General features: G+C 39.2%; 7 protein-coding genes across 12 annotated transcripts in view; 3 read left to right on the top strand and 4 right to left on the bottom strand.

The window, feature by feature from the left end:
• Window positions 1-41,676: 41,676 nt before the first annotated feature.
• LOC135468088 (coiled-coil domain-containing protein 85C-like) lies at window positions 41,677-60,066 on the bottom strand. 3 transcript variants are annotated; one of them, XM_064746139.1, is made up of 7 exons: window positions 59,692-60,066; window positions 57,356-58,014; window positions 50,492-50,568; window positions 48,184-48,375; window positions 46,855-46,938; window positions 44,065-44,166; window positions 41,677-43,263 (listed from the first exon to the last, which is right to left on the bottom strand). In XM_064746139.1, the coding sequence occupies exons 2-7, from the start codon at window positions 58,002-58,004 to the stop codon at window positions 43,000-43,002; spliced, it is 1,368 nt and encodes a 455-aa protein (XP_064602209.1). In that variant the 5' UTR covers window positions 58,005-58,014; window positions 59,692-60,066; the 3' UTR covers window positions 41,677-42,999. The 3 variants fall into 3 exon arrangements, with proteins under 3 accessions (XP_064602209.1, XP_064602208.1, XP_064602210.1); XM_064746138.1 differs by having other exon boundaries at window positions 59,734-60,066; XM_064746140.1 differs by lacking the exon at window positions 44,065-44,166 and having other exon boundaries at window positions 59,734-60,066.
• A 3,714-nt stretch (window positions 60,067-63,780) lies between these two features.
• On the top strand, window positions 63,781-74,585 carry LOC135467452 (uncharacterized). Its single transcript, XM_064745226.1, has 10 exons — window positions 63,781-63,857; window positions 64,797-64,918; window positions 65,235-65,355; window positions 66,276-66,396; window positions 67,177-67,365; window positions 68,253-68,368; window positions 68,868-68,994; window positions 69,996-70,107; window positions 72,677-72,790; window positions 74,485-74,585. The coding sequence occupies exons 1-10, from the start codon at window positions 63,781-63,783 to the stop codon at window positions 74,583-74,585; spliced, it is 1,200 nt and encodes a 399-aa protein (XP_064601296.1).
• Window positions 74,586-75,582: 997 nt separating this feature from the next.
• Window positions 75,583-88,688, bottom strand: LOC135466682 (uncharacterized). 2 transcript variants are annotated; one of them, XM_064744320.1, is made up of 8 exons: window positions 88,563-88,688; window positions 83,187-83,267; window positions 82,610-82,735; window positions 81,872-82,066; window positions 80,743-81,168; window positions 80,195-80,235; window positions 79,865-79,928; window positions 75,583-78,710 (listed from the first exon to the last, which is right to left on the bottom strand). In XM_064744320.1, exons 1-8 carry the CDS (start codon window positions 88,588-88,590, stop codon window positions 78,382-78,384), a joined length of 1,290 nt encoding a protein of 429 aa, XP_064600390.1. In that variant the 5' UTR covers window positions 88,591-88,688; the 3' UTR covers window positions 75,583-78,381. The 2 variants fall into 2 exon arrangements, with proteins under 2 accessions (XP_064600390.1, XP_064600391.1); XM_064744321.1 differs by lacking the exon at window positions 88,563-88,688 and adding an exon at window positions 87,824-87,883.
• Window positions 88,689-89,468: 780 nt separating this feature from the next.
• Window positions 89,469-107,897, top strand: LOC135466777 (ATP-binding cassette sub-family B member 10, mitochondrial-like). Its single transcript, XM_064744452.1, has 13 exons — window positions 89,469-90,096; window positions 94,724-94,927; window positions 95,480-95,682; window positions 96,251-96,385; window positions 97,347-97,493; window positions 99,624-99,759; window positions 100,374-100,469; window positions 102,122-102,328; window positions 102,570-102,649; window positions 103,653-103,833; window positions 106,074-106,117; window positions 106,302-106,336; window positions 106,897-107,897. Exons 1-13 carry the CDS (start codon window positions 89,637-89,639, stop codon window positions 107,123-107,125), a joined length of 2,157 nt encoding a protein of 718 aa, XP_064600522.1. The 5' UTR covers window positions 89,469-89,636; the 3' UTR covers window positions 107,126-107,897.
• An 8,246-nt stretch (window positions 107,898-116,143) lies between these two features.
• LOC135468288 (kelch-like protein 9) lies at window positions 116,144-123,102 on the bottom strand. Its single transcript, XM_064746451.1, has 3 exons — window positions 123,019-123,102; window positions 118,622-118,864; window positions 116,144-118,105 (listed from the first exon to the last, which is right to left on the bottom strand). The coding sequence occupies exons 2-3, from the start codon at window positions 118,810-118,812 to the stop codon at window positions 116,461-116,463; spliced, it is 1,836 nt and encodes a 611-aa protein (XP_064602521.1). The 5' UTR covers window positions 118,813-118,864; window positions 123,019-123,102; the 3' UTR covers window positions 116,144-116,460.
• A 47-nt stretch (window positions 123,103-123,149) lies between these two features.
• Window positions 123,150-137,290, top strand: part of LOC135466460 (transcription factor IIIB 90 kDa subunit-like) — a 26,013-nt gene continuing 11,872 nt past the window's right edge. The window contains exons 1-8 of one of the 3 annotated variants that reach the window (XM_064743942.1): window positions 123,150-123,240; window positions 125,629-125,856; window positions 127,350-127,427; window positions 127,874-128,047; window positions 128,599-128,703; window positions 133,658-133,807; window positions 135,756-135,849; window positions 137,201-137,290. In XM_064743942.1, the coding sequence (XP_064600012.1) occupies window positions 125,673-125,856; window positions 127,350-127,427; window positions 127,874-128,047; window positions 128,599-128,703; window positions 133,658-133,807; window positions 135,756-135,849; window positions 137,201-137,290 (875 nt within the window). In that variant the 5' untranslated portion in view covers window positions 123,150-123,240; window positions 125,629-125,672. Of the gene's footprint in view, window positions 123,241-123,591; window positions 123,667-125,628; window positions 125,857-126,011; window positions 126,017-127,349; window positions 127,428-127,873; window positions 128,048-128,598; window positions 128,704-133,657; window positions 133,808-135,755; window positions 135,850-137,200 lie in introns of those variants that run through there. The other 2 variants (XM_064743943.1, XM_064743944.1) reach the window with 2 other exon arrangements.
• LOC135466462 (BTB/POZ domain-containing protein 6-B-like) lies at window positions 129,633-133,284 on the bottom strand. Its single transcript, XM_064743945.1, has 3 exons — window positions 133,176-133,284; window positions 132,090-132,528; window positions 129,633-131,818 (listed from the first exon to the last, which is right to left on the bottom strand). The coding sequence occupies exons 1-3, from the start codon at window positions 133,198-133,200 to the stop codon at window positions 130,786-130,788; spliced, it is 1,497 nt and encodes a 498-aa protein (XP_064600015.1). The 5' UTR covers window positions 133,201-133,284; the 3' UTR covers window positions 129,633-130,785.

Here is a 137,290-nt window from a genome sequence, read left to right as displayed (position 1 = left end):
ATAACCGCTAATGGCAATTACTGCTTGGCACGCTATAGAAACTCGTTTTCCTTCTGGGTTGTTATTCCTGTACAAAGTCAATCTGTATGCACGGTGATGTACACGACACATAATCCATTTTTAAACAATAAAAAAAAGTGACTAATATATGTAATAAAAATTATCTAAGTAAACGCATATATAACAACTTTAAACAAGTAATAAATTCTGAAAGAACGCTGTATACATATAGAATAGCTTATGCTTTTTCCTGGATTTGCCTTGGGAGGAATAGAGTCTTGCTTGGGCCAAGTTTACCCAAGCACGCCTGATACTTGCTACAGCTGTTCCTAAAACGTTATGAGTTGTATATCAGTTTACCTCATAGTGGTTTCCTCCTAATTGTCCAAATGACAAATTATCAACAGCTGACACCTTGTTTTATTTCAGGTATTGACTCTATTTCGGTTGTGTTCTATGCACCACTGACCATAATCGCCATAGGTTCATATAAGGTGGAAGTGTTGTGAGAACGCCCACATCGTGTTCCAGAGAAACAGAAATCGGACTGTGCGTGAATTTGCGTTCACATCGTATGATTAGTTGTATACCGACTAGTCGAATGCAACTAATTCAGTGAATGAATGAATGACTGCTTTAACGTCGAACTTAACAATTTCTCAGTCACAACTAGTTGAATGAAAAGGCATTAATGTCTATTACACACAATTTGCACCCTCCTACTAGAAACGACAAGGACAGACGTTTGGATTTGTTGAATTTTTCAAGAAGGTATGAATCACAAGTCACAAAGTGTAAAATACATAGATGAAGTCAAAGTTTTAAGCAATATATAATATACACTACGAAAACCCGTCAGTCACTCGCCAAAGGCGTTATCTGGGGCACTCTGGTTTCCTCACCCCACGCCTCATAAAAAACGACATCATACAAAAGTGAAAGATTCTTGAGTATGACATTAAACAGCAATCAAATTTATTTATTTATGTATTTATTTGATTGGTGTTTTACGCCGTACTCTAGAATATTTCACTTATACGACGGCGACCAGCAGTATAGTTGGAGGAAACCGGACAGGACACGAGGAAACCCAGCACGTTCAAATGAATTAATGTTCAACCCCCGCTCATAGTGAAACACCTTGGAACTGCCTTTCGAAAGTTTCCCTGCTTTAATATATATCCTTTTGTTGTTAGTTATTTTGTCCTCAGCAGGATATATACTTCAAAGAAGGCACAACGCCATGTTTAAACATCGCCAGTCCATAATGATACATGCCCCTGGGAACTGGTCTTCAAAAATTTCATCACTATTGTCTTAGTTAATGCCACCAGCATATTTATAAACATCGTTCATGCCTACCTTAAGGTATATTCCACCCTTTTATTGAACTTGTTTGTCCTCAGTAGATAGTCCACAGAAGTACTACCCTCGATACATTTGTCCGTCTACCTGACAGTTGTTCATGAGTAAAAAGCTTCACGACAGCAGGGTTAATAGTTGATAACCTAAAATAGGAGGAGAACTTCATCCACCATTCTTTCGAGACGGAGAATATAGTTGGTTCAATAATTAACACTTAAGATAACCACATTTTCTGATAAAAAATACACTAATTTATGCCCAGGAACTGTCAAAACACCTGGCAATCCAGTCCCTTAACTCTACAGGTATTTCTTTTACCTGCCGCTCAAAATTAACTTTGTTTATTAATTCCATAGCGACGGTTTATCTTGCATTCAGTTTGTGATAGCACTAGTGTGACCCCGGACCGCGATATTTGGCGGAAGGTGTGATCATTTCTTTGAATCTGTCACGTCTCAATGTGAGTTTAGGAGCCAGTGTGCTAAATGGTTTAATGGCTTTGACAGGAGGCCGGTTAGCTTACCGAGTGGATACCGAGCTGTTTTACTGGTAAGTCTAATCACTATATGTGTGTGAGAGTGTTTTATTGTACACTGTATATGCTGTGACGTGGTAGGTGGGACGACCTTTACAAATATGGAGACTTGTAAGATATACGTACAGCTGCATGTACATTTTTCCTGTCCCCGAGACCGTTACAGATTTCACAAAGCCGTTTTCTGACCATAAATTTCAAAAATTAGAGCTTATTGTTGGGACATTATATACAAATTAAGAGTTTATAGATGTTATATCACGATGTGTCATAATTTAAATTTTTAGTCACCAACAGATGAGAACTGTGTTTAGATTTAGCTTTTGTTTCTAGCCAAAATGGCTTTGTGGAATCGAAACCAGTTGACTCTTGGAATAGGCTTAAAGGACAAGGAATGTAAAATTGATCTCCTCGCGTCCGCACAGAGATCAAGTTAAGGATGATAGCATTCAAATGACGTGCAAGGAATTTTTTTTGCGATAATACAAGTAATTGTTTGGCTCAAAAGCCTGGTGACTTGGGATTCTGTTGCCCGCTGGATCGGTGCCTCCATGTGTTTTGACAGGTCATCTCACCGAACAGATCATTTTGCCCAATCGAAATAATCGAAGTCCTTTCCCCCTGCATGCTTGTAGTATAGTTGGGTTGTGACGTGACTGAGAATTCAGTGTTGCACACTGAGTGATTGATCTCATCTTTTAAAGTGCTGAAAGCTTATAAATTCACGAACTTTAGTTTCTTTGAAGATTTAATGAATTTTAAGAACAGCATACAGTTATCACGCCACGGCGAATAGCAATTCATTACAGGAAAAACGGAAAACCAAATCCTTTGCTGAGTTGCTCGCCCGCCAGGCCAGGCACTTTGTGTGCGCGAAGGCGTACGTATGTTCATGATCTTAAGCATATACTGTAAAAACACTGTTTGGTGGATTTAAAACGTTTAATCTATCATCATTTCGCTTTGTTAGTGTTCTGCTTGACCAGCCTTTTGCGTTAAATATGGAGTATATACAACCCTGCGGAACTATTTGAAGATACACTTTACTGCTTTACTGTAGTTTGTAATTAAACGTTTTCAACCCTACTATTACCATTTAAGCAAGGTTTAAACGTTTGCTGTGACGTCACGATATTTATCTGCGCAGTTGATTATTTTTCAAGAATCCACGTTTGTGAGTTTGTGGTTTGAGTGGTGACGGGTGACGATTTTTACCACCCTCGACTGGTATACGGTAGAGATGGATTCGAACTCACGAACACAAGGCTTTAAAACAGGCCAGTGTCCCAATAAGCTATGAAGAAAATTGTGCAACCTTCTCCCTTTGGACAAATTTAAACGTTTGTTGTGACGTCAATCAATGTCTAATAACCCATCATAAGAATGTTATATATGAAGGGTTCATTCGTTTCTGATTAATATGAAATTCATTTTCTAACAATTTCGTTCTTCGCCTTCATTTCAAATACACCAAATATCGCCAGTGTGAGAAAAGGCAGAGTAGCGTCATCAATTCTGTCAGGCCCAAATCTCAATAGCAAGGTGAACTGGTGGATCTGATTTGTGGCATTCTGATTACGAACATGGATATCTAGAGGCCTTGTTGTGTCAATGTGACAGAGATTGTATAATCTGATATCAGACTTCCCTAAATTATATGTAAGCTTCAATCAATTCAGATTTACTTTTCCGCAGAACTAATTGTAGACCAGGTCACTGTCCATAATCGTATACACCTAGTAGTCATCCATATAGAGTAAAACCGGTTGGACTTCCAGTGGCTCTAACGCTGTTGCACTGAAAGTTCATGTAACATTGTCACGAAAGATAGAACACGCTACGTATTACATTCCGCTATGCAAATAATGCGGCTCAGCCGGCACGAAAGCGCATTCATTTAATCGTGAAGTAGCATGTTTTTTTTTATTATTTGTTTGAAATGACACCGCCCGATTCTTGAAAAAGTATCGATAGTTGTTGCGTTACTACAAACAAGTTTAAATGGGAGAAACAACTCGCAACAGTTGATTCTTGGAAAAGAATTGACGCAGCGCTCCGCGCCTTGTCGATTCTTTTTCAAGAATCAGCTGTTGCGAGTCGTTTCTCCACTACGTATAACCGATGAAGTCAAAGTGCTTCCAACAGTACGAACATGTATGAATGTGTGCTTTTATCACAAAAAACAATAAAAAAAGCAAATAAATAAACATAAGAAAATACAAATGATATTAGCCCCCTATGCTTACCACTACCCATTCAGTCGTATTAATCTCGCTAGGTTTAAATGATATTATTCCTGTAATATGATTAGAAAATGGAATATAAGGCATCATGCAGATGTATGGCTGCCTTTACGGCCCAAGGCCCCAGGTTAAGCGGTATTAGATACACTTACAGACCTTAACCAAACAGATTGTCATTCAAAAGTAACGGACGTTTACGGCTTTCCCGTTAATATGTAAGGATCTCACACTACAAGAGACGCCATCTATGATGTTACAAATGACATGCTGGTCTGTATAAAATAGACGGTTACACTCGGCAACCAGCGCCATCTATGTTGTTAAATACCATGTACGCAATAGACATGCACATAAGGATAACAGCGCCTTCTATGTGGTTGATCACAATGCAGATAGTAAGACCCTAATACCATAAATGCATGCTGTTGAAAGATAAACTACGAGAACTGAATTAGCTGTAAGTGGTTTACTGGATTCGTCTTTCAAGAGAACAATATTTGTGGTATTTACACTTTATTGAGCAATTGTCTATTATTAGTTATTAGTTACAAAAGCACGTAAGTTTATATAAAAGATATATAGGCCTAAAACAAGGAATTGTCCAGAACACAGTCAAGAAGTAACAGAAATGTAACGACAGGTGAAATGAAACAGCACTTCTGTTTGTTATTTCAACTTAGAAATAAACTTAAATATTAAATATTAAAAATAAAATAAAAAAGGCTTAATCAATCGAGAATATGATATTCTATCCTTTGGGATTTGAATACTGCTGGGCCCCGTCGTATAAGTGAAATATTCTTGAGTACGGCGTAAAATACCAATGAAATAAATAACTAAATAAATAAATAAATCGGATCGCCGTTGTACATGTCAAACATTCTTAAGCACAACATTAAACGCCAGTAAAAGAAGTCATTTAATTAATTCATATCTTTAAGGCTAGAGGTCTGAAATGAGACCTTGATAAGTGAAGGGTCATCATAAGTTGGAAGACTTGTGGTGAAAATTTACTAATGTAAATTATAAATGCGACATTATAAACGACAGCATCTGGGCGGTTTTTGAGGTGGGTTTTTGGTGTAATCCGCCTTTCAAAGTGAGTTCAAATGGGCGCGATCAGTGATATCAATGAAATCCTCACATTATCAAAAATATGCGTTAGTTATACACCTTTGATTGATAATTAAGATTGCTTGATGTCAAAGCTATCGTGCTAGTGAAAGCATATTTTTCGATTAAGCTAAAGTTCTGAACTTTCGACTCCAAACGTGAACGCTTTATTTTCTTCGAACATTTTTTTTCTTGGTTTCTTCCATGCCTAAATGTATCCGCTCTGCATGTCCATTGACACTCATTGCATTTTGTCACCCGTTCTGAAAGTTTGTATGGCAGCCCAGAATGTCAACTTGCCTTTGCATCCAACGTCCGCTTGTATCCGGAGCCATTAGTCCTTGGGCTTGGACAAAAATGGTAAATCTCAGGCCCTAAAGTTTTCCGTTTATCTGGAAATGCCGTGTTTTTGTTTAACCGGAAGTAAAAGAAAAAAAATCATTTGGTGTAGAAACTGGGATAAAAGAGGTCGCGTAATGCACCAATCATGAAATCGAACATTTCTAGCGCATTTCATTTAAAGCGCAGAAACAAATTGTTAAAAAGCTTTTAAACATCTGGTAAATACCAATGAGTGAAAAAATCCTTCTGTTTTCTCCCTTTTCCCTTTATATCATACATATTAAATGGCTTCCGGTTTGCGAGACGAGGATTGCAGGTAATATTTCTGTCGAGTTCAAACTGTGCACGATTGGAAATAAGAAATCAACAATCTCTGATATGGTTTATATACTGGTGCATAAAAGTAGTCTCGTAAGAGGGTCATATTATGGTACCACAATATTGTGTTTCTACATACTCGTCCGTCCGCGTCTGTCTGTCTGTCTGTCTGTGTGTATATCTTTCTGTCCGCCCGTCGGTCCACCCGTGTTTGAGCTAATTATGTTACATGTGCAGTTTTAATTTTTGATGGATACATAGACACAGAGGTGATACTTTGTCACTCATTTTCACGGTTAACATGGTAGCCTGACTTCTAATTTCTTTACATCCATTAATCAGATCTATGGCCACCCTTGTCTAGGCAACAATTCCATTTGAAATATGCATTTTTTTTTATTGTTTTGTTTTTGGTAAATACATACAGAGCTATCTACAGATCAATAACAAGATTGTCAACTTCCCAATAGGCCTATCTGCTTTATGTAAAACAATATATTTGTTCATATTTAAACTGAGTTCACCCGAACCCTTGTAATAAGTTTAAAAGTTTTAAATTTCTATATATATATTTTGTTTTCACTAAAGTTTCACACTGTACTCAAGGATATTTAACTGATTCATGTATGACGATCAAATCAAAACGTTAGCCAGGCAGGATCAGGTATATATGATAATTCCGCAGCTGAAGTAGGAGAGATTGATTCGAACTTCAAGCCGTACAGATCAAAGTCCTATCGTCTGCAGGGGATATGAAGAGGATATGAATTAATGAAAGATTATTATAGATTATTCCATCAAATTTAAAACAGTGAATCACTTTTATTCTTTTACAACTGTATAGATTTAGAGGTTGCACGTGACATAGTCACCCTGGCAGAATAATAGTCAGTCAGCCATACTAGTTAGATGAATACTTCTATGTGTGGTGTCATAGGTGGCCCTGCAAATGTGTTGTGATTTGTTATTATACGGTACTACAGTTGGAGCGATGGTATGCGATACAACGGCCTTGCTAAGATCAGGAAGTTATCAAAGTAATCACTTTGATGCAGAGACTACTTGCCTGTCGTCTACTACATCGAGTCGATGGATTCAAATGGTCTGGCGTGGAGCGAGAACGTATATATCTGTGGCTGAATACACCACCACGCTGAATTTATTTTCTTTTTATTGGATTGAATTTATTACTGGAGTTTTATACCATATATTCAAGAATATTTAAGTTATAAGACCACCAACAACATTATGGTGGGAGGAAACTAGTTCCACCATTATGAAGGTGTGATAATTGTGCTAATTTCAGATTTCCTCTCCTTGGATAACGCTTTGTTTTATTTATTTATTTATTTTATTTGATTGGTGTTTTACGCCGTACTTAAGAACATTTCATTTATACGACAGCGGCCAGCATTATGATGGAAGGAAACTGGGCAGCGCCTGGGGGACCATCCGCAGGTTGCTGAGAGACCTTTTCATGTACCGACGGAGAGGAAACCAGCATGAAGTGGACTTGAACTCACAACGACTGCATAAATGAGACGCATTGTTTTATACTATGGACTTCGAGGCTGCGATGTAATCATGGTTATTATCAGAGTATAATTCTGACTGAAATGACAAGAGCGCATTAAGATGGCGTACTTCAGCCCATATATCAATACGTTACCAGATATACATGTATAATAAATCACATGGTACCTGAATTAGTTTAACTCATTTCCCTACATGCGTTTTACAAAGGGTCTGACCCGATTCCTTTGCATCAATTCTGATTTACTATAGAAAACTGGGAGGCTGAAAGGCTACGCAGAGCAGATGCAAACAATTTGGAATCATCATAGTTTCCTGTAGCCTGCACTGCATCAAGTAGTTGTACGTAAGGCGGAAACTGATTGTCTACGAGGATTGGTGTATAAAAGAGGTACACCACATGCCCATTTCCAGGAAATGTCTCATCGCAAAATCGAGGTCAATTGCCTCTGAGGAAAACCAAAGTTTGTCATATTACCATATAACTGTTTGTCATGAGATTATCGCTGTCGCAGACAGCATTGCTAGAGGTGTTGATGACTATCTGCGCTGATATTTCCAGTCTTCATCCTAACATTTGATGTGGGCGGATTTAGGACTAGGGGAAGTGGAGAATTTGCCTATTTGGTCATATACGAACAGGGAACATCATATATAGAATATGTGATTTACCTCTGAAGTCAATGGAACTCCAAATGCCAAAACTATATAGGATTTTATCTTCTGTTAGAAGATGTTTCATGGACCCACAAATGCATAGTAGTGCTCTCCAATTCTGCCAAGAAGCTAGTATTATTTGCAAACGTGTACTTGCATTGTATGATCATGACGTCATGTACTGTACGATATATGATAGCCAAAAACAAGAGGACACTTGGTCCGTGCTGTATATGAACCATTGAAGTTTTGCTTTACTGCAGTCATTTCGTTCAGTTACATTCTTGCTTTCTTCCTTTATTTGTTTTAAATATATTTCAACTTATTTTAACTCTGAATTATTGTTGTCTATGTACGACATCTTCACAATCAGATTTCTTTCTAAATGGTGTAACCGAAAGTCACCGGTTTCTTGTATCAGCTTTGGTAGGTAAATCTCAACGCACGATTCGTAACTGCATGCCCCTTTAAGTATAGGATAGGTCATCGTTTTAAAGTAATACTCTGACTGTGGACATCGGTTTTCCTAAGTTAGGTATTGATGCCTTGGTCACACTTGAATAAATCTGCCATACCTTAAATTCAGGTTAGGCTAGGCATAGCCAGGACTTGTCTATCTCTCACTCCAGCCAATCAGAATCGATTCTGTATCCCTTTAAACAACATGGTATGTGATTATATACATCACTCAAAGCCTATATATACACATAGCCATACAAAGACTCATTCCAAATGTTTTAATAAAGTTTTTATTTTATACCATTGAAAATTATTGAAATCACAACTTTGGAATCTACTACATCGGGGACTGGAAAGAAAACTGGTGAAAGTAATGGAAACAAACAGCATTCTGTACCAATTTCTATAACATAATAAAAGTAAAGGTCTAATGACAGAACTAGTTTCATTAATGTGACCCTAAACATTAAAGTATCATTACGGCTGGAAAATGGACGGAAAAAGACTACAAAAACAAGGATTTACAATGAACTACAATGAACTGTTAGATAAGATTTGTATCTGGGGTAAAATAAGTAAACTAATAAAAATGCCAAATATCCGTCACCCATTTAGTACAGCTCTCTGAAAACAATTGGACTTCAATCTCGGCATTTTAACTTTGCCTCAGACTTCTGTTATTATACCAGCTCAATGTCTTTTTTCATGCCAACGTCCTCCTGAATTAAATTCAGGCATATTGGTATCTGCGTACACATGTGTTGTACGCCTTATAAACGGATCGCGTTGGCCACCAGGCAGATAAAGATAGGTGGTGGAACTATGGCATTGTCGTATACGGGACACGTATACACACTGACATTCCATGAAAAAGGAGAAAAGGAAATGAACAAAAATAAAGGCCATCGACAGGTCAATGGAGATGGGTTTTATCTACAAATGCCGAAAGAGTCAAGTGGTTGATGTTCTTGTCCCATGTTTCAGCTCAGTCTCCTGGCTCCTTTCTCTGTGAACGTTTTAGAGCTTCCTCGGTGTAAAGAGATTGTCATTCAGAAAACAAACTTGTACTTTGCACCGGATTCTCTGACATCTTATCTCTTATCGTCGACCGAAGTAGTAGAAATAATCCGTCCGGCTAGAATCCTCGTCTTTGAACAAGAACTTCTTTGAGCATTTTCTGGGGCCATTGTCCACCATGTCTGACTTGGTGGCGACGCACTCCTGGCAACAGGCCGCCATGTTGTAGGTGAGTCGGCCGTAAGCGTTTGTGCACCGTCGACAGCCCTGGAGACAGGAGAGCTTGGCGTAGCGAGGGTCACAGTTTCCCATGACCAGCTCCACCGTCACCAGACTGACCAGGGCCACCACCAACAAATCTGTTCCACGTGGCATCTGAAAAACACGACACATGTAAAAGTCTGTTAGCTTATTCAAATATCAGTTGTAAGAGTAAGACAATCTACGTATTTAACAGAATAATCTGTTTCAATAGCAGAATGCATTGTAGTATCACTCAGACAACGGACTTTCTGTTAAAATTAACAGACTGATGTTTTGAGTGCACTTGTGCGTGCATTCTTCAAAGCATGGTTTACTGCGTAACTCTTCATCAAGGTGCTCATGAAGAACGAAACTTTTCTGTCAGCTAAATTTTATTCCAAAGTTTTAGCTGTTGTTTTAATAATATCAGTTAATAACATTTTTACCCAGTATTACCCACAGCTAAAATAGAATGTAGCGTATAGTTCAGTTTATCACATTTAAATTACAATTAAATTACAACTAGAAGTATTCTTCGCAAAGGGATGGTGGAGTAATACAGTGCGTATGTTAACAGTTTATTTGATTCTATCTGTACACGCGCCTCTGATCCACCAATCTTGATTAAGAGTTTGGGTTGGTTGTATAAAACTCTGTTAATGTCAAACTGTGTACATTGTTCGAGAACGGAAACTGTGTTAAGACATTGTGCGCCGATCATGCCAAGCGGAAACATCCGGGCAACTATGTGCGCCAATCCGCACCTTAAACCCAGGCGTCTGTAATTGGCTCATTATAGGTTTTTCAAGTGGAGGCTACGGGGAAGTAGCTTAGACCATCTTCGTGCCTAGCATCGTGAATGATTAACGCTGCAACCCTACCCCTCAACTAATACCACATATGACCACCAGCAGGCTGTTCCCGTGTGATGCGCACGTAATGGAACGGGATCGGGTTTAGGCATAGGGAATTTGATACTAAGGCAAATCTTGGATTGAATAGATCGCATTATCTTCGCCTATTCAAATCTCGTTGTTTATTAACTTTGTTAATCAATAGCTTCACTTCGTAAACTGGACATCTTGTTATCCAGTCCTGTAATACATGTGATATACGTAAGAGAACATGCCTAATCAGCCAAATAGCAAGTTGTTGATAAATTTATCGCGATGGGTCACGTCATTATTACAAACCTTAATTATAAAAGTATATAGTTTAAATGTAAAGAAAACGATTTTCTTCACAATTCTAACACTTTTCACAAGTCACATGATACAGGAAAACTGTTTTTACCTTCAACGACAAAAGAGTTCGAATTCGAAACTCCTCTATACCCAGTTATGGTCCATGACCAAGATAGTCATATCGCCATCTGACTTGTAAAAGCAGGGGCTTAGCCAACGACCCGTTCGCCCGTATTTTGGACGGGCATTTCCCGCAAGGAGACGGGGGAAAATTCGTCTCCTATGAGTATACAAAGCCTATCGCTTCCAAAATTTTCAATTATTCCCAGGCCATCAAGGAGTTCGATTTGGCAACGTATAGTTCTGGCGGCTATAACTGTGATTGTGAATCCTCAGTTTTTACCTACGACAAATGTAAACACGTCCTGACTGGTGACCTTAATATTATTAAGAATCATGATCTAAGGAATCTCTTTGTGAGGGGTTCTAAGTATAGAGAAAAGAGTAAAGTCAACATTCGATCAAACAAAAAAAATATCATCTTGGCACTTGAGGAGTATGTTAGAAAATGGTCAAAACGGGAGAAAGTGGATTCTTCGGTACTTAACGATTGGCTTGAGATTGTCAAAAAGAAAGTTAATTTAGCTGGTTTAACACCGTCTAGACATTGATGCTCTACCTAAAGTTAAACAGGTTCTGAAGGATCCCACTGTGCAAGAAACACTCGCTGACCTTCATAGTAAATTTGTCATCACTGTAGCAGACAAGGTTCCTAATAATGTCATCTTTATTTGCAAGAATTATTATTATCAAATTCTTGTTCAAGAGCTATGTGCATCTACAACGACATCCACGTATTCTGCTACTAGGTATACTCTGGAGGAACTATTTGACAAACACAAAACCTTTCTTAAAGAAAGGCGCATAAATATACTTACCCCTCACACAGAAATACCACAACTTTACTGGATTCCTAAAATGCATAAATCCCCATACAAGGCTTGATTTATTGCAGGTTCAAGAAGCTGTACCACCAAACTCTTGTCAACCCTACTTACGAGAGCGTTACAAGAAGTAAAGTCATTTTGGAATAGGTATTGTTGTGCCATAACAAAAAATTCAGGTGTCAACTGCATGTGGATTCTTAACAACTCCAAACGTCTTACAGAAGAACTCGATGCTCATATGCATATACCGTACAAAGACGTATCCACATGGGATTTCTCTACTCTTTATACTACGATTCCTCACAAAGATCTTATTGAAAGAATATCGTCGTTAATTGTCTCGGTATTTACTAAAACTGGTCCCCGTTACATTAACGTCAGAAGCAATAAGGCTGTCTTTAGTTCTGCTCTTTATAAAGGTTACCACTCATGGGATGTTACATTATTTATTGAATTACTTGAATTTCTCATAAATAACATCTATGTGAAATTCGGAGATACCATTTACCAACAGTGCATAGGTATTCCAATGGGTACCAGTTGTGCGCCTCTTTTGGCAGACCTATACCTGTTTTCATATGAATACGACTATATGCAGAAATTACTTAAAAGTAATATCTTTAAAGCTCGATCCTTTTCATTTACCAAGCGGTATATTGATGATCTACTGGCGTTAAATAATCCCCATATTGCTGAAGCGGTGAAGGAAATCTATCCGCCTTCATTGGATTTAAAGGAGACAACCGATAGTCCTGATGGTACATCTTATTTGGATCTATATCTGTACAAAGACGGACAAGGCCTCCTTTCACGCCGCCTTTACAACAAGAGGGATAATTTCGATTTTGATATTGTAAATTATCCTTATTTAGATAGCAATATACCAAAGGGTCCTGCATATGGCGTTTACATATCTCGCCTTGTAGCATTTGTCAGATCTGGCGTTAATTGTGATGACTTTAATCTGAGTCACAAGTTGCTAGTTCAAAAACTAGTTTGTCAAGGATACTCCATCAAACGCCTTCATTCTAAGTTTCTCAAATTTTACAATTAAAATAACACTCTCGTTGGCAGGTATGGACAGAGCGTTCAGAATCTCTGGCGATCTGCATTGTGATCAACCACATAGACGGCGCTGTTATCCCTATGTACATATCTATCACGTACATGGTATTTAACAACATAGATGGCGCTGGTTGCCCCCTGTAACCGTCTATCTTGTATGTCATGTATAACATCATAGATGGCGCCTCTTGTAGCATGAGATCTTTACATATTAACGGGAAAGCCGTAAACGTCCGTTACTTTTGAATCATAATCTGATCGGTTAGGGTCTGTAACGCTCGTCATTTTCAAACTGTATCTAATACCGCTTAACCTGGGGCTAGGGGCCGTAAAGGTAGACATGCTAATTACATCAGCATGATGCCTTTATGAACACTTGCAATGAAAGCGCGACTGTTATCTGACATGGAACTCATTCACGGACTACGAATTTGAACTTTGATATGGAAGTCATGCCTGGAATGTTCATTGTCTGCCGGGCATCATTGAAAACTGATGACTCTCTTGTGTGTTACCGGCTTTATTTCTTATTTGTATAATTTCTTACATACCTTTGTCTTCGGGAGTTAGTGTTAAACGTTGTTGTGGAAATGGATCTTGCGATTATCGACTTGGAACGCCCTTTACGGACTACGAATGGTATAGGAATGTCGGACTTGACGCTTATATTAAAAAAAAATCACAAGGACTTTTCCTCTTAGCTATAGTTCTTAAATGCTTGTGTCTTACTTAAAATGGCATTTTAATACCAAATTTCAATGACATCATGATGCGCTTTATAATCCAGTCGAACAGAAAAACGGACACAGCGTGGTGCCTTGCCCTCTTCCTTTGCTGCTCGCAGCTGGAGAGTAAAGGCAAGGGAGATAATCTGCATAGCTCATCGCCATGCGAGGGTTCATTCGCATGATAAAACTTCGCGCAAAATGTTAATGTTGACTATTATCGCCTGTATTTGTTTTTCTATTTTGTATTATGTGTTTACTGCTTGCACTGCAAACAGAATGTTCGGTGGGATACAATTTTCGTGGCCCATCATCATCCGCATCATCATCCGCACACACACCGCTCGCACGCGCACACACACATTCTCTCATCCCGGTTCTCCTCACCTCTAACTCGCTACTCATAACGCTGTACAGTCATATATCGACCCAATGGTCAGCTTGAATCCCATTCACTTCATCACTGTGTTTCATCAACGTCTTAAACATTTGGTTACCAAATAATCAAATATCATTACGCGGGCAAAATCGAGTATGCCGTCAGTCTTCTTTGGTTCAGTGACCGATAGCGTTGCTCACAAAGGACAACAATGACTAAGGTCGTTTAATGGATGAATTTATCCGGACGTAGCCGTGAATACCTATATTTCTACTCTGCATGGAACACAAATACATCCGGAGAAGCCGCGAATGTCTTTGTATCCACGCAGCAAGGAACACGAATTCATCCGGAGAAGCCGCGAATGTCTTTGTATCCACGCAGTAAGGAACACGAATTCATCCGGAGAAGCCGCGAATGTCTGTGTATCCATACTGTAAGGAATACGAATTCATGGGGATGAAGCTGCAAATGTCTTTGTATCCACACTGTAAGGAACGCGTCAAAGTCAGGATTCCAATTTTCACTGGCACAACCGTGAGGAATTATCTTGTATGCCTTCTGATTAACGCCAATTTTAACATACATTATTACGACCACAGGGTCAGACTGGTTTAAATGTCCACAGATTTAACATGTTGTCTTTATGAAAAGCCACGAAGAACCTGCCGCCCCATCAATGAAATCACAGTTTACTCACACAGAGCCGAACAGATTGTGGCCCTTCCCCGCTCCAACCCGTTTATTGGTCCTAAAATGTTATACCGTTTATTGGTCTTGAAATTATAGTTTATTGACCTTGAAAAATTATACCGATTATTGTCCATGAAAGATTATATTCTTTATTGGTCTTGAAAAGTTATTCCGTTTATAGGCTTTGAAATGTTATTCCGTTTATTGGTCTTGAAAGGTTATACCGTTTATAGGCCTTAAAAGGTTATTCCGTTTATTGGTTGTAAGTCTTAGGACAGGATGAGGATGTGCACCCTTAGGACAGGGTGAAGCTGTAAATTTTAGGTCGAGCTGAGGTAGGAGTCGGGATGAGGATGTATAACTTTTGGTCAGGTGATGTAGTAAGTATTTGGTCAGGGTGAGGTAATAGCGTTTGTCCTCGTGACACAGGATATCCGGAGAGCGTGTGACAGCCCATACTCCACTCCCCTCAAGCCTCTTCATACCGTGGGAGGAGTATGAGGCTTCTCGTCATAACTGTACAGTGCCGGCCTTCAGCAACCATTAACACCGACTTCCTACCTTCGCTCAGCACTTCCGTCTAATGTGTCACTGTTAAGGATTCCAAAAGAAGAAAAAAACCTTTCTCAGGCCCGCGGCCCGCCAGGCGCTACCTGGCAGCTGCGGTAATTTATCCGCTCTCCGAGTAGATCTGATGTTCTATCACAACACCTTTACCACGCAATGGCCGTCAGATTTCAAAGAACACGATATATTTGCACAAATATATCAGATCAGGCGTGAATGGAATGGTCTCGTCGACCTGCGCAAACGACACTTCGTGGCGGCACCAACGGCAGCGCAGACTCCACGACCCGTGACAAACACGAGAGTGCATGACTTCTTATACTGATAAACAGGAAGCGCCATGACACCTCGTGGTCCTTGTTCTGTCAATAATGTACCCACGTTGACAATGGAAACCAGAGATGTTCCTTCCGTGTCACATAAGTTCACCACAGCAATATTACAAACCTCTTTTCATCCCGCTATTTGACACTGAGAAATAGGTCGAACAGAAAAAATAAATTCCTCAAAGTTTTTATATTTGTCCTTAACCTCCCATTGCGGACCATCGCTGGATCGATGCTATCGCCTTGCTCTCACCTATGAGTGCTTGACCAAGGGGGTCGCAGGCTCGAATTCAGTTCCTTCCTGTTCTGTACCGCTCAAAGTCAGGAGGTTTATGATATGTACTATATGATATATAATATTCTCCATTGGTGGGTAAGTCAAGATACAGAAAAGACAATGTGGTTAACAATTAATGCGGTGGAGGGTCCCCTTTATACGGCGGAAACCATTTAATAAATAAGTTAAGATGAACAGCTTTTAGCCTGCATAGTAGGCTGGCATGTAGAGATTGGTGGATTCCACGCAAATCATACCAGCCGCTTAAAAAATCTTCAAGTTGCTTGTATACCGACTAACGCGTCAACATGAAAAGGAATCATGCAGAATTGTCAAAACAAGGAAAAGGGAAAGCTGACAGGAACTGGCTAAGAACTTTGACCGATTTCTTATAGATAGGTGGCCTGCAAATCCGTCAACGACTTACTGGCTGTTTGTTCGATTTTTGTCATTAAATAAAGCCGTCAAGTCGATAATATCTCACCTGTGTCATAATACAAGTACTGGGTAGTATCTTTGATGAATTTGAACTGCCATAAAAAGGTCTTGATTGATAACTAAGCCAATAAAAGAAGTCCTGGTTTGAAAAAATCGATGTCTCGGCACAAGCGTTCGTTCATAACATGACTTTATCCAACGAATCCATGATGTACGATTCAAAAACAATCATGATAGCAATGGTTAGTTTCAGAGTGTTAATGGACATTTCCCGTACATCATTATCTTTAAAATCAAAAGGGGCCTCTGTGACTGAGTTGGTTAGCGCGCTAGCGCAGCGTTATGACCCAGGAACCTCTCACCAATGCGGTCGCTCTGAATTCAAGTCCAGCTCATGCTGGCTTCCTCTCCGGCCATAAGTGGGAAGGTCTTCCAGTAACATGCGGATGGTCTTGGGTTTCCCCCGAGCTCTGCCCGGTTTCCTAGCACCATAATGCTGGCAGCCGTCGTATAAATGAAATATTGTTGAGTACGGCGTAAACACCAATCAAATAAATAAATAAATATTAAAATCAAAAGCATCATACTGCGTAATATCATTTTCCACTGTCACTGGCATTATATTCTCGGAAATTATCAGCCCTACCGACGTAATATTAATTTATTTGATTGATGTTTTACATCGTAGCTCAAGAATATTTCACTTATACGACGACGGCCAGCATTAATAGTGGGAGAAAACCGGGCAGAACCCGGGGAAAAACCCACAACCATTCGCAGGTTGCTGCCTATATAATAATAAATTTATAGAAACATGCACGTATGATAAATTTAATCCCCCTAGCCCTGTCCACACTAGCATGCAACTTGGTGACGTCAGCCCCTTTATGGGCTAGTTCCATGCTTGCTTTCTTGCTTGCTGGACATTGGACAAAGTATAGAAGTAGATAAATATCCTATGGTCAGGAATGAAATGTATGTGTGACCATTTGTCAACTATCACATTATCCTCACAACTCTGGTTTTACTCACTATACTGTAGTTTTTTTATATTGCATGATTTTTTCGCAAAGTGTTGCACGATATCTCATTTTTGTGGGTCTTGGGAATCTTTTGTGATTTGTTTCAGACATATAGACCTCGAAGTGCTTTGAATGAAATTGCTTGCTGGAAGTGGTTTCCGCGTGCGCAAGCCATGGGAACAGGATTCCGATCCAGGAGGAGGTAATAATGCATTCTTGTGTCATGCATCATCTCGGCGCTGCAATGTGATGTATAAGATTAGCCGTTTCTCACCTAAATAGTCGCTTAATTTTAACACTATAAATTGTGTGAATTTCTTATCACCGTTTCAGCAATACGCACAGAAAGCTTTGTAGTATTGGTCGACGTAATTTCACAGTTATATACTATAGTAATTTTTCTAACACATTGGAGCGGTTTTTATTTATTTATTTATTTATTTATTTATTTGATTGGCGTTTTACGCCATACTCAAAAATATTTCACTTATACGACGGTGCCAGCATTATGGTGGGAGGAAAACGGGCAGAGCTCGGGGGAAACCCACGACTATCCGGAGGTTGCTGAAAGACCTTCCCACGTACGACTGGAGAGAACATAGAATAGCAAAGGCGCTTTATACTCCATGCCATATACTGCTCACCTTACGATATGATAGACTGACTTCGTTGAAATAGAAACCCGGCAATTTTGGATGATCATCTGGTTTTTCCATATTAGGAATTAAGACCATTTGCAATTGAATCACATTTTATCCAATGTTTGATTGGTCAGGTCAGGCGCAGTGAAATGAACGCTCTATATTTTCTATTATCATAGATTTCCCTCGTTCTACACCATGTTCACACAATTTGTTTTTTCAAATTTTGTGGCATATATCTCAAAGGAAATCTACCTGCATAGGCTTCTACCACCAAAAATATGTGGAAAATCTGAAAAGGATGGCCACGAAGGTACCACAAGCCTAGCGATACCTTCGATCCATGTCATATGCATAGCTGCCAAGGGTAGGTTGTGAAGGCCGTTTGTATCGTGGTTATAAACACTTTTCTTTCGTATACCAAACGTCTTTCATTTACAGTTTTTAGATGACAAACATATCAAGGAGTTGTTACAATTCAATGGTCACCAATGGGTTGTCATTTTTTCTTTTAGATTGTTTGGTATTTCTACGCTTTAAGCTTTCATTTTTAATATTTCCCAGGTTGTATAGCTGAACATAAAGTATCGTTTCAAAGTCCAGAAAAATATTAACTGACCTGAGTCAACATATTACCGGGGTTTTTTTTAAGTCAGAATTCATATACTGTCTAGGATTCCAAGAAAACACACTCGTGTTTCAATGGAAGTATGCCGTCTCTGTATTTCATTTTGGTACAATACAGCAGACGGCTCTGTACTGAAGGTGTTTTGCAGGCCAACATATCCAGCGGGCTCTCAGCAGGGCCGCGCCGGAAAACGTCGGATTACACCGAGTTTTGAGTAACGAATGGATAATGACTTTTGCTTCGTGTCAGCCTGTTTCTCGACGCCTGTCGGTCGTAAAACACGCCTGTAGAATGCTGCGTGGACGGCTACAGTTATACCCATTGTTTCCAAAATAAAAAGGAAAAAAAATGAAATGTGTTGTTGTCGTCAATGCTTCTAATACAATGACGTTTTTCGTCTTTCTACGACACGATATGTTTGATAGATTAAAGGAATGCGTTAAGAAAGATGGGTCCCCGAGGGGCACGCTTTGTGTGTGTACAAATCCTTGCATTGTATCCATCTGAGCACCCTACATAACTGCTTATGCCTCAACCAGAACCAGCTACACGCCGTTAAAACATCTAAAACAACTATAATTCCATTCGGCAAGCCGAGCGGAAATTATGTCGTAAATAAAGTAAATGGAATCTATAGACATTTGGTCATAGCTTCCGTCAAGAAAATTTTACAGGGAAAATACATTGCTGCCAGTGCAGTGATGGTCTTAAGTTTTGATGACTAAATACAATAAGTTATTACAAAGCTTGTCAGATTGTCAGACCCCTTGACCAATAAGATCGTGTATTCGAATCCATCTCTTGTCGTTTCGACTGTCGTTGTTAGGCAGGAGGTTTGTCAGGTATCTAGCAAAGGGAGGGGGAAACAGCCGTCATGTAATTGAAAAATTATTGAGAAGGGCATAAACAGGCAATCAAATAAATCAAAAAACAGGTGAAATACTGTGAAGACCCACCGTGTACACATGTATATCAGTCATGTATCACTGAGTGTACCAATAAACCATCTCTGCAGAAAAATGCATTGGAATGTTTTGATTGGCTTTAATTTTGAGGCCCATCAGACTTTTTGTTTTTCCATGTTTGATGTCATATAATATCATGACGATTTATCAATTTGTTTATTTATTTATTTATTTATTTATTTATTTATTTATTCATTTGACTGTTGTCTAAGAATTTTTTACTTATACGATGGCGGTCAGTATTAAACCCACCATTGCCTTGTAAACCAGACCTTTGACAAGTTACTGTGGCTTACAGATGTGTCCACCATATAGGTGGAAGACAAGAGGCCTTCAACGAATATTAGATTGCGCCAACGGCCACACCAGCAATGAGAGTCGTTTCCAACCCGAATTTAATGTGTCATAGCAATTGTAAGACAAGTACCTGTAACCACTCTCTGCTCCCTCAATATTAATTAAATTGATGAAATAAATGAATGTGACTGAGCACATGCAAACTAGCGACGTTAATGCCAACCCGTTACTCAGTTATCATATACAAAAAAAAATGTCCAGAAGCAAGAGGGCACGCGCAGGTTTTGTAAAGTGAGGACCGATGTGTAGAAGCCACTCCATAGATGCCACCTTCAGAATGGTGACTCAAAGAGAAGAAGCCTCGGAGTGCAAATTAGCACGAACGCGATATTCATTTTTTGAAGCCGTTGACAAGATGGCCGCAGTCTCCGTGCTAAATATTTAATGGTGGCTTTTTAGATTACGCTGTTAATGATACTCCAATGGGGTCATTTAAAGACAGAAATGTTCTTCAGCTGAGCGAATGTCCCTATTTAGGCGAAGAAACCTGTAAAGTTTTGTAAAAAGGTGAATGATAAGGGATTTTGAGAAATCGGTGGTTAAGGACATGCTTTTGTCGGTCAGATTACTCGAGATTCCTAGCTTTGTGAACCTACTAGAAAGTGCCTGCAAAGTAAATACCTTCATGCCATATTAAACAAGAGCTGCTTAACTATATAACTATGTGCAAAAATTTAACTGCCATTGATTGATTTTTTTGTATGTCTTGCTGTGAGGCGGATCTTAGAAGCAATTAAAGCTTATGAGATACTCTCAAAACCCTCTCAGTCATGACTTAAGGGTGATAACTGATCTGGACGGACTGAATAATTGGCACGGTCAGAGAAAGAGAATGAAGTTTACGACAACTTCAAAATCAAACGGATCGATCCTCAGGTTCGAACTTTATTCTAAAACTCACGTGCAAGTTCCAAAACTGAACAAATCCAGAAGACATAATATATTTCTACAACTCTCCGCAGACGATCGTGCTGGTCATGTAACCGATTCCACAAAATCATTTCTGATTTAATTCAGAATTTGAAATGTGAATTCAGAGCTTTTTTTGGACTAGATTTTAGACTTTTGACTCCCTCGTAACAGTTATTTAAGGCAAATGTGTCTTAAATCTTTCAACTTCCAAGGTCAAATACTATACATTACTAAAGGATTTAAATTTTGACTTGTGATGGCTTTGTGAGGTTAAGTCGGGATAAAAGGTCACACGCCCCATCCTCGGTCAAAATACTTAATTAAGTTTGCTGAATTTTCTGTACATTCCATGGGGAAACCGCCTGACCTCTACATAGCAAAATCATAGCAAAATTTCTTGTTGGTAAGGGGAACTGAACAAAATTGAAACGATTGAAATGTTATAGTTAGTTACTGATGAACTTTTTCACGAGTGATATTGTCCACATACTGATAGAAGACAAGTGGTCTTCAGCTGCTTACCACGGCCCCATGGGCATGGCCGACAACCTTTTGTCACCCAGTCCCACGATTAGTGCAGGAAAGCCAGGCAAATCCACAACTCCCCTGTCTAAGGTCGGGATTGAACCCTCATCGTGTGTACTATAAGGACCTGCACCACATTGTTTTAATTTCAAACGAGTTACCTACATCGGATATTCGTAAATAAAATTTTGCTATTAAATATTATATATTCGTCACTGTCCGTTAGATCCGTAAGCTTCACTTCGTGTCTCTGGGCTCAGGGTCACGAAGTCTTTCAGACTTACAAGTTACAGTCTGAACTTCAAAACAGTTAATTGCCCTAAAAATATTTAATTTTAAACATACTAAGAAATGTCTTCTGCATTCAATTGAAAATTAACGCTAAATTTCAGATCTAAGATTTGGAATAGTATGGCCATATGTTAAGACTGAGTCTGACATTAGGTCTAAGACTGCTTCGTGATTGAGGGGCCCGCTACCATGAAACTACCTGAGTAACCACATGTAATTTGCCGATGTAGCCCATTACATATACAAATCTGGTGTTTCAGGGACCTACTTTACGACCCACTTCAGAGTGCATTTAAGTGATTGCTGTTATATGAATACACCAGTCAGTAAAATACCCTTCTTCACCAGCATTGATGTAATGGGTGCGTTTCTCTTCAGCTTCATGCTGTTTCGTTTTCATCAAACTGCTGAATATAGGTGCTTCATCAGCAGAGATTGACATGTACGCCTCATAATCTGGGATACAGACAGCTGTGCACTGATGTGTCTCCTCGTGTCTGACACTTTAGAAGAATAAGTTCCATTGTAATTCTTTTCCACAGCATCACCGATATGACAAAACAAGGGACAAAACGCACACGCTTTCACAGGTCGCATATAGATCGGGATCACTTTGCGGGCTCGTATATAGTAATTACTCAGACTACCTGGTATACAAGTACATAGTGATAGTAACACACGCTTTGTTGTTCACTGTGGCGATGGTCGTCTTATTATTTTTCCTGCAGTATTTGGCGCTTCTATGTATTCATGGTCCTGCTTTATGCGAAATCGGACAGATCGTAACATGTACTGGTCTGGAGGACTTCTCACAAGTAGAAGTATAACAATATCGTGTTATCTCGCTTACGAGATGGGGATTTGAACTCATTTCTGCTTGTTCAAAACCTTCCACTCTAGTAAAAGAAATTCGCTTAAGCTAGAGCTGGTATAACCGCTGAAAAGTTATTACGAAGTCACGTGGTACATATGCTTACATGTAAATGTGCAGAGAAAAGGCCTGAGACTTCAGAAATACAGTTCGAATAACGGGAATATACCCGTCCGTCTTCCCTGCTATTTAAATTAGTTAGGAACTTAACTCCACAAGCATGAACGTATATATGTGGCAAAAGTTGGCAAAGTGGATGACACTGCAAATAAGAAATATGAATATGTCTCTTGCTGACAAACTTCGTAATAATGCTTTAGATAAGAACCACATAACCGCGACAGCAAGTCTTGCAAACCGAGGAATGTTCAGATGTCCTGGTGGGCGGTTCCAGTGCTTGGGTGGCTGATGGGCTGTCTGGGTAGGTGTTCAGGATGGAGTTTCCGCGTCTGGGTGGGGTTTTCCAGTGTCTATGTGGTATGTTCCAGTGTCTTGGTGGAGTGTCCCAGTATCTGGATTGGATATTCGAGTGTCTGGTTTGGGTGTTCATTTATTTTGGTGGGATGTCCCGGGATCTGGCTTGGGTATGTCTTGGTGGGGTGTTCCAATGTCTGGGTGAGGCGTTTGTGTGTCTGGATAGTGTGTTCGTGTTTGAGTTGGGTGTTCATGTCTCGTTAGGCTATTCATTGTCTAGGTTGGGTTTTCGTGTTTGGCTAGGCTATTCAGTGACTGGGCTGGGTGTTCGTGTGTCTGTGTTAGGTGTTGGGTGTCAGAGCAAGGTGTCATGTATTCGGTCTGGGCGTGACGCTGACGAACGCATTTTAACGCGGTCTTGTTTAGCATTATGGTGGGTGGAAACCGGGCATAGCCCGGGGAAAACCCACGACCATCCGCAGGTTGCTGACAGAACAAATAACATATACATGAAGTTCAAAGCCAAGATGAATGTTTTCTCACAGAAACAACCTGATTATAACAAGCCTGATATTTTAGGAATATTCCTTCATATCCAGCTGGGGTTATTCAGATTGTGTCACAATATGATTGATTTGTAATTACGGTCAATTTCAAAGTTTCAGAAGGGAGAAATTTAATTGATTTACAATTACGTCTAATGTAAAAACGGTATAGACAGCATAAAAGAATGTAGTGAGGAAACGTTGACGACGTATTACCAAACCGACCTGAAACTAAGGACACGCCGTTCGCTTCCATACCGTGCAATACTTGTCATCTAGCTAAATGATTTACAAGCCTAACGGTGCACAAATGGGGTCGCATATCAAAGAAAATAACAAAATTGCGCTCAGCTTGGGACCAGGTTAATATTGCCGGGCAAAGTTTCTCATTAAACGTTATTAAATACACATGAATCTTTTATAATAGAAACAAGGTAACATGATGCAGCATTATTCTGAAGTGATGGAAGCCAGCGCTTTTGGTGTCAGCACTATAGCGCATGGTCCGCGGAGCGAAGTGTTATATGCATGACAGGATAGTGATGGTACAATATTGTATTAATGTATCCAAGTGCAACATGAAACGGCTCCAAGAGAGACAAAAAAGGGTTTACATGTTCTTATGGTGTCAGCAGGGTATGGTCCGGGGACGAAGTGTTATATGCGAGACAGGGTAGTGGTGGTACAATACTGTATCATCGCATCAAAGTGCAATATGAAACTCACAATATAAAAAGGAGGTTTACATGTTCATTTTAGGCCCAAAGCATGTTTAATTTACTAACAATGTCTTTTTGAACATTCACTGTTCATTGTGGACCATCGAATCTTTGGACCTGTCGCTTTCCATGGGATAGAACAATACTCTAATGAGTTATTCGTGCGAATGAAATAAATACAAGCGAAAAAACACTCACTTAAAATGAATGATACATTGATAACAGGCATCAAGTCGTAATTGTTTATTCATTAATAACGCGAATCCATGGTTTCATGTTTTGAAACAAGAATAGTAAAAGCAGTTATAAGGTTTACTGAACACAGTTATCTGTCAATACTGAAAACTGGTTTTAATTCCAAGCGCTACTTTTCAACCAGTGGTCTTTGAGAGGACTTTTGCAAAAAAAAAAAAATGTGAAGGCACAGAAAAGGCTCTCCGGGGAGACTTAACACGATACCGACGTCCGTAATGGATATTGTCGGCAGTGACTTACCGTAACGACTGCAGTTTCTTTCCATTCCTGTTTAATACAGAGCGTAATAATGACTCCACTTTTGATTTCGCCACTCTCAAAAGTGTGGTAGAGTTCGAAGCTGACAGCGACACTTTTAAGCTATATCATTTTGTTTTACCTGGTATATATGCATGTCGTTCTGAGAAATACTGCATAAATATAAATCGAGGGTACATGGGGATATAATCTTTAGACCAAAAATTTATATCAAGGTGTGGAACTCTGACAGAATAACCTTATGTACGTTTAACCGGGTTAACCACAAAGAATATTACCTGGTATACATACACGTCGTTCTGAGAAATATAAATCAGTGGTATATGCGGATATAATCTTAAGACCAAACAATTTATATCATGGTGTGAAACTGATGGGATGGCCTTAAAAATGTATGTTTTTTTTGTATTAACGACAAAACAACATCGAGAGAAAAAAAGGGGATTAATCACGAAAAAAATAATCTAATGAAATATTAACTGAAAATCTGACTGACAAATTGAACACGAAATTGTAAACAATCATCAAAGAATCTAAGAATATCAAGCATCAGGACTGTTAAAGAACAAGGGAATTAAAGGAAAAGAACTTACGCTTTTGGTGAGATATTAATCAAAGCTGTTGGCTCCGGGTGACGTTGATTCCTTCCGATCAGCGGTGGTACTGAGACGGGCAAACACTGAACGTGAAACAAGTGCGAACAGAAGCGCTGAGCCGTGGGTAATAGAAGCTTCCAGCCGAGTGTCGTATGACAGTTCCAGCCAATTAATGATAGTGTCCGTTAAAGTGACCTGCCTGGTACAATGCTTATAGTTTAAATAATCTCCAGTGTCCTCTTCTGCATACTCCGCACCAATCATTGAGCAAGGGCAGACAATCGCTGACGGGTCGCGTGCCCTGGCCAATTGAAAAGACCGTGGTTTTATTCTCCACCCACAGTGTTGCGTTATTGGAGGAAAGTAGAAGGGCAAAAGCAGGACTATACGGTGTACGTGTAGACATTAGCCGTCAGACAAAAAGATTAGAGACACGACAAACGTTTTATCCGCCGCTGTGAGCCAGTTCCCTTCCTCACCATTGCGCCATCGCTCATCCTGACGGTATACAAGCGGCGTCCTGTCGTCGGGGAAGGGGACACTTAAACTCCTCCACATGAATTCATTTTGACACTGTAGAAAAAGTTCCAGAAACACAGAAAAGTCGGAAACTTTAACCGTATAAACGGATTCCTGTAGAATCTCTCTGCAAGAAGTAAATTGACAAGTGGCCGAATTTTACTGGTTGCGTGTGACCATTTGCCAACAATCCTCCTATCGTCACCGCTCGCCATGCATGCTATTGTGTTTTATATATAATCTATATATCCTCACATCACTTCATGTACAAGAGCTTTCATATAATCTATGCAATTCATAACCATCAGCAAATATTAACAAACCATAAACACATAAGTGAGACAACTGTGCATGTGTTTCAGACAAGCATTCTGTCTCACTGTACAAACAGGAACTGTGGTTTGTGCGTGAATCGGCACAAATGTTGATTCCTCGATTTCTGGCGTTTCAATAAGAAAAGTAGGAAAATGTCCCACACATGGAGGGCATAGACCTGTCTTTTTAGGTACAATTTTGATTTATATAAATCAATATTCTTTCCGAACAGCTGTAACTCCGTAAAACAGTGCGTTATGGCCCTAGCAGAGTATTGGTCAATGACTAGTGAGGTCGGAGGCTCGAATCCAGTTCTCGCTGATTAAAGGCTTCGGCTTTGTATATGTGAAGAAGTTTTGTCAGTTACTTGCGAGATTTCCTACATGTATGGACTTCACACATTTCATTAAAAACGCCATCATATTAGAGAAATATTCTCTCTAATATAAAACACTTATCAAATAATTAACGAATATTTTAATTGAATGAACATTACTTCATTTAACAGTAGATATTGTTCCTTTTACATAAACCATAGCATTTCTAGACATTTTGAAAGAGACCAGGCCATAACAACAGGTTTAATGATGACATAAAATGTACCATACTCATCATACCCATCCAACCATCAGTAAAATAACTGCTGCAAATGGCTGCAAAAATTGTATCCCGAAATAGATAAATAGGAGATCAGACTCGGATGGTAGTGGATCAAATCTCGATCAGGTATGTGCAATGCGGTTTTAATCATGGATGTGATCGTAGTATCATTCTTGGAGAGTCATTCTGGTTTGTCAACAACGATGGTCATATAACACGCATGTACTTTGTTAATTAAAGCGCCAGAGCAGCTGCCATCTGGATACATGAACGATAGATGTGCAGTCACATGACACAAATCTCACAAGCATATGAATTGTGGAATTAACTTACCACGCAGTTCTACAATGACCCTTTCATGTTTTAGATGAAGACAATATTTCAGCGTATGCCCTGGTGTAGCAAATGAACACACACTCGTATAGTCAGCCGACTGAGGCACCGGCAACCAAACTGAATACCAGTCAATAACATTAACGCAGAGGATTTTGTCTGAGCGCGGATCATTATTCTTACAACAGCTGATGTGGGCAGTTGTCTTTCAGGTCCGCGTGCAAATTGACCATGGTAGACTGGACATGGATTGAAACTTCATTTAGGTAATCTGTCTGGATTTGGCTATGGGTGACAACGAGTCTCATCACTATCGTCAACTTTACGCGTCGGTCTTCCTATTCGTCAAAGGCTTTCAAATACATATCCAGTTACACGATGTACATATGAGTTGTATTCATCGCCTCAAATTACATAGTCACAAACAATTACTTCATCCCCAGCTCTATGAATCTCTCTACATACTGCTTGGAAAGATGCCCAGCCAAAATAGTATCTTGGAATTAATCGAATTCAGCCCGGTTGCGAAAGCAACTTTCTTATACAGATAACTAACTTACCAAACTTTCCTACTCCTATCGCTGAACATCTCTGTAAGGTATACATTAGTAGGCTAAACATTGCAGGTTTGATTGCGTTTATGTTCGGAAAAGGTCGAGCGGGATAATTAAAAAATTGTGTGCGAAATCACACTGTAACATTTACGCCCTGTGAGATTTTCTAGCTAATGTCAGATGGTCGTTTTCTTAATTCATTTCGTATTGTGTTTCAAATTAAATATCCACCCATACGAATGACCCTATTATTATGTTTCCTTGTTAAATTTAGTAATTTTGAACCTGTGTTGATACCTTGTCCCCATCCAAAAAGAGCTTCCTTTACGGTTGTGGGATGAGGGAAGGTCTTTCAGCAATCTGCGGATGGTCGTGAGTTTCCCCCGGACTTTAACCGGTTTCCTCCTACCATAATGCTGGCCGTTGTCGTATAAGTGAAATAAACGTGTGTACGGCGTGAAACACCAATAAAATAACTAAATGTCCATCAAAGAAATCTTCATTCTCTGCTGCTTTTATTAACCTGATTTTTTTGTGTGCAAATATGGTCATAAAATTATTTTCGCATCCATTAACTTTTAATGCAGTGAGATGTTAAATACAATATATTAAAGTTATATCACCCAAAATGTATACCCTTGTCCCATGAAAAGCACGAACGCTGGCAACAAGCGGCCAACGTGTTAACAAAAACATGGCTTATTGAAGATGGCACAGATGTATTGGCATCCATCAAGAGGCAATAAGAGGCGTGGAGTTCCGATGTGATGAAAACGCAGTACTGTCCTACAGCTGTTTCATATCATCCACTAACACAGGATCCATTCATATACAGGCGGAACAGGCAACGATGATTGAATTCCTCAACAATACATTAAGGCCAAAGCGTAACAACAGTGTTCATCTGGAAGTTCTGCTATGTAGATTGAATATCGTTATGGTCCATGTTGTACTACGCTACACCCAATGTTTCCGCCTGTGTAAGTGTGCATTCCTGCATTGCCCATTATTAAATGACAGACTAATAAACCTATTTGTATGGGAAATGCGAGTCTGACTAATTGCTCTTTGAGTGTTACGTTTTGAATAACATTTTATGTGGGTGGGAATGTCGGCAGCATCGAAAATTGTCAGGTGTCTCCGAAAACATGGAGACACTTAACAAAATCAGTTATCAGTTTGACGTCAGAAAAATCATCATTTCATATTCAAATCATACGATTCGGGATTTGCTTAGTTGAGTGAGTCGTGAAGATGACATGTATATGCGGAATCGCTCGAGACACATATCTAATATTTTGAACGTCTAAAGTTTTACAGCTGATTTGTGACGTATGGAGTTAAATCAAGCACTAAGGCTTGGTAGTTCCTATATCACCAGAAAATGATAAAACGGGCACAGGTATATAGCGCTCGGTCATTCTGGCACCAATCTCAGAATCTGAACTCGGATCCTATTATTGTGCACTTCAACGTAATTCTGTGTGTAATTTATGGTATGCAGCCTTTACATGATGCCAGTCAGCAATTTGTGGTGTACAGGTGTATGCTTATACCTGGAAAAATTGTAAATACTTAAATTTCAAATGGGCAGGTATGAGTTTCATGAAGGAAAAGCTGAAAGGGGGTATACAAAGTGTCCGGCTACACTGACTTTGCTGTAGGTACCGGTACCCATCATAGGTGATGACGTAAGGTGGTCCAGATTTTGTACTTTATCCTATGTCAAGATGTTTATGGTTGCTATTTCTCAGGACTAACACAGTACGTTCGCGTCAGTTCTTATTGGTCAAGGAGTAGGGGTATGAGGCCAAATGCTATATACGAGGGCGTGAGGTTCTGTGGTGTGTATAGGACAATGTGCGCTTGCGATGCTGGAAGAAGAGAACCATGCTGCTCTGAGCGCAAGGATATCGGCAGGTAGTGTGGGTCATATCCATTATCACCCCTAGGTCCATTAGCACCCCTCGCTGAATGAGTAGTGCTTTTTTTAGCGCTTTGGTTGTAAATCCTGAACTGCTGTCAGATCTTTACTGTCGGGTAAAAGGTATGTTTGTTAGAAAGAATATTCCCCATGAAATGCAGTAAAGATCATGCAGTCTTTTTCGAACGGCTAGATGTCGTGGCGTCAAAAAGTCTATAGTGAATGGGACATCAACATAACACTTCCGGCGTCAAGCATCCGGTTTTTTAAGAATAGGAAATTTCTGTCACTGATTTCTTCCTTTACAGACGCACCCCTGCGTCACCAATCCTCCAGGAAAGTTTGTCACCTACCCAAACGTTCTTAGAAACTAAGAATCATTCGTCTGGAATCACCAATAATGAAATTTTCTTCTACATACCAAAGCTAAAATTACGTTGAAGCAATGTAACAAGAAAACGAGTAACCATATATTACTGCTGACGGCTTTAATCCATGCACGTCTATAACTGAACGTATTGTGAGTGGGGTAACAGACATGCACTGCTTTGTTTTAACTCCGTGGTTTATGCAAAGTTGATTATAATCATGTTCTTCCTCTCCAGCCTTCTATCTCTGGGAAGGTCTTGCAGCAACCTGCGGGTGGTCGAGGGTTTCCCCCCGGGTTTTACTCGGTTTCCTCCCACCATAATGCTGGCCGCCGTCGTATAAGTGAAATATTCTTGAGCACGGCGTAAAACGTCAATCAAATAAATAAATAAATATAATCAGGTTGTTTTCATGCAGGGCTAACGTATTAATTCATTATGTTCACGTGCTTAATCAGTGATCGTTTCATGATTGATTAATACGTGACATTTTGACGGCATGTACTCAAGAATTTTTCACCCTCATAAAATTTCCGTTAAATGTGAGCGATGACGGACTGCTTATACGTCGATTTAACAGATGATGACTTTCTGATAACAAATTAATCCGTTCCTGATAACAAATTACTCCGCTCCTGATAACCAATTAATCCGTAATCAGGAATGGATTGACGGAAATGCAATCCGTCATCACTCAGGATTTAACGGAAAATTGTCTTAGGCTATACTTATTTATTTGATTGTTGCTTAACACCAGACCGGTATTCAATCAATCGCCTGTTCGATGGCGGTCAGTGTTATGGGCGGGGAGCGCAGATCTTTGGTAAGTCACTGACGAACTTTCCTACTTCCTCACGAGCGCCATCGAACGCTAAGAGCGTGGGAATCTATGAATGTCCGTAACGGCTATACGTTTACGGTTATACTTTTGACAGCGTTCGGTATTATTTTTAACTTATGAATATCAGAAGTCTTACCGGTCTCGGATTGTTGGGTTATGCCGGGGATAATCTGAATACTATCCAGGCATGCCGGAGCCAACAAAATAGATTGCTGAAGCGTTAATTTATCGCCAACGTACTTTTTTTTTTTAATTTAGTCACACCCACCTGTACAGATGCACAATTGATTATCCTATTCAGATCAAGTACAGCAGTGGGAGGATATATGTGGATAGAGAATTGCTATTATCAAAAGTAACTATAGAGGAACCCTTCGATTAATCAGGCTTGGTTTTAGCTGGCTTTTTAGTCGCCAATACCTTGTTAGCATTAATAAGCCCCTGGCACAGACGCGAGCCAGCCATGCCGACAGCTGCCCCCACCAACCAAATACCCATTAGCGGGTTGTAATTGGTTTCACCTGATACAATGTGCAGCCAGGAAATCTTTTCTAAAACAATAGACTTAAGCGAGCCCTGCGTTAGAGGAAGGTGGATTAACGTGTCAAGTCGAATCTCACCTTAGACCCAAAGACCATTGACACAGCACGTATGTTACAAGGTTAACGCTGGCTTAAGACCTTGATTACTTAACTTGGAGCTCTGTAACTTTCTCTGGATGCTGCACTGCTTCTGCATGCGCGCAGTGTGAGGTTAACGTCCCGTTCATTTGATGCGATAAGTCATATCTACTAGTGGAATTCAAATATGGGAACGAAAATAAGACAAATGTTAATTCGTATTCAGTTCACAGAATGGCGTGATCGCGAATTATAAAACTGCGTGCGTCCTATATTTTAGGACCTTGTGCAAGCGGCTTTATGAATGACATGTTGTGAATGATATACACGTATTTAACAAAACAATACCGAAGACAACTAGCGTTTCTACACTGACCTAAAGGGCTCAAGTCCCACTTGAGGTTGAGGATCTTCAACGTCAGCTGGCGAAAATGTACTTGTATTTTCTATAAAGGCATCAACTCTATTAAATTAGTTGTAATTTATGAGAATGTAATGTATATTGGCTATATCTCGTCGTAATTTCGCTCTTAACATACTATGAGCTCAAATATTCCGTTACAAATTTATTGTAAGTCGGGGGTGGGGAAGTTTCACAGTCCAAAAATGGCTAGGAAAATATTGTAGTCTCTCATAGTCTTTTGTTACCCCACGGTATCAGGACTCCTGGCCAGAAAACGTCATACTGTCTTTTTGTCTTCTACTAAATATAAGTAAATTAAATATTTCCGATGTCCATTCTTTAGTAGATGGAATTTTATAACTATCAACTGTAATCAATGCCACATTTATAGTGCAATAAGGCGAAGTAGTTTTAATCAAAATCGGTATTTTGGGAGATGTTCAAAAGTTACCTTACGACCATCATATATATTGCATTGCAAGGAAGGAATGTGAGACCTACTTAATTTCACCTAATAAGACCTTTAAAAAAGACCATAAAGTGATACATCTTATGTTAGGTGGATCATATTCTGTAACAAGTAACCAGTATGCATGGGTGAAGGTTGAGTACAGCACATGAGTAGCGTTGGGCATGCGGTCATGAGAACTTTTAAGCAGAGCTTAAACACTAATCAACAAGTCGGATCCTCGGAACGCTGGTATGCAGGTAGAAGAACTCCAGGCAGAGGCTGCTTGGCCTATAGCGTTGTCTTTTCGTAGATCTGGACAACGATGAGCTGCTTTAAAACTTCGGATTTTCCATAGATTCTTTGCATCGATTGACGATATATTTACGTACCTTGGAAATGTTCTGAGAAGTTCTAAGCAGAAGTTGAAGACATCAGCTTGGCCCAGATAACGTTGTTTTCTTCTATGGCTTTAAAACGTTAAACCCTAAGCACTCATTCACTCTACGGCTTTAGATAATCAAAATAACACTTTACAGAAACTGAGCGCTGGTCCATCACTTTTTCTTTCATAGCTTTGGACATTGAGTAATATAGATTATGACCTATTAAAATGACATTTTTTTCGAACCAACTGCGGTTATATCTAGAAAAAAAATCCATAATAGAAAATACGTAGTATAAAACATTACATTAACATAACAATAAAGTTAACTTTCGAAACAGTTCTTGGTCATCTGCCAGTAGACGATTGAGTCAGCATAATGTGTGCAAACAAGTCGCTGAAATGTCCGGTTCCCAAAAGTCCCCCGATGGACATTCTCTGTTAACTATATTTACAGCGACCTGATTTCATCCTGGAGTAAATGCTCTTGCCAATCGCTCACCATGTACAATGAGTAACTCTCCATGTAAACATATCTATGCGCCTGTTAAAAATCGCAAGCGACCCAATTTATTATGTATACCAGGGCAAACAAGTCCTGTTTTTGTGGACAATATCAGGTGTGCTGGAGGATTGATTAAACTACCCATTCAGGGTCTACGATAGTTATATACGTTCTTGAAAATCGCGGGCCTCGTTGAAAGCCAACAGCTCTGGCACAGTACAAATCCGAGGGACATCTACAGTACAAGCTGCGGATGCTCTCTTCCCATTCACACTTTATGCACGGCTATAGTTTGTCTATGGACGGGTCATATTTAGTGCTGGGTCGCTCAGCTGTTGTTAACGTTGAGTGCACAGTAATCATGTGCAGTATCCTGTTATAATTGCCTCGTGACAAGAAACTCGGCCACCATCGGGTGCTTGAAGACGGAGAGAACATGTGCTCAGCAAACACTAGTAGAACTCTGCGCTTTGCCATCCACTTGACATGTCATTGTGCGCATCGATGGTATTAAATGGACGACTATCCACTGTCACCCGAGATCTTCACCATCACAAGAGTCACAATGAATTCCTTTTCAATCCAAACCAGGATTAATGGTATAGATGAAGTCGGTAAATATTTGCTGCCAAGCTATACAAACGCCACATTAAAACTTGTTCCGGTGAAAACATGCGAGCATTGTATATCATCTGTTACATAAAACTCTTCCTTGAATAAAAAAGAGGAGTCCAATATTCTTTGTTACAACAACAATCATAAGGCATAGTAATGCGTTCATCATTGTATAGTGAGAAAGAGCCAGTCTTCGATCTTGCATGGAACTGGACATTGTACACCACAACTGCTATTAACTGGTCTTGCCTAAGAGTTACGGTGTCCCGTTGGTATGTTTATGTTCTTCTCATATGCATGCATATGTGGTGATATACCACCGAGAAATAATGGGTCCGTCAAAATCTCATAAAACTGCAGGGTGCATGTCCGATCCACAAAGCCATTTTTACCCAATGTCAAATTTTAAAACCCCAAACTTAGTGGATATTTTACATAACACATCAAACTTGTCTAGTGGTTAGAATAAACCTCTACCGGAAGTAAACTGACATGAGATGGGATTTCACTGCATGGTTATTACGTGTGACCATTTGCCAACTGTCACACTGTCGTCGCTATTCTGATTTTACTCTTCATGGGGCAAGTCATTTATATCAACTTTTACTCCTGTATAATTTATCCCCGATAAGCGTTTTAAATTCTGCATGATCATAAACTCAAAAGTGTTTACTGTGGAATCGACCTCCATAGCTAGACCAATCCCAAGAAACATACAAGCACAACCGTAGCCAACATATAACATACCAGAACAAGGTATTCAGAGAATACCGGTATCTCGCCTGATTGAGCAGTCTGTAAAACTGCATAATATTCAAGTCATGTGATATATTCAAATATATAAAAAAAAAATTAGAATGATTGACACTGTCATACACAGATATTATCCTCTAAGAGTTTTAAATCATTGTGGTGGTAAAAAGACACTGTGGGAGTTAGTGCACTTTATCACAGAGGTCTTCGATATGAAAATCACGAACTGCAATTGGCAATTCATGTACTATCTGGGGGGGGGGGGGGGCAATTGTAACCCTGTGAATAGCTGACCTAAATGTTGAGCTTTGATTTAAAAAGACCTTTCTCTTTAATATGCAAACTGCTCCCGTGACTGACTCTGTGTACTATGGGTGGCCACTGTAACCTTATGACTGGCAAAAAAACTTTACTTCGTGAGGCGAGCTCAAAAACAGTACGTATAACCGATTCCATACCTATCAGTGGCCTCTACTAACGTTTACGACATTACTCACGTCATAAACAGACATATTAGATAATTATCTATTTGTCTGACTGATAGTTTCGTTCTTCTCAACGGGTCGTCGTCCGTTTTGTAAGGGCAACCAAATATTGACCCTAACCTCCGTAACCTACTGAAGTCGTGAACGAGTCGTCCATGCACAGCTAGATTACTTCGAAAACGCGACCTCATTGGTCAGAGGCTAATGGTTTTCACCGAGAGACGCGTTATTACAAAATGGAGCCACCGACAGCGTTCGGCAAATCAAAGCCACTCCACAAACAATCATTCTCACAAGACTAGTGATGGCTAAACACGGGTTATGGGTCACTTTTAACGGTGCAAGTGTCAGATACCAATATGCCAAGACAGCTGGGCTTCAGCTTCAACAAATTCAACGAAACAGTTTTACACTGACCGTCCACGAGGCGCCGCTTTCTAAAATCGGTTCTTGGCTCAAGAGGAGTTGAATCTTAAACAACCACTTGGGTCGACGATATAACCATAGCGCTGGTAGAATATGTAATACTGACAATGGGAATGTCTACCAGCAAAGTTAATACGGTATACAGCAGATATGTTGACACTCCGAGAAGTGGGAAAATGTACCGTTTACTGTCCAGGAGATGCGTGAACATCTTAATCGGCTCTAATGTGTGTAGAAGTCACAGGTATAAAACCGTCGGTGAAAAGTTCGCGTCTGAGAACACCATGCCGAAATGTTCTCCAACAACCGACAAAGAATTTAGTCAGGAAAGCATTAGTCGACGGCTTGCCTGTTTCAACAATACTTTATTGAAATAGTCAAAAGCTGTATAATAAAATGGACATGAATTGCGGACATCAAGGGTAAATAAGGAAGTATCTGTTCAGTATACATAACTGAATGACAGCTAACAAGAAGAATATGTAGCGTATTGGGAATTGCTGGACTTATAATGAGGAATGACAACAACCCGACATACAGACGCAGGTACTTGTTCCTAATCTACTTTAGACCGAAGGCCCGAGAGTTTCAGAAATTCCGAAAACCGAAAAGCGGAGAAATGCGAAGGTTCTGCAGCTCTCAGACCTTCAGGCACCGAACATGACAGTTCCTGTGTTTACTTAATATAGCACAATCTTACGTGATTAACACAGCTCTGCATAGTTATTGCAACAAGAGATTCAACAAGAAGTACATAAAAATACTGTATGAACATCCCATGCAGAACAAGCTATGAATTTCAAAGTGTCATAAATCAGTATAATGCAATCTTCACTTGAATTTTGATACGATTTAACTGTTCACTAAGTACGTAAATTAACGCCCACAGTGTGTGTTTGTAACTACAGTCGCATATGAGGTTACAAGAAAATGGATGGGACTCCATAACAGCCTGTCTAGAATCTCAACACACACTGGTGTCGACAGGCTTGCAATAATCTTCTAGAACAATACCGGTAGGCCTCCATCACACACAGAAATTTATCTACCAATGTCCTCCATGTTGGTACAAATTGGTTCACATTCATAACCCTAACGATGCACAGTTCTGTCGAAACTGATATAACTATATACGTACTTTCTGTAAAGCCACAAAATTGACGATGAACTAACTTCATTATCATATTGGTACAAAAATTACAGATAAACTTTTTTTAAAGTCGTTCTTACATAAAATACGTTGAAAAAAAAAAATACGTTGGCTGTGTTTTCACGTAAATAGCACCTAAAGTTTTTGATCTTCCAAAATTACAGCTTTTCCACACATTTTCTGCCAATGTTGGAGGAAAATTCCAAAGGTTAGTATAATTCCTTGATGCTGTTGAGCACAATTGTGAGCTAATGTCTATATTCAGATGACCAGTTTAATACTGTACCCGGTAGCACCCTCCATGCAGCACAATGTAAATGAGGTCTGATGGTCAACAAAAAAGAATTCATCATCATCTGTCAATAACAACTCCACAAAGCTGTGTTCTCGCTTTACTGAACAGTTCTGAATTGTGCTGGGCCCAGTCATTTCAAAGTGTATTAGTTAATACTGGTATTGAGTCATTTTTCATACTGAAGATTTTAGCAAAATTCAGAATCCAATGTAACAGCAGATTTAGGTCATATGTTATAGACCTGTTACGTAAATTACTTTTGGGCTAAGTCCTAAATTGAAGACTAGGCTTAAACTTAAATCTTGTATTAAGTCTTAAAACGGTTTTGAACAACTGGGTCCTGAGCTGATAAGTAAGGTTCAAAACTGTAGGTAATTCCTAAATTGCCAACATTTCCTAAGTGTTTAAATGATACATGTTAAATCCTGGAAAATGTGAGTGCCAACAATCCAAAATGTAAAGTACTGCGATTTTTAACATTTATAACAAGGAACCAAAAACACCTAAAAGCGTAAATTTGACATCAGACGTAGTTAGATTACACAATTTTCTAAGCATTCTGTAAAATGTTTTCAAGCACTTTACAAAGTTTTAACAGGTAACATTAGATTTCCCTTCTCCACCACTGCCAAAATGTTGAGCTTAACATCACTTATTTATATAAGTTGTATGTCACATTTCACTTTTAAGAGAGTAACTTGTAGTGGTGGTAAAATGCAGTCATGGTCCTTGTGGTACTGGGCCCAGTTGTTAAAGATTTTAGCAAAATTCAGCAGTCAATGCAGTTGTCCAAATTCAAAGTACAACAGCAGCAGATTTAGGTCATATTTAATATGCTGTTACACAATTATTTTTGGGCAAAGTACTAAATTGAAGATTTAACTTAAAACTTAAATCTGGTATTAAGTCTTACAACATTTTTGAACAACGGCACCCTGTGAAGCATCTGCTTGTTCCCTCATAGTACTGTGTTTAATACAATACAGCACTGCTTATCAGTCGTACAGTACCATAAGGCAGCTATGCAGAATTTTGTGGCCACTGTACAATACCACAAGGTTAACAAGAGTTCAGGTGAATACAACATATGCCCTAACAAACGCATTTGTTTGAAATATATAAAATATCAGCATCACTGTGGTGAGTATAACCCCTGAGGGGTATCTTCATCGCAAATGGACCAAAGCGTCCACCTCAAATCCAAACTTTATGCAGAAAACAGTTGGAGTTGTAACCTGGACACGAAATCATTTCTATTTATGTGGTATATATAAGGAAAATGGCTATTTGGTTACCATGACAATTGGGAAAAATGGACAAATGTGAGTGGTGACACATCGTCATCAGTGTATCTATGTATCTGCCAAAAATTAAATCTGTGCGTGGAAAACAGAGGGGGTGTTGCTCGGACACGAAAATCAAATCTATTTATATAGTATATGTTGGGAAGATAGCTATCTAGTTACTATGATAGCTGCTAAAATGGACAAATGTGAGTTAAAACACATCCTCATCTGTGTATCTATGTTCCCACAGAAAACTGTTGGAGTTATAGCCCGGACATGAAATCCTATCAATTTGTACAGTATATATAGGGAAACTGGCGATCTGGTAAGCATGAAAACTGCAGAAATAACAAATGTGAGTCATGACACATCGTCATCTGTGTATGTTTCTATCCACCAAAAATTAAAACTCTACGCAGTAAACAGTTGGAGTTATGGACCGGACATGAAATCATATCTATTTATATAGCATATATAAGGAAAATGGCTATCTGGATGCCATGTCAACCGCGAAAAATGGATAAGTGTGAATTGTGACACATCCTCATCTGTATATCTGTGTATCCACCAAAAACTATAAGTCGATGAGGAAAATTGTTGGAGTTATAGCGCAGACATGAAATCATATCTATTTACATAGCATACACAGGGAAATGGCCATCTGGTAACCATGGTAACTGCGGAAATGGACAGATGTGAGTGGCGGCACATAATCACCTGTGTATGTATGTATCCACCAAAAATTCAAACTCTACACAGAAAACTGTTGGAGTGTAAGTCCAGAAATGAATACGGACGGATGTACAGACGGACAAAATTGCTATAAAATAATACCCTCTGCCTAATGGCGCGGTCGTATAAAAACTATGTGAACCTTTCTGCTATGTAATAACCATCATTAACATCCATCTTTACAGTTTGGATAACACATGAATTTATTAATCTCGTTAGATTAAACAATGCCTATTTCCTTATCAATGAAGTTATTATAACAAAATTTTTCACACTTGCATCTACCGTCAGAAATTCTTGGGGATCTTCAATAAAAATTTCCCATAACAATCTCATTTTTTTTACGCAGAAAACGAAAAAGAAAGTATGTTATTACTTTCATCATTTTCATTTGACTCCCGAAACAGCGAAAAGACAGATCTAAAATTTGTTATATATTAACAGTTCCGGGCATGTCATGTGGGGCACTATGTGATGCTGTGTATTATAAAGGTAGTTCAGCCGAACAAAACAACTCAGGTTCATAAACCAAATATGGTCATAATGCACAATAAGGCAGTACCCAGTTCCCCATATTAGCAGCACAAACATCTTGTAACAATACAAACCCTTAATCACTCCCAAAACAGACAAACTGTCTGAATGCACCCACAAAGTAAAACAGCTATTATTATACCAATCAAATTTCCACATTGTGGGGGGGAAAAAATAACATTAAAACTTCTGCAAATTATCAGAATACTGGACTCTAAATTTTGAACAAACTTGTGTATAAAATCTAAAATTTTCTAAAATTTATACATAGCTAAAATAAAAAGATAAAAGATAATTCGTAAAACTCACAAATACACAAATGTTCAAAATAAAATATTCATTTACAATAGAGGAATGCTCCACTAAAGTAGTTACAAAAAAAAAATCATAGTAATGCTTGGTTATAATGGAGACAGTCAAGAGTTATATCCCTTGGATGTAAAAACCTGTTCATCGTTTATACGCAAAGAGTCTGTGAAAAGTCAAATCAAAAGTAAATTCCCTGTTGCTACATCTGTCCAAAAATTTGTAACATTTGTATTTGTCAGAGGACGGACATACCATTGTTCCATGCTCGAATAACCTCTAAAACTGATAAACAATATGTACATATGTATATTTACTTGTAGTCCTTCCAAAATGGTGACACTGTAACTCTATTGTAAAACTCTTGAAGTCAACACACAAAAAGCAGGAATGTGTTTTCACAAGAAAGACAGCAGTGAAACACCTACATGTATGTGACATTAAACATATAAAATATCACCACTCTGAATGAGCTATATGACACAGTACCTTGGAGTAAATCTCTCTTTGGAGATTACATCGTGTACATAGATCAAATAAACACAATATATAAAATTAAGTGCACAATTTCCGCAGCACATCTCAAATTTAAAAGCCAAGTGTTAATACTGTAAAATGTAGCACATGTAGAACCATATAGTGAATAAGACAGAACTCTACGAAGTACGTACCCAAAATTCATTCATTACTTCATGTGTGGACCATTAGATGCTGCCTTACAACTATATTTGCATATGTCTTAAATTTTCATAAGATAGGATGTCAGTGTCTTGGACGGTTTTGTGCAATCAAAAACTCAATGTGTCAAAATACTGACATCATGCTGTAAATGTCAACATGTCACCATAGGCATAATGATGTAAATGTCAACATAGGCATAAACCATAAACGTCAGCATATCCCCACAGGCATAATGACATAAATGTGAACATGTCACCTTCGGCGTAATACCATAAATGTCAAGATGTCACCGTAGGCATAAACCATAAATGTCAGCATATCACCATAGGCATAATTCCATAAATGTCAACATGTCACCATAGGCATAATGCCATAAATGCCAACATGTCACCATAGGCATAAACCATAAATGTCAGCGTATCACCATAGGCATAATTCCATAAATGTCAACATGTCACCTTATGCATAATGCCATAAATGTCAACATGTCACCTTAGGCATAATGCTATAAATGCCAGCATGTCACCTTAGACATAATGCCATAAATGTCAACATGTCACCACAGGCATAATGCCATAAATGTCAACGTGTCACCAAAGGCATAATGCTGCAAATGTCAACAATAAAAGCCAATGTGTCACCTTAAAGTCATAAAAGTAGTATAATAAAAGTCAACTGACCAGGCAGGAGGCCATAAAATCAGTGAATATCCTTTATCAAGGTGCTTTGTCAGTTCAGGGTTCAACACAAATGTATACATGTATTTGTTTTCAGTCCTAAAACAATAGAATAAACTATTTACACAATGATATAAATCAGTATGAGGGCGATATGTAAGCCAACAAGCACATTCCCATCAGAAAACTATATTATATACAAATCTGCAAAATGATTAATTCATGTTTATATGTAGCTGTAGGAAATGAAGTTATATTATAAAGCAAGTCAAAAAAAGTCACAACCATGTTATTGTCAAATACAAAATGTAAATACTTGTCTCAGTGAAACTGCAAAAATAATCTCTCTTCTGTGTTATTGTGCACCTGCAACTTCCTGCTGACCCCAAAAAAAAAACAACAAGAAACAAACAAAAAAAAAATAATTGACAAACACATACAGCATGATCAAAATACAGACATCATGATTTGACCTAATATATGAATGAAACATTTGAAAAAGTAATGAACTTAAATCATTCTATTTTTACAGATATGTGGTGACAAACTTAGTTCTTAGAACCTTAGAAAACTTAATCATTGAACTGTTATCACATTTTAATAGAGCACAACTTCCATGACATATTTCAAAGAATGACTTGCATATTTCATCAAACACCTGAGTATTGTGTTCAGCAAAATACATGTAGTTACCCTGGTCACAAAATGGTGTCTAAAAAGTGATGAATATAACAACGGAGTAACATTTCAAATCTAACCTTGTTTTCAGAGGAATTGTCAGTCTACTTTGTGACTTGCTCTCACATAAGCATGCTGCATGCCTTAGTCTACTGAGGTAAATAGTCACATGACAATGTTTTCATATTTCACTGACATTGCTGATTTCCTAACAACGTCTGTGGTATATAACTTTTAGTAGTGATGCATTCAAAGGAATGGCTGCACATGATCAGAGATGCTATGAAGCCAGATGGCAGTTACAAGTGCATCAGTACACATGCGCAGAAGAGGTCATATGGCAGACAAGCAGAAGCGCAAGCCGATTTATTCATGTATCTGATTAGAGTTGCCTTATATTTCACTCGTATGAAGGTGGCGAACATTATGGTGGTGTACAGGACAATTTGTTTATTTGTTTGGTGTTTTACATCATACTCAAGAATATTTCACTTATACGACTGCAGCCAGCAGACGGGAGGAAACATGGGGCAGAGTGCAGGGAAAGCCACGAACATCCAGAGGTTTCTGGCAGACCATCGCACGTACGACTAAAGGGAAAGCCACCATGAGTTGGACTTTACCTCAAAGCGACGGCTTTGATGAGAGGTTCCGCAAGTCACTGTTCTGCACTAGCACCATCCCACGAGGTCACGGAGGCCACATAACTGCGCATTTAACTAAGCAGCTCTAGACTGGTGGTTCTGTAGAATGGTCAGCTGCCCTGAATAATTCTATCCCATATTTTACAATTTCAGGTGTCCCAAAGATTCACATCATAAATACACACAAAATGTCCTGCAGAGAGGAGGGTTGCGTGTGACATCATCCCACTAGCACTACAACAGCTAGTCAGCCAGATTGGTGTTCTGTTCACATGGGCTGGCAAAGCAGCTGTACTCCAGTATGGCTGCCAAAATTACATGCGTAGGTCAAGCAAACCCTCTTATATGTTTGATTGCCAAGGGTTACAATGTTTAACAAAGAGATACATATTGCTGTTTATCTACCTCTAGCCCCATATTGGTCATGTGCACTAGAACCTACTCTAAATCTTAATACAGATGTGTTTCACACTGTGAACTTTTAAGTTGACTCCTGATTACCGATAACCCCTGTCATCCAGGTATGTTGACCTCTTCTCCATATAAGGCATTGGGGTGGGTCCACGGTAGGTGGGTGGTGGTGGTGGGCTCTGTGGAGGAAGACTCATGGGGAGGGAGCCCGTGGACATAGGGGAGGGGCCCCTGTGAGAGGCCTGGGTTTGGGGTCTTGGTTGAGGTTCCATGTAGTTCTGTTGAGTAGTTTTCGGGGGCGGACGTCTCTCACTGCTGCCTCCCACATCCCCCAATTTTCTCCACACAACCTGTACGTGGTACAACGGAAAAGTGTTAGTACACACATTATTTACATTAGCTAATTGTGAACTGCAAAATTGAATTCTAACACTGTGATCCATTCTCCAAATGCATAATTTCCCTCTTGATCTTTCGTGTAATCCCAAAGGTAGAAGAGTAAAATCTTTTACTCAGTTGTAAACGCCTCCAAAATATGCTTACTGTAATTCTAAAACCTTTTCGCATCTTTGCAAAGGTGTTTATTCATGCATATTCTACAGGCATTATTCTGTGTTAAAAATATTACACCTTTTGTGAAGCCCTGAAAAAGGCCAACCCAGCTCTTGTTGTTTGTGTCTCCAAAATGTATATGTAAACATGCATAAATATCACTGAAAGTTGCTCTTTCATATGTGAAAAAGTTGACTAAATAGGTACCATTTTCCAAGTGATGCATACGATGGCTACAAAACATCAAATGGTGCATTGCACAATAAAATTTGTGAAGACAGACATAAACCAATGAGCAATTTTTAAGTCTAATTAATAATATTTTGAGGCAGGGCGGTGGGGGGGGGGGGGGAATCACAACCAGCTGGAGATAGTTATTGGGCCTTTCCACGGAGAGGAAGTCATGCATGTACCTCCATTTATAGGGGGGGGGGGGGGGGATCACAACCAGCTGGAGATAGTTAGTGGGCCTTTCCACAGAGATCGGAGAGGAAGTCAGCATGATTATGCTTGTACCTCCATTTATAGGCTTACATAATCATTACATTAGGCAACAGTCAGATAACTAACGGAACAGAGACTGTATGACGCGAGCTTACGTTGCACATCTCCCTGACTATAGCCCGTTCCTTATCACTCATGTCCTGGTCACTGGTGTCGGGGTGGGGGTGACGTTCCAGCTGATCATGAACCTCTAATACCTGGGCACAAGAAGATGAAGAATCCTATACATGCCATTAACAACATGAGCATAGGTGAGCCAGGTACACATTCAGGGCCTGGTTTCACAAAATTCTTATATGATTTTTTGCTTAAGCAGATGTCTTTTGTTAAGCAGCATAATACTTTAATTGTACAGTGTTTGACATCAGCTTTTTTCTAGAAATACTTCATGTTGTACTTTGGCAAAATGAAACAAACTTAAGCAATTTACTGAACTTAAAGAGTTCCGTGAAAACGGGCCCTGAGGGACAACTGACACAGAAAATTAGTGCTGCTTGGAAATTGGAAAGCGCTAATTTGTAAAAAATTTTAATGCAAAACTGCATATTATGGGAAAAAATCTATCACGAAGCTGTGATTTTTAAATACTGTAAAGTATTACACTGAACTGGTATACACCTGGAATAAAAGTAAAAAGTTGTGAATGCATATAGATGAGTGAGAGAGGGCTTAGGGTTTAACGTCGTACTGAAAAATTTTTCAGTGAAGGAGTGTTTAGAGCGCACATAATGTGCCTCCTCCTTGCACGATGGATTTCCACCGCTCTTCATCTAGTGCTGCTTCACTGAGACAACTTACTTACTGAAGGCAAATAAGCTGCCCCACAAGTGATCCGGGTCAACCACTTGGGGCAATATCCCCTTAATGCTGAACGTCTTACGTGTGACCAGACTGAGGATTGTCCCTGGATCTAGCTGAACATCTTACGTGTGACCAGACCCAGGATTGTCCCTGGATCTAGCTGAACGTCTTACGTGTGATCAGACTCAGAATTGTGCCTGGATCTAGCTGGACGTCTTACGTGTGACCAGACTCAGGATTGTCCCTGAATCTAGCTGAACGTCTTACGTGTGATCAGACTCAGGATTGTGCCTGGATCTAGCTGGACGTCTTACGTGTGACCAGACTCAGGATTGTCCCTGGATCTAGCTGAACATCTTATGTGTGATCAGACTCAGGATTGTCCCTGCATCCAGCTGAACATCTTACATGTGACCAGACCCAGGATTGTCCCTGCATCCAGCTGAACGTCTTACGTGTGATCAGACCCAGGATTGTCCCTGGATCTAGCTGAACGTCTTACGTGTGATCAGACCCAGGATTGTCCCTGGATCTAGCTGAACGTCTTACGTGTGACCTGACTCAGGATTGTCCCTGGATCTAGCTGAACGTCTTACGTGTGACCAGACCCAGGATTGTCAGACTGCATATAGATGTATAGTCAACTGAGATTAAGCTAACAAACCTTCACCTCTCATATTATACTTACCCACGGTGAAAACAACGAACAAAAGTTGTGCATATCTGAAAAGCGTGTACCTGTACTTTGAAATGTATGTATGCATGCTTGGGGTTTAACACCGTACCTAACAATTTTCCAGTCATATGACAACAACGAGGCATTAGGTGTGTACCTGTACTTTGGGAAAGCAGCCCCTAATAGGTTCATCTGTGGTTGCAAATTGGGAAATAGACCATTGGGAAGGGGAAAAAAAATATCAATCTCTGGAGCACATATCCCGAATATGATCTGCTGGATGAAAACTTGCCACACTCGTTGTTTACATATCTCACAAATAAAGCTAGCTACAAAAAAGTGTTAATTGTTGAGCACTAAAATTGTGACTCTGCTGACATAACTGGTTCGGTTCAAGATTGTATTTACTGACTGGTCATCTCGTCTACATTTCCCCAAAAAACAAGATACAGTCCCAAATAACCACATATCCACAACAGTGCAATTTAAAATCAACCATGAACATATAAATTGTCACATAAATTGTTCAAACACCTTCTTTGTAACAATTTTTCATTAGGGTTTATCACTGCACAAAGGAATGTTTCTGTTGGTATGCCTATATAAAGATCGACTAAGAATTGTACTAGTAATGGGGAGAGAACTTAAACATTGTGCAAACCAATTCTTAATCTGAAAAGTTACTCCCCCTGTCTACACTATTTCAATGTACGTATGTATGCTTGGGGTTTAACATTGTGCTTAAGTGTGTATTCCTGAGGCAGGGACCGGCCCGGATAGCACAGTTGGTACAGCGTCCGCTTCGGGAGCAGTAAGTCCAGGGTCAATCCTGGGTAGAGTCACACCTAAGACACTAAAAGAGGAAGTTCCTCTCTTGGCGTTCAGCATAAAGGGGATAGTGCAACGACTGGTTGACCCGAATCAGTATAATGGCTTCCTGCGGGGCAGCTTATTTGCCTTCGGTAAGTCGACTCAGTGAAGCAGCACTAGATAAAAGAGCGGTGGAAATCCATCCTGCTACAAGAAGGCACATTACAAACACCCTAAGATTTTTTCATATGACTGAAAAATTGTTGAGTACGACATTAAACCCCAAGCCCTCACTCACTTACTCTTGTGGCTGGGCGAGTAAATCCCAGCAAAGTGCTGCCGCAACTGAAGTGTCATGCCAAAGACACCAGACATGACACCCACCCAACCATATTCTACTGACACCAGGCCAACTAGTCATGTTTCTTTGCTCTAAACTCTCAGTGCTGAGCGCAAAACGAGGCAGCAAACATCTTTAAAGTCTTTGGTATGACCCGACCCTGGTTTGATCCCAAGGTCTCCTGACTTCCATTATTTCAATGAGAATCATCTATCTGAATTCTCTAGTATAAAGAAGGCAGCAGAGAAAGACACTTACTTTCATAGCATGCACCACAGCTTCTGGTTTGGATGGGCCACTCAGTGATTTGGGGTTTGCATATGGGGAGGGACGACTTGGTGGCTGTTAATAGCAGAGAAAAGGTGTGTTTTAGTTCAGGGGGTCAAAAAGGCACATCACGAGCACTGAACATCAACAACTACAAAGATCATTCACAAATACATGTACATCTAGCAAAGAAATAAATGAATGATTATGATGCCACATTGCAAATAGAAAATGAAGATGAATGATGCAAGAAAAAATTTAATATCATTCTATCATATCACATATGAACAAAGTTTGTACAAATACTATGTTGGTTAATTTGATAAAATTATGCCTTTTAAATGGCTTAGTGACAAAATATAGACATTTGCTGTACTTTACCTATACTTTAGCATTACAGAATAATTTGAGGCACATTGTCCTTGATTTTCATTTCACTCATTTGCTACCTTATCAGGTCACCTTTTCTTTTGGGAAGTTTGATTAATTTATTATCAGAAAAAAAAATTAAGTCTTGGCATCAAAAGTATCATTTTAAGGTCTATATTTGCTTCTGAACGTTCAATTTTAACATACAAATCTTTACCCAAAAAACAGTACACTGTGCACTGTCTAACTACTTCGTCTTTGCTCAAGTTGTAAGCTATCTGTGTTACAACATAAGCTTACAGCCAGATGTGTGTGTGCGGTGAGAGTTGGTGGGGGGGGGGGGGGGGGGGGGGGGGGTAGTACTACTATCACTGATTAATGGGGCAGAATTTGAAGTACATGTACATCATTATTTATTTATATCGTTTTATTGGGAGCATGAGTAATGTACAGGGTCCAAATGAGGAACATGCCTGACATGTACAGTATTACCACAAACATGCATTTTACCACCACTATTTTACGGGGTCAAGAAGAGGAGTTGCATGTATTAATTAGCGATTCAATAATATGTCAATGTCAACAGCAGGCTGACACAAAATTCTGATGCTTTGTGTAATTATCCGTAATGACGGCTCCTTTCAAGTTTTCAATCAACGTCTCCTCATACAATGTATATGTCACTAAATACACTTAAATTGAATAATCAATCACTTGTCAATCAGCCACTTTGTTAATTGAATTTGCATAACAGGTGTTAACCGTCTTGCATGACATAAACCAATCAAGGTTACCAACAATTCATTACTGTACCCTAATCCTGCAGATGTCTAAACCCACACTTTCTGTACAGCCCATCCTCACTGGCTGTGCACATCCCGTCTGAATTCCCATAGGGGTATATTAATGTGATGGCTTCTCTGGACCCATGCCAAAGCAGATTACACTCACCATGTCAGGTCGATGGCTTGTCCCATTATACTGCTGAGGATGATTTGGGTATGAATAATTAAGGTGTGACGAGGGAAGGGCAGGGTAGGGTGACAAATGAGAATGCTGGGGAGGGGTAGGGTGAAGCTGTGGGGCACCTCCGTATTTCCTCTCCCCTGGTCTGTAACCTTCCGCACCATTCCTTTCCACTTTCTGTGGATAACACAACAAAATATACACCATTACTGATCAATAAATATGGCAACATACATGCACATGTAAGTCTGGTATGTTTGACTTTCATTAACAACCTGAAAATTGACCATACATGTACTTGTAGACTGAGCAGCCGAATATTGATTTTTTATTTATCTGATTGGTGTTTTACACCATACTCAAGAATATTTCACTTATATGACGGCGGACAGCATTATGGTTAGAGGAAACCAGGCAGAGCTCAGAGGAAACCCACAACCATCCGCAGGTTGCTGACAGATCTTGCCACGTTCCGCCGGAAAGCAAGTCAGCATGATCTGGACTTGAACTCACAGCGACTGCATTGGTGAGAGGCTCCTGGGTCACTGAGCTGCAGGAAATTCTAAATGACCCTAATGATTAATATTCACAAGTAGCAGTTGAATAATGTTATTAATACATATACATATGTATCCATGTAAGTTTCACATACAAAACTTGAGCAATATGAACAATTTCAATATTTGTAACCAAAATTTCAATCCACAACTACATGTGAATCACTTTGCCTGATTCTGGGAGTTCTACTGATCTTACCATTCTGTCATGAAATATACGCGTCTAGATAATGTAAGTTTCAGCAACAAAAGTAACACTTTATAACCTTTATTTGCCTCTGAATATGAATTTTTTTTCACGCAAATCTTTAGGGGAAAACAAAGTACATGTAGGAACCAATATCTTAATTTGCTGAAAATACATTTGCACAGTGAGATAGACTGTCTGATGTGTACATGCTAAAAGTGCTCAGAAAAGGGAGACCACTGTGTTTAGGTAGTGTCTTGTTTGAAGTTTTGACATGTACATGTGTCTCTCCAATAAGAAAACATTACAATACACGGTACACACTAAACCACACTGATGCCAAGGATTCATTGCTTAATTTTTTTTTTGTTTTTTTGGAGAAAAAATATCAGAAGTCTGCATGCAGTTTTAGGGCACATTTCTGATTCCAAGGTTGTGAATATGTCCTAGGTTTCAATGTCCTAGTCATGAAACACAAGAACTCTAACTTTAAGTATATCTAGATACAACCTGCAGACATTTCACACAACATTTCCTCACATTACTAGACATTGTGAGTGAGCAAATCTGAGTCATCATGTGCCATGAGACAAAACACATTGCTAGACATTATGAGACAGCAAATCTGATTCAGCATGTGCCGAAAGACAATACACATTACTAGACATTGTGAGTGAGCAAATCTGAGTCATCATGTGCCATGAGACAAAACACATTGCTAGACATTATGAGACAGCAAATCTGATTCAGCATGTGCCGAAAGACAATACACATTACTAGACATTGTGAGTGAGCAAATCTGAGTCATCATGTGCCATGAGACAAAACACATTGCTAGACATTATGAGACAGCAAATCTGATTCAGCATGTGCCGTGAGTGAGTGCGCGAGTGAGTGCTTGGGGTTTAACGTCATACTCAACAATTTTTCCATCATATGACGACGAAGGAATCATTAGGGTGCATGGACGTGAAATGTGCCTCCTTGTTGCAGGACGGATTTCCACCGCTCTTTTATTTTTAGTGCTGCTTCACTGAGATGACTTACCGAAGGCAAGTAAGTCGCCCCGCCCGAGCCATTATACTGATACGGGTCAACCAGTTGTTGCACTATCCCCTTCATGCTGAACGCCAAGCGAGGAAGTTACAACTTCCTCTATTAAAGTCTTAGGTGTGATTCGATCAAGGATTGATCCTGGATCTACCGGTCCCGAAGCGGACGCTCTACCAACTGTGCTACCCGGGCCGGTAGCATGTGCCGTAACACAAAACACATTACTAGACATTGTGAGTGAGCAAATCTGAGTCATCATGTGCCATGAGACAAAACACATTGCTAGACATTATGAGACAGCAAATCTGATTCAGCATGTGTCGTGAGACTAAATACAAGACATGTTTAATATGTAAATTTGGTCACCTTCAAATCTGAAAGGCTACAGTATATCGCCAAATGGTCAATGCCAGGGATTTCCTAAATATCAAGCACCCAGTGTACCTATAGTTAGTATACCTTGTCATACAGTAACAAACTTGTCTATAACCCTCACCTGTGCCAACTGTCTTTTCTCCTCTTCAAGCTGACGCACTTTTTCTTCTAACTGACGAATGTATTGCGCTGTGGCATCTGTGGACATAAATCACACACAGCTACAGTGTACTATGCTGTTCATCTTGCAATCTGAAACCCAGAGCCTGGGGGAACCAATGACCATCCGCAGGTTGCTGGCAGACCTTTCCACGTCACTGTAATTTACCTTTTCTTAACTTTTGGCAATCAAGATAACCTAATAAACACACATGGCAGATTTATTAAAGTGTTAAATAGGCATCAAAAGAAAACATTTCTTCCTGCAAACAGCTATTTCACTTACATCATAACTTTAATGCATGGGGTGTTTGGTTTAAATGTCTCTGGTTTTGTGATATAAAACAAGACAATAATTTAATGTCAGCAACAATTATCAGCCTACCACGAGCAGGCAGACTCTGACAAAGGCAGTACACTTTATTCCAATCCTTGCATCATTGCATTATCAATTTATTTACTTGATTCCACACACCATAATGTTGACTGCGATCAACATTATGGTGTGTGGAAACTGGACGGCGCATCAGGGGAACCCACGGTCATCCTTGAATTGCTTGCAGGCCTTCTCATGTACAACTGCAGAGGAAGCCAGCACAATTTGGACTTGAACTCAAAGCGACCGCATTTTGTGAGAGGTTCCTGGGTCATCTTGTGAGAGGTTCCTAGGTCATCTTGTGAGAGGTTCCTGGGTCATTGCGCTCCGCTTGCACGCCAACCAAAAGGCCATGGAGGCCCCCCCATTGCATGATCAAGTTGGAATACATAATGTACATGCATACAAAAGTATGTTACATCACATATGTGCTGTAACAGCACACCTGTATCTCAGACAGTGTACAGACCACTGAGTGAGCACTTAAGACATTTACCTGTATCTCAGACAAGTCGTGATACACATAACCACAGCTTGCCCTTAATTTAGCAATGCAGTCACTTTTTACCTGGCCACTAATAAGCTGTGCCTACGCCACTGTTTAAGGTACTAAATATTCATAAGCCCAGATCATATTGTACAGGTACATGTATATGTGTATATGTAAATATGACAGCTGTTCAGGTGTTAGTATCGCCTGGGAACAACTACTGCATAGGCCCTCAGGCATATGATTAACACTTAATGGACCAAGACATAGATATTAAATTTTCTTCTAATAGAAATGTTTGCAAATTAACCATTACTCTAGTTAAAATTACTCACTAATTATCAGTAAAAATAGCTAATTAATGTCTTTCAGCTATACAACAATCAACCATAGCATACAACAATGTCTAACTAAAACAAAAGTGACACAAAATTCTAAATCTTCTGTTGTCTAGAGTGCTGATTTGATTTTCCCCAAACTTTGTCTAGTGAAGGGTATACATGAAGGCGAGGCAATGAATCAAATGCATTACACTCCTATTCTAGCCTGGAGATACATTTTAAGATGGTGCAGGACATAACGCCAAATCGTCAAACTATTCACATCAGCAAAGAAAGGTAAAATGTAATTAACACGGCAGCTGAGTTTTGTCCTGTACTAAACAGTTAGTCCTGCCCAAGAACTACTTCCATACTGCTCTTGTACTGCTGCTTATTTTCAGGCAAGTTGCTAAGCTTACTTTCTTGACCCAATATAAATTTTTGGTATATACATGTATACCAACTATCAATCTGAAAACACAAGTTTCCTAATGTTTAAAAACAGCCATCATTGTTTATCTAGAGAAGAAGTACTCTACAGAGCAGACTGCAGGAATAGCATTGTGTTCCAACCTCGTATACTAGTATGCCTTGGGTTGCCTCAGATTCTCAAATCGGCACCAGTTTTGTGTGCTTTTTCCAAATATTTTGAGGTACATATTCTATAAATCAAAAGCGACTTATTCCAATTTAGTTTGATTACAAAACAAATTTTCTAACAAAAAAAATCTCTGATTTCTTGGTAATGTTACCCGTTTGGATTGTGAGTTTGCTTCGTGGACACAACCACACCCTGTATTGTAACCTGTGTATGGAAATAAAACTAGAATCCGGCTGTGCGAAATATCCCGAAATATATTAGATTTTCTGAAAGTGTTGAGGCAATCAAATATTTGAATTCTATGGTGGGTTTTATGAGCCACTGTGACGGTATCTAGGAACTCTGATGTCACATCATCTTTTTTTCCTGATGTTCACCAGAACGAAGGAAGTTTTGAGAACAGTATTTCAGTAATCTATTGTTCACGGGTAAAAAAAGAGTTATTACAATATTCAGTGTCTTGATTAGAATTGGAAAACTTCCTTTGAGTTCTTAAATTCTGATTGTATGGTCCATACAGCCCTCCGGAGAATTCAAACGTTTGAACGCCTTTAGCCATCTTCACAAAAAACTGAAGATGATAGGCAAGATGTATGGTAAGTTTCAGAAAATGGTCCCTGGTCTGACGAGGAGATGTATGGACAAAATCGTGTCTACAGAAAGACAGGGTGATTCCATTATACCTCTAACTTCATTGAGCTGGGTATTATAATAGCGTCATCTCACTTATGTTACCATGTATCATGTGCATGGACAAATGCAAACATGTCACCAGCACGCTGGCAAACTTTCGGAACTATGTAACAAACTAAATACTACAATACATGTACCCAAACAACACATCCTGGAATAATTTAATGCATTTGATTTTGACAATCAATGATGCCATACTTATCATACAAGATCTGCATGGTGCCTTTGAAATCCCAGATCTGTCTTGATAAACAGGTGTTCTTCAATTTAATAAATCTACATGTATGACCTTAATTTGCACTAACATTTCAATGAAACATGGATCTCACTGTGACTTGTATTTAGCACAAATAACCCCAGAGACATTGTAAGACATAGCAAAAATATACCTAGGGTTTTACGTCTATTTATCAAGAATACATTCTAAACCTGTACAAGTACATGAATGTGTACACTTATAGGCACATGTATGCATGTGTACAATACTGGTACGTGGCTACAGAAATTATTGACCTGCATCTGAGTGCAATTATTTGCTTCAACAATGTCTGGCAGATACAATAGCCCAAAGCACGATGCATGCCATGAACGCTGCTAAAAGGTCTTTCAATAAATTAACTGTATGTAAGCTTTAATTAGAACTCTTTCAACATCAAAATAGACACGCATGTAATTAAAAAGAATTACGAAAGTTTACTAGAAGGCAGATACCAATGATTCTTTTTTCAAAGATCTGTAATTGTATCATGATGTTTGTTAATCAGTTTTTTGACAGGTAATTACAGACATAATCATATCACCTCATTACATCTCTGATGCATTTACATGTAGGTACCCGGTACATTAGGAGACTGGGCCTGGTTTCACGAAGCACTCTTCATGTTATGTTCACTTAACTACCACAGCAACCAGTACTGTAGGCATTACATCGTCATGGTAGTTGGGAGCTCGTAACGTTAAGAGAACTTCGTGAAACTGGGCACTGGTCTGACGAGTACACGTACATGTATGTTGCTATAACAACCACTGATGTGCCTGATCAGTTGTAGGTCACGCCAAGACAAAGCCCACATCATGGTCTGTTAGCACCAAATTACCATCATGATCGCATGACAGCATCACTTGATCTTCACGTGTACGTGTACAATTCTCTTTCGTAACTTTCCTTTTTTTCCTCCACACACGAAGTTTTCTCTATCCATAAAACTGCCCGCAACAGTGTACATAAAAAAGTATCATAAAAATTCTCGATGAGGGTGTTAAAAATAACAATTGAATAAATAAATACTTCTCCCTGTCTTAACCCTTATAGTTTTAACTACAGGTACATGTACATGTAAGGGTTGGATTAGGCATTCATGTATTTATTTAAATTATTTACATATACAGTACCAGCCTCGCCCATAAGCAAATTTAGTACGTGAAGACTACGCGGTGAGTACGCCCAGAGTAAGCCAAGAGAGTGTGCTCCCAATGTAACGTCTACGACTGGGGTGGCCAGACTACAGGTCATTTAAGCTTCAGCCAACATAGTTCGGCCAGTCTGGTGAAATGCAGACGGCCTTTGTCTTACTTTTCCCGACAAAGGTGTTTGACCTTGTTCGCCCGGTGATCGGACACTAAGCATATGATTATGTATAATAATCAACTTAAAGGCCGGCAGTAGGCCTACATTTTTTAAAATACAAAGTGCTAAACAAGAATTGTCTGTTCAGTTTAAAGCAACGAAGTAGCCTAACAGCAACGATGTGGCTTCGCTGAGAATTTAATTGTGGAGTTACTACTGGGTAATATTTACATGTATTAGCATACAAGAAGGCAAACGTCATACATGTTGAAATTTTTTCTTGTCTTTTCAGATGCACCAGTTATATATTATAGACCTAGGCCTACATTCATGCTTGAGAGGTAGCCCAAGGGATGGAATAGACCAGCCCATACTCTCTGGCCTGTATGCAAAGTTTTGGATTTGGTTCAGCATAAATCTCGACTTTTTGACGTGGCCAAAACAAAAGGTTAAGGCAGACATTCTGATCTGACTACGACTTTTTCTAGCGGTGAATCGCTCACTTCTGAATACATTTTCACCCTTTTCAGGTTTGTAGGTCAGTTTTTACAATATTACTAAATAGACATAGACATATTTCATGATACTATGTGACCGTATTACACTTTCACAAGTTTTCCCCAACTGAATTGTTGACATCATCAGCACTCTATCGCCACAACATGACAGGTAAAAACAGCCGACATCCACTGGCGGATGTATATTGCATCAGCAGTATTGTGTCAGTGAGATCAGGCCGACCAGTAGGTCGCTACATGTGGGTAGCTGTGTGCCCAGAGCAAGTGACAAGTACGTGAAGAGGATGCCCAGAGGAGAGACAGAGTACACCCAGAGTACGCTAAATCATGCACTCAATGTGCTATTGGGTGAGGCCAGCGCTGTACATATATATATCACTGATTGTTCTTTAATGTAGTACATTTTCACGGGGTGAAGGAACAAAGTGTGGATAGGAGGGGGGAGGGGAGGGTGCTGTTCATCATCTAAAAGAACACGTAACTTAGGATGCTAGAAATAGACTAGAAATCAACCCATTTGATCTGTTGTTCTAAAAATGACTTGATCAAATGTCCTGCTATTGGTGAAAAGCTGTCTAAAAATACACCACTGCAGATCAACTAAAAATTTACCTGATAATTATATATCTTGTACTGAGTTAATGACTTTTTCTTAAATATTTTTTTTTAAATTTCAAACCAGCAGTCCATACAAAAGAAATTATCCCCTGATATGCAATGCTATATCTGTCTTATTGAGCACTAACATACAGTGGTGCTACTAAAGTGTGACTTTGACCTGAAGAAGGCAAATTTATGTGTATTACAAATGATTACTAGGATACATGTATTCAGCTAAAGAGATCTTATTAGTGGACTGCTGTTCTGCTGAAACCTAAGATCCTAGAGGAGAGCTGTTAAAAAGTCTGTTACATCTTAATATGCCAGAGCAGAGCTGCTAAAAAGTCTGTTAAAACTTAATATGCCAGAGGAGAGCTGTTCAAAGTCTATAAAAAGTCAGATAAACTGTTAATACAAAACAAAAAAATTATGAAGTTACCAAACAAAAGTTAAAAACAAATACAGATATACCTGCTACATACCTTGTATCTATATAGCTATTTATACTGGTAAATAAATTTCCAAACTTAAGTTAAGACATATCTACCACCTAAATCTAGCAATACATTGTATACTGCTACAGTTTTGGGCCCACTTTCACAACTCTTATTTGATGTAAGTCATATTTCTCGTAAGTTTTTTTGTAAAAGACATTGTTTAGGTTATAGTGTCATAAAGCTACATCATATACAAGGAAAGTTACAAAAAAATTGATTAACGAAGCTTTGTGGAAGTGGGCCCAGGGCAGTAGTCAACTGTGCCTGCACACTGTAAATTAATTTTCTACAAACTCTGGTCACATTAAGAAACAGAATGATAGCAAGACAAACATCAACAATTTCCATAACACTGTCAGAGGTACATGTATAAAATCTTGTGAATCTGGGACATGTGACCTTTCCAGATTCCTTTTGTTTTTGTTCTAGCTGGATAATCCACTGGGATGTCAACACAACAGAGCCCAGTTTGCTGAAGAAAAGAAAATACTTGCATACCTCTGATTCTTTGATTGAATAAACAGACAATCTTGGCTATGGAGAGAGAAGACAGTGATTTTGAGTTACGTCATGACAACAGCAGAGTGACATCCCGGTGCAAAATAAAGTTGCCACTTTGATGGCACGGTTTATACTGTAAATTTGCATTTAGCTCAATGTTACTAACAGAATACCATTTGTTTTGACTCCCAAACCAACCCCAGAATATAATTTATCATATTAATCCGATCCTGCTCCATTACACTTCCACATTATATTCCTCCCATGTTAAACTTGACAGATTGGCCTTCCTTGTACTGTGCTGTTAAGTCTCACTGGGACGACGCTCTGTTGTCACAACTCAAAACTTGTGAATCATGTGAGACATGGCCATCACTAATAACCATACACGCTGGTTGGGTATTACCCACCTAAGCCTCTAAAAAAGGCCCTACATTGTACTCATATATGTTTTAATTAGTACATCATTTTTTCCTCTCTCAAGGTTACTTTCTTTTCAGACCCCTATAGTTTTTATTCAACCCCCAACCACCCTGTTCCCTCCAAAAAACAAGGAAAAAAAGAAGCCCCTACTCAGCTACCATATTTTTATACCATGATTTAACTCAACCAAGACTTTTTAACAATGGCCTAAGGAGAGATGAAGACATGGAGGTGACATACCATTGACAGGGGTTCTTTGTCGTGTAGAGTTGTCAGAAGAGGTGTCCGTAGTGCCCTGAGAGCCAGGCTGGCTGTCCTCCATACGAACCTCGCTGGCTGTGGTCGTATTACTGCTGCCGTCACCCTCGTCACGATCAGGGGTGAAGCGCATTCTCTCTTGGTCAAGATACAAGCACAGCTCCTTCAGCTCCATATTATCCGATATCAACGAGTCCTGTTTCGACTCGAGGTCACTCAGCTTGTCTTGGTAAGCGGTAACCTCGCTGCGCATGACGCTGGCAGTGTAACGCCCAAACCTCTGCCACTCCCGGGCCAGTTTCCTTCCCCGTTGGCGATCGTCATCCAGGAAACAGCAAAGGTCCCGCAACTCCTGGTTGTCATCCTGAAGTTTCTGGTTAATGTCCTTTAGCCCACGAATCTCTAACAGGTTTATCTGCATGCGTCTATTAATGTCCTTCATCAGATTGCTATGTTCTAACATCAGGCCTCTATAGTCAGATTCCAGTTTTCTGACTAGACGCACAAGTTCCTCTGTCCCTTTCCGTCGTAGGTCCTCATCCCCTATTTTCGACACACCAGACACTGTAGGGCTTGGCGTAACGGGACGGTAATTACCCTGTTGTTTTGTTGGCGTAGGTGGCCCACTCATTTTGAGCGATCTGCGGAAGTATCATATTAATTTTCAGACCCTCTAATTTGAATTGGGAGGCATCAAATCTGAACAAATGCAGTGGGTAGTTAATGCCAATTTCTTCAACTTCAAATCAATGTACTGCACCTAAAGTTGCAGTGTCACCAAATGTCACAAAAAAAATTACATGTAAGTGGCTTAATTAGGTGGATGAGGCAATTAGAATCAAACAAAATGTGCCACAATGCCTAAATTTTGAAGTACAGTAGTTAGAATGAGAAGACATCTTAATGATATGTAAAGGTAATTAAATACATGTAGTCACTCTAACTGTATATGTTGTCTCCATGAGCAAAGGCACAGTATGTGAATTCAAATATTACTGAAGATATTATACTGATGAATTCATGTGTACAAATGCAGAAGTGAATGAGGGGCAACATCAATCATGGTACCTGACTCTATGATAGATTTCATTCACTTTTTCAGATGACAGCTGGTTAATTCTCCACCTTTATTCAAATTTCAAGTGTTACTGCACTGAAAATATTTCTGATATAAAATGTCACCATCCAAAGATTACTGGTTTGAAGAATTTTTAAGATTAACAAAGATACTGTGCCATTTTTGGACACAGTTTCTGTTAAAACAGTGTAATTTATTTCTCTTCACTCGCCAGTTCTCTAAGAATGTTTCAAAATACCAGTCACAGCTCTAGGTGGTTTAAAATGTTGAAGAATTTGGATACATATACACGTATGCTCATTCAGAAGACACCTGCACATGCTGGAAAAAATTGTTTAGCTTTTGAACCCATAATAAACTGTAGGTTAGAAAAATGGTGCATGAATTGTCCACTAAGATAGTTCAAATTTGATACATAGGCTACAAATATATTATTTCTAACTTAATAAATATTCGACTGGAAGTTTGGTTATTTCTACCTAAAAGATGATATAGGATGTGTTCATTGTTAAGAAGTATGTTGTAATATTTTGACAGGTGTAAATACAATGTTGACGCCTTAGTTAGTGGCTGATCCACTTCTCAGATGTATAATGTGAAAAGAAGATTCTTCAAAGACAATGAATTCAGCAACCTCAACTTAATTAATACTGCGACAACTTTTAACAGCCTCTGAAGTAAACATTAGTGGGCATATGCTGTTTAATTTCATGTTTTGAGTGAACCTATATCAAAAGGATCAAGCAAAATTGGATATTACAAGACATATTAGTATCCTATCAAAACATAATTTACAACTGCTCCAGGTATATGTAAATGATCTCCAAATGGCATAAACAGTACATCTACTTAGCAAATACTTTACAAAAGACTGCCTGACTGAAGACATAACTGATCAATGCTTAATAATCAAACAATATTTAATAGCATGTTAAGGAAAAAGTGTGCACAACGTAATATTTTACAGTAAAGCAGAATAATTTTAAGAATTTAAACACTGTTTTAATGTTAACATTTTCTGATGTCTTGATCCGTGACACTTTTAATGTATGTCGTTAATAACCTAAAATGTCAGTGTGTAATATTCAGATATTTTTAACAACACTGAAAAAAAACTTGAACTTTAAGAAAACATACACATGTCTAAACTTTTCAAGTCAAGAACTCATGCAAAGTTGTAAAATTCTCTCCTAGTTGATTGCTTCTAGTTGATGATAATAATAATAAGCTGTATGTTTACCAAGATGAACAGATGAAGTAGGAACAGTAATTGAGCAGTCACCTGCCAATTATCCGTAGCAGTAGCTCTCTCCACAAGCTTCCATCGATGTGTGAGTTGAATGCCGGGGTGTTTTGAAGAAGCCACTCGCTCTGCCACTCGCTTGTGAGTCGAACACGAGACAAGAAACTTCGCTGTTCAACCCATCAACACTTCAGTCATTGTTGTCTTTTTTTTCCATCGACAAACTTCGCTTATGCTGCACTTACTTTGTCCCCACTGCCACTAAACTGGGTCAGTGGACGGAAAACAGCACATTGGGTTCCAGTCAAAACACGCCAAACACGAGGAGAAGTTGACAAACTATGCTGTCTCCTTCGCTCGTGAGTCCCACCGCAATATGGCTGACCTCTGACATTCCGATACTGCTTCCGATGAGTGCCGAGGTCAACGCTAGGGGGCGCCACCACACAGACAAATGGAAGTGGGAAGGCAGCTGGCTTATCGAAAAAGGGGAAGGTGTTAGAGGGCAATAAAAACAAAGCAATAACAGTTATTAAATGGTGTTGTTTCCGAGGGGCCTATAGTTCCGGTAGTAGGGAAACCGTATAAAAATAATACGGCCTGTAGGCCTATTTTAATTTTTCTAAACCGTAGGCCCGCGATTGTCAATTTCTCATCCAGCACTAATGTACCGGTTGGCTAACAGAAGCGCTATATAATATCGGCCCCAGCTGTACGTGGGAAGGTCTGCCATCAACCTGCGGATGGTCGTGGGTATCCCCCGGGCTCTGCCTGGATTCCACCCACCATAATGCTGGCCACCGCCGTACAAGTGAAATATTCTTGAGTACGGCGTAAAACACCAATCAAATAAAATAAATCAAATAATATAGGCCCAGGCCGTAAGCGACATGTGAAAAATTCCTAGGAAAAGGAAAAAAAAAAAACAAAAAAACAAAAAAAAAAAAAAAAATTGACATGGTGGCGGGTGGGGGAGAAAGTCTTTTATTTTATTTTATTTTATTTTATTTTATGTTTGCTCCGTTCGAAAGACAGGTGGACCCGGACTTTAAAAGTCGGAATACCGAGCTTAAAAGTTGATTTTGCCTCAACACCTTTATTGTCATCAGACCAAGTTGTAAGTGTCTTAAACTGATCTTGGACTACGTTGTGCATTTTTTCCATAGCTTGCCCATATCATTTAAACTCCCTTTTCCACATAACATATGCCAGATGGGCCTACTTGGAGTAGTCTATTGATCAAGTTTCCTGGGATTGCTCCCACGCACATATAGCCTACTCCTGTATTTTTACTTTTGCACTGAGGCACATAATATTTTGGTTTGCGTGAAGCTATTGCTCACAAAAAATATAAAAAGTTCTGTCTTAAATTAAGTTAGGAACTGGTTTCGATGCTTGTTCTCAGTTCCTTGTTGTGAAACGTGTGAGGTTAGGCCTGTAGAGGATGCATCGGCATGATGATGTTAGAAAATTTTCGTTGATAAAACAGTATGAGGTGTTTGCTTTTTTCCCGTTATCATGCTTTTTTATGTCGCCTTGCGTTGTACACTTGAGCCATTCAAAATATTAACCACATATACATCTTACCGTATATTTTCTTTGGAAAATATCGGGTTTTCATGTTCTGTGTGGCCCTTACATACGCAAGGCCTATATCCCCTCAACTGTCTCACCGATGCTGAGGAAGAAATCTCTATGGAATCGCACCATTTGCATCTCTGTAAAATGCCACTAAATCTCCTCAAATGTTTACGCCAAAGTCCAAGTGAACTTCAGAATGGTACATGTGCATGGTTTTCATGTTCTGTATAAGCTATAAAATATGGTTTCCTCTTTAATGTCATGATTTGTGCAACTCTAAAATGTTGTTAAACCTTCTTCAAACTTGGAAAATCAACTGAGCCATCAAATGATCGCCCAATATCAATTTTATCTTTATGAGCAGAAAGTATTTTAAATAAATTTCAGTCAAATTGTAGATGATCACCACCCACTCCAAAAGCTCTAGACCCCGATACTTTATCATGTAGGTCTGACAAAATTTTAAATAATGCGTTAGAGGGAAAGTTAAGTAGAAAGCATGGTATCTCTGAGCCTGAAAAGCTTTTATTGACCAGAATATTCCGATACGAGGTTAATTAATAACCTGTTAAATTGTCTCGTTCATGCACTCAGGCTTTATGGGTGTAGCTAGGTCGCTTCACTGTTCGATTGTGTCCTTATATTCGATATATTCCATTTATTTGCTGTTCAACGCTATGGTTACGAATCCCTCACTTATACAATGGCGGCTATACTCTTAAAGAGAAGATAACAAAAATTAATATAACGTGTTTATTAAGCAGAGAGGGGAAACAGACATAAACGGGACCTGTGTTTGGTTACTGTATAAATCTACTTTTAATGAGGAATTTTTACGAGGCAAAGGGAATCGCCATGTGAATTCAACTGGAAACACGGTACTGCGTCACTGGTACCCGCTACATATGGTTGAAAGGCAAAATAGTGTCCCGACGATGTATAGGCGGTAAGAGACGCGTCCTCGGATTTTATAAATAACTCGCGGTTCATTGGATAAAACTTATAAAATGGCGAGCTTTCGATTGTCCCAATGTATATGATTTCACTTATATGTGCTTTGAACTGAGAAAAAAAAATATGCTTTTTACAGCATAGTTTTTTTACAAATAACAAAAACTCTTTACATTTGGTGAAATGTTGACTTTTCTTTCTACTCCATAATTTTTCACATATGCATTAACAGTTATACATGTTTAGTTCAATGGATGGAGCAAAACTGAACGATTGCTCAAGGTAACCGCCGACCTTTGGCAAGCAAACTAACAAACTTTCCCACGAATGACGTACAGATTAGCGCACCATACTGTATGGTGAAAGTCAAAGTGGTCCTCAGCAAATTTAAGACCGCACAATCAACCCATAGCTGATCGTCAGCCGCTTATGTTTTTTTGTTTTGAACGCAGGGGTTTTAACGTCGATTCAGTATTATATTTGGGTCATAAATATCATTACGTTGTATTAAAACAGGCTGACACCTGGTCGACCAGTATACTTGCATGGCCTATACCTCTTATACCGAGCGCCAATAGTCAACCACTTGTTACCAATAAGTTTCAATGAACAAACCGATCATTGACGGAAAATGCCCATCGTTTAAAAAAAATTGTAGCAATTTTTGTGACGTTGATGACGGTTCTAAAATCCAAGGGGAACATGCCAATGGCGTCATCACTGTCATCATATATTTACTTCTGTAACATCAACTTTCAGATCAAACACCTTTGTATTCAATCATTTGTATTCTTCCTGACCTTAGATTTGATATTAAACACTTTTCTTCAACTTTGTCGTGAAAACCAAAAAGTAACTTATATTACAAATATAAATTCTTAATGTAAAAGGACAATTTTGGGATAATAAACTTTTTCTTATGTGAAGACGAAGTCTTAGGTCTTCATGATCCTGGGTCTGCAATTACGAAAAGGTTCAGTTGGTTAGCGCGCTAGCACGGCGTAATGACCCAGGAGTCTCTCACCAATGCGGTCGCTGTGAATTCAAATCCAGCTCATGCTGGCTTCCTCTCCGGCCGTAAATGGGAAGGTCTGCTAGCAGCCTGCGGATGTTCGTGGGTTTCCCCCGGGCTCCGCCCGGTTTCCTCCCACCATAATGCTGGTCGCCGTCGTATAAGTGAAATATTTTTGAGTACGGCGTAAAACACCAATCAAAAAAATAAATAAATTACGAAAAGCGTCGTTCTTGTAGCGTGCATGCCGATCAGCCTTTAACCAATGTGGTCCCGTATTCAAATCCAGCTGTCGTTGCTTCAGCTGGGGCTCTTACTTTGATAGTTTTTCAGTAAATGTCAGAATTCGATGGTCATGTCCAGACCCAGTCTGCTTTCCACATAACGTCATTGTTATATGCGTGCAGTGATTATTATATATTGTGACGTCACTCTTTGTCGATATTCTGTGACACAGTTGTGTCCATGACATACAGACGCGCATGACGTTACGTCGTCCACGTTATAAGTCAGACATATTGGCGTAACAGACGTGTTCCGCCATGGCTGGACATCAGAACTCCACAGAATTGTGTCCCACCGCCACAATACTGGAGAAAATTAGACAAGATGGGTTTGAGTAAGTGTATGGTGTTTGTTCAGAAAGACTCGCTTACGAATATCTGTGGCACATAGGCAATATAGGGCCTGTAGGCCCCCATAGTCAAGTTTACAAATGCATGCCGAAACATGGGAAGGTCTGCATGCTTTGTTCTATAGGCCTAACTAAATAGGCTACACTCTGTGATATTGATAATTGTGCGTTCAGTGAGTGCATGTATTTCTTAAATTGCTACTACTTTTGCAGTTACATGAACGGTGAGAATAAAACTCTAACTGAGATTAATTGTCAAGAGCCGGTATAGGCCTAATTCGCTGGTTAAGCCTACGTCTGATGATTTGCAAACTATGACGCTGTTGTTGCTGCTCTGGATCTGCACTCTTTGGAGTAGTCTTTTATATTTAACAAACAGATTGTCCAGTTTTTACCGCGCATATACTCAAGAATGTTGCCCCTACCCAATTAAGGGTAGTCATGTTTATGGGTAGACGAAACATGGACAACCCGGTGGACACCGCCACCATTACTTTAGGTGCCTTGCAATCCCTCGACCTTAAAGTAATAATGTTTGATGTTTTGCATCATATATCATTCTGTTACCTTTCCAATACAGCATTCCATTCAAGACAGCAAAACGTTTTACCAATACAGCATTCCATTCAAGACAGCAAAACGTTTTACCAATACAGCATTCCATTCAAGACAGCAAAACGTTTTACCAATACAGCATTCCATTCAAGACAGCAAAACGTTTTACCAATACACCATTCCATTCAAGACAGCAAAACCTATTAACTATAACAGAGTTATAATTGGATGACTCTGTTCTGCGCGAGCCCTTTTACGGTGCATAACCAAAATGGGTGCAGTCTAAATTGCAGACTTATATAACATGTTCTGTGCTTTAAATTACCATTAGTTGAGACGTATCTAAAAGATATATGGAAATTGTTGCAGCCTTTATGGCCTGAGGAATTTGAAGAAAATGATAAAATGTATCGTCAAGCACGAAGTTCAATGTGGGGATGCAGCTTACTACTGTCGGAAGGATTTGCAAAAGGTGTGGATGAAATGTCGAGGTAAGAAATTAATGTGTGGTGTGCATTGTTCCGTAAAAAACATGGCAAAAGTGACCTGCTCATATAGTTTTCTCGGAAAATGCAATACTGTGCGACTGGTAATGCATATGTGATAAAAACAGATCTCAGATTTCACCGTCAATTTGCCAACTAACACACTGTCGTCCCTGCTCTGATTTACTATCTATGTACTGTAGCCTAATTTGTATTCAGGCCGCTGACTCTTTAATAATTAAAATATCTTACGAATTGGTCATGTACGGATGTTTATTTATCAGAAAGTGGTAATTTTTTTTTTTGGCCATTTTTCATGCAGACGATCCATTTTCTGACGACTTTGGAGTGAAGGCCATACGAGAAGCTCAGACTCAGTGCCGGAACTGTGAGGAACAGGAAGCCCTGGCTATCAAAAACGGAGCCATCGACAAGATCCGACAGTATGTAAATCATGTACATGTGCTTTTACCGGGAACCTTCAAACTTTCAGCATTGGAACTACTCTGATACAAAACTGGCTAACGTTACATTTGCTTTATATCAAGTATATGTACTGTAGTGTTCATAGAAAGTCCCAAAACTCACCATGTCGTATGATGTGGGAGCAAGTCATGCAGTGTACCGTACACTGTTATCTGGAAACAACTAATTGGATACAAAATGCGCATTACCATATGAGGTTTAAAGGGCTGTTTTGCTCAGACTGCATCTGTTTTTGCAGTATAATATCTTATCAAATCGCTATTATTTCAGATGAGAACAGTGACTTCTTTAACCGAATCAACCACATTTCATTTGTAGGCTCTTCATCACAACAAGACATGCCGAGTGAAATTATTGTTATAACATCTGCATGTGTACTTATACCTTAACGTATTAAAATTTTCTCAAAATAAATGAATGAATTAATGGTTGGAGTTTAACGTCGTACTTACCAATTTTTCAGTCAAATGACGACGAGGGGTCATTATCTCAAAATATGTTATATGTCTCAAATGCCACAACCGATTCGATCTGTCTTGTCTAATATGGTCCGTGCCGTTATCTAAAATTAAGTCCGGTATAGTTTCTTCAATCTGGACTAAAGTTTAAAATGTTTCATGTAACGAGCCCCGGCACAACGACATATGTTTGACATAAATTGTAACACATTTTAAATCTGAACAACTGGTGACACACATGCATGTACATGTGTACTGTTGACGGAATATAGACAAACATGTTGTACGGTATAAATTGACTTTCTTTTCATGAACCTGCAAACCCATTATACTATGCACAGTACTAGACCTGTGGGAAAATATCATGTATCGTATAGCCTACTCACTGTATGTGTTTTATGATTACTTTTCTTTTGTAGAATCATAGGAGAGTCGGAAAACAACCATAAAACACTTGTTAATTCTAAGTATGACCTGGGTCTTGTGGCAATGATGAAACACAGGACGAACATCCTGAGAGAAATTAAGCGATCTCGAGAGGTGAGGATAAGATGAATACAATGTGAATTTCGAGACGTGAGAAGGGGCAATATTCTCAAAAAATAATCTGTTAATTGTGTGTTATCCGAGTGATGCTGGAATGTGTTCTTTTTTTGCAGCTGATTATTCTGTTAAATATAACACATATTCTATTAATTTAACATAAAGACTGTATTGGACATGATAGTGTGTTGAATATGACACAATATTGTGTTTTAATAACGGAATGCATTATGGCATAACTCAGACGACAGACTTTCTGTTAAATTTAACAGATTCATTTTTTGTGTACTTTATGAATCTCGAGAGGTGAGGATTAGATGAATACATTGTGAATCTCGGGAGGTGAGGATTAGATGAATACATTGTGAATCTCGGGAGGTGAGGATTAGATGAATACATTGTGAATCTCGGGAGGTGAGGATTAGATCAATACATTGTGAATCTCGAGAGGTGAGGATAAGATCAATACATTGTGAATCTCGAGAGGTGAGGATTAGATCAATACATTGTGAATCTCGGGAGGAGAGGATTAGATGAATATACTGTGAATCTCGAGAGGAGAGGATTAGATGAATGCACTGTGAATCTCGAGAGGTGAGGATAGAATGAATATATTCTGAATTTCGTGACGTGAGAGTTAAATGAATATACATTGTGAATCTCAAGACGCGAGGAGTAGATAAACACAGAGTGAACACAAACGTGGATTGTTTCAGACGTATTGTATTTTATTTGTTACGTCAAAAAAGCAATCAGTCATAGTCCCACTACTTTCAGGCATATTACTATTGCTGGAAAATGGCTTTGTCGATGAAAGAACGGGAGAAAGAGTTGACTGCAAGAAATCGCCAGAGATTCCAGAACTCGGACGCGCCTGAGGAGATGAAAGTCCAGCTTGAGAAAATGCGAATGGAATACAAGAAGTACATCCAGACCGAACAAAACGAAAGACCATTTTTTCTGAAGGTATTATACAATATATATATATGTGAGTTCAAGTCCAGCTAATACTGGCTTCCTCTCCGGCTGTACGTGGGAAGGTCTGCCAGCAGCCTGCTGATGATCGTGGGTTTCCATGGGGCTCTGCCAGGTTTCCTCCCATCATAATGCTGGCCGCCGTCGTATGGGTGAAATGTTCTTGGGTTTCGGGTAAAACACTAATCAAATAAATGAATATTAGTTTAATTATTTGATTGGGTGTTCGTATGACAACATTCTGTGGTGTGAGCATAGCCCAGGGCAACCCGCGACCACCCGCTGTCCGCTGGCAGACCTTCCCACGTACGTGCTCTACCACGTTAACCATTCGGCCGGGGTCGGGGGGGGGGGGGGGGGGGGGGGTACAATTGTTATTATAGCCCCGCATATATCCCAATAAATATTGAAATGTTGAGTATGTAGAATACAGACACCAACCCCCTCCAGACATACGGCCTACTGCATGCAGATTAATCCTTAAGGGACAATCGAAGGCTCATTGAGATAAAGTCTTGTTCTTGAGGGCCGCAGCTATAGGTGATCAATCTGAGATCAATAAGGCTGCAGGCTCGAACCCAGTTCTTGCTGCGTGGTTAATTCGGGTGCTGCTTTAAATCAGGAGATTTGTCAGGTATTTATCAAATCAGGCCAGTGATTTATTCCGGGCACTTCCGTTTTCTCCACCCATAAACCTGACGCCGCGTTATTTAGCGACAGACTTTAAAATAAAAATACATCGCAATGAATCTGTCTACCCATCAGTGTATTATGTTAAATCCCCTCGTGACATGGGAGGAAAATGTTTAGATAAAATTTCGAAAGTGTTAATTACAGTAGTCCAGTATGTGTAGTGTTTTGTCCTACTTTGAAAACAGCTTTGCCGCGCCACAAGAACCACCTTAATGCGACACGAACTTGAACTGTTCTTGAAGAAGAAAGAAGCATATTCCATGGCTGCTGATTGGCTGGAGAAAACCAGCCTTGTGAAATCGTAAGTCATCAACCATGTTTTCCATTTGCAATATCCTTATAAGAATTCTCATGAAATTCGATCCAGCTATAGCCTACAGACAACAGATATAAAACACTTTCCATATTTCCATATATACCTTATACTTGCTACCGAGGGCCTCCGTGTCCGAGGTGGTTAGAACGCCAGCGCGGCGCAATGACCCAGGAGCCTCTCACCTATGCGGTCGTTGTGAGTTCAAGTCCAGCTCATGCTGGCTCCTCTCCGGCTGTGCGTGGGAAGGTCTGCCAGCAACTTGCGCATGGTCGTGCGTTTTCCCTGGGCTCTGCCCGGTTTCCTCCCAACATAGTGCTGGCCGCCATCGTATAAGTGAAATATTCTTGAGAATGGCGTAAAAAAACAATCTAATAAATAAGTAAATATACTTGCTACTGTACTTTACAGGATGTGGAATTCGTTACTGAACTACTCAGTGTTTTCCATTCACATAATTTTGCATAATGACTGTATGTTTTTTCAGGCAAGGCGGTGCTAAAAACGGAATGGTAGTGTTTTTACGGAAACAGTCGCACATGATGAACGCTAAGCAATTCGTCGAAGGCTGGCTAAAGATAAACTGTGAAGAAGTGGCGATGCCACTCTATGAGGTATTACATGAGGTATATAGGTTGTATGTTAATTTCCAGTAACCTGCGGATGGTCGTGGGTTTTCCGCCGGGCTCTGCCCGGTTTCCACCCACCATAATACTGGCCGCCGTCGTATAAGTGAAACATTCTTGAGGACGGCGTAAAACACCAATCAAATAAATAAATAAATAATAAATGTATGTTAATTAGTTCATCCCCCATCTACGTACACGGTTGGATGGCTCTTTGCGACTGTCAGGCCTTTTTGCCCGAATTCAGCTTTCGCTGATTTGACTGCGATGTTGCATGTAAGTCAGGAGGTTTGTTAGGTACCTGTCAAAAGTAGATGGTTTTTCTTCGTATTTCCCTCAACCGGATCACCGCCGTATAAGTGAAAAAATCCACAATTTATACACGGAAGAAAAGACCATTATCGTGGCCTGAGAAATATAATAAAATAATGTTCTACCTTACCATCCGCCAGATGTACAGTAGATACAAGACGCATTTATTGTGTTATTACAAGGTATTGGAAACACAGGCCCACCAACCCTGAAAAATAATACAAGGTCATTGGAAAACAAGAGGGCTGTAGATATAGGTGAACTTGTTGTGCAAGATTGATGACAATTGCTTAACGAGTTCAAAAGTAAAGTCGTCTTGCTTTTATATATACAAATAAATGCTAATGTTTAACATGTTCAATGTGTTTATTTTTTAAACGCTCGCGTTTGTTTCATAAATACATGGATTTATTTTATAAATACATGCAGTATGTTATAAATACTTACATGTGCTATATAAATACAATCATTTATGTAGTTAAATGGATAGATTTATTGCTTAATCGGAGTGATTTAAATGTTTTAATGTAAGTGATCAATATTAGGAAGCGGTCGTATTATTAGTTGTTGAATAATGACATTTAAGTGCATTACAGTTAAATATTAAACACGTTTATTATGTGTTGCAAAGAGATTATCACCCTTTTAAATGCTAAACATCTGTTTTTTCGGTGTAGGAATACGATCCTATGAAGGACGATGTAAAACGTCCTCCATCACCGGTCACCAGCCCCGTGAAAGCACCATTACTATCCGCAAACCTGGCCGGCGACAAGGAAGAAAACAAAGGTAATCCGGTGCAACTCTGCTTTCAGAACTATGTAGGCGTGACGAACTGAATGTCTCATTTCCTTTCGGCAAAGGTTTAACATTGCCCAACTACCATTTTGTCAAGTATTGGATACAGCCAGTCAATTCAGCAGATTCTACGCATAAGGATAGCCCTTTTAAAACTCTTCAATGCGGATGTTGCGATCTATTGTTGTGTGTATAAAGTGGTATTCATGCAGGAAGCTAGAGCACTACAACCAGGATAGGCCTACAAAAACCTGCTTCCACTCAAAGAGGGCTAGCTTTGCGCTCTTAACATTATGTACTCTTATAACGTTATATGATCCTCCCGTTACTAACTTCACGCACTTCCAAAACCACGTGCACGTTTACAACACCATGGGGACGTATCTATAAAGCACAGTACAAATTATGTCGAACACAACTAGGCGCTCGACAGTTTGGCCCAGTTTCTCGTTTTCTCGTATATGCGGATAACTTTATTTCTGCGGTGGCATGACATGTGCCTTCTTAATGCTCTATCATATCTCCATATAAGGCCACGTGGTTTAACTAGGAAAGCCACGAAAACCTTGCATAGAAGTAGGCGCCGTTTTCACAAGTTGCACCTAGGCTATAAAGTAACAACACATGATGGTGTCTTGTATGGCTATTGTGGAACAGTACACTTTTTAAGGCTTAATAGGCCTACTGTACATTCGGTTTGACAAATAGGGGTAGATGTAGGTAGACATGGTAGCGTTACGTACATTCACGCTTTATCACCTGCTATATGGAGAGGCAGCATCGGTAATACTGGCTATCATAGAATATACTTACATCTGGGACTATTATGCAAGCCTACGGCCATATACATCCGACCAGCCCCCTTTGCAATAAACATCCCTAGCGAGTAAAATGCTTTTGAAACATCTGATTCTACGCTACTCTCTTAGTATCAGTAAACCATGCACCGGTCCTAAGCCACAGTCCCACCAACCCTGAAAAGTTCAAAACTTTCATGGAGGCGGCAAAACTGAGCTTCTCAGTTAGACAACCGTTGGGATAAACCGGGGTATCCACCAAAGAGCAAGGGAAACTCAATGTTTGTTCACTATTATCTCATTGTTGTCTCACGATTACGGCCAGTTTAGTCGCGTTGATTGGCACTGGTGGGAAAGCGTTGATCTTCCTGGATTATCAAGTGTCGCCCGTCGAAGAACTGAAATGAATGTTAATTCACCATACGTAAATATATGTATAATGATATATCTCGCAAATGGAGGGAGTAAAGTCTGAGGGTCTTGTTCTATCCCTGACTCATTATTATCAAATAATAATAATACCTGCTTGGCGAGGAGCGATAATTAGTGAACAATTTAATTAACAAAAAACGAATTTACTTGGACAAAAAAACTTGTGTGACACCTTCTTTCTTGTAGATTACAATTGCCACTGAACTGTGTAAAACCGCAAGTGGGGCTTCCCTCGTAATCTATGGTCAGTTCCTTGTTAGTGTTGCCTTGACCGTTGCGTTTCCGTTGTACAACCGATTTTATTAGTGTTGTAACCGTTGAGGATTCTTGAAAACTGTTTCTAAAATAGATTTTACGGGAATTCACACCCAACTATGCAATTTGACGAATCTTGGTACTCGTGAAGTATCCATTGTGCATTCGGACTTGATGGGAATGGGGTTTTAATCTGGCATGTGTAACTGACAATATTTGCAGGGCGGATTCATATATCTCCGCAGCTTTATCCCATAATAGTCTCAGCTTTCACGGACGTGCGTACTGTTGGGCTACCTTGTCTAACTCCATATATATGGGGAAACAGTTTCTTTCATTCGCTCAACTCATTGACAGGGATGTCCCAGAAATTCAAAGTGTATACACAAATAAATAATTGTTCAATTCTCACTATAACACATCATAATATAAGGAATTATCGGTGTATGTGTCGGGTCAAAAAGCACCTATAGTAGTACACAAACTGTGCTGTATCACAGAAAAAAACTGTTGTACTGCGATTTGGACCCTTTTGTGTAACCCTTCCGGGAGTCTTCCACTGAAATTATACTAAGTGAAGGATATACATACAAGCACTATTATACACGTACATGTATAAATTGTTACGGTTTTTTACGTGTAGTAAAAATCAGTCATTTTTTCAATATGGTTGTTCATTAATCGTAATGTTAATTAATTCTTGACCTGCGACATTTAATAAATTGCAGTTAACATGATGGCACATCTTTTAAACTACGTAATTCTGTGTTTTGCCATGGTATTAAGAGCAGTTGACGTTTAAGCGTTTACATAAACAGATGAAAATGTATACATAATCTAAATGAGGTAGATTGACAGAAGGGAGATTTCACGGGTTTCGTATTAGCAGTTACCGATTTCACACTTTCGTCACTACTTTGGTTTTTACTCTCGTCTTTTATATCATCTGTGAAGTAACTTTAAAGGTAACCACATAACGCGATATATACCTGTACACCTATGGGTGTATTGTATTGGCGCCGTGCATATTCTAAAATGTTGCCTCACTCTGTACTACTGTGCCTTTGTGGATACAGGTAATACGGTAATCAAATCCTCTAGCAATCCAGACATACCCATAGCCACGGACCAGGTGCTGAAAGAGGCCAAGGAAGAGAACCTCCCCTGTGAGTCTTATAGTCTTCACACAGGTAAGAGAACCTCCCATTCGTTTTGTAGTCTCCGCACAGGTAAGAGAACCACCCCTCCGAACCCCCTAGTCTTCACATAGGTAAGAGAACCTCCGCTCTGAGTTTCGTAGTCTTCACACAGGTAAGGGAACCACCCCACCGAACCTCACAGTCTTCACACAGGCAAGAGAACCTCCCCTCTCATTCTCCTAGTCATCACACAGGTAGGAGAACCTCCCCTCTGAGTCTCCTAGTCTTCAAACAGGTAAGAAAATCTCTCCTCAGAGACTCCTAGTTTTCAAGCAGGTAAGAGAGCCTCCCCTCTGAGTTTCGTGGTCTCCACACAGGTAGGAGAGCCTCCCCTTCATAGTCTCCGCACAGTTAAGAGAACCTCCCCTCTGAGGTTCATAGTCTTCACACAGGTAAGAGAACCACCCCTCTGAGGTTAATAGTCTTCAGACCTCCCCTCGGGGTCTCCTAGTCTTCACACAGGTAAGAGAACCTCCCCTTTGAGTCTCATAGTCTTCACACAGGTAAGAGAACCTCCCCTCTGAGTCTCCTAGTCCAATCACAGGTAAGACAACCTCACCTTCGAGTCTCATAGTCTCCACACAGGTAAGTTTTACCTAGTGCTTGGCTTTGGAAGTTTTGATTTTCTTATTGAAACTGGTACATGTAAGCCTACACGAACACACATGTAAGCCTACACATACACACATGTAAGCCTACACGTACACACATGTAAGCCTACACGTACACACATGTAAGCCTACACAAACACACATGTAAGCCTACAGGTACACACATGTAAGTCTACACGTACACATGTGTAAGCCTACACGTACACACATGTAAGTCTACAAGTACACATGTGTAAGCCTACACATACACACATGTAAGCCTACACGTACACACATGTAAGCCTACACGTACACACATGTAAGCCTACACATACACACATGTAAGCCTACATATACACACATGTAAGCTTACAGGTACACACATGTAAGTCTACACGTACACATGTGTAAGCCTACACGTACACACATGTAAGTCTACAAGTACACATGTGTAAGCCTACACATACACACATGTAAGCCTACACGTACACACATGTAAGCCTACACGTACACACATGTAAGCCTACACATACACACATGTAAGCCTACATATACACACATGTAAGCTTACAGGTACACACATGTAAGCCTACACGTACACACATGTAAGCCTGCTCATACATACATGTAAGTCTACACGTACACACATGTAAGCCTACAGGTACACACATGTAAGTCTACACGTACACACGTGTAAGCCTACACGTACACACATGTAAGCCTGCTCATACATACATGTAAGTCTACACGTACACACATGTAAGCCTACACATACACACATGTAAGCCTACATATACACACATGTAAGCTTACAGGTACACACATGTAAGCCTACACGTACACACATGTAAGCCTGCTCATACATACATGTAAGTCTACACGTACACACATGTAAGCCTACAGGTACACACATGTAAGTCTACACGTACACACGTGTGAGCCTACACGTACACACATGTAAGCCTGCTCATACATACATGTAAGTCTACACGTACACACATGTAAGCCTACTCGTACATACATGTACATGTGTGTTGGATTCAGCTTGTTTCAACTTTCGGCAACATGTTAAAAGATTTATATGCACCATTTCAGGACTGAATTTGGAACCACCATCTTGTGACCCAAAGCCAGCACTCCCTGACCGACGAGTTCGTAACAAAGCAAATAAAAAACGACTGAAATGTTCACACTGAAATAAAAATGGGGACATGCATGTGCACAACTAGTGTGTCATGAAAATGCCAAATGCTTTATGATTATAATTATTGTCATTTTCAGATAAAATTATCATGGATACTTTCATAGCTCAAAGTTAAGGGATATATAATTGTATGCGTACGTACCTGTACAATGAGTATATTATTCAAAGAAATAAAAAGTCTTCCTTACATGCAAATCCTCATTGTTTTTTGGCTGATGGCTTTTGAATAAAAGCTTTAATTTGAAAGAATTGTAACCACAATTGGGTTGGTGTTACAACCCATCAAACCTTTGCCATCGGCTCAGGAACATCCATGAAAATACACTGTGGTTTCAGCTACAACTTTTTAAAATCGAGATGTATCAGGAATCTGACGAAGCTCGGTGGTTTCCGGTGGTTAAGCCTGGTTTCCTCCACCACAAAACTTGACTACCGCCACAAAAGTGAAAAATTCTGGAACTCGGTGTTAAAACACCAACCACTCAATCGACCAATCACTCTATAACCTTTGGCAGCTACATAGTCAAGCAACTTTCTGGCAGCTACATCAAGCTATGCCACTTTCTGGCAGCTACATCAAGTTATGCCACTTTTTGGCAGCTATATCAAGTTATGCCACTTTCTGGCAGCTATATCAAGTTATGCCACTTTCTGGCAGCTACATCAAGTCATTCCACTTCCTGGCAGCTACATCAAGTCATGCCACTTCCTGGCAGCTACATCAAGTCATGCCACTTTCTGGCAGCTACATCAAGTCATGCCACTTCCTGGCAGCTATATCAAGTCATGCCACTTCCTGGCAGCTACATCAAGTCATGCCACTTTCTGGCAGCTACATCAAGTCATGCAACTTTCTGGCAGTTATGCGACGCGACATCTTTGACAACTTTGCCAATATTTTAAACAAGGAAGACTTGAATTACATGTATGAATGTCCTTCCAGTAAATCAGCGACAAAGGTTTCGTAAACACAACACTGAGTTGTTCGTACATGTAATTTATTTCAGCAGGATGTACATGTACTGATGTTCATCCAAGAAGAAGAAAGCAAACATGTGAACTGAAAACATAACATCACAAAACGACTAAAATTGTTATGGAATAATAGATAACAATGAAATGTGTAACAAAATGAAAGAATTTAAAATAATGCACATATTAAGTTTAACAAATGGAAATTTAAAAATAAAGAAAACAATGCAGCACTTACTTGACTTTGAAATATCTAATACTCAACCTTAAATTTACATAATGAAGCACACTCATTGCAGTATATGTAATTGCAAAAATTAAGGAAAAATAAACACATTAAGAAATGTGCATAAAAAATGAATAAGTGATTACAATTAAATTCCAAATTGTTTAAGACAGGAAGAGTATAGCACCAAAGTGGCACAGACAACATTACATGTAAATCAAAAATTCCTTGATCCTTAAAAAAAAAAATGCACTAATGCTTTTTTTTTATAAAAAGGTTAGTAGAGTACCCTTATCGCCAAAGATGTGTCAAAACAAAAATTCTTGAAGTTGCATGACTAAATCTGACAGTAATTAATGATTTCTACCATAAGAAATGAGAATATCTGAAGACCCGTATTGCACAGGCCTTTTCTCATGACTATTCATGACTGGAACATTCATTTTTTCACAACTCTGACACTGACTGGTAACCATGTTTATACAGTGCAACATGTTTACAAGAACTAGTAAAACATGTCAGTCAACAACTATAAACTATACCATAAACCATATAAAACTATGTCAGGCTGAAAATCGTATAAATTTGCGCGATACAAATGTGACAATTATTTACATCAGAAAAAATATATCTCGATTTCTTCTATTGACATGGTTTACAGTGTGCACACACAAATTGTGAAATTTTGGAAATTCTTCTGCTGCATGATATTAAAATTGTGTTAAATAGTTTGGAACTTGTCTTTGACTTGGAAACTTGTGGGCTGACAGCTACAACAGTAACTTGTAATACATGTACGCCATCAATACATGTAAGCCATCAAACAAAGTGTTTTTTTTTTCCCCTTTTATCATACCTTTACAATAAGTTCATGAAACTTAACAAATTTATAGGTTAAAACTGCAGCTTTTCCAGGTAAAAAAAACAGTTCATTATGGAAATATACCCAAAATATGCCATGACCAACAAGTGGTTAGACCCTTTTCACCAGAATTCATGTCCAACACAGATGAACACGCACTATGTAAATAGATCACTAAGATGAATTTTCTGCTAAGGAACTCTGATGTAAACAATATCAGTCCTTTGATTATTTCCATTTTTTAAAAATTCTATTAAATTAGTATAACGTCATTTAACTTCCCAATGCTAACAGTTCTTCCTCTCTTCGTCGCAAGCGATCCCTTGACTGTATTGAGCACTACAGCTAATCTGACACAGTTCTAGGTTAATCTTAGCTAGGCCATTCTATGAAATCTCTGGGCAGATGTCATCAGTCACAAGAGAACACTGGCCATGTTGTTTCTGTCCACGCTGTGTAATCAAGCGATCTAGCCTGATTTACACACTTATTATAAGACAAACACTCTGGTCATGATAGCTCCTTTGTTCTCGCACGTCAAAACGTATATTTGAACAAGACATATATTTGAACTGAACTAAAATTACCCCATAAATATGCCTCAGCCAAAATCATCAAGGTGAGACCTCCTGTATAATGAGAATGCATGTCATGGTAATGGAATGCTCATAATGATGAGTATTATGCATGACTAAGCCAATGGTATAACAGTAACAAATGTTCTTGAGCAAACTAAATTTCAATCATGTGAAATTGTCAATGATACTGGTTTCATACTGCTTTTTGTGTTTGCTCTTCAATAGCATCGGTATTAACTATTTGGCATTGGATGAACAAAACCATGATCCCTAAGGTATACCTTAAAATAATGAAAATTTACCAACTAATGTCCATCGTTAACAATAGCATAGGGGCCTTCGTGGTTGAGGGGTTTGCGTGCTAATACATCACACTGACCCAGGAGCCTCTCACCAATGTGGTCACTTCGAGCTCAGGGTGGCTTCCTCCCCGATCATACTTCAGAAGGCTTTCCAGCAACCTGTGGATGGTCGTGCGTTTCCCCTGGGCTGTCTGGTTTCCTCCCGCTGTAATGCTGGCCACCGTCATATAAGTAAAATATTCTTGATCATGGTGTAAAACACCAATGAAATAAATAAATAGCAGCAGTGTAACATTTCAATGAGACACCATATTGTATGCATGATGCAAATGTTTACATTACTGTGGTTTTCGTTTTCAACCTCAAAACCACAGTAGCACTACTTACATCAAAGCACTCTACCTAATAAGTCACTTGCTCCTATAAAAGATTATAATACACAAGATTTTGCTTCTGTGTATCTATGTATCCACCAAATATTAAAACTCTATGTTGAAAACTGTTGGAGTTAAAGCCCAGACACAAATACAGATGGACAGACAGATGGACAAATCGTTATTACATAAAGCGCTCTGCCCTTTGGCAGGGGCATATAATTAGACACTTTTACACATGAATTTTACTCAGTTATCATCTGATAAGTTTTTCTGAACATGGATTAATGAAATTTTATGCATCAACTTTGTCTTTCTGTGAACTTACATGTATATGGAAGAAAGTTTAATATGACAAATATTTTATGGTTTCACCATCATTCAAAAAACAAAAAATCTCCCCCACCCAAATCCTCCAAAACTAAAAAACAAAACAAAAAGGTGTTGTACTTATGGTATTGCCTTTTCTGACTTTTACATAAAGTTTCCATTCTGAAGTCGTCTGAGGATATCCAGTCTGGGTAAAATCTTGAGGTCTCTCTTCAACTGACCATAGGTGTAACCGCTAAACTCTTGCTGACCCAGAAGATACTGAAATGGGGACTCAATGCTGTGGTTGCCCTTGATGCGGTTCACCCTAGAGTGGATGTAACCCTTGAGGGCAGCCAGCTCCGTCCAGCCCTTGCCATAGTTCGGGCTGATGTCCATCTCACTGGTCAGGTACTGCATGACAGTCACAGGTAAGTCAATCACCAATGAGTCGTCGTCATAGAGACCAGAGGCCTTGTCGCCTGTCCAGCTAGCTGAAATCATCCAAGAAAACAGGAACTGAATAAACAAAGCCATTAAAGCAAGGCTTAATATCTGAAACATTCCCTGAAACTGTTTGAAGCTTTCCTTGCTTGCATTTACATATATTCCTTTTCAATGAAAGTGCATATAGTTTTTGATCATGTAATGTTAGTGGCTGAAAAATAAAGCTGCACCTCAATGCGAAATAGACATAGCTACCCTCAGGTGTTTATAATATAAAAATCGTGACTTTTTTTCAATCAGGTGAACTTAATAATTGTTGAGAAGATGTCAGCATACAGTTTCACTGACTTATAGGAGCATTCTGTTCACATAAAACAATGTGAACATGTCTTTGTCACAGGTTTCTTTTTCATTTTCTCCAGTTAACATTCACAGAACAGCCATAAATCCAAGTAACATGGGCCATAAATATACATCTTAATACAAACAGATTCCGAGAATTAGACTGTACACTAAACAATGAGATTCTGTGCTAAATAATCAGATCGTGCTCCAAATAATCAAATTGTGCGCTAAATAATCAGACTGTGCGCTAAACATGCAAAAGCGAAGCACGATCTTGATCTGAGGGGCCGCACACAAAACAGCACACAAAACTTAATCAAAACAGAATAATATTAAAAGCAGTTATTTCATAGATTAGAAACCAATGACCTATCAAAGTAATTGTTAAATATGAAAAATTATGCACAGATCAAGTGAGTTCAACTTTTTGCACTTGATCTGACATTTCACAACTTGAACCTGCACATCAAAAACACAATATTTGTAGGAGTTATTGCAATGAAATGAAAGCATGACAAACGAATAGACTCAAAGCAATAATTTTTGGTGGATGCGTGGTGTAATAAAATCAACTCGCATATTTATAACATTCATGCAAATAACCTGGCTTCGGCATATTTATCACATTCATGCATGCTACCTGGCTCCAGCATTATTACAACATTCATGCATGTTACCTGGCTCCAGCATTATTACAACATTCATGCATGTTAAATGGCTCCAGCATATTTATAACATTTGTGCATGTTACACGGCTCCGGCTAACACGTGTCAGAATACTGACTTCCATATCAATAAAATTCACACAAAAAGCAAATGTTTAAGTCATTTGTGACTTTCCCTGTTATTATCTTACAAGATGGCTTAGGGTCCACATGACATGCTCCACCCTCTGTGCTCAGCCCAGCCTTATAAGAGGTCTGTGAAGAGAAAGCATATAGTTGATTTTCTCCCACTGTATGTTTAGTTCTCCTTTACATATGTTAAACCTCAAAGAAATGACACTTTCATTAACTTCTTCCATTGTATCAGCAAACAAAATAATTATTCTCAAACACCATCAGGCCCGAAACAAAAATCACAGCTGATATGCAAACATGAGTGGCCTTAAAAGCTCTTTATCATGAAAATTTTAGCTGAAAAACAGCTTTTGAATGTTAGTGATGAAAAGTAAAGTTTAACTTACCATAGGCCATGGAGATGACGAGACTCCTGAAGAATTATTATCTGAAATATGAAAAGAGGCAGACAAAATAACACAGTGCTATAGCCAGGATTGAACTCTGCAATGAAACAAACAAACCAGGGAAATTTCAGTTACAGACGATTCACATCATGTTCAGATTATGAAGCTATGTTAAAGAACAAGTAATTCTAAATATCATATAAAGGCATTTTGTTATTACTTTTGACGTTAATTTCTGGTAGAAAGACACTTCACATGGTTGTCAAATGTATGTGATGAAGGTACAAGAGTACAAGAGATTCTACACACTACCTGACGACATTTCACATTGTTATTACTTTCAGAAGTTACCAGAGAACAGGTAATGACAATCTCTATTATTTCCCACCATTACTTGTATGTTATGAGGTACTCCCTAGTAACATAATTCTTACAATTGTTTCTATATAAAGTTATAGGCAAGGAAATCCTGGAAACCAAAAATTTGTGTAACGGTTACTTCATGAATATAAAACAGATTGGACAAATTCAGTACAAACAGCACTAACCTTCTAATGATCTGTCTGAGGTTATATTAAATGGCTGTGCATACACATGCTGCCCATGCTGGTGAGACATCCCTCTGTAGGAGCCGTTCCCTGAGTGATAAGTGCTCACAGCACCTCCCTGTGGGGGATGGAGGTGCTGGTCATCCAGACTGATTCTGAGCTCAGACACAGGGAGGGGAATGTAAGCCATCTCACTACTATTGGGACAACTGGCCTGGTGTGGTGGGGTCATGTGAGAGGGGGCGTGTATATCAGCTAGCCCTGTCATGGACTGCGGGTGCGCCATTGCTAACCCACAGGAGCTCATAGAGCGCGTGGCATCCAGCCCGCTTGTACAGCCCATGACATAGTCAGAGACAGAGCCATAGCCAGGGGGAATACTATGATCTTGAGGCATATGCTCCTGGCTGCTACTCAATATCTGACCTGAAAACAGACATGTATTCACATCAGAAATAATCAAATTCCAGGATGATTCCTGTAAGATGTAAGTCCTCTAGGCCTATCTGTTTGAAGAAAGTATCTGCTTCACAAAAATAAATCCATTTAAGGCAAAAAGCAATGTGTATTTATTTTCTGCTGGTTATAATTTTCATCAGATATTGTTCTTTTGATATCCTAACAAGTGCAAATTCACAAATAGCTGTGACATCGCCCACTTAGGATTTCTTGTTGTCTTACATACAGGTCTCTTGTTAAATAAATAGTCCTTTTTAAAAGATATAGGATGTCGTGGTTAAAATATAGGGTGTCCATGTTAAAAGGATGACACAAAGTTTAATAGAGCTACTGAGTCACAGCCAAAACTCAAGTCAACTCACCATTACACAACAGTGTAATGGATCTCAATATTCATTACCTTTAGCACCCTTTTCCCTGTCTTTTTATGATAAATTAATAAATTTCTTCTGAGCAGTGAAAAGGAACAGCCTGCATTCGAATCCTGTTTCAAACTACTGTATTTCACGTAAAGTTTGACATATAAAAATGCACTTTTAGAAGCACATGATACATTTATGCTAACACTAAAGTTTTTCTGATAAGAAATTTATGAAACTTCACAAGAAAACTAAGATGGAAGAATCAGTCAGAATTCGTTCTATCTGATTTGATTGTACGCATGACTCACCTGTGCCACGTACTAATATCTGCATCAGCAAAGTGGACAGATCCTGTCCAGGCTCCAAGAGAATCTTCTCTAACCCCTGAAAGAGCTCATCTCCATTTTCCAGATCTTCCCCAGATAAGCCAGCAAAGACAACAGCTTGCAAGTTCTCTGCAGTGCTGCTCAGGTTGTTACCAGAGTCTCCCTTTTCAGCAACAGCTGCCAAATGCAAACCCACGATAAGTCTCACAAGTAACACTCCACAGGTAATATTAAGCATCCAAGTATATCAAGAACAAAAAAACAAAAAAGTTACTGAATTCAATAAGTCTGTTAGTATAAAGACCCATAGAAGATATCTTTCAATGTCAGAAATACATGTATATAAGTCTTTTTCTGGTATATTACAACGTGTATATAATATTTACTTTAATGTACTAGATATATAATAATACATTTTACTTTATATTATATTTAATATATTAGGTACTTAAAAATCACAAATTCTTCCATCTTCATATTTTTGTGGGAGTACTGCTCATGAGTGTGTTCTTTGTCATGCCCAATATATCATCAAACACATTCTGCTTGAATGTGCAGAATGTCATGACTGTCAAATCTATATCTGACTTATTTGACAGCATTGTTGGCCACACTGTCAGCAAACATCTGAGGGTCATTGGCCGATATAATCATGTATGTACATATCTTTGGACAATCTTTACTTCTCCTGATAAGCATAAAATATTATTTTTGGTTTACCGTCAAGAAATTTCATCCATCTGTGGTTCTGTCGTTTTCTCAAGAAAGAAAGGAAACGTTTATTCACAATAAACAAGATCTTTGTGAAATTCAGCTCACTGGGTTCAGCACACGGCTCATCTACATCTGAAAAAGTTCATGAATGCACATGCATGTGTATCACACTGACAGTCATTAATAACAATTTCAGTGCTAAATGCCATAAACCAAATGTGGACTGGGATTGCCTCGAAAATACTAAGAGCTCTTGCTGGCTCAGTTATAAACATATACACGTTCCTAACAAAGAGAAGAAGTTTCCTCCCATCACCCTGACCACAGCTGTGTATATATAAAATAAATAAACAAATCAAATACTAAGAACACCGACACGGTAATCAAACTTTGATATAAAAGAAAATGCACATTTATTTTACTGGACCGATCTTACGTGAAGACGCAAGCTGGAGAGGATATCTGTGTTGAGGAAAATACTAAATCCTCTCATTTCGACACCACTGAAGACCATACTATATGTATTCACAGCTGGCAGATTACTTCCTGGTGCAGATCATTCAGTATATGTTCCAACACTTACTCAACCAGGTGATATTTCTCAGGTTGCATTTCTCCTGAATTGTGGATGTCACTGTTCCACCTGAGTATATCACAACCCAATCTAAAATAAAAAGACAGATTGAAGATATATGATTAGAAATACTGTTAAGAAAACCCATATGCACTGATTTATTCAGATCTCATACCCCTAACTATATCATTTTCAGTATAAACTGGCGAGTTTCCCGTGTCATACAGAGGGTCTGGTTTAGATGTATCATTTCTAAAATATCAACATCTTTAAATCCAATATAAAAAAAATAGAGCCCAAGGGCTGTGAAATGGGTCCATTGTTGTTCTTCTAACTACATTTTTTTTTTGTAACTAATGACCAGCTGTCTTTCAGCACAATTCTTAGGTCTCGATGTCCACCCACAAAGGGCCAGAGTATTCTGTCGGTATTCAAGAACCCAGCAACAGATTAATAATTCTTTAGCCTTGCAACAGTAAGAAAAAACATATGTGTAAGCAAGAATAAAAAAAAACCAAACAAATCCTTAGAGTGCATGTGATGTACCTACTTGTTGCACAACGGATTTCCACCACTCTTTTATCTAGTGCTGCTTCACTAAGACGCCTTACCACAGGCAAGTAAGCTGCCCCACTGGAGCCATTATATTGATACGGGTCAACCAGTCGTTGCACTATCCCCTCCATGGTGAACGCCATGCGAAGAAGTTACAACTTCCTCTTTTAAGGTCTGAAGTGTGACTCAACCCAGGGCTGACCATGGATCTACTGCTCCATAAGCGGGCGCTCTACCAACTATGCTATCAGGGCCGCTCTATTGTACTATATATATATTATATAGTACTAATATTACTTTTTGATGTCACCAAGTATGAATATGGTAAAAAACACTTTCACAAAGGAGCACAACAATCTTTTTTTGGGGGGGGGATGGCCGAGTGAGTGATTGAGTGCTTTAACGTTGTACCAAACAATTTTTTCATTTGTATAACAGGACGTTAATTTCGTACGTCTTTACCAGAATCTAAACGGATTCCCGTAGGTTTGCTTTGCGCAAATCCACCAGAATCTAGATCAAATCTAGGATCACAAAGTATGCAGTTACTCCAAGTTTTAATACAAGGTGAATAAAATCAAACAGTTCTGGGGATTCAGGGCGACATAAATATCACTATACAGGGGTAAAAATATGCCCCACAAATCAAAAGGCCAGCAGGGCCAATTGACTTGCAAATCAATTGGCCCTTCCCCAATTTTTAAGGCCCTTCCTGACAGAAAAATGCACCACACACAAAAAAGTATATATAGTTTATCTTTGTTCAGAGAATTACACGATTACTTGTTACTGATGACATGAACAAATTTTTTTTTTTTAAACAGTTCAGGAACTTTTCATATTGGGTATGATGTTGGGGGGGGGGACATAGCCCAAAGCTAAGCTGGACGTTCCAACTGTAATGCCCAGTTTCAGTCATATAGACTTCCACGCGGCTAATTTCACTAAAAAAAAACCCCGGCTCTAACCCTACTTTATTTTTGCTAGCCACCGATTCCCTAAAATGCCCGAAAGGTAATGTGTTAAAGCCAGTAGTGGTAAACCATCTTTTAACAGTGATCCAGCCGTTTAAACTTTTGAATCGGACAACTCAAATCAACGTCCTCCATGAATGGAATTTTTTTTCAACTTTGGGCAAGGTGATGGGCCATGAAAATTTTATCTTATGCAACATTCTCTTTGAGAATTGCATGCCCTGTCACAGAATGTTGGGTGGGATAAATTTTTCGCAGCCCATCTCCCTGCCCGAAGAAAAAAAAAAAAAATCCAAACATGGCAGACGTTGATTTGTGTTGTCTGATTCAAACTTAAACGGCTGGATTACTTTTGAAAGATGGTTAAGGTATCTACTTTTTCTTTTCACTTTTACTGGCATGTTGAAGATTTATCAAACTAAAGATGAATGAACTTCCACTTTTCTAACCCACCACGTCCAAATTCATCACAGTTTGTGTATACATTTAAAGCCCTTATTTTCCCTCAATGGATGAAACCAACTGTTAGGTGATTCATTTCAAAATTAGTTCACAGTTTATTTTGATCTCAGTTCGTCAGTATAGATGTTCTAGTCTTTGTACGTTTTTGAGAGTTATCATGGCGAACAACATGGCCCATTCGAAATGACGTGTAAAAAATTGGTACAAAACATGTATTTGTTCCTACAGGCCCGAGATGGCATTCAACATTCAGTTTCAGAATTCAACAGCACCTTCACATACAGCCTTTAATACCAAGATATAAATTCTCACTAACCGAGTCAATGATGTATACTCTCCACTTCCCATACAAACAATGAAAAAGAAGCAATAAACCTTATCTGATTAATGTCACACTGCCATTCCAGGCATCCCAGTCATTACCGGTCGATATAAGTAGTTATCAATGATTGTTACCGTCATCAGTTTGTCTGGAAAACCCACTGATGTGTGGCCATGTGCTTTTTCTATTTTTAGCATAGTGACGTATTAGATTACCCGGCTGCACATGAACATATTGAACCAATGAGCTGTCGGTTGACTCTCTGACCCTTTTCACAAGAAAAGAGGCACATGAACATATTGAACCAATGAGCTGTCGGTTGACCCTCTGACCCTTTTCCTCTTTTCACAAGAAAAGAGGCACATGAACATATTGAACCAATGAGCTGTCGGTTGACTCTCTGACCCTTTTCCCCTTTTCACAAGAAAAGAGGCGCATGAACATATTGAATCAAAAAACTGTTGGCTGACCTTCTTCCCCTATCCACAAGAAAAGAAAATCGCCTACTGAACAGAATAACTGCGGGGTCCAACAGTGCACACCAAAGGCTTGAGCAACAGGAAAATAAAAAAAACACACTCACAACTAGCTAAACTTTGAACCTTTGAACCTGATGGTTTTATATCCAAATGTTAATCATGTGGCAGATGTAATTAAGAGCCCATTTGCAACATAAAATTGAAAGGATAATAAATGAAAGCACGACATCAAACATGATTACTATTTTTATTAACTACCTATAAATCCCAACAAAACAATCACAAAAGGAAGCTAACATTTGACCACAACACGGTCTACTTTGTTACACATTCTGGCACTTGGATGAAACTACTTTCGGAAATTTCTTCACATTTTTTCATGTCTCCATAACTGGGCCTCTGCTAACTCTTGACACCAATAGACTCATAATAACATCGCACTGTTTGGAGTGTTCTGCATGCAGAAAAAAATTTACTCTTTAAGAACCCATTTGGATATAAATTTTAAAGTTTTCCCGGTTTGAAATCCCCTAAATGCTCAACAGACTCCAAGTTGGTGTCTCATCTTTCAGCCAAAAAAATTTATCCAATAACCAACTTTTTATACCAAAAACAATGCAACATATTGAAATTTTAAATTTTGACTTATTTCAAAATCTGCTTTGTAGGATTGGCTGTAGATTTGTATTTAAACTGAAATTATTAACTTTGATAAAATACCTGATTTGTATGGCAACCAACTATAAAATGTTTCTCCCCTAAATGAACGTTTGTGTCTAATGTATAATAATAACAAAATTGAAGACAATCACATTACTTAGGGAATTGTTCTAATGTCCATTCCTGTTGGATATTCTACCAGATGACCTCTGCCTAATAACACTGTATTTCTCTGGTTGAGGGTATGCAGTGAACCTGACGTTGCAAGAGTCCTAATAAGTTCAATCAGCTTTTCAGGGGCCTCACAAGTTCACACAGATATCCACGAGACAGGTGGGGGATCTCGCAAACCAACGTAGATAAAAGATGTTATTTTATGGTAGTTGCTTGATTGAATACAAATCTGTCTGTTGACTTGGTGGCGCCGTTTACATGTAACATACAATCCCATCTTTTCACTGCAGTAGTTTGCAAGAGCCCCCACCTTCTCTTGGCCAAATATGCGCGAACACCCAAGACCCTTGAAATGCCGATTGGACTTTTTGTCAATCTATGTTAATCAAGCCAGACCTAATTAGATAGTTTTGTACTACAGGTAGTTTAATTGTGTACTTTCAAGCATCTTAATTGTTAACACATACACCATGGATACATTATCATACATTGACAATACATACTCTGATCCACATTTAATCAGAATTTAATAATAGATGGCAATGGCAGCCATCTTTGAGGTAAGTTTGTGTATTGCCCACTGGGTGTCTACTGTTAGAGGTGTCATCAGCTGGACAGAGGCCCTTGGCTGATAATGGCATACAATGGGCACTACACACCAACTTACCTCAAAGATGGCTGCCTTTGCAAGCCATCTATTTGTGGAATGTTTATATGTCAACGTGCTCCTGTAAATATATTTATTGCTTTTACCCTTACGCCATTGCTATATCTATATCAAAACCATTCTGATTAATTAATCTTTTCTGTGTTAGGCCTATATCTAACAAAAGTTGACGCTGACTTTTTCTAAAGACAGTTCCTAAACTGAATGAAAACTGACCCATTTTAGTGAATTGCGCAATAACATGTAAAACAGCCAAATATATAAATATGTCCAACACAAAATTAAGTTATATTAATATCATTTCCATACAAACAATGATTTATCTGATGGAAGAGACAACAAGGAGTATTTACCCGACATTCTTGGACCACAGGAGAAGCGAGCAAGACGGGTCAGAACTGTTGTTGTTGATGTATTACCGGATGCTCGCAAAATACCGAACTCAGGTCTACCAGTGCCACGGACTTTTATTTACTGTAGGCTATGTTTTTCATATTATAAAATGGGAAATTCAAGTATTCATTCTACTTAGTGTAGTCTGCGCCCTTGCTATACTTGTATGATCTGATTTTAATTAGATTGGAAAAACTTTGTCTATATATCATAATATATGCTCCATACAATTTACGAAAGTGAAAGCTCGGCAGAGCTCCGAGGCGCAACGTCACAGTGAGTTAACCATCCATGCACACATAAAACAAGCAAAATATTATGTTGCGCAACAATTTATATTTTTCATTTATAAATACTAGATATTAGAATTCCTAATTCAAAGTCGCTTCACCGCCTGTTGCAAGAGAAGAATCCGCCCGTATGCCGGTCCCGTTAAAGGGCAAATTTAGATCTGTGCCCCCTCTTTTCCTCCATTAATTAGCATCGAACAATCATATCAAAAGAAGAGTGAAGCATTCTTGAATAAATATATACAAGACAAATGTTGACATACATTTTCAACATTAATAGGAAAAGGGCTAGAATAAACATGCGATCTGATTGTGCCATACGTCAACACCTGTACATTTGACCACAAACTGACTGGAGATAGCCATAGAAGTAAATAAAAGGATATCCCAGCACTGAAGTGGTGCGTACCGCAGTTAATTGAACGGAACAGATGCATTTTTGTTCACAAAAGTGGTGTATTGTGAAACCATATGCAGAATCTGCTGTTCGAAAGGTTTCTTCTGCGCTGATATTTGCGCATCAGTGTCCTGTTATATCTATGATCGACGTAGCCCAAAGCTAAGCTGGACATTCCAACCGAAAACCCCAGCTTCGGTCATAGCTTCACTATAAAAAAAAACGGCTCGAACCCTAGATGAACGTACATGATGTATATCAATATATGACGTCACGTTTAGCGTCACTAAAGTGACGTACCCCCCTCCCCCCCCCCCTCCACTTAATTTATACGTTCATCTGTGTCCGGTCGTACAGTACGCGGGAAGGTTCGTTCCTCCCCCCCCCCCCCCCACCATAAAGCTGGCCGCCGTTGTATAATAAGTGAAATAGTCTTGGGTAGCTTACGACGTAAAAGACCAATGAAATAAATCTACATGTGTGCATTCCGTCATATAAAGACATTTTGCACTCACGTGAGGGAAAAAACTAGTTGGGTGACACCTATCCTTTATTTAATATTTTTCATTCTGACGATGATTTTTTTTTCAATTATCTGTAGCATATTTTAAAAGAAATCCGAGCGCTCAAGTGAACAGAAAATCTATACATATACATCTGTGTGATTTGCATAGGCATTACAAATTTATGTTGCCTATGCGAAGGCAGTTCAAATGCTGATTAGACAAAAATTACTTCAGTGACTCCCATTCCTTATTCCATATTATTTGTTGCTATGATAAAAGCTATAATTTGACAATTTTTTTTTTAATCTTTGCGTTTCAAGATGTTGTGTACCGAGCAACCTTAACAGGTCAAGTGGAGATAACTATGTGCCGGAATATCATCCATTATCGGAGAGTTACCGGTTGTTGAACAGGGAGAAGTTTTCGTCAGTCGGTATCAGAAGTTACATAAAGTCAGCGTGCTCTGATCAGAGAGGCATGTACATGTGCTGTAAGCTTTTGGGAGGACGAGACGGAGTACTCGATGGGTGAAATTAAAACCCGATAGTGTTGCAGACGGTGAGATAGAAACTCGAGTGGCATGATGTCATGGCTAGGATTATGTTGTCGGAGTTGGGCGAGGAAGAGTACGGAGAGGTCAGGCTGGACATCTCGCCTGGGGACAAGCGTCATGCCGGGCAGACAGCATCTCTCCTGTCCCTCTGTAAACTATCGGTCGATTTCTACCTCGGTCAAGATGCAGAGTCATTTAATTGCAAGATCTCAGTGTTGCAAAACACGTGGTGTAATAAGGACTGCAATTTGTCGATATTATAGCAGCTGTCATGGTGTTAACGTCAAAACAGTTGCAGTATTTTTTAGAAGAAATGTTGACAAGCGACACCTCCAAAAACTAAACTGCCGTTACTCCACAAAAACTGCGCCCACGAATGTCCCCTCAAAAGCAGCCCAGGCTACAGTGCGTAAAGGGGCAGCACCCAAGTTATCGGATGTCAGACGATTGCTTGGGCTAGCTAAACCAGAAAGATGGAGGCTCACAGGTGAGTTGACCAGACTGTGTTTTAATTCGGGCAAAAATCAGATTGCATCATGTACGTGTTTTTGATAAATTGCACACATCTTTATAAAATGCAGAAACTAATATGATATGACTGGGTGGGGTTTCATGTCTGGTGTCATTGGCATGATACTTCAGTGGGGCAACATGAACTTTGGCAGCATGAACTCGCCCTGCCCCAGGAAGACACAGCATCTGTACACACACCTAATGACTCCTCGTCATAATATGACTGAAAAATTGTTATATTTTTTTTAAGTTTTGCGTAATGTTTGCAATGCACATTTCTGCAAACCATTTATCCCATACTGGTGTTTTAAAAGCAGTGTTGTGTGTCTAGACCAATTTGTAAGCTCTTGAGTATTGGCAATTAACTCAACTACTAAAAATTATGGGGGGGTCTCCGTTGCTCAGTTGGTTAGCGCCCTAGCGCAGCGTAATGACCCAGAAGCCTCTCACCAATGCAGTCGCTGTGAGTTCATATCCAGCTCATGCTGGAAACCTCTCCGGTTGTCAGTGGAAAGGTCTGCCAGCAACCTGCAGATGGTCATGGGTTTCCCCCTGGCTCTGCCCGGTTTCCAACCACCATAATGCTGGCCGTCATCTTATAAATGAAATATTCTTGAGTACGGCATGAAACACCAATCAAATAAATAAATAAATAAAAATGATGTACCATAGCAGCATGCATGTTGGCCCCCATTTAAATTTACTCCTTCATAGAAACATATGCATATATGGTATTGTGGGGCAGGAGGTAACAGTTTTATACACAGCAGCATGCAGATACTTGACAACATATTTATAGTTGGAGAAAGTTTTGACATGTTAAGCTAGTTCAGTATTGACACCGGGCTAACCAGTCCTGTTTCTAGCTTGCTCTAACCTCTGGATGGTTAGTGCCAAACAGGGCAGAAAGAAGTACCATTTTTGAAGTCTTCGGTATATGACGTGACATTAGTTTGATCCCGGGTCTCCTGGCTTTGAGGCAGACACTCTTACCATTAGGCCACCACAGCAGTCCTACAAAAATGAAGAATGCTTACAGTAAACCTACCTTAGAATTACAAAGACAGTAGACACACGTGTCTTATTGCAGTGTTCATACATTGGTTGATTGACTGCTTCGGTGATCCAATGGTTAGGGCGTCCACCTGGAAGTAGGGAGACCCTGAGCTCAAACCTGGGTCTGGTCATGCCAAAGGCTTTCAAAAATGGTACTTGCTACTGGCGCGCTTGGAGCTCAGCAGTGAGAGGTTAGAGCAAGGAAACATGACTAGTTGACCTGGTGTCAGTATAATGTGACAGGGCGTCATGTCTGGTGTCTTCGGCATGAAGCTTTAGTGGCGGCAGCACTTTGGCAGCATGGACTTGCCCTGCCACAAGAAGGAACAAAGTGCCTACACACCTAATGACTCCTCCTCGTCATATGACTGAAAAATGATTAAGTACTATGTTAAACCCCAAGCACACATACATATTCATGCATTAGTCTATTTATTTTGACCATCCAGCCTGCCCTAATTATGATACAATGTTAGTTTCTTTACCGACAGCACTTAATATGTAGGCCTAACTATTAAAGAATTGTACTGGTGCATGATACATGTTTCGATATAGATATTCAACTTATACAATCATGTATTAGGTTGCATTTCATTTTGATTTTTATTACAGTCGGTTTAATGTTTTTAAAGGGCATGATTTCGTAAATAAAGTGTCAGAATTGCTGGTTTAGGTAGTGGCCATGTGACATGAGCATTTTGTCAACATACAGAAGCTATAACACTTTATGTATTAGGATATCTGTGACAGCTGCTGTGTTTTAGGGGCATGGGAGGTCAGTTCAGGTGTGTGGTACATCCTAACATACAGGGATGCAGCAGCTAGGCTTTTCCTGTCCACATAACATAAATGATACAATTTTTTGTTTTGTGTAACCCTACGTACCCAGTGAAACAAGACCTGACACATTTATTTTTATATCTAAAGTGAGCATTTCAGCTATAATTGTCTTTGTTCTTTTTTGTTTTTGAAAAATTTTTCATTTAAAGCTTGCTGCAGTTAGCAGTTAGCTATTAGGGTCATTAGTTCTATTAATTACGCATTGGGCTATGTCTCCGGTAATATTGCGCCTCTATGCGCTTCTATGAATAGCAGTGTGAAAAGCAGTTTTCATACAGATTCATACACACCGTTTTTACTTGGTAATTAAACACAACTTTCCAAACAGTACAAAGTGACACCAAGAGTCTTAACATCTGACTGCAGGTGGCGTCAAAATCAGCAGTAACCCTGTTAACTGATCTGTAAACCAGCATTAACGCCTTAAGCAAAAGATAAACGTTTAAACGTCCGATGCCATCTGAAATCGCACTAAATTCTTAGCTGAACTTCTTGACAAAATTGTTCACTAGTTTCATGATTCTTAACCAATTAACAAACCACTACTTTGTCTGAAAAAAATTTATATCAACAAAAATGTTACCAAGTATGATGTCTGTAGGTGCATTATTAATGGAGATATGAGCCAGACTGTTATTCAGACTGCTATTCACAGAAGCGCCCCCTGGTGTCAGAATTGGGAATTATTGCAATCGTGTGATAGCCTGCATTAAGTGTCAATAATGTACCAAGTATGATGTCTGTAGGTGCAGTCATAATGGATATATGGGCCAGACTGCTATGTAAACTATCCACCTAAGCACCCCCCCTGGTGTCGTAATCAGGAATTATATGCATGACATTGTAGCTCGCATTAAGTGTCAATAATGTACCAAGTATGATGTCTGTAGGTGCAGTAATAATGGATATATGGGCCAGACTGCTATGTAAACTATCCACCTAAGCACCCCCCCTGGTGTCGTAATCAGGAATTATATGCATGACATTGTAGCCCGCATTAAGTGTCAATAATGTACCAAGTATGATGTCTGTGGGTGCAGTAATAATGGATATATGGGCCAGACTGCTATGCAAACTATCCACCTAAGCGACCCCCTGGTGTCGTAATCCGGAATTATATGCATGACGTTGTAGCCCGCATTAAGTGTCAATAATGTACCAAGTATGATGTCTGTGGGTGCAGTAATAATGGATATATGGGCCAGACTGCTATGCAAACTATCCACCTAAGCGCCCCCCTGGTGTCACAATCGGGAATTATATGCATGACATTGTAGCTGGCATTAAGTGTCAATAATGTACCAAGTATGATGTCTGTGGGTGCAGTAATAATGGATATATGGGCCAGACTGCTATGTAAACTATCCACCTAAGCGCCCCCCCTGGTGTCATAATCGGGAATTATATGCATGACATTGTAGCCCGCATTAAGTGTCAATAATGTACCAAGTATGATGTCTGTGGGTGCAGTAATAATGGATATATGGGCCAGACTGCTATGCAAACTATCCACCTAAGTGCCCCCCCTGGTGTCATAATCGGAAATTATATGCATGACATTGTAGCCCGCATTAAGTGTCAATAATGTACCAAGTATGATGTCTGTGGGTGCAGTAATAATGGATATATGGGCCAGATTGCTATTCAAACTATCCACCTAAGTACCACCCCCCCCCCCCCCCCCCCCCAGTGTCGTAATCGGGAATTATATGCATGACATTGTAGCTCGCATTAAGTGTCAATAATGTACCAAGTATGATGTCTGTAGGTGCAGTAATAATGGATATATGGGCCAGACTGCTATGCAAACTATCCACCTAAGTGCCCCCCCCCCCCCGGTGTTGTAATCGGGAATTATATGCATGACATTGTAGCTCGCATTAAGTGTCAATAATGTACCAAGTATGATGTCTGTAGGTGCAGTATTAATGGAGATACGGCCTAATGTATAATTTATAGAAATAATGACTTGTCCCCATTGAATAGCTAACTGCTAACTGCGAACCACAGTGTAACTTCATTCACCTTATTATTCAACAAATGTGAAATGTAAATCTGTGTTAATTTAGTTGAAAATTAAATTCAACGCTGAAGTCCACTCTCCATAAGCTTGCATATTATGAATAGTCTTTAGAATAACTGCGACGTGCAGAGAGTACATTCTTTAAAAAATAAAACAATTTTTTTTTCAAAAGGTGATCCATCTATCCAAAGTTCACAAAATGAACTGTTACTCCAAGGAAGCAACATTTTTATTTTGGCCCAGTATTTTGCACTTGAATGTTTAGTGTCACATGGTCGCTGTGAGTTCAAGTCCGGCTCATGCTGGCTTCCTCTCCAACTGTGAGTGGGAAGGTCTGCCAGCAACCTGTGGATGGTCGTGGGTTTCCCCCGGGCTCCCGGTTTCCACCCACCATAATGCTGGCCGCCATCGTATAAGTGAAATATTCTTGAGTACGGCGTAAAACACCAATCAAATAAATAAATAAATTAAAGCCAAGGGTTCAAATCCAGTTGTTGTGAAGCTTACTTCATAATATAGTTTGGTGGTTAATTTTACTGAATGCTTACATGTGCTTATAGAATTTGGCTTTTATTCTAGGTAAACAGTTTTGTCTCCGGTTGATGTTACCATTATTCGGTTGCTATATAAAGGTGTACCTGTACTTTAGTTGATCAAGTTGTAACTATTGCTCCTTCATCAGGTGCCATCCTCTTACTGGTTGTGTCCAGCGGTGTGACCATGGCTGTACCCTTCTGTATGGGTAAGGTGATAGACATACTACAGGAAGCAGCACATGATGGCAACATGAAAGAGAAGCTGACAAAAATATGTAAAATTTTAATCGTGGTGTTTTTGATTGGAGGCGTAGCAAACTTTGGGCGCGTCTATTTGATGCAGGTATCAGGTAAGAATTGGGGAAATTTAACATTGAGTGCTACATTCAGTAAAATTTGTTTTTTTTTTCTTTATGTTCAAATTTATTTTAGATATTTTAAAGGCACTGTCAATGCTAAATGAAAAATAAGTTGTGAGACAGATGTTTGTGGAGGTCTCAATTGCTACATCACCCAACCCTTTTTTGGAATGCAGAAATGTTTTTAAATCTATGAGCAAAGTTTCTGTATACAGTATTTATTCTTTTGGCCAGAAATGACTATTCTTGGCAGGTGAATTCTGAACTTCGTGCCATCTATTCCCACAATCTGACTTGCACTGAAGACCACTTATCTTTCAACAGTATTGTGTGCATATCTGTACATCACGACACGTTCTATGTACGTCGCAAAGTGCATCATTAAATTAACATTAGAGTTTGCAAAGACTAAAGGAAGTATGATAGCACACAAGTAGATCAAAATTGTTTATGTATACATTAACTGTCACAAATTGTGCCTTTCCTTTGTTTTTGGCCTTGGGTTTTTTTTTTTCAGTTTTTATTTTTCAATTTTTGTTTCAGGCCAAAACATTGTACGAACATTGAGGGAACGTCTTTTTTCTTCAATAATGAAACAAGAAATTGCCTTCTTTGACAAGACCAAGACAGGGGAGTTAATCAATCGTCTGTCTACGGACACATCCCTCGTGGGCCAGTCTGTTACGATGAACATTTCTGATGGCTTACGAGCTGTAGCACAGGCTTTAGGGGGTGTGGGTATGATGGTAAGAATGCCTGCTATATTTATAAATTCTGCAGTGCTTAGCTCACATTGTGAGGTAGCTCAGACTTGACAGCTTCTTAAACAGATCTGATGTATTTGTGTCATTGTGAATGCAATGAAAATTAGGACCAAATCTTGTATGGCTGCTTTAAGAGATGGTCTAAAATTTGCATGATAAACCCTGATCCAATGACCTTTGGGTTTTAAGTCCACTTAGCTAAAGTCTGGTGAAGAAAGTCTGTCCAGTAGTACTTGATGTCGTGGTGAGTTGTGGCTTGCCACCTGCTTCCCAGTTTCCACCAGCCATTAAATTTACATGCTGTCATAAATAAGTGAAACTTCCGACAATATTAAACCTTAATCAAGTTTATTAATAAATCAATCAATAAATCAATCAGTGGTTGGGTATAATGTGTAATACGTAATATGAGTAATTTTTTCATGGCACAAAATTGGTAGATTGCTCACGAAACAAAGGTCATGCAGAGATTGTGGTAATTCAGTTAGGCATCCTGCTTATACTCCTGATTTGTATTGACTGGATGTCGATGTCTTTATTCCATGTGCAGGTCTATGTTTCACCACAGTTGACTGGCATAGCCCTCGGAATTGTTCCCCCTATTGCAGCACTCTCTATTGTCTATGGTAGATATGTCAGGAGGATCACAGCCAAAGTACAAGACTCTCTAGCCTCAGCGACTGACGTAAGTTAATTTTCACAGATACTTAAAATGTGGTGGAGCAAGCTGGTTGTGGTTGACTGGTTAATTCTTAGAACACATGTGCTTTGTGTTCAATTCCAGCCTTGGGCAGGGAATTTGCCTTGCTTTCACTGTTCTCAGGGCCTCAAAAGGACAGTAAGGAACTGTCAAAGACAACTTGTCATTCAGCACTACCAGTGAATTTTTCACTTGTATCACGGCAGTCAGGCTTAAGGATGGAGGAAAACAATGTCGCTAATTTGCCAAAGCTTGGAGGTTTACCCTGGGCACTCTGGTTTCTTTCACCCATAAAACTGACCATCACCTTACACAAATAAGTAAAACATTCTGGAGTGTGGCTTCAGACAACAATCACTCAATCTATACATGTATGTAAAGTCATATTTTCAAATTGAAATTTCAAAATTCAAATGTTCACACTGAATAGAAGAGAACCATTTGGCTACCAATGGTGTGCATGTGGTGCACTTATGGAATGACTGTAAAACAAATAAGAACAGTTCTAGCTGGTTAACATATCTGAAAATACTTGCACCATGTGTACACTACACCTTCGGATATCAGATATGGAATATTTATTTATTTATTTGATTGGTGTTTTACGCCGTACTCAAGAATATTTCACTTTTATGACTGTGGCCAGCATTATGAGGGGAGGAAACTGGCAAATCACAGAGGAAATCCACGACCATCCACAGGTTGCTGACAGACCTTCCCACTTACCAGATATGGAATAAAGGAATTGTAATGAAATACTAGGAGCCAGTTAGCGCTGAATGAGTGACCTGCTACTGAGGAACTGCACGTGGGTATATATTCTGATCTGGTTGTTGCTGTGTACTTTTATTCAGGTTTCATTCTCAAAATAGAACATTTTTTGTTGATTTTTTTTCTTTTTCTTTTGGTTAAGATTTATCATGTACATTATTTTATTCCCTCAAAGGTTGCAGAAGAACGAATAGGAAATATCCGCTTAGTTCGAGCATTTGCCCAAGAATCAAAGGAATGTCAAGCTTACAATGCTAGGGTGGATGGAGTCCTTAGATTGGCATATAAAGAAGCACTAGCTAGAGGCCTGTTTTTTGGATCTGTAAGTACTTTTGCCATTATTATTTGTGTATTTGTGTGTGTTTAAAACACTTTCAACTCATGTACAGTCGTAAGTGGGAAGGTCTGCCTGTAGCCTGCAGATGGTCGTGGGTTTCTGCTGGGCTCTGCCCGGTTTCCTCCCACCATAATGCTGGCCGCCGTCGTATAAGTGAAATATTCTTGAGTACGGCGTAAAACATCAATCAAATAAATAAATCAAATAAATCAACTCCTCTAGTTGTCAAACACTTTTTATCTCGCCTGTATGAAGTAAGGTGAGGTATCGTGAGAGAGAGGAAAGTGTCGGTTTTGGTGTCCAGTTAAGCTTTTTTGTTTTTTCAGCTGTTGTATAATTGGCTCTCATACTTGGATGAAAGGTTAAGCTTTTTTTTTTTTCAACTGCCTAGTCTACGGTGTGTAGATGTACATACTCAGATGGAAGGTTAAGCTTTTTTCTTTAGGTTCAGTATGCATACAATGGGCTTTCATACATGAACATGGATTGAAGGTTAAGCTTTATTTTTTCAGCTCCGTGGTTTAATTTATTTATTTGATTGGTGTTTTATGCCACCATAGTTAATTTATGTATTTTTTTCATTGGTGTTTTATGCTGTACTCAAGAAAATTTCACTTATAAGATGGTGGCCAGAATTATGGTGAGAAAAAAACAGTCAGAGCCCGCGGGAAACCCACAACCATCAGCAGGTTTCAGACTGACCTTCAAACTTATGGCCGGAGAGGAAGCCAGCATGAGCTGGACTTGAACTCACAACAACTGCATTGTAAAGGGTCTTGAAGGAGAAGAATGTCAGAAATCTGAATGAATCTATATCTCACCATGAAAGAAAGTTTCCGTTCATTTATTCCATGACAAAAGCTATTACTTGAAACATAATGGATGCAGCCTCCACATAACATGCAGGTTCATATGCAAATCAGGAACCATTATTGGCTATCCATGCACTATTGTGACCATCGTAACTGTACGCTTGACTGAGCAAATGTTCAGCTGGCAACACTGATCATCTGTGGATGGTTTAAACATTCCGATGTAATCCTTGGGAACGCACACACACACACATCAGCCTGTGTCCTAGGACCCTAGTGCTACATGCCATTAGCCTTTTTGTTCTCATGTACGAACACTCTGTATGTAGAACTGTGCACAAAAATTGTAGCCTTATACGTTACAGACGTTTTATATACGTTTTCTGTAGATAATATGCATACAAGAGGAAACTGGGAGAAAATGTCCAAACAGTATGCTCGAAAGCTGTTCATTGCCCCTTTCATATGGGTCGAACAGTGTGTGAGAATTGTAGACCTGCGTGGAGACTTCCTAGTGGAGATGTATTTACTACAGAAAACAAAGTGACGTTTATATAACTGGTAATTTCTTGCATTGAAAGTCTATCAATCAAAATGACTAAAAAAAAAAACTTTCACAAATCCAATAAAACTGAAACCAGTAAACAAATCAACCTTGCGTCAGTACCCTATTTTTCTTCTAATGTTTAGAACAAGTATCAGCAGTGCTAAAAAAATCAAAAATTACCTTTTTCCCAGACTTTATTTAGATAGGTAAAGATATGGATGTATTATTCATTAGACTAACTTACCATGTCAGGAGATAGAAACTGTGTAAACTTGTTAAAATTACATGTGTATTTGCTGAAAAGAGCAGACCAGATGTCCCAAAAATTAGAAGAAATAGGGTAGGTCCTTGGGAGAGGGACACACAACAACGACTAAACAGACAGGGCATTGTCACACCAGGCTCCCTGGTTGCTTAAAAGTCACTGCTGTCAAACAAGTGAAATACCTTTACCAGTCAAATTAAAATATGCTTTCATCTTTCTCCTGATTGTATTGTCTACCGAGACTGTTATATCAGGCAAGCTGGTGGGATTCTCTGAATGCCTTGTTATTTCTAACTTTTGAAAACGGGTTTGCTACCTGATGTGTTTGTTCTTAGTTTCAAATCTGCCTTTGAAGCTAGCTGTAGTCTGTTGGCATATTAGAAATGACGAAATGCAGACTGGTTCAGAAGATGCTGAAACTTTGTAAAACGGCAGTGAAATCAAAAGTGAGCCGTACAAATGAAACCCATTTTTCCCTTTTATATTTACAGACTGGCTTGTCGGGGAACGTCATTGTCTTGTCTGTGTTTTACTATGGTGGTCTGATGATGACAGAATCGCAAATCACTGTTGGTGCTCTCTCAGCCTTTTTACTCTATGCTGCTTATGTAGGCTTTTCCATAGCAGGTAGGTGACTGGTCTCCATCATATGTGTAATTCTTCAATCCTTAATGCCAGTATTCTCCACCTGTAAACCTGACAAAAGTGCAGAAATTCTGGAGTTTTGTGCCCAGCAACATCATTCATTTATTCCAGGAGAGATATCACAGTGTTAGTTTTGTTGGGGTTGTAGGATTTCCATTAAGATTCAGGAAAAGTTATTTTCCATTCAAGAAAATAACAGATTGGTGGTAAAATTCCAGGCATTCATGATGTACAGGATTAGTCATTACATGCACAGAATAGAGGAAGGTGTAAATATAACAGGCAGCCTTATAAATTCCCCAGCATGTTAGTCTTGAGATGTTCTAAAACTAGCCAGTATTACTGAACCTGTATTTTGTGTGATGGAACTTATATGCCATTACAGTCTTCACATTCTTGATTTCAATAAATTTTTTTTCCTGACATGTAGGGTTACAACAATTAGATAAAACTGGGATTATCTTTATCCCAGGATAAAGCAGTTCTATTTGTTAATACTGAGTATGGATAATGATGACTTCTTTTGTTCAGTGTTAAATTGTTACAATAGGAATGTAATTTTTTTTATTTGAGAGCTAACGGTTAATCTTCCATAGGTCTGAGTTCTTTCTACACTGAACTGATGCGTGGTTTAGGAGCCAGTACAAGACTCTGGGAGCTTGTTGATAAACAACCTGCTATTACTCTCCATGGTAAGCTTAGCAGAACTGCACTAAGAGGGATTAAACAACACCGTTTAAATGAAGAGCTTGCACTAAATCTTGTCTTCATAAATTATCATTATTTACAATTTTAGAAGTTCAAGACTTTCAAAAAGCCTTTTGCAATGTTTTCAGATTATTTGTCTCTGACTACAAATGAAGATGTATTTTGTTTGTGCCCGTTGTTGTAAATTCACCTTATTCGGTAATTGGTTCTCTCTGATTGCCATAAAATATATTAGGATTTGTATCATGATCTCTCACATCATTTAATTTATTTATTTGATTGGTGTTTTACGCTGTACTCCAGAATATTTCACTTATGCAACAGTGGCCAGCATCATAGTGGGAGGAAACTGGGCAGAGATTGGAGAAAACCATCCGTAGTTTAGTACTGTGATATAAAATAATAATAGCGGTAGTAAAGTACTTGCCCCCAACCATGAGGGACATGAGACGTGACGTGCAAAAGTTTGTCAGTAACTTTCTACAGGTCGATGATTTACATCTGGCATTCTGTTTCATCCACACTGACCTTCATCTTAAAATTGGAAAATTCTTGTTTATGGCATTAAATACCAGTGGAATTACTCTGTCGCTGTTGTAGTGTATTGTTCAATTGTATTGAAATGTTTCATCAGATTGTATATTAAACAAGTTATCATATATTATCACATGGATTTGTACTGCTGTATGCTTTGATAATTCATCATTTGCTATAGCCATCACGGATATCCAAATGACTTTGCCTGATGAAGCTGACATATATAATTCCTCATTTGCTATAGCCATCAAGGATATCCAAATGACTTTGCCTGATGAAGCTGACATATATAATTCATCATTTGCTATAGCCATCACAGATATCCAAATGACTTTGCCTGATGAAGCTGACGTATATAATTCATCATTTGCTATAGCCATCAAGGATATCCAGATGACTTTGCCTGATGAAGCTGACATATATAATTCCTCATTTGCTATAGCCATCAAGGATATCCAAATGACTTTGCCTGATGAAGCTGACATATATAATTCCTCATTTGCTATAGCCATCAAGGATATCCAAATGACTTTGCCTGATGAAGCTGATATATATATAATTCTTCATTTGCTATAGCCTTCACGGATATCCAAATGACTTTGCCTGATGAAGCTGACGTATATAATTCATCATTTGCTATAGCCATCAAGGATATCCAAATGACTTTGCCTGATGAAGCTGACATATATAATTCCTCATTTGCTATAGCCATCAAGGATATCCAAATGACTTTGCCTGATGAAGCTGACATATATAATTCCTCATTTGCTATAGCCATCAAGGATATCCAAATGACTTTGCCTGATGAAGCTGATATATATAATTCCTCATTTGCTATAGCCTTCACAGATATCCAAATGACTTTGCCTGATGAAGCTGACGTATATAATTCATCATTTGCTATAGCCATCAAGGATACCCAAATGACTTTGCCTGATGAAGCTGATATATATAATTCCTCATTTGCTATAGCCTTCGCGGATATCCAAATGACTTTGCCTGATGAAGTTGACATATATTGCCAGCGAAAGCTTGTAAGAATATTTTGTTTGCTTAGTTGTAAAGGTGCTGTTCTTGTACGAATATGTTTACCCCTTAGATCCAAGCCTGAAAACGTTTCCCGTGCAGGGCAGCATAGAGTTCCAGAACGTTGTCTTTGCGTACCCTTCGCGGGTGGATTTGCCTATTTTGCGTGAATTTTGTCTGCGAGTGCCTTCAGGATGTGTGACAGCTGTGGTGGGCGCGAGCGGTTCGGGGAAGTCGACTTTAGCTGCGCTCCTCCTAAGATTTTACGACCCAGACCAGGGTGAGAATCTTGCACTACAACTCTTTCCTGTTGAATTAGGGTATACTGTATTTCACCTAACAATTTGCAGCAAAAAGTGTATTTTTAGAGGCAAATAAAAAGTCATAAAAATTACTTTTGGTGCTGATCTTTACCTTTTCCTTGTGAGATGTCATCCCGCCTTCCAAAAACCTCTCAAAAACCTTTCTAAGATCTGCAGAGCGGCACAAATCAGGAAAACCTTGTGTTTAATTTTGATCAGGTAGCGTGACATTAGATGGACATGACATCAAGGAGATTGACCCTCTCTGGCTGAGAGGTCAAATGGGTACTGTTAGTCAGGTATGTATATATACTTCTCATTCTGGCCTGATGACAGGAGACATTTACGATTTTAAGCATTTGGTATAAGGGCATTCTATGTTTATGCTTGTGATTAAGAGATAAGGTGTCAGTAATGTATGGTTACTTGCTGGTCACTTTCTAGCTTCCAGTATACTCAGATGTTTAGGGCCTGGTTGTTCAAGACTGTATTAAGACTTAATACCAGATTCAGCTTTAAACCAAACCATCAAATTTGTACACAATCCAAAAAGAATTCTGTTACAGTATTATGTATGAACTAAAACTGTTCGCTGTTATACTTTGACTTTGGACAATAGCATTGGCTGCTGAGTTTGGCTGAAATTTAATTTTAAAATATCACCTAATGTAGGTATTAACCAATACACTTTCGAAAAACTAGTCCCAGTATTCAGTGTACGTTTTCAGTGTACATACCTTAGTTGACAGACATAGTATTTTCATGAGACTTTGCTGACTTAGGCAAATTGTTGTTTTACAGGCAGAATCAATCTTTTTTCAATGTTAGAGGAGAGTATGAAAATAAAACTTAAAAATCATCCATAATTTGAGGTGAAAACTGGACTGTCCCAGCAATTTTTCATGTGGAAAGCCCATTTACGTAGTTGAAAGGCTTGAAAAACTGGAAAATCAGAATAAAGTCTAGATTGGGCAAAATACAAAGGTGGCTTTTCAGTTTTGTTTTTATTCCATTTTTGGATTAGTTAGTGTCACCTTAGACTGTTAAATCACTTTCATGCTCTGACTGTCAAGCCCATGACCAATGAGGTCAGCTGTTCAAATCCAGCTCTAGCTGCTTTGAATGAGTCTTTAAGTCAGTGGTAAAGGAATGGTAAATATTAAATAAATAAATTGTATATTCCTTATTTAACAGCCACAAATGAACAACTTGGTTTGTTCATTATATACTGAAATCATTACTGTGTATAATGTGATGTGTGATATGGCAATATTTTGAGAAGAACTTGCATTTATATTTCAGGAGCCTGTCTTATTCTCCTGCAGCATTGCCGACAACATAGCATATGGAATTGATGACCCAAGTAGTGTGAAAATTGAAGATATAGAGGAGGCTGCCCATAAAGCCAATGCTTACTCCTTCATCCAGAACTTCCCAGAGGGCTTCAACACTCTTGTTGGGGAGAGAGGTGTAATGCTGTCAGGTGAGATGGGGTTGACAGATGTAAAGTGTTCATGTTGACAGAAATACACCTATGTGCTGCCATACTCCTCACAGTGCATGTGACGCTCTTTACCCCACCTCTAGACAAGTCTGATCTTCTGATTTTGGGGGCATATCCTCACCATTGATGTTCTTGTACGACTGATAACCAACATTATCCAATAAATATGCTTTAGGTGTCTGCAGAAATCAGGCTGTTTAGACTTCAGTAGAATGAATGCATCAAGTATTAAAAGAAACAAAGGAAGTAACAGTGCTTTTGCTTTTTCTAACGTCTCTTACTGTCTCTAATCACTGTGACTCCAGTGACCTTGGCATTCAAGATTTTTGCACAAAATTCTGGATTTAAGTTCAAGGCTGTTTTATGCATTTCATCAAGCATAGTTCTGTGAAAGAGAGCAACTGGCACGGGTGAAATGAATTGGAAAAAAAGAGGAAAGGAAAGGACATAAAAGAGTATATCAGGCAAACAGTATGAAAAACATAAATCTAATATGTAATTCTAGTAAATTTTTGACTGAGACTTATTTATAACAGTTGAAGCATATTGGTGTGGAGGCTTACCTGATATTATCAAGGGGAATAACTCTCAAAGTATATAAACAGCGCTGTCACTTGAACATATGCTTATGCATATTTCATTTATTATTTATTATTATTATTAGGTGGTTTTTTAAATTTTATATCAAATCAATCTTATGTTTATAATTTATTGAGCCTAATTATTTATGTGCAAAATTAAAATATATTATGGGAGGAAAGAAACATGCTAGGTTTACATGTGGAAGGATATGGAAAGAATCTGGTAAAATTACTACAAATTACACAGTGACAACTGCTGTGGCTTACAGTATTTGGTGTGAGGCTTTCAGCTCAGCATTATATGTCAAGACGAACGATCGTCCAATTAGACTTTTATGTTAAGGCTGGCTTGATTGTGTAAATGTACATATATGTTGATGAGTGTGGGCTCACGTCATTGCATGTAGTTTGTTGTGCTCAACGTTAGGAGTATATCGTGAGGACTAAGGTTAGGTGTATATCGTGAGTACAAGGTTAGGTGTATATTGTGAGTACTAGGTTAGGTGTATATCGTGAGGACAAGGTTAGGTGTATATCGTGAGGACAAGATTAGGTGTATATCGTGAGGACAAGGTTAGGTGTATATCGTGAGGACAAGGATAGGGGTATATCGTGAGGACTAAGGTTAGGTGTATATCGTGAGGACAAGATTAGGTGTATATCGTGAGGACAAGGTTAGATGTATATCGTGAGGACAAGGATAGGGGTATATCGTGAGGACAAGGATAGGGGTATATCGTGATGACTAAGGTTAGGTGTATATCGTGAGGACAAGATTAGGTGTATATCGTGAGGACAAGGTTAGGTGTATATCGTGAGGACTAAGGTTAGGTGTATATCGTGAGGACTAAGGTTAGGTGTATATCGTGAGTACAAGGTAAGGTGTATATCGTGAGGACAAGGTTAGGTGTATATCGTGAGGACAAGGTTAGGTGTATATCGTGAGTACAAGGTTAGGTGTATATCGTGAGGACAAGGTTAGGTGTATATCGTGAGGACAAGATTAGGTGTATATCGTGAGGACAAGGTTAGGTGTATATCGTGAGGACAAGGATAGGGGTATATCGTGAGGACTAAGGTTAGGTGTATATCGTGAGGACAAGATTAGGTGTATATCGTGAGGACAAGGTTAGATGTATATCGTGAGGACAAGGATAGGGGTATATCGTGATGACTAAGGTTAGGTGTATATCGTGAGGACAAGATTAGGTGTATATCGTGAGGACAAGGTTAGGTGTATATCGTGAGGACTAAGGTTAGGTGTATATCGTGAGGACTAAGGTTAGGTGTATATCGTGAGTACAAGGTAAGGTGTATATCGTGAGGACAAGGTTAGGTGTATATCGTGAGGACAAGGTTAGGTGTATATCGTGAGTACAAGGTTAGGTGTATATCGTGAGGACAAGGTTAGGTGTATATCGTGAGGACCAAGGTTAGGGGTATATCATGAGGACCAAGGTTAGGGGTATATCGTGAGGACTAAGGTTAGGTGTATATCGTGAGGACAAGGTTAGGGGTATATTGTGAGGACCAAGGTTAGGGGTATATCATGAGGACCAAGGTTAGGGGTATATGGTGATGACCAAGGGTAGGGGTATATCGTGAGGACCAATATGATCTTTCTTTGTTTTGCTGTAGGTGGTCAGCGACAGAGAATAGCTATTGCCAGGGCAATTTTGAAGGTGAGTGAAGGCATCAGCTGAACTTCTTCCACTAAAGAGAAAATGGACAGAAGTAAACAGAAAAGAAAGAACTAATAAAAAAGAAATGATAACTAGCCAACACCTTTGTGAACAAAGTTGAGTTTGTCATATCAGGTTTGATTTTTCACAAGGTTATACACAAGAACTTTACTTTTTTCTTCAGGATCCTAAAATCTTACTGTTGGATGAAGCAACAAGGTAATTAGATGGATGGAGACCTCAGATATTGCTTGTGATATGCTGAAGAATACCCTGATCCCCACCACTGAATCAAGTATTGTATTTGTCCTAAAAAATCCTTTAAAAAAGTGCATTTTTAGAATGTGATAAAGATCATAAAATTTACTTCTGGTGCTGAAACTTACATTTTCACAAGAGGATATAATTCTACCTTCGAAACAGTCCTCAGGGGCCTCTGTGGCTGAGATGGTTAGCACGCTAGTGCAGCATTATGACCCAGGAGCCTCTCACCAATGCGGTTGCTGCGAATTCAAGTCCAGGTCATGCTGGCTTCCTCTCTGGCTGTACGTAGGAAAGTCTGCCAGCAGCCTGCTGGGTTTCCTTGGGTCCTGCTCGGATTCCTCCCACCATAATTGTAGATCAAATACGTTGTTGTTCAAGATCATAATGAACAGAAACTGATATGTTTGTGAATGTATAATGTAAAGATATATATTCTTTTTAGTAAAGCTCTCAATAACGATAGTAAGAAGAAATCCATCATAATAGTTAATGCATTCTAATAATATTCTTTTCAGTGCATTGGATTCCCAGAGCGAGTTTTATGTCCAGGAAGCTTTAGAGCGGTTAATGGTGGGACGAACTGTCATTACCATTGCTCACCGACTCTCCACCATCAAATCAGCTAATCAGATTGCAGTTCTCAAAGATGGTAAAGTGGCTGAGCTGGGCAGTTATGCAGAGCTGATGATGATAAATAATGGCATCTTCCAAGAATTAGTCGAAAGACAAACAATAACTAGTTAATAACCATAAATTAGTTTCTTGTTTTGGGTTCTGGTCATGGGTTATCGTGTGTGATATTTATTAGTGACTTGTTTTTTGACGCATGTGAAGACTGATAGGTTTCCTGTGTCAGTACAACTTGTAAGTTTTCGTGAAAGTTTTTTTATCTATCATTATAGTCATTAGCAAAACATTCCTGTTTGTAGATCTGCTTTATATGAGTCAGCATTTGTTTGTTTGTTATTTTTATTTTTGTCATGTGTAGGTAGAGATCTATGAGGTTTTGAAAATTAAGATTTGTATTTGTCAGCATGAATTATTTAGGCATTTTCACCTATCAGTACATAATACTATAACTGTATGCCTTTGACAGAATGCAGACAGTTTTAACTGAATATTTTGTTAATTTAAGAGTGATTTTACAGTTCTTTTAGTAGATGTCATAATGGTTCCAAGATTCATATGGGCATGGATGTGCCAGTCATTTTGTTTTGTTTTCAGTACTGGCATTAGGAAAGATATCATCTGTTGACGGAATTTACGCATATTTTGTCCAGCCTTCAGATGACCCAGCAGGTGCTGGTAATCAAAATATCAGGTCAAGTAATTATGTTAATTAAGACTTGTATTTACCATTGACCTAAAATGGATCTGTTTGTCATATACATGTAGATCATTTTTAAATCCATCTCAGGGTGGCTTAACTTGGCTGCGTCTTTACATCACAAGGATTTTCAGGTGTCTGACCAAGTGTGGGAGTGTTTTACCTGGCTCTGGCCGGTTTCCTTGACCCAGCTCTAGCTGGTTTCCTTGAACCATCTCTGGCCGGTTTCTTTGAACCAGCTCTGACCGGTTTCCTTGACCCAGCTCTAGCTGGTTTCCTTGAACCATCTCTGGCCGGTTTCTTTGAACCAGCTCTGGCTGGTTTCCTTGAACCAGCTCTGGCTGGTTTCCTTGACCAAGCTTTGGCCGGTTTCCTTGACCCAGCTCTGGCCACTTTCCTTCACCCATAAATATGATCACTGTCATGTTTGTGAAATATCCTTGAGTATGGCACAATACATTTGGTTTGGATTTTATATAATGAGGGGCAACACTGTCCGGGTTGGAAGAATTCTTTCATGCAAAGCATTGGGTATACTATTATATTGTTATCCACCTAATATATTGATATTAATTATATTAAGATATTCACTTTTGTAAACTGAGCTATTTTAAGTATTTCTGATGCTTTTATGTATATTAATTGATCAATTTGGCCCAAGTAAGCGGTGTCAATACTAGTTATTGGAACCAATATTGTGTGGATAGGTTAGTACATGTATGTGAGGCTTTTTAGAGAGAAATAGAATGTGCACCTAATATCTGAATGAAATAGATCTGCCAAATGTGATATTATGGTGCTGTCTTCTCAAGTAATCCAATAGGGGAGCTTCAAGTTTTTTGTCGTTAAAGGTAAAAAGAGTTGTTGACATTGATGTATTGATCAGCTGTTTCCTTGTGTTTAAGAGGCACAAATGACATCTCTACTTTTCAAGTTCATTAACGTTTCGCTCCTCAGTTTTCACCGCTGTTCGTCTTCTCTAAATTTGTGAAACTTTTTCACATGCCCATGTTATACTAAATCTGATCGAGAATAGTTCTTGACAGGTCACATGACAGAGTAGGACTTTTAAAAACTTTTAGCGATAAAAGAGTTTGAACTTGAAACTGCCCTGCTGCTCATGTAACTTCAGGTAGATGTACTAGCTTTGAAACGCAGATATGCCATGAGGCTGTTGTCTGAAAGTCTGTGGGTTAAATAAAACATGAACAGGTAAAAAATTATACTAAACCGGTGGATGGGTGCATGCATATATAGTTCTTTTTCTCTATAATTGTTAAAATGAATATTTGAAAGCATGAATTAAAGGCTGGTGAAAGACAGCCGAACAGTAATCATGAAATCGCCAGAATCATTGTGTTAGACAAGTTGTGGAAATCATATGTCAGCATTACTGGGAGTGTGGAGGTGCGAGTACCCAGATTTGGTGCAGCACTCATTATGCAGGTGTTATAGAATAGGAACAAATCCGTGCGCAATCATTTTCATCCCAATATCTCTTGATTTCGCCGCATCATCATGGTTGAAATGCTGTAGCTGGTCTGTGATTGTAGGCCACGTGATTTGTTGATTCACGTGGGAAAGGTACACATTGTGGTTGTATGAAAAGAAAATGGTGTATCAACCTGCGAATGATCGTGGGTTTCCCCTGGTATCATATATGAAAATATTCTTGAGTACGGTGTAAAACACCAACCAAATAAATAAATAAATACAGAACATCCATGCGGATCCATTGCACTTGATTGGTTACGGCTTTACAACAGCTTGTTTTAGTTTTTGACTACTTGCCAAGCCGAGGTGGGTTTCTGATAGCTATAAGAGGTTTTTCACCAACAGCAAATCAAATGTAGGTGATGTTAGTGAAATCTTCTCGTTTTAAAAAAAATTATTAAGCAAAACAACCACTTTCATAAAAATTCATTGAAATTTTGTATATTGGAGATATTTGCAACCTAATATGTAGTTTGTCTTAAATGAATATACTGTATATTACGTGAATTTTGGTGCAAAGTTTTTCGGCTTACAAATTAATCAAATTTCTTTTTAAAAAAAATCGTAATTTGCCCTATAATGTAAGTGAATTAGTGATATTTAAGTACAATGTGTCATTTAAAAAATACTTAACTTTAGGTGAAATACGGATATTGTGGAAAGGTGCTTTTTATTTTTTGTACAATGTGAATGGAAATCGCTTGAAATTAAGGAGGTGTAATTGTGTTACATCTGTTTCAAGTTGTATCTGCTGAAGATATGTTGAAAAAGAGCCCAAAAAGTACTGGAGTGACCTTGACATTAAGACTTCTACAGACAGGTGTGCTGTTAATGTTTCTTGGTTTTTTTTATCTAACATGTTTCAACATGTATATGTTTACGTTTACTTGTGAAATCAGGTACATGTACGGTAGGTAGGTCTGTGTTAGTGACACATTCTTCTTTCCATATCCCAGAGCAAGAGCCTTTAATAATGAACTTGAATGTGACATAATTTAAGACTTGCATATTTTATACACAAAAGTAAGTGAAATAAAACTTTTATTTTTCATGCGCCATTGTAGAACATTGTCAATGTTCTGTGTTCATGAACCGATGTGAAACTGGAATACTGGTATTCAGTTCTTAAGTTGATTGGGAAATACAGAAAAACATTTGATTGGTAGATTGATTGATTTTTCACTTCTGTATCTGCTGGGTTATGGTTGGTGGTAATCGGAGTGCCCAGAGTAAACCACTGAATCCTGCCCATGTTCTTGACAATTCTGACTTGAAGCTGCAGCTGAATTTGAACATGCAACCTTTTTATTCAAGTGCTTAATGATGTCAGTGAGTCAGCAGTGAACTATCTGAGCCGGTGAGGCCCCTGAAATACATTTGGGTACAGCTTGAAGGCTGGGGGATCTTACTAACTCAATGGGACACAATACTCGGGTATGGCCCATGACCCAAGATAGGCATAGTGCCATTTGGATGTTGTTTCAGGGAGAATAACTCAGTGATGTAGCCTATTGGATTACCACAGAGTTGTCGCTCCTGATACATTATCCAGATTGCACCATGCCTGTCTTGGTCATGGCCTGTAGCTGAGTATTGCTTCCAGTTATGTAGGGGCATAGCAGCCTGCGCTGGAAATGACAAGCCATTCAGCAATAAAATTGGTTTGTGCCATTTTCTCCTAGTGAAAGAAAGTGAAGGTTTACTCCAAGCAATTTATCCACAACAAACTTTTATTTTTTTTTTAATTCATTGTTGTGTTCACTTACAAGAGGGTATCTGTTTTTGTTTTGGTGGATGAGATTGGATGAGTCACAGACTGAGCACCTAGCTTTGGTAAATTACTGGTCAACTTTCCCACAATTGGTGTACAGATATGCACACTAGGCTGTTGGCCTGCGATACAAGTGTCATTAACACAGTGAGAGAGAGGATATCTACAAATTCCCAGTCCGAGGCCACGATTGAACTCTAACCTGAAATGTCATCATGACTAGGTGCCGATACACACTGAAGGAATCTGGAGGGCATGATATGTAGGAATTTGAGAACTGCACAAACCTGCAGTTTCCGAACACAATTTAATACCATGTACCACACCATGTTCTACAACAATCCAATGTTCCATGGATAATGAACTTAGGAAACAGGGGTGGGCTCCGTGGCTCTGTTGGTTAGCGCGCTAGCGCAGCATAATGACCCAGGACCCTCCAATGCGGTCGCTGAGTCCAGGTCATGCTGGCTTCCTCTGCCAGCAACCTGTTTCTGCCGGGCTCTGCCTAGGTTTCTCCCATCATAATGCTGGCTTATATAAGTGAAAATCTTCTTGAGTACGGTGTAAAACACCAATCAAATAAATAAATTTACAAGACAGCCAACAAACTTAGATCACAGCAGGCGTAAAGTTATAAATGATTTATTTTTGATCAAGTTAATCTGGCATGATCACACATGGTAACAGTAAAGGCTACTTGACAGGAGACCAGACCATCACAAATCTCAGACATAAAATCATTAAAATCAACATCCTGAGAAGAACGGCAACACATGAATGAAACGGATGAGGTTCAGTCAGCTGTCAGTCATACAGAGTCTCGAGCTGGTTAGTAGAGGTGGCGAATTCCACAAATACACAGTACTACCGTTGTACACAGATACACTGTTTTATGCTACACATATGCATGAATACACATGAAACCCTCTCAGTGTGTTCGGGCGATGAATTTCCTACCAAATAAATCTGTTATGGCACACATATTTACATGGTGTACTAGAGAACCTGCCAGATTCTCTAGTATACTGTGTCCCATGAACGTGGTACAAAGATCTACTGAGATGAACTCGGTCTACAGTATACCGTGTAATCCTGCGGTACGAAGAACTACCTAGATAATCTCAGCCAAAAGGCAATAGCCTACTGAGTCAGCATGTGGTACAAAGAACCACCTAAGTCTACTCTATGTTGTGTTCTATGGTACTACCTAGATGAGGTCAGGCCAAAGGCTACAACATGCTGTGTCAACCTGTGGTACAAAGAACCACCAAGATAATGGCCTATGTCAACCTGTAGCACCTGGATGCTCAAGGCCTCTTGCACACCGTGCCACTCTGATGTTTTTGCTCTTATGACTCACTGTAAAACCCTGATGCTGTTTCACTATGGCAATATGTTTTTTTAAAGAGCTACACCAGAGATTTTTGGCCAAAAATCTATATTTGCTAAATCACAACAAATTTTATGTATTTACCAAGAACAGTTCAAATAACTGCCTTTCTGTAAATAATAGTGTTAAAAAGACTGAACAAGTTATAATGTGACCCGCATTATAAATTTTAGGAACTTTATTACCGACTTTGAATGGTGACAAGTGCCAAGACAAATCTTGCTATTTTGTGAAAAGAAATTACTTGGAGCACTCTAAGAAAAAGAAAAAAAAAACAGGAAAAATTGGATTGTATTTGTGTTAATTTTTTGTCAAAAAGCTCCATTGCAGCATCTTATAGGTGGTCTATTTAGACTCAATGGAACATTATACATCAGACCCAGTACAAGTTTCCTGAGCCACAAATATAGAATGGTGCATTAAAAACAGTGTACTGCTGGTTATTCTGTAAGACTAATCCACAGAATTTTTGTACTGTAACTGTGGGATTATTTTAAAAGGAAGCGCCATCCTAACATGTTGGTAAGAGCAACAGGTACAATCAAGGTGCCAATACAACTCTCTGATCACTATCCTTACTGCTCCGATGAATGTTGCACCGGGCAGAAGGATCATGTACCCTGTTTATGAAATTCGATGTACGAATATATGATTCATCATTCAGTAATGGTTAAAAACCAGTATTTTAAAATGTAGCAGAGCAGTGAACCATTTGATGTGCCAAGTTATTCTAGGGTTATCCTTAAACACAATGCAACCATATCTGAAAATAATAGAGTAGGTTCGGAGGGAATTCTTTTTCTGTTCTAGGCTAATGAAAAAGACAGAAACTTTGAAGAAATGAAAATTGGGAGAAGACTGTAAAAAAAAACATGGCCAAATTAGATTCCTCGTATGCACAACTAAAGCTCTCATAGTGATCACTGTATATTAAAACAAATCATTTCTCTGGTACATAGAGAATTACTACAGCCAGCAATAATAAATTAGATATAGAGAATGATGCATATTTACATGTGTATTTACATACTTGTATATATATGTATATATATATATATATACATAAATTGAGGGAAAGAAGTTATGCTACACACCATATGTAGGTGACATCCTTTCATATGCAGTGCCTTACACAAAACACGTGAACACATTAGAGGAACTAAAAAGATAGAGAGAAAATGTTGTTAACACCTACACGTAATTGAACATTTGACCTCAACTATGGAAAATGACCATCTCTACTGGTGTGGACAACACCAAGCATCATCTTCATTCATGTCAGACACATCCATGTATACAAGGTACATGTAATTTACACATGAATGTACACACAGAATAGTGTGCCGAGGGTTGACAGCATGGTTTTCTTTATGCTTGCATACATGACATATGTAAGTTAACAATTATATAACACACAATGCTTCTTGTATTTCAGACAAGTTTAGGAACATGCAAGAAAAGGCATACAGAGAACTTCGTGAAGAACTATTAGCTATTACAGACAACGGAACAGGGTTTTTGTTGTTGAGGAGCAGGTGCATTTGGAAAAAAAGGAACAAAAGTTTATTCCCCAAATAATTAATGTCTTTGTTTTTGAATATAAATGGACAATTCATTTAAACTGACCAGAGCATTAGAAATGACAATGTTAACCCTGCCTTAAAGTGCCACGGACAGTTTTCAGAATACCAGAACGACATCTGGCGAAAATTCAAACCAGCAAACTGCATATAAATTGTTTTTGCTTTAAAAGCCTTTTTGCAAAGGTGTTTATTTCAGTCATGAAATGCAACTATCGCCACTCCCTGAGTGAACGACTCTTGCCATGCTATGCCCATGCCTAAACAACTTGACGTCACAAGTGGCTTGGTCAGATTGAAACAGAAAACTAAGATACATTTATGGACTAATACTTATATCAGACTATAAGCCTATAAATAAGGTGGGTTTACTTTGTCATTGTAATTTAAGCTACAAATGCATATATAGTCAGTTTCATGTTGGTGGTTTCTTGATGAGCATTCACTTTTGATGTTGCAGGTTTCAAAATTGCAACAAAGACATGGATCCCAACCATAAAACATCACAAAGGCCTAAACCACAAAATCACCTGGTGCTTTAAACTCTTTAAACTGTATGATTAAACAGTTCCGTTACCTATCAGTCTAGAGATTATATCAGATTAACTGTGATTTCACAGAACAACGTAAAGAAGTGTCACTTTTTCTGAGGTATCTATTTAAAGTGACACTACATGCTCATGTTTCTGTATATTTGGTGCTTGTGGTTTGGTTCTGCAGCTGTCAGATAATGACTAAAACAATCCATAAAACAGTTCAACATGGTAAAAAAGTAGAAAGCCTCTCATGAATTGCTCTAGTGACATCACTCTTAAATAAATACAAATTATACATTATCACCGAATTGCAAAATGATAACACTCATCCATTTCATTCAGAACACAAATTGGGAAAAAAAAAATAAATACATGTAATAATAAAAAAAAGCACATACACATGAAACTTAGATTTTGATAAAGATTAATAAAAGAAAAAATGTATTCTACCACAGGGCTTTCCGTTAACCTTTACCCTCCATTCTAAAGTACATGTATTTTGTAGAGAAAAACTGTCCGAGACTTCAGAAGAAGAAGAAAAAAAATCAGGGGAAACTAGTGTCATCTATAAATGGCTCCCATATACACAAACATGCAAAAGTTACTTTCAAACCTCACTACTCCTTTAAAATGATGACTCCATGTACAATGAAACACACGGCAGACTACCAACAGGGTGTTCTGTAAGCACAGGTAAGGTATTGTAAATGTACATGTATACTATAGCAACTCCGTCCTACATCAGTCCTACAATGCACTACATGGCCAATAACATGACGTGCTCAGTTTATTAGCATGCAATGCTTATCCATCTGATATCATTGCTTTTCTGGCTCGATACATGAGAAACTTAGACCCTACACAAGTACACAGAATGTGCAAGATTTTAGAAGCCTTCAGCTGATATAAAAGGTGTGATTCCCTTTGATTCCTCCTGTGAACCAGACACAGAGTGCTGTGAGGTAACAAGGAACTATACAACTTCACTGGCAATGTACAGGTGGACTTAAACACAGGAGATTACAAACTAGTGGACGTTAGCACCTGCTTCTCGTGTCATTATACGCGTCAACAGTACAAGCTGGTATCAGGACGTTGCTCAGTCACCCTGTTCAGACGCAACAATGTGATATCACTGTACCTCATCACATACAATACCATGTGACGCTTGGTAAAGTGAAACATGACACTGTTATACATTTAAAAGCGCAACACCATGTGACACACCATGTACATAAATGTGACACATCACACACACAGATGTGACACCTCCAACACATGAATGTGATACATCATATGCAGATGTGACACATCATACACACAAATGTGACACATCATATACATAAATGTGACACATCATACCATGACACACCATACACATGTATGTGACGCACCATACACACATGACACATCATACACATGTATGTGACACACCATACACACAAATGTGACACATCATGCATGTGATACATCATTAACATGTGTGACACACCATACACATGTACATGGCACGACATACACACAAATGTGACACACCATACACACAAATGTGACACTTCATACACATGAATGTGATACATCTTACACTGACAACCTCCACCAATGTCCCACCAAAGTCACTTATCACACAAACCTCAGGCGTAGAACCCAAACACTACATATATATATATATAGATAAATCTACGTATACAAGAACACAACGCTTTTAAAACAGACTTGGTTTTCAGACACTGAGAGCAAATTAGCCACAATTCATTACTGTGTTGAAAGGTCAGGAGGTGTATATATTTATTCACATGTATATGTAGAGTATGAATCCATGCAACAACATCTCTACAAATGCAAGAAAACTGACTGCACATACAGTAAGATGTCATCTGTACACGAAGAACGGATGCTCAATTAAAACACTTGCATGGCCATGATTAAACATGGTCAGACTGTGCAGTTATGTTTGGAATGAGGATGCACTAAGGCTGGGTCAGTCTGACCCATCCAAGTTGTAGGAGGGTAATCGTAGCGTACAGTAACCTACACCAGTCAAACTTCGTGGTAATGCCCCAACTGTTTCCCATATACCTGTATAAATGTCATACCTGGAGACAAGCTTTTGCCCTGTTTTGGTTTGAACATTATAGCCTCCCAAGACATAGATTTGGTCATTGTAAACGACACAGGAGGCTTCCTTATGAGATACAGACAGTGGAGCGATTATTGTCCACTGGTCCGTGCTGGGGTCGTAGCATTCCGATTGCATCACAGGCTGAGCTTGTTGGTTCACATTCAAATTACAACCCCCAAACACATACAGTTTCTCAGGAGTGGCACACATGACATGCCAGCCACGCGGCGTCAACATTGGCGCCATGTCCTCCCACTGATTGGCTGACGGGTCGTAGCGTTGCATGTCAGGTGTAAAATGATTGCCACTGTACCCCCCAGAAACATAAATATGATCGCCGTAGACTGCTCCTGCATGGGCATGATAAGACATGGGCATGGGTGATATCAGGTCCCACGAGTTCTCTGCAGGGTCATAGCTTTCTGCAGTAGCCAGGCTGCCGTCTTTAAATTTCCCACCAACAGCATATATTTTACTGTTTAGCGCACCTGCGAAAAAATAAGCTCGCTTATTTATCATGGGGCAGACCTGGTGCCAGGTGTCAAACCTAGGGTCATAGCGCAGCACAGAGTTTACTGCCGACTCACCATGTGCACACTGGGTGGTACACCCGCCTAGTACATATAAAAAGTTATTGAACACCACAACTTGCATGTGACTCAAAGCACTTGGCAAGGAAGCTATTTCCTGTCTGTTTAAAAGACTGTTGGCTGTTATTTTTGAATCGAAAACAAGAATTTCGTCATGTAAGCAGGGATTGGGGTGAATTTCCCTGCCACCCACACTTATTAGTCTTTCCACAAATGAGCGTAGCTGCACGTTAGGGGCTGTGAAGAGGGCTTGTGAGTGGGGAACGACATGGTAGTTCAGTGCGGACAGAACCATTTGGCGCAGCTCAGGGCTTACCATCATCGTCTCCACACTCTGTACATGTTGTACGAGGTCAGCTGGGTTGATCAGTGGGAAGCGAATCAGCCGCATCAGCTGCTCAGCATGGTCCTCCTGGGTGGTGTCCTGCTTAAGCCATTCCCATGTTATACGGAATATATCGATCTCTTTCAAATACAGTTTTTCACAGCTAAGACAGTTGTACATTTGATCATATGTCAGAAGATTCAACGTTCCCTCCTTGGAAATCTGCATGAGATTTTTGGCAATAAAGGCATCTATCTGCTTCAGAGCGTTGTTCATGCTGTACAGCTTGGCTGTGTTGATGAAGTCATAGAAGTTTGTCGTTGTCATGCCGCTAAGGAAGTTGCGCTCACAAAACTCAATAACTGGGGTAACCTGTAAGTGTGTGGCGGCAGCAATCACGTCAAATATGTCGTCTCCTTCCAGTGTTGTAGTGGAGGTGTAGACAACCTCCAAGACTTTCTCCAGTCCCTTGCCTGTCACCCCCTTCAGCTCTATCTCAGTCTGAGTGCTCTCTCTCATACCGCTGGTGAACATGGACCGGAAGTAATCAGAACAAGACACTAGGATCACTCGATGAACCTCAAATTTTCTCCCTGTAAAAAAAATACAAAAAAATATCAGAATATAAAAAAGTGTAATCCTGTTAGGGTATTCTATTTGACTGTTCTTCAATGTCACACTAAGGAAGTTTTCACTTACCAACCAGCTTTTACTTGTGGAGGAAACCTAGGGTTGTCATTTCACAAAATGAATATTGTGACTTTATTATTATTATGTATGAAGGCTCTGTTTTCAACAGGCAGCCAATAACAATGAACATGTCATATTACACTGGCCAAATCATTTTTTTGCCTTTCACTGAGAAATGGTTGACACAAAAATAATAACAAATGCCTGAATCAAAAAGACAGGATTTTGATGTAATTTTAATAAATAAGTAGAACATGCAAGAAATATACATAGAGTTATACTATATGATGCCTTTCTCATTTCAAATGGTTGTATCCGTCTATAAGTAAGTATGATTTATATGCCACGTACGGATAATTATTAGAAATGTTTACAATAAAAAATGACACAGAAGACGAAAATCAACATATCAGACTTGCCTTCAGCAATCAAAATTACATCACAGAGCACTTTGTCATTTTTTAGCTTGTTCAGACCCTGTAGTATCTTCATGCCATGTTCTGGTCGTTCTTCCACGCGTGTGATTTCGGGGGCGGCGTTTTCTGGTGCTTCAGCCATAGCGCCGGATCGCCTCCTTTTATTACCGGCTGTCACACCCACTGGCATTTACTATAGTCACTTACCAGACCTACCATAACTCGCTTTCAGCCTGGCAGAGCTAAAACAGAAAAGATTACAGTAGTTGCTAATTAAATTTGTTGTAATTACACTTGTACATGACTTGTTTAGTGGAGAAATTTAAATCCTAAAGACACTTTCAACCTTGTGAAAACCTAAACATCACTTGCATACATGTAGATGTAGCATTTCTGAGACATATGATAAGGATTTAGAAGCCTAGTGCCACAAATTTACCATAGCCTGAAAGGTGGTTGAGAAAATGAATAGCTGTTTTCTAACCACTTACTCAACACATTTAAACAACAGTCAAGTTTATTATTAGTGGGGCCAATTACACGACAAATGCCCTTACACAATCATGTCTTCAGGAAGAAAGACGAGCCAGTGAGAGCTGGAGTTGATCTTAAGCTTACTGGCCCAGGACTAAGTAATTAATCCGTGTAAACCGTCATAAAGGTCACCCACATCACAGTTTATTTATTTAATTGTTGTTGCGATACCATGCTCAAGAACTCTTCACATATATTTATTAGTTTATTTATTTATTTCATTGGTGTTTTACCCCGTACACAAGAATATTTCACATACTATGGCAGCCAGCATTATGGTGGGAGGAAACCAGGCAGAACCCAGGGGGTGCCCACAACCAACCGCAGGCTACTTTTTCACTTATCAGATGACGGTCATGGTTAGAGTGCCTGATGTAAACCACTGATCATGTTATATGATGAACAGGAACGCTGAGGGTCAATGGTGAGAGACAGGTGGTCTTCAGTGAATAATAGACTAGGCAAACAGCCAATAACAGAAGTGCAGATTATTGTCACCAAGGCCCCATGAAGAGCAATAGTATGAGTGCTCGAAACTTCCCTGTTCTAGGCCAGGGTTTCAGTTCCCATTAAAAGGCAACCATCTCTACCACTGGGCCATGGACAGCTTTCTGCACATCATAATCGCCAGCTTCTATATTATAATGTACATATACATGTGTAACAGATGTGACAATGGTTTTTTTCACACTGAATAAGATATTTGCCCCAATTCATTGAAGAAACTGATTTTCACATTGAACATGTGAAAAAATGGTCAACAACAAATGAATGCATCAACTTTAAAATTTTCTTTAGCGGGTAGCAAATTCTGTTCACAACAAATGATGCTAAAGCCAAATAGTACTATAAATCCTGTTCAATGCAATAATTCAACCATACTATCAGTGTCTTTCTTTTACAGTAACAACCAAGTTACAATACATTACTCAGCATTTTATTATGAAGATGACATGGCTCATCTATGAGAATCATGCCAATGACACTTAATTTCTTGTCACCATATTTTGAACTTGGGACAGGCTGTGGAACAATTTTCAGTATCACTACCATGATTTTGGCTAGATATTATGATAATCTCTCCATCTGTGGCCATTCCGGGCACATACTGATATAATGAGATCCGATGCAGGAGGTAAAATGATCTGTGGGAGGTGACAGGGAAACAAGGAAGTATGATTCACATCATGAAAGGGTAAATTCAACATTCAAGAACAAGGATATACCCGGGCATTTGCCATTTTACTTGTACATACATGCCTTTCTCGTACAGACACATGAATGGTGAGAAACTCATCTAATTTACATGGACATTAACACATAACTCTTGTATTGTGTGTGTGTCCCTTCCCTTACACACATGAGGTGTTCACCTCAGTGAGAGGTAGAGATAAGGTGTATATAGAGTGTACGCCTCAAATACACCCAGTGCGAGGTATAGATAAGGTGTACACATCTATATTATCTGAGGTGTACTGTACTTCAGGTACACCCCAGCCATATGCCTATTCCTCAAATGTACTTTAGGGACTTTGAAAAAAAAAAAATCAACATATACAAGACATACCTCAGGTACAGAAAGTTAAAAAAAAGAAAGTTAAAAAAAAAAAATGATGTACCTCAGGTTCACCTTAGAAACTTTGAGAGTTTTCGATTATAATTTAGTGGTCATGGACCCAGGTACACCTCAGCCACTTGTTTAAAATTTTAAATGGAGATCAGATTTAGACATTTTGCTAGATAAAATGGTGAGTGCAACATTACAAATGTAAATATTAACAAAATAAGTAAGCCTTTGTCTCACCTATACTGACTTGCTATTCAGTGTGCAAATGTTGACCAATCACAGAGTATGGACATATTTGCCCCTTATTATTCCAAGACAGCTGTCCTTCACAATGAGCTCATATATCCCAGGCTGTAGGAAAACAACCCCATTATGCACTGATTGATGCTTCCTGGGGCAGAATTTGTAACATGTTTGGGCACATGAACTGTTCTAAAATGCATGGAAAAGGAGCAGCACTAAATTTTGATCAAGCAGCTAGAAAGTCTCATATAAATGTATATTACTGTTGTTGTTGTAAATCAGCTGAGATTTACAGATATTGCAAGCAAAGAACAACACACACTTACAAACTTAACTTTATAATTTATACAGCCAACATTTAAGTGTTCTGAGCTTGTTTTCTATCAAAATAGAAGTGAAAACAGTGTACATCCACCTTGCCTATAAACATGTACCTCAGCTATACCTCAGCTGTACCTCATACATCATATTTTTTACCTAATATTTACAGGGTACACCTACAGTGAGGTGTACTTGAGATACTAATTTGCATAATTGGCCGTATCCCAGATACACCTTCAATATACCTCAAGTATACCTTAGACACACCTCAGTTCAGATATGCTACACCCCATTGGTACGCCTCAGATGTACCTCAAGTGCACTGTATAAGGGTAAGGGTTTATTACCAGCTATAGCTCTCAGAATTGTTGTTCATTTCCCCACACCCTCCCATGTTATCTTTCCGCTCGTCGTCTGCTTGCCATGGTCGCAAGCAAATGACGTTATCTTACATATACATATACTATATTTTCTAGTTATTACCATCCATACTTCTCTAAATATTGCCAATGTTATTCATTCCCTATATCCTATCATGTTATCTGTCTGCTTGTTGCTGCCTCGCGTGAGTGAAGCGTCCAGGTGACCCGAGGTCTTGAATGTGTGATCTCAAATATTACTGAACAAAGCTCTACTGGCCCATGTAAGTAGAGCTCTGGGTGGCTGGCATATGTCCCACTCAGTTGCACTTCTTGATTCATAATTCTGAACGGCTGGATTGTTGTTAAAGGAGGGTTTACTGATGCATGTTTTGACGTTTTTTTAAATGCGGATAGCTTGTGGAGTGTATATCAAACAACAGGATTAACTAAAGTTATAAAGGTTTGTGAAAGTTTCCTGCTGGATGAGATACTGCAAAGAGACTGCGCACATAGGGGTATTTCACTTGTACGAGACAGTGGCAAGCAGACATTGTGGTGAAAGATAACATGGGAGGGTATAGGGAAATGATCAAACAATGAACGATATTCAGAGAAGTACAGCTGATAATAACCAGAAATTGTTGTATGTAAGACAAAGGAACAATGTGCACAACATATATATAAATTGTGAACATCAGCACAGCCTGGTTTCGGTTTCATTTTAACTCCCATGTTATTTTGACAATGTTTTCACGGTGTGTGAGCGAGTAAGCATGTTGGCGCAAGTAAAACTGCAAATGAGGTCTTGAATATGGACCATATACGTACCAAGTTAGTATAGCACGTCACAATGGGCTAGTTGAGTGCTGTTATTTTCTAACATATCCATATGACAGATGTGTAATCTAATAGTGAAAATGTAAAAATAAAACCGTTCATCAAGGGTTAATCTGTTACAGGCCAATAAATAGATGCGTATATACGATCAACTATGAAGGCATTTTCCCCATTTGTTGACTGCCATTGCCACATAATCTGAGGTATATATGCACATATAGATAAGCCGATACCAGTCTGTTGGCGTTAAAATGTCAAGAAAAACAAAGAAACGCAATTCTAATGTCATAACCGACTCCTGAATTTCTATCTCATAACCTAAAGTGGAATATCGTAAAAAAAATTACAATATTTAAATACCAAATATAGATCGTTGGGGATATCTGTCTGAAACTATGATGTAGTTGCCCTAGAATTTCTTCAGTCGGGGGTAAACGACATGGCCCGTATGTCAAACATTTACATTAAAGCACAATGGACTTGGAGGCAACCATTTACCGTGAGTGTCGGTAATGCAATGATTCATACTTACAAAGACACTATTACTTGATTATAACAATATTTCCGCATAAGTGGTATAGTTTTGTCAACACCTTCCCCAGTAGTTCGATCACCTTGCTTACGCGGAAGTGACGACTTCGCAGGCAACTGCGCCTGCGCTGTACAGATTTGACTGACGAAAGCGACATTGCACGTTGCTCAATATAAACAGATAAAGTCACGAACCAAATCATTTTCACAGGCGTGTGCTAGGGTAAGTGTGACCTGCTCTTTGCAACACATCGTGGGAAGCTTCTCCTCGTATGGTAATATTACTTATCTAAATATTCCGTGGGTGCTTTGGCCACGTGAGGCGGGAAACTGCTCTACTCGTTATTTTTGCGGATTCTAACTTTATGGGTTACCGTGCTTGCAGTAAGTCGAGTAAAGCTGATTATCGTTTAATATGTTATGTTGGTGACTTTTGCCTTCCAACATGTGTTATTAACTGATCACTCGTGTCTCCAATGAAAATACGTAGGGATGTGTTGAGGTGGTACCAGTGGTATGGAGCGGGTTTCTCGGTGAGAATGTCTCAGGCTTGAACCGCGTACGTGGACGTTTTCTTTGGGTCGGTGTACTAGCGGCTTTACCGTCTGAGCTATTTTGTCAGAGAGACGTGGTGGAGGGTTTGTAACGTGTAAATGTTTATTGAGTTGAAGATGGAGGGAAATGTGTTACTATAGCAATTATGTCTTTCCCTTTTTGTCACCCAATGACAGTGATAAATTTAAACAACAACAGAAGATACTTAATTTCTTTTTGACCTTGCAGTTGTACATTGCTTGAAGATGTGGTTTACACCCTTCACCCACCCTCATCTAGATCTTCCCCAGTAAAAGTTGACTACAGAGTTTGTGTTAGTATATAACATACTAGAATTTATTCATTCATTGATGTTGTATAATTTTATTTAAAACGTTTCATGGTACTTCTTACGCCTAGTTTCTTTTATATTCATATAGGGGCAGTCACCACTATTCAAACATATGATATGAAACAAGGTATCAAAGTTATCTCCCTTAACACCTTTTGAAACAGTTAATCTTGCGATACTGGCTTGATACACATTATCCATTTATATGAGAAAATATACTTAGAAGAAGTCCAGTTGATATAAGTATAAGTAAGTAATGTTTGTTGTGAGGTTTCTTGTCTACAGTAAGTCATATATGCAAAAATAGTGTGCTGTGTAAAGTTGATAGTCTACTCTAGAGATGCCATCCACTCGATCATATCCAGCAGTATGTGCAGATAATTCTACATGTGTATATGTGTGTGTCACAAATTCACTGTACTATTATTAAAGATTTATTCAAGATAAATTCATTTAGTGAAACAGGTACTTGATTTAAAGTGAAATTATTTTCTTAGATGATTTATACAAACATGTTGTTGACAGATTTTCTCCAAACTTAGTCAGTGCAGGGAGGCAGCACTGTAAATCTTTAGTCTGGCTTTGGGACCAGCCTGTACGTTTGTTGTGTTTGAGTTTGTCAGATTTCTGATGAAAGGAGTTGGTTTACTCCAGTCTAGGCAGTCATTGCTGTAAAATAACAGTAGATTTTCTGCCATATTGTATATGTACGCACTATGTGTCTCACATAAAGTTTTAAAAAGGGTCCTCCGTGGCTCAGTTGGTTAGCGCACTAGTGCACTAGGAGCCTCTCACCAATGTGGTGGCTGTGAGTTCAAGTCCAGCTCATGCTGGCCTCCCTTTCCAGTCGAATGTGGGAAGGTATTCCAGCAACCTGTGGATGGTTGTGGGCTCCACTCGGTTTCCTCCCACAATAATTCTGGTCGCTGTCGTATAAGTGAAATATTCTTATCATAAAAATAAATAAGTAAAGGTTTAAAAGCATACCTTTTTATTTTCGTGATGTTGCATAAAGTAAAGGTTTTAAAGTAGGTTAAGCGAACTCGCACACATTGCAAAAATTGAAATTGCTGACATGTCATAAAGTTCAACCAATGAGACACTAATTATTTCTATAACTTGAGAAAGGGGGCGCTCTTTCTTGCCAACGTCACCCAAACTCCTGTCCCCTCACATCATGAATGGTGACTTCATCTATCACATCTACCCTACAAGGGCTTGTTGAAATCAAGCTCTTGCTCTTTCTTTGTGGCTTTTGTTGGTGGAGCATCTTTGGGAGCTGTAGATCCAGGGTCAATCCTGGGTCCAGTAACACCTAATATACCTTAAAAGAGGAAGTTGTAACTTCCTCGCTTGGCGTTCAGCATGAAACGGAAAGTGCAAGTACTGGTTGGCCCGCATCAGTATAATGGCTCGGGCGAGACAGCTTACTTGCCTTGGGTAAGGCTTCTCAGTGAAGCAGCACTAGATAAAAGAATGGTGGAAATCTGTCTTGCAACAAGGGGGCACATTATATGCACTCTAAGGATGCCTTTGTCACCATGTGACTAAAAATTGTTAAGTACGACGTTAAACCCCAAGCTCTCACTCACTCACTCTTTGTAGTCAGAAGGTTTCTCAGTCATGTCAGCTACATGGTGAAGGTACATTAAACATCAATCAGTCAGTCAACTAGCATTACTTGTACAATGGTATTGTGTACAATACTTGTTTTTTTCTGAACAGATATCAGTGCTGTGTTTAACACAGTGAATACCACTTGAGCCAGAATGTCGTCAGGTGTCTGCTCACATTGTGGCTGCACAGAAATTGACATAGACCAGGCCCGGGGGGATGCTGTCTGTACCGGGTGTGGCTCAGTGTTAGAGGACCAGATCATTGTCTCCGAGGTCCAGTTTCAAGAATCAGCAGGGGGAAGCAGCTCAGTCATTGGCCAATTTGTCTCCTCAGATGGTGGGTAGCTCAATCATTGGCCAGTTTGTCTCCTCAGATGGTGGGTAGCTCAATCATTGGCCAGTTTGTCTCCTCAGATGGTGGGTAGCTCAATCATTGGCCAGTTTGTCTCCTCAGATGGTGGGTAGCTCAGTCATTGGCCAGTTTGTCTCCTCAGATGGTGGGTAGCTCAGTCAGTGGTCTCAGTTTGTCTCCTTAGATGGTTGATACATGTAGCTGAAATGATATGTAGACAAGAAAATGTGTACATCTGGGCAAGGCTGCAAACCCAAGAGGCTTTTGTTTACTGACTGATGAAATATCAAAATTTTCCTCACACAAGAGTATTACTTCACATAAATTTGGCATAAGAGCAGTCATGCTGTAGAACTGGCTGTCTGGTTGTCTGTCTGTCCATAATGTTTAAACTTCATCTCTTAAGTCTTTATAGCCAGATTTTAAACTTTTTATATACCAGGTGTACTTTTAGGCATTTTGGAGAACCGTGTTCATTATTGGAGAACTTGGCCAATTTCTTATAGGTTATTAGGGGGTCTTGCAAGTTTTGTTGTGTTACAGGCTTGTATAAAAACAATATCTCCAGAACTTTTTCCAGAAGATTTTAAGGGATTTTACATAAAACTTTTGTCACATTGTGACATGTGTCCCAGTGGTCTTGCAGAAGAACCTTTTTGGTTTTCAATGCATAGCTAAGTGTAGTGCACATTAAAGCAAAGATAACGCTAATATGAAGTAAATGTCAGATGAAAGACCTTTAACCATTTTCGACCAAGTAAAATGCCTATTTGGATTTTACAGTGGCCATTTCTGACCATGTTGGGAAGAGTGACGCCACGTAAGATATTTGCCACTTAACACACACAGATTGTTAGATTTTATCGTTCAAAATGCATACACATAAAGAGCTACATGAATGAATGCATTCACCACATGAGTCCTGAAACGAACTATTTCCAGCCAAAACATAGATGTATAATACTTCATTGGTAACCGTACCTTCTGGATCTCAACAGATCACCTTAGAATCCAATGTTTTTAAAGCATCATGATTTTACTGGGTTGGAAAAATTCTATAGGCCTATATTTCTGAACAATATTTAATGGTCTTTCATCTGACATATACTTCATTTGTTCTTTTTGTCTTTAAAAATAATCTGCCACACGGATACTGATAATCTCTAAATTTGACAAAAGTAGAAATGCATTTTGGGGTGGTGAAAATTTTATTTCTATGCGAACTTTTGCAGAATTTGATATGAATGGAATGAATGGTTATGGGTTTATACCTCATTAGCAACATTACTGTTATATCATGGATACAATTTATATTGTACAAGAGACTCAATTGCTTTTTTGAATGTATTTGATGTCTTTTGTGTTCTCATGAGAATATATTGATACTTTTTATGTGTGGGGTGTTCATATATGTATGCTTAGGGTTTTAACGCCACACTTGGGGCGTTTATGATGAATGTTCTCTTTGTGTCCTGCAGGAATAAAGTCACATACATTAGGAAGTTCATTTCAACAAGGGTTTAGTCGCGAGTCCAGAGCGGTGACCTTGCAGAATGGTGAGAATGTTCACATGTTCACTGTACAAAAAAAAAAAAAAAAGAAGAGATATGGTTTAATAATATAGTATATTATTTGGCTAATTTAAACCTGACTCAAACTTAACTTGCACTGAACTTGTCTCTTAGTCAAGGAAGGTCCATGGGGTATCTATTCCAATGCGATAGCTACTTCGGTCCGAGCTGCATTAACCTTCCTTTTTTTGTACTGTAATACATGGGCACATTACTACATTGCCAGCAAAATTCATCTGAAAGGCAGGAATGATCAGTAAAGTACACTTTGGCCTGAACAGTTTAGAACAGGAAAGGTTTCTGATTCTGATTTGGGATTCCGATCTTCCAGGTGGAAAAACGTTCACAAGCTCAGCTCCTCTCACTACTTCTAGTTTTTGTGAAATTCTCGTCTGTGATGCTTCGTAAAAGCTGTTTTACTATTTTTTCAGCAAAGAAGAAGATCCAGCATGTGGGTGCACAATTGCGATTAAATCAGCATTGTATAGACACAGCCTTCAACTTTTTCAAAATGGCAGTGAACAAAAGGTTGACGCGTGGGCGGAAGACAATGCATGTGGTGGCTGCCTGCGTTTACCTGGTGTGTCGAACGGAAGGGACACCTCGTATCCTTTCACATGTGACTAGGGTGGTGGTTACAAATGTCCTTGTTCATCTGTGCACATCTAGTATTTATTGTTTGCCGTTTTCAAAGTGGGAGGTATACATGGAATACTATGTGTCTGTCTGTGAAACCAGATATTGTGAACAAGATATCTTTAACAGTTTTAACCAATCAAGTATCTCGAGGCCAGTTTGAGGACTATTGGGATTGATTTTCATCGTGCTTATTCCAGCATGGCGACTGTCAGCCATCTTGGATTTCCTGGCCATCAGATATGTTGTTGTCAACAAGATATCTTTTTAAAAATCAACCAATCCACCAATTTCAACCAATAAGGTTCATACTAACACAGTCTGACAGTGTCTCAATGTCAGCAAAGAGAGTTGGGAGTTTGGGTTTACCTTTTGTCATTCTACACATTCCAGCATGGTTGCTGTCAGCCATCATGGATTTCCTGGCCATTACGAATTATAAATATGCAATCTTTCGGGACATGTCAGCTATGTGTAGGTGAGAAAAAAAAACCCAGTACATTTTCTTAACAGAGTTCAGATATGTTGTTGGACCTGAGTGACATACTTCAAGTGAATGTCTACAGCCTGGGGAAGACCTACCTACAGCTGTCCAGGGAGTTGTGTATTAATGTGCCAGCAATAGGTCAGTACATCATGGGGCCTCGGTGGCTCAGTTGGCTATGGCGCTAGCGCAACGTAATGGTCCAGAAGCCTCTCACCAATGCGGTCGCTGTGAGTTCAAGTCCAGCTCATGCAGGCTTCCTCTCCGGCTGTACGTGGGAAGATCTTCCAGCAACCTGCGGATGGTCGTGGGTTTCCCCAAGGGGCTCTGCCCAGTTTGCTCCCATATTAAATAATGCTGGCCGCCATCATATAAGTGAAATATTCTTGAGTGCTGCGTAAAACACCAATTAAATAAATAAATACATCACTAGTCACGCGCTGGTCATAGCCTTCAGGCATTGTCCATGAAGCTTATTTTATCTTAAGTCAAAGTGTGAAACTTTCATTTCAAGGTAGTGATGAGTATTTTTTTATATCCTCGGACATTGAAAAATGTGAACACCTATAAAGTGTCACGTCCACAACCATGCAATGCTGAATTTTCCAACCATATACCAGGAGGGGGTATCACTCATTGGCACTTGCACTAATCGTGTACTAATGAACCCACACAGGGAATCTCATCATCATGCTGACTGATTGGTACGTCTTGTGATGTTATACAGTTATACAAGCTTAAAATCAACGTAAAATGACAGTTTGAGTTTAACTGTCAGAAAATATACAGAAATACATCAAGTATTTTTAGACATGCTGGAAAACATAATTCTCCAAGAGATTGTTAGAATCTATAGTGTACCCAGTAGCTTAGGTTGGTTCTGTAATCTGCTAATGGATCAGCCCTGATTTACTTAAAGTTAATGTTCTTTCAGTGTCCAGGCTTTTCTAGGTTAATAAGGCCCACTGCAAACCAGGATAATCATAAAAATAATATAAAATCACGAGGTGCACAAATTGTTGGAATAATTCGTAATACATTAATCATAAGACAAACAAAAACGACCAGTATTAAATTAAAAACTACTTTTATTATCATCATAGAGAACACAGAGTTTGGTCAGATGTCTGCCAGCATCAAGATCTACCACTACAGGACATCATAGTTAAATACAGGGACACGATTGAATTTATATGATCACATATTATCCATTATGAAGTATTGCTCTCAGATCTATAATCAGTATACTCATTGCAGGGAAAATATTAATTTTTGGTCTTTGCTTGTCACATACATGCAGCTGTATGTTACACTGAGTCGACATGAAGTGAATATTTAACCTACCATGTGATAACGATGTATGCAGTGGCTATAAAAGGTACAATAAACCACACGGATCATTGTCACTCATACTACACAGGGTATGGTCAAAAGCTGAATATTAATGGCTTTGCAAGTGTGAACAAGTCATTTTATAGTGTATCGCGTTTATCAACAGACTTTCTATGCACAACCTTATTCAAACATGAGAACTGGAGTCCTAAAGAAGTATGTCGGTATTAAAACTCACTGAGCTAGTAGATACATCTGCTTTTCCATAAAAATTGGTTGATTTCAGTTTTCAAAGCTCTTGATACAAAATCCTGAAATCCGTTTTAGAGTTTCATTTTTCCAAGTCCTCAGATTATGACATAGGCATCTTGGACTCCCAAAGCAAGCGGCAGATTCGAAATAAATGTGTAACAAAGATTTCCCATAAATTTCTCAACTCCAGTATTGTAACATGATGCTCAAATTTTATGTTTTGATTTCGTTCATTCCCTTCCGCCAGGCGAAATTAGTCCTTTCCTCAACTTGTTGACTACTCATTGAGGTTCAGAGTTGAAATTGCGAACACATGAGAGAGGCAACTAAAGTTAGTAAGGATCCGGGAATTGCCAAGTCATCATGGAGACAAGACCTTATTATACTGTGTTATACCAGAACTGGGACATTTACTTCAACATTCACTTCCTTTAATTTAATAGTATAAAATCACTGATCATCACTCGGGAACTGTGACAACCTTCACCACATGCATAACACATGAGCACTGTTTTCTGAAACAGAAAAATATCCTCACTAGCACATAACTTATATTAGTATTGTAACACTGGCGGGATTAGCTAACACTGTGGAACACCCCTAAATTTGTGACTTATTTCTAACATCGTGTGTAGGAAATTAACAGTAAAATACTAGCTCTGGAATTTGACCACCCTGAACTCCAGTCCCATTTGTACTGTCTGATGAACACTGAAATTGGAAAGTAACTTTACCACAAATTACTTCTGCCAGACCCTCCTGACCGAAGTAGCTGAGTTCAGAGCCGTCTAAAACCGCACTAGCTGTGTAATAGGTATCCGGTTCAACCTGGATTGGGTTTTCGAAATAAACTGTGAAGGTGTTACTGGAACCATCCGAAAAGAATTTAGTGACGTGTTTGCCAAGAATAATGCCATTACGCTTGAGCTCTATGCGAACTTGGTATTCTGCAGCTCCATTGCTGGAACCATAAAGGCCAAAGCCGGCAACAAAGATTCGCTTGTCCACACAGAACTGAATACTGTCACAGCGTCCTCGGTATCGCCACTGGTTGCTCCTGTACGCCGACGACTGAAACCTGTGGACCACTTGCGGTTTCAACCCGGCTCGGTTCCGTCTGATGAATTTCAGGCTTGGTTTGGTCTGAGCTGTGTAGTACAGGAAGATATCTGTTGTTTCCTGAAGAGTAAGAATGCCGGACTGAGCTGGGCCGTTGGCATACTCGTCCAGCGACATGTTGGGGATGCGAATCATGTACAGTGCTTTGCTCAGAACTCTTCTCTTGTTGCTCGGTGTGGCTTCTAGTTCCAGACGTACACACTCTGCCTCTGCCCATCTGCAGGCTGCTCTGAACACAGACAACTCGCGAGCATTCATGGTCTCGCGTCCTAAGACCATCTCTAATGTAGAGTAATCCATTTCAGCAAATCCCTCAGACTTCAGGCTCTCTTCAGCTTGAGCATCTATTACCTCCCAACATCGCTCCACAAGCTCCTGCTCTTCAAAAAGCCTGGCTTGGCTGAGAAGGACACAGGCATTTTTAGCCGTAAGACTGGTCTCCAGGAAACACACACAGGACTTTGCCAGATAAGGCACCAGGTATTTCTTTGCGGCATACAGCGTTGCCAGGACTGTGTCTGCTTCCAACTGAACCTCATCACAGTAGAGATACCTGCAGACAAACATGGGACTTAATATTATTGTTAAAGATCACTTAATGGTCTTCTAAAAGAATTCGAAACATCCAGAAGAGTGATTCAAAAGGGTGGTTAGTGTTTAGTAAGCTTCAATCTCTGTTCCCTCTGACAGCAGACATATGCATGTAATGTCCAAGAGATATAATTATTTCACAAAAAAAGATAACCCCCTCCCCCCACAACTGGCCCAAAAAATATGAATTCTGATGCACAGATACACAAAGAATTTTACAGAACTAGTCTTACCGTAGTAGATTAAGGAATGCGGCTGGCTCCACATCAGGAATTTCGATGTCCTCTTTGGAGGTGGCTAATCCACCGTGGAACATGGCATAAAACACAGAACTGCCAATGGACAGGACGTACTTATGAGCCGGAACTCTCTGGACGTTGGAATGGGGGCCCACCAAAAAGTGGACATCCGCCATCAGAGAATTGTTAAACATGACAGAGTTTCGTTCCCGAATTGATGCTTGACCTGCCTGCCAGTTGTACTCCTCGCTTGTTTTTGGCCCAGGCAAAATTGGAGGTGTCCTGTTTGGCCATTGAGCCTCTGTTTTCTTGATGGGCCTTGGCACTAGGACTGGGGTGACGTAGTTCTGTGGCACCTCCTCGTTCACCTCATCCTGATCATCACGCACTTTACAGCCTTTACTGGACATGTTGCATGGTTTAGCAGCTCTTACTACAACAGCAAACAGAAAAGTATACAATTGAATTCATTCAGCAGGAATTTTTACGAAATTGCATAAAACATGAGAAATTGAAAATGAAGGCATATAGACAGCGGCTGCAAAGGTCTGCCACTTCCCTCTTGCATTATTTATTTAATTGATTGGTGTTTTACGCCGTACCCAAGAATATTTCACGTAAACGACGGCGGCCAGCATTATGGTGGGAGGAAACTAGACAGAGCCCGAGGAAAACCCACGACCATCCGCAGGCTGCTGGAAGATCTTCCCACGTACGGCTGGAGAGGAAGCCAGCAAGAGCTTGGCTTGAACTCACAGCGACCTCATTGGTGAGATGCTCCTGGATCATTGCCCCGCGCTGGCGTGATAACCACCTTGTCCACGGAGGCCCCTCCTCTTGCATTACATTTCACTATCAAAACCTAACACCCTGAATCCCGTTCCGGCGACTACAAACTCTCCGTCCATGAAAACTCATCTGGTGCAATCCGGCGCGTAAATTACAAGGTGCGTTCTTTTGACAGTGGCGAACCCCCCGGCCATTTGCAAACTTTCAGGGCGTGTAAATTTATGTTGCAGCCTAGTTGCACACTGTGCAGTTGTACTAGTAAGGGATTAGGGTGTGCGCTACTTTACCCACCAGATCTCCACCTTGAAGATGACATCAGTGAGGTTTAGAAGCCTATTAAATTGTTCCACTCATTAAGATGTTAGCTCCATTCGCCATGTTGGATTAGCAGTATCCCACAATGCAGCAGGTGGACGAAGGGAGACAATTTTACACTGAAGTTCTACCTCATTTCTTGCAGGGAGGTTACTTCCCTTGTTCCTTCAGTAACCTGATATTACTTTTATTGTTGGTTACCAAAAAGTAAAATGGCAACAAGCAATCAAATGAACCAATAAATAGAGGGTAAAAAAAAAAAAAAAAAATACATGAAGTGATCCTTGCCATGCCACTTTCAATCATATATATGACTAAAAGAAACAAAGCTGTTTGGTGAAATGTCATTCTAATTTTTCATTTTAGTATTTCTCATCATCTTTGACAGCCAGCATGCTACATACCAAATGACTATTAAACTGATTATTCTCATGTAAGTTTGACTTCGTTCATTTCAGATCCATGTTTATACATTCCACGGTTTGCGCATAAACTAGAGTTTGAGGATAAGACTCATGAGGTGTCGATGACAGCCATGCGGTTGGTACAGAGGATGAAGAGGGACTGGATTCACACGGGAAGACGACCTTCAGGTCTCTGTGGAGCAGGTCAGTAATCACTTACAGGGATTCATGAAGTGTTTATTTTTTAATTATTAATGCCTATTATATGATGTGGCCGAACATAACAGTACAAAAAAGTTTATCAGTTTTGTTCTAGGGGCATAAAACTGCAGTTTTTTTAAGGCCCCAGCAATCAGTCGAGAAATTAAATACCATGCTGTGGTGCCGTAAACAACGATAGCTGTCAAATAACTCTGCTGGAAAATGTTCATGGATGACTTCATTTCCAAATATTTCCAACCATTGACAGAAAGTTTACATAAAATAGAGGGGCTGTGAAAAAACACAAAATATGGCTCAAAAACTGAAAAACTTTACGTTCCTTAAAAGCACACTTTTCCTTGTATAGTATCTTGTTTTATTTTCTTCAACTTGATACAGAATCGATCCTGAGATAGGTTTTCCTGGATTAAATGGCATCAGAGCTGAAATTCAGCTTTAATAGGCTAGACATAGCCTACACTTGCCTGTCTCTAAAACCAGCCAATCGGAAACGAATCTGTCTCTCTTTAAGGCAGATTTTATGGAAAGGGAAGAAGACATAACAAAAAATCATGAATTTACAGGGTTTGGGATCTGGAAGGAGGTCTAAGTGTACTTAAGCACAAAATTAGTCTTAACTTCCATATATTATATACCAAAAAATGACTAAAAATAATTTTGGAATATGGAATTATTAAATTTTTTAGTTCAAAGTTTATAAATGTTTTCATCCAAAGATTCATGCATTGGAACGTTGGATTTACAGAGCTGTAAATATGTATACATGTAAGACTAAGTTCGAGCTATGTCTAATACAGGTTGTTCCATGACTAAGAGCCTCACACAAGGCAAAACTTGTGTAATGTACTTCAGAAGTCAACTGGTCTAATATTCAGTGCGCTTTCAAAAATCCTGAGCAAAGGCATTCTGGCTAATACCAGATATAGGTGATTATAGGCTCAAGTTGATACTTTGGTCACAGTTGAGAGCACACTGCTGTCACATAAAGTACATTATGAAAAGAATGTGCTAAGCGCTGGTCAGCTCAGTGTCAGTATAATGTGACAGGTTAGGGTGTCTTGTCTGGTGTCCATATAATGTGACTGGTTAAGGTCTCTTGTTTGGTGTAAGTATAATGTGACTGGTTAAGGTGTTTTGTCTGGTGTCAGTCTAATGTGACTGGTTAAGGTTTCTTTTCTGGTGTCAGTATAATGTGACTGGTTAAGGTGTCTTGTCTGGTGTCCTTTGGCATGGTGAATCAGTGAGGCAGCGCTATAAACATGTCAGCATCAGGCCTAACCTGCTTCAAGGAAACGTTTCCACTGTGATGTGACCGAAGTAATGTTGAATGTGGTGTTAAACCCCAGTCACCAAGCAAACAGTAAAGATAATTCAGACCCCCTGGTTGGCAAAAGCATAGCTGCTACTGCAGACGATTGTACCCCTAAATAATGAAGTTGCAGAAACCTGCGTATGGTCGAGGGATTCTCCTGGCCTCTGCCATGTTACCTCAGAGTGAAATATTCTTGAATGCGTTCTAAAACACAAAATTCACTAAATTTATTTATTTATTTGATTGGTGTTTTAAGACGTGCTCAAGAAAATATTTCACTTATATGATGGCTGCCAGCATTATGGGTGGGTGGAAACCGGGCAGTGCCCAGGGGAACCCACGACCATCCACATGTTGCTGGCAGACCATCCCACATATATGATTTTACGTCAGACCATTGCTTACATCCATCTAATGAATATTTTTATGTTTATCCTGTCACAGAAGATATTTGTAATGAAATAAACTTGCACATATTAGGTGATTTCATTTGTGTGTTACAGTATAATAAATGTGCAATAATTGGACAGAACAGTTATGAAAGTTATAATTTGCTCCAATTTAATTTGGTCTCATTTCTGTACTAAGTTAACTGAAAGGATTTTGTTTCTTTTCTAGCTCTCTTGGTTGCTGCAGAATCCATGACTTTTTGCCGTAAAATGAAAGACATCATCAAAGTTGTAAGGGTGTGTGAAACAACTATCAGGAAAAGGTATTTTATCTTTCAACTTGAAGATTTTTTGTTCTTTTTTAACTCTTCAAACCTTCTGTCTGTCTGCCCTGGTCTGCCATATCATTGACCCTATTTGAAAGGTAATCAATCCATGATTATTGGGACTCCTGTATGTGCCTTTTGGTCTTTTCAGGGATATCCTGGGATAAATTTTTCTTATTTTTTTTTTGGTGTTATGGCTGGATAGTTAATGAAATGAAGCCTACTGTACTGGATAGTTAATGAAACGAAGCCTACTATACCAGATAGTTAATAAAATGAAGCCTACTATACTGGTAATTAATGAAATGAAGCCTACTATACTGGATAGTTAATGAAATCAAGCCTACTATACCGAATAGTTAAAGAAATCAAGCTTACTATATCAAGCAAGATGATTGTTGTACATTTTTTACAATACTTCCCTACCTGAGACAGATTATAGCTTTACCCTTTGTCTGTCAGCCTGACAGTCAGTCCTGCATTTCTTTCAATGGTCTTTGGCTTCAGTGTGACGTGTTACATATTGCTTTTTCGAATTTCAGACGGTTCCATCCATTTTAAATGAACCTATTTTAGTTTTTATCATGTTTTTGATGTTAACAATTTTCAGGACACTTTTCTAATTGCTGCATGTATGATGCTTCACACTTTTCTAATTGCTCCATGTTTGTGGCTTCACACTTTTCTAATTGCTCCATGTATGAGGCTTCACACTTTTCTAATTGCTCCATGTTTGTGGCTTCACACTTTTCTAATTGCTCCATGTATGAGGCTTCACTCTTTTCGGATTGCTCCATGTATGATGCTTCACACTTTTCTAATTGCTCCATGTTTGTGGCTTCACACTTTTCTAATTGCTCCATGTATGAGGCTTCACTCTTTTCTAATTGCTCCATGTATGATGCTTCACACTTTTCTAATTGCTCCATGTTTGTGGCTTCACACTGTTTCTAATTGCTCCATGTATGAGGCTTCACACTTTTCTAATTGCTCCATGTTTGTGGCTTCACACTTTTCTAATTGCTCCATGTATGAGGCTTCACACTGTTCTAATTGCTCCATGTATGAGGCTTCACTCTTTTTTAATTTCTCCATGTATGTGGCTTCACAATAACAAATTACAGGTCTTGAACTTTGAGTTTTGAACTGTGTTGTTTGTTTCTTCCAAAATTATGGTAGGTTTTTAATGAGCCTAGAAAGTTTTCTAGCTTATTCTCAGTTGAAAATTTGTTTCACGAAAACAAGTTAAAGATCAAGTTTGAGTATGGGACATTTCCTCCATTTTTGACAAAATTATGAATGTTTTTGTTTGGTTGTGGACACACATTGCTGTTGTTGTTTGCCGCAGGCTGACAGAGTTTGGTAACACGGCCTCAAGCGAACTGACAATTGATGAGTTCCAGCGGATAGATCTGGAGGAAGAAGCTGACCCTCCAGC

This window comes from Liolophura sinensis, chromosome 6, assembly GCF_032854445.1.
Source record: "Liolophura sinensis isolate JHLJ2023 chromosome 6, CUHK_Ljap_v2, whole genome shotgun sequence".
NCBI classification, from domain to species: domain Eukaryota; kingdom Metazoa; phylum Mollusca; class Polyplacophora; order Chitonida; family Chitonidae; genus Liolophura; species Liolophura sinensis.
Note: the sequence above shows the minus strand (reverse complement) of the source record. Positions and strands in the feature narration are given on the sequence as shown.

What these genes read in the sequence shown, in the direction of transcription:
- LOC135468088 (XM_064746139.1), bottom strand. Translation starts at nt 58,004, where the DNA reads ATGAGTGGGCCACCTACGCCAACAAAACAACAGGGTAATTACCGTCCC. An exon ending in CAAGCCATCGACCTGACATG is followed by an intron (nt 46,939 to 48,183) that starts GTGAGTGTAATC and finishes TGCTATTAACAG; the next exon opens with CCACCAAGTCGTCCCTCCCC. An exon ending in TAGTCAGGGAGATGTGCAAC is followed by an intron (nt 43,264 to 44,064) that starts GTAAGCTCGCGT and finishes TACCACGTACAG; the next exon opens with GTTGTGTGGAGAAAATTGGG.
- LOC135467452 (XM_064745226.1), top strand. Translation starts at nt 63,781, where the DNA reads ATGGCTGGACATCAGAACTCCACAGAATTGTGTCCCACCGCCACAATA. An exon ending in GCCATCGACAAGATCCGACA is followed by an intron (nt 65,356 to 66,275) that starts GTATGTAAATCA and finishes TTTCTTTTGTAG; the next exon opens with AATCATAGGAGAGTCGGAAA. An exon ending in AAATTAAGCGATCTCGAGAG is followed by an intron (nt 66,397 to 67,176) that starts GTGAGGATAAGA and finishes CACTACTTTCAG; the next exon opens with GCATATTACTATTGCTGGAA.
- LOC135466462 (XM_064743945.1), bottom strand. Translation starts at nt 133,200, where the DNA reads ATGTCATCTTCAAGGTGGAGATCTG. An exon ending in ATCTTCAAGGTGGAGATCTG is followed by an intron (nt 132,529 to 133,175) that starts GTGGGTAAAGTA and finishes TTGCTGTTGTAG; the next exon opens with TAAGAGCTGCTAAACCATGC. An exon ending in GCATTCCTTAATCTACTACG is followed by an intron (nt 131,819 to 132,089) that starts GTAAGACTAGTT and finishes GTTTGTCTGCAG; the next exon opens with GTATCTCTACTGTGATGAGG.
- LOC135468288 (XM_064746451.1), bottom strand. Translation starts at nt 118,812, where the DNA reads ATGCCAGTGGGTGTGACAGCCGGTAATAAAAGGAGGCGATCCGGCGCT. An exon ending in ATTTTGATTGCTGAAGGCAA is followed by an intron (nt 118,106 to 118,621) that starts GTCTGATATGTT and finishes TTTTACAGGGAG; the next exon opens with AAAATTTGAGGTTCATCGAG.
- LOC135466682 (XM_064744320.1), bottom strand. Translation starts at nt 88,590, where the DNA reads ATGCATCTGTTCCGTTCAATTAACTGCG. An exon ending in CGTCATCTCCATGGCCTATG is followed by an intron (nt 79,929 to 80,194) that starts GTAAGTTAAACT and finishes TTCTCTTCACAG; the next exon opens with ACCTCTTATAAGGCTGGGCT. An exon ending in TGTGGACCCTAAGCCATCTT is followed by an intron (nt 78,711 to 79,864) that starts GTAAGATAATAA and finishes GGATGATTTCAG; the next exon opens with CTAGCTGGACAGGCGACAAG.
- LOC135466777 (XM_064744452.1), top strand. Translation starts at nt 89,637, where the DNA reads ATGATGTCATGGCTAGGATTATGTTGTCGGAGTTGGGCGAGGAAGAGT. An exon ending in CTATTTGATGCAGGTATCAG is followed by an intron (nt 94,928 to 95,479) that starts GTAAGAATTGGG and finishes TTTTTGTTTCAG; the next exon opens with GCCAAAACATTGTACGAACA. An exon ending in GAGGCCTGTTTTTTGGATCT is followed by an intron (nt 97,494 to 99,623) that starts GTAAGTACTTTT and finishes TTATATTTACAG; the next exon opens with ACTGGCTTGTCGGGGAACGT.